Source organism: Eubalaena glacialis, chromosome 1, assembly GCF_028564815.1.
Source record: "Eubalaena glacialis isolate mEubGla1 chromosome 1, mEubGla1.1.hap2.+ XY, whole genome shotgun sequence".
Lineage (NCBI taxonomy): Eukaryota > Metazoa > Chordata > Mammalia > Artiodactyla > Balaenidae > Eubalaena > Eubalaena glacialis.
In genome coordinates, this window is record NC_083716.1 from 81,675,585 (window position 1) to 81,819,763 (window position 144,179).

The following is a 144,179-nucleotide window of genomic DNA, read 5'->3' on the forward strand; positions in this document are numbered from 1 at the left end:
CAATCCCATTGGTTGACAGTGTGGCCAGACCTAACTGAGGAAGAGTCCTGCAATGGCACCACAAGTATTTTCTACATGCATTACTCCAATCCTTCTCCAAAGGATTTATAGTCATTTACAAGAGCAAATGAGCAGTGGGGAAAGGGCAGTATCCACACTCAGGGAACCATGGATTTAGTCTTATCTGACACTACCATGACTTCCAATTAGAATAGGGTCTTATGAAGACCAGTTGACACATGGAGTCTGTTAAAGATCATTTTACAGTTAGTTCAGTGGATTTAGAGATCCATGGTGTTAGTCATTTCCCCAATTCCCATGTGCATACTTGGGATGAACATAGTTGGAAGAACTCTCGTATTGGTACTCTGTCCTAGGAGTGAGAGTCATTATGGTAAGAAGGGTCAAGTAGAAGCCTCTGGACCTGTTCCCTGTCCAAGATTGGTAGAATTCTTGAAAATGTAACAGATTCAGTGCTGGTAGTCCACATTATATCATAACTCATTTTACTTGTTTGACCTCTTCAAAAACCAGATAGATTGTGGCAGATGATGGTGGACTACCATAAACTTAACAAAAATTACCCAATTTTAGAAATTTTGCTGCATGTCATCTCTACTAGAATAAACATATCCTCTAATTTATAAATCTGGAAAATGTGTTCTTTTTAAACCCATTAGTAAAAAGAATCACAGAAGGCATTTTAATTTTATTACATGGTGTGAGTAGCAGTATACATGTATAGTCTTGCTCCAGAGCCATGGTTACATACTTTCTCCCTGTCACAGTACAGTCTTTTGGGACCTTGATCATCTTTACATTCTGTAGAATATTAAGCTAGTCCATCATCTTTATATCATCATGCTAATCAAACCTGGTGAGCAGGAGGTAAGAAATAATTTGGATGCCTCAGTTAGACACATACATGTCAAAGGATGAGAGGTAAACCTTACAAAATTTTAGAGATCTTCCAAATTGTTAAATTCTTTTTAGAAGTCTAACAGTCTTGGCAAGGCCAGACGTAACTTTAAATAAGAAATTATTATACTTCATACCCCCTACTAGTACAAGGTACAGCACTTGGTAGACCACCTTGGAATTAAGAAGCAAAATATGCTGCACTTGGGAAAACTGTTCTGACTCATTTATTACTGATAGTTTTGAATAGGGCTCACAAGACAAATAGACTCTGACAGATACAGTGTGCGGTACAAGCTCTTTTGATACCCAGGCCTTATCACCTGCCAGATTCAATAGTAATGGAGTTTTCTATGGTAGATAACCATACTTTGTGGATTTCTTTGTTAATTGGGGAATTGGAGCTTATATCCCTAGGACTTTGGAGGAAGATAACTTCTGTATCAGAAAACTTCTTGATATTTAAAAATCAGTTATTGGAATGCTGTACAGCCCTAGTAGAGACTGAGCATCTTACCATAAGATATCAAGTAATTATTTGGCAGGAGCTGCCCATTTAGAAGCTAGCTGTTGTCACATTCATTGTCATCTACTATATGAAATACTTGTATACTCAAAATCAGGCCTGAGCATGGTACTTATCAAAAACAGGTGACTCATACCTTCATGTTACCTACCACTGTATTTTTCTTCAATTTATACCTATAGCCTTATGGAGGGTTTCCTAAAACCAGGCCTAGTCATGGATGGGTTGAGCCAACTTCCTGATACATAGCCTTACTTAAGGATGGCTTTAAAGGGCAGTATTGATGAAAAATCATGCCAGTGAGCAGAGTTTCTGTATTTCTACTGGGTTGTCAACTTTGTAGGAAAGAAGTAATCTGAAGTAATTCATGGACTCCTAGGCAGTAGCAAATGGCTTGCCTTGTTTGTCAGATGCCTGAAAGAACAAGACTGGAAGATCAGAGAGAAGAGTGTTTGGGGAAAGTGGCATAATAAAGGACTTATGGGTATGGCCATAAAGTGTGTGGAAGTTTGTGCTTCTAATTGACACATATAAGAGTATCCTTCACAGCAAAGGCACTCAGTAACTAGATAGACAAGACAACTCATCTATCTAACTAGATAGATGAGTTGTCTTGTCTATCTAACTAGATAGATGGCTCTGTCCTTGGCCACTCTAGTGCTTCTGAAATGGGTCATGAGTAGAGTTGTCAATAGTAATAGGGATGGTGGCTGTACATGGGCCAAAGAGTATGGCTCCCTCTTAAAAAGGATGGTCTAGCTACTGCTGAATGTCTGACAGAGGTGTATAGTCGCTGAGTCCTCAGTGTAATACCGTCCCTCAGCCCCTCAGAAATGAAATTCTGGGTCATCACACCAAGCAAGGAAGCTGGACCAGTTGATATGTTGGACAAGGGTGAGCAGAATATAGAATGGGTTGTATAAGAGGGAGAAAATATAATAAATGAAGGCCATGGAACTATAATTGCATCTGTGGGAACTGTAACTTGTTTCACTAACTCTGATTATTCTGAGTGGTGCAGTAGGCCATCTCTAAGAAGAGCTGGTGACTTAATATGGAGCATGAGTGGATTTTGGAGGTGCAAATCTTGGATTGCAGTGGGTCCAATTGTTGCCTCATGTCATAGCCCATCAGTCCACCTCTATCTTCAGGTGCAAATATGGAGAACAGTTCCCATGCATGTTGCCTCTATCACTTTAAGTTCTTACTACATCTTTATGAATTTCTGCCTGGAGCTTTTTCCAGAGCCATGGAAGCTCATTCAATAAATGTGCAGGGACTGCCCAGAAATGTATGGTACTTAACCTCCTAATGCAGCACTCCACCATTAAAGGATAGGAGTTAGTGGCTAAATGCCCCAGACTCCTTTCCTTTAGAAGTATAATTCTGAGGTGCATTCTACATTGTTCCTCAGAGGGTCCCCTGTAGGATTGAGTCCCAGTTGTCCATGCTGGAAAATAATACGTCAGCCTTTTTGGATTCCAGTCCTTCCATTTCTCACTCTCCCTACTTCCTCTTCTTTATTTGAAATGAAAAGAGTCCAGTCCTACTTCTACCTCTTGGTTCCCAGACCCGTGTGTTCTGGCTAATAGGGATAAAGCACAATAGAATGCCCATGGGGCAAACATATATGGGGTGAAGGAGAGCACCCACACTTTACAGGATATCATTTCTAACTGGTGACTGTCTTAGTGTGGATTGCTATAACAAATTACCATGGACTAGGTGCCTTAAACAACAATTTATTTCTCACAGTTCTGGAGGCTGGGAAATCTAAGATCAGGGTGCTGGCAGATCTGGGGTGTGGCATCTGTCCCAGTTCCTGGTTTGTCTCCTCATCGTATGAGAAGTGAATAGCAAAAAGAGAGAGTAAGTTCTCTTGTGTCTCTTCTAGCTTGAGCCCTCCACCCTCAATGGATAATTACCTCCCAAAGACCCCATCTCCAGATACCATCACACTGGGGATTAATGTTTCAACATGTAAATTTGGGAGGGATACATTCAGTCCATAGCAATGAGTTAGCTGAAGCTTGAAGAGATCATTCCAATCTTATATTATGAAAATATCTTCCAAGTGATGCAATCATGTTCCCATTGACGTACCTCCTTCACCTTGATATGGGTTCATTGGTTTAAGAAAATGTAAGTGGGATCCCAGGTCAATGTATCAGATACTTTGTGAGCCAGCCCTTCGATAGGAGTACTGGTAGAGGAATTGCAGATAGAAAAAGAAGCTGATATCTCAAATACCTATCAGTCCCAAGGACAATAAACTGCTCTTCCTTCTAGGATGGAAGGAGTCCAGTGTAATCAACTTGTTACAAATTGACTAGCAAATTGGACTCCTTGAAGTATGGTACTATGATAGGAGAACTCAGCATTGGTTTCTGCTGCTAGGTCAGACATTTGGTAGCAGCAGTAACTAAATCACCTTTGGGAGAGGGAGTGCAAATTGTTGGGCCCGTGTAGAGCCTCCATTTCTGCCACCATTACTATTCCTTTAACAATCTCATTGTGCAAACCCTGGTGAGGCTGAGGACCCAGGCTTGCTGATACCTACTGGACGAGTCATCCTATTGACCTGATTGTTTAGTGTCTTCTTTCTGGTGGCAATAGACATAAACACAATAAATAAACTTGTGTCCACTCCTATAGGTCACCCAGATCCCCTTGTCTCCAGTTTTCCAATCTCACTTTTCCTAGGCTCCTAATTAGCAAGGTACTTGCCCCCGGTAAGGAATTGATGCGTATTCATACTTCAGAGTATTTTTCCTGAACCTAAAGTTGATGACTAGGTTTAGTGCTCAAAGGTATGCACACTGAAAGGATGTCTCCTCACCACAGACAGGCACATCCCTCATGGCGATTGTGGACAGCAACAGTTCATTTTTTAACCTTCACTTTCATATTGAGCTAATACATCTATAAGCTAGGTCTGGGTTTTATCCTCTGTGAGCTGCTCACAGGAAATCCCCACAAGGCCATATGTGTGAGCTAGGGGAGAGGTAACAGTGGTAGGTAACACATGGGTCTGGGCCACCTCTGTGTGAAATTCACTTGTGCTTTAAGGTAATGTACCATTTCTAGTGTACAACAAATTGCTGCTCCATCTACAGGATTTTATTGTAGGACTGGGTATATCTGGTGGCAGCTTCATTTGCATAGTTACTTGTCTTGATCAGACACTGTCTGTAAGAGGGCCAGTAACATTCCAAGAGCTGCTTTTCAAATAGAGAAGAGTTCTTTACTGCAGAATATATTGTCTAGCCACAGGAAGTCTAGGGGTTTACACTGTGACTCTCTTATTGCGGTTTCCAGAGTTTCCACACAGCATTCTTTATTTAGCAAAAAGCATGGGAATGGTCATACATAGCCTGAGTGGTAGGGCAGCATATATCATAGTCTGGTCCTTTCTGAAAGAATCATCTCTTGCTCTAGGCCTTATGGCCTCAAACAGGCAATAAGTAGGTCGGAGCAGTGCTATAGACTGAATGTGTCCCCCCCAAATTCATATGTGAGTATTAGGAGGTGGTGACTTTGGGAAGTGATTAGGTCGAGCGTGAGCTTCAAGAATATGATTAGCGCCGTTATGAGGGAGACCCCAGAGAGCTCCCTTGCTCCTTCCACCATGTGAGGACACAGCAGAAAGATGGCAGTCTATGAGGAAGTGGGCCCTCACCAGGTTTATAATCTGCTGCTGCCTTGATCTTGCATTTCCCAGCCTCTAGAACTGTGAGCAATAAATTTCTGTTGTTTATAAGCTACCCTGTCTATGGTATTCTGTTTTAGCAGCCAAAAAGGACTAAGACAGGCAGTATTGTCAAGAGTGCTATATACGCTATCTCCAGTATCCAAAGAGGCCTAACTCTCTGCTTTACCTCTTACTCAGAGTAGGGACTGCAGGTGCAGTGACTTGTTCTGTGCCTTGGAGGAGATGTCTCAGCACATCCCAGAACACTGTATCTCTGTAAGCTTCATGGATGTGGTAAGTCCCTGACTATATTTTGCATCTATTCCCCACCCTCTGTTGCTCACGTTTCTTACCATACTATCTAGAGTACTTGCCACTTGCTATATCTTACGTCAGATTAACCTAATGTTATCAGTAGACTGGATCATGATGTTCTCCAGATTTGCATGATAATCAAGGTCTCTTAGGAATATATTATGACGGGAAAAAAAAGGAAAATTAAGATAGTCATGGGGTAAGACAACAAATGTATATTGCTGACCACTCCACGTGAGGAAGGTGTTGGTCTTTTTCAATTATAGAAGTCAAGTGATATCCTCATTGGCTACTGACTGTCTCACTCTTAGGAATACTCTGGTCTATAAGCCATCCTCACAGATCGCTATGAGTTGAGGACTTCTAGTTACCACTTTGGCCATGCTGCCCTTTATAGTATTTATATTCACTTTGCTTTTGACTGTTAGTGCTGCCATCTGGCTTCTGCTATTTCAAAATTCCATCATCTCCATTGACATTCATGAGACTAGTTCCATAGCGGCATCTCCAACCATTAATCTTGTCCTACAGAGGACAGTCATCATTAAGCTTATTGGTATGAATGCTCCCCTCTCTAGTTCATTCCTTACCACTTTAGTGTCCTCTTGTCCTTAGAAAACTGTCTTTTTAAAAAAATTAATTTTCACTGGAGTATAGTTGATTTACAATGTTGTGTTAGTTTCTGCTGTAGAACAAAGTGAATCAGCTGTACGTATACATATATTCACCTTTTTTAGATTCTTTTCCCATATAGGTCATTACAGAGTATTGAGTAGAGTTCCCTGTGCTATACAGTAGGTTCTTATTAGTTATCTATTTTATATATAGTAATGTGTATATGTCAATCCCATCTCCCAATTTATCCCTCCCCCACCCTTTCCCCCTTGGTAACCATAAGTTTGAAAAACTGGCTTTTGAGAGTACCAATTCTGTGACCTACCAGTCCCATTCCTCTTTGTAACTACTGGAGCTTTGATCCTAAAACTGTGGAATAACACTTACTAATAGGTTGTGAAATTCTCTCAGTGCATTTGAACGAAATGTTTTCATGTGTAATGTTGGAATAGAATATAAAACAGAGTGTGCTATAGGTAGTGAGGGTATTCTTTCCAAAAAAATTTTTGGGCTATATATTTTTTAATTGTATTTTTATATACTATATATTTTTTCTTCCATCTTTAATGTTTTTTTTTGGGGGGGGGTGCATTGGGTCTTGGTACATAGTAAGTGCTAAAAAGTTGTTGAATGTATGACGTGCACATTTATGTTTTTATTGTCATTGAAGAAAAGTGCATTGCTTAGAGTGGATGGAGAAAAAATAGAAAAAATTTTATCTAGAAAAACTCTGTTACAATCTGTCCAAGACTTGTATGTGTTCATATCAGTAAGAAAAAGGGTAAAATAGAACAGAATTGATTAGAAAATATAAAATGCATCATGGATAGAAATAATACTGTTTCATGAAACAGTGTTTCAGGTTGATAAGCACATATTGTTCATTTATTAATAGATATGTAAATAGTTTATAAATATATATCAATTACATATATTGCATATATCATATATTCACATATCATATATTCCCACATATATCCAAAAGTTCACTTTCTCATTCCTCAACTATTTGCTGGAATGTCATTTTCTCAGTGAGACCTTCCCTGACCACCTTTTTAACGTTGAATCCCCTCTCTATAATTCCCTATTGTCTTTTTTCCTTTTTTTTAGAAATTTATTTCATTTTATTTATTTTTGGCTGCACTGGGTCTTCTTTGCTGCACGTGGGTTTTTCTCTAGTTGCGGTGAGCGGGGGCTACTCTTTGTTGTGGTGCACAGGCTTCTCATTGCGGTGGCTTCTCTTGTTGCGGAGCACGGGCTCTAGGTGCGCAGGCTTCAGTAGTTGTGGCTCGCGGGCTCTAGAGCGCAAGCTCAGTAGTTGTGGTGCACGGGCTTAGTTGCTCCGTGGCATGTGGGGTCTTCCCCGACCAGGGCTCGAACCCGTGTTCCCTGCATTGGCAGGCGGATTCTCAACCACTGCGCCACCAGGGAAGCCCCAATAATTGTCGTTATAGTATTAATGGTGGCAAAACTTCTAAGGGCCAATTACACAGCAGAACTATTACTGTGAAAGAAGAGACTAAACAACATCTGAAACAAAAACTTGATTTATTGCTTTTCTGTTTCAGTTATCTATTACTATGTAACAAAAACACCTAAAATTTAATGCCTCAAAACAAAAATTTATTATTTCTCTGTAGATAGAGTGGGTGATTTTTCTGCTCTACTTGTTATTAGCTGGGAGTCTCTCATTCAGCTAGCATTTAGCCAATGATGGGGCTAGGCTGGAAGGTCTGAAAAACTTCACTCACATGTCTGGCATTGTGGGGTTTCACTCCCAGTAGCTTGGGTTTCCTCACAGCTTGGTGATCTCAGACTAGTTGAACTTTTTGCATGATGATCAGCTTTGAGAAGAAAAGTGGAAGCTGCCACACTTCTAGGTAGGTCTGGCACTTCTGCCACATGCTGATAAGCAAAAACAAGTCACAAGGCCAATCTGGATTCAAGAGGGTGGGGAAATGAATCTGTCTCTTATGAATAGAATAGCATGAGGGAAGGAATTGATATTGTACATCTTTGACCATCAAACTAACCAAAGGAGGCCTATACTTATAAATCAGTCAAAAAAAAGTAAGAAATGATACAAGGTTTTGGGAAATGGGGGATTCAGGGATTGGTGGGCTTTCCAAAGCAGGATTGTTGAGGGATTGACTGGCTGTCTTTCAAAAAGTGTAAAAGTGTAGTCAGTGGAGTGAGGCCGTAGCTGACTTGCTGAATTTCCATAGCATGTCCGAGTGAAAGCTGTTGTTGATTGGCTTTCAGGAATGAGGAGTTGTCACAGATTGGCTGATGTTCATAAGCATGTGTACTGATGAGACAGTTCCTCCAATTAATTGCTATCAGTGTCTGGTCAGTTGTCTCTGATCCATCAGTTTTGGTGGTTACTAATTCATGGCTTGGGGCTATGGCCAAGAAACAGTGTCTCAGGTTTTCTTCAGTTTGGAGACTAGGAACATTTTACTCTTATTGGAGTATTATTTTTAAAAAGTATTTTCATTATTACAGGCTTTATTCTGAATAGCAGATTTGCCACAGCTACTGGACTGTCCCCAGAAAGTATTAATTTTTATTTAATTTTTGATTGAGAAGCCCAAGGAAGTTATACAGTGTATTTGTTTTCACAGCACATTGAAATAAGGAACAACTCTAAAGGGATTAAGTTTCCTCTTAACATCTATCAAGATGGCATGCTCATGTCAGAGCTGAATAGAATACTGGTAACAGCAGTTTACCATGAAGTATTCAGAAGTTATAATATATAAATACAAAGTATACTTAAGATGTAAGCAATCACTAAGTATCATACTAGGTGCTCATTAATGTTAAACATCAGACGAATCAGATTGAAGAATGATTAGGAAGCTGAACATCATGAAAGTCATTTTCATTAGGAAGGAGAAATAAGATGGCAGGATTTATTTATTTTAATACATCTTTATTGGAGTATAATTGTTTCACAATGCTGTGTTAGTTTCTGTTTTACAACAAAGTGAATCAGCCATATGCATACATATATCCCCATATCCCCTCCCTCTTGAGCCTCCCTCCCACCCTCCCTATCCCACCCCTCTAGGTCGTTGTAGAGCACCAAGCTGAAGAGCTTTGTGCTATGCTGCTGCTTCCCACTAGCTATCTATTTTACATTTGGTAGTGTATATATGCCAATGCTACTCTGAGTTTGCCCCAGCTTCCCCCTCCCTGCCGTGTCCTCAAGTCCATTCTCTATGTCTACGTCTTTATTCCTGCCCTGCCACTAGGTTTATCAAGTCCATTCTCTATGTCTACATCTTTATTCCTGCCCTGCCACTAGGTTCATCAGTACCTTTTTTTTTTTTTAGATTCCATAATATGTGTTAGCATATGGTATTTGTTTTTCTCTTTCTAACTTCCTTCACTCTGTATGACAGATTCTAGGTCCATCCACCTCACTACAAATAACTCAATTTCATTTCTTTTAATGGCTGCGTAATATTCCATTGTATATATTGCCACATCTTCTTTATCCATTCATCTGTTGATGGACACTTAGGTTGCTTCCCTGTCCTGGCTATTGTAAATAGTGCTGCAATGAACATTGTGGTACATGTCTCTTTTTGAATTTTGGTATTCTCATGGTATATGCCCAGTAGTGGGATTGCTGGGTCATATGGTAGTTCTACTTTTAGTTTTTTAAGGAACCTCTATACTGTTCTTCATAGTGGCTGTATCAATTTACATTCCTGCCAACAGTGCAGGAGGGTTCCCTTTTCACCACACCCTTTCCAGCATTTATTGTTTGTAGATTTTTTTGATAATGGCCATTCTGACTGGTGTGAGGTGACACCTCATTGTAGTTTTGATTTGCATTTCTCTAATAATTAGTGATGTTGAGCATCTTTTCATGTGCCTTTTGGCCATCTGTATGTCTTCTTTGGTGAAATGTCTATTTAGGTCTTCTGCCCATTTTTTAATTGGGTTGTTTGTTTTTTTGATATTGAGCTCCATGAGGTGTTTGTATATTTTGGAGATTAATCCTTTGTCCGTTGTTTCATTTGCAAATATTTTCTCCCATTCTGAGGGTTGTCTTTTCATCTTGTTTATGGTTTCCTTTGCTGTGCAAAAGCTTTTAAGTTTCATTAGGTCCCATTTGTTTATTTTTGTTTTTATTTTCATTACTCTAGGAGGTGGGTCAGAAAAGATCTTGCTATGGTTTATGTCAAAGAGTGTTTTTCCTACGTTTTCCTCTAGGAGTTTTATAGTGTCTGGTCTTACATTTAGGTCTTTAATCCATTTGGAGTTTATTTTTATGTATGGTGTTAGGTAGTGTTCTAATTTCATTCTTTTACATGTAGCTGTCCAGTTTTCCCAGTACCACTTATTGAAGAGACTGTCTTTTCTCCATTGTATGTTCTTGCCTCCTTTATTGTAAATTAGGTGACTATATATGTATGGGTTTATCTCTGTGCTTTCTATCCTGTACCATTGATCTATATTTCTGTTTTTGTGCTAGTACCATACTGTCTTGATTACTGTAGCTTTGTAGTATAGTTTGAAGTCGGGGAGCCTGATTCCTCCAGCTCCGTTTTTCTTTCTCAAGATTGCTCTGGCTATTTGGAGTCTTTTGTGTTTCCATATGAATTGTAAAATTTTTTGTTCTAATTCTGTGAAGAATGCCATTGGTAGTTTGATAAGGATTGCATTGAATCTGTAGATTGCTTTGGGTAGTATAGTCATTTTCACAATATTGATTCTTCCAATCCAAGAACATGATATATTTCTCCATCTGTTTATGTCATCTTTGATTTCTTTCATCAGTGTTTTATAGTTTTCTGAGTATAAGTCTTTCACCTCTTTAGGTAGGTTTATTCCTAGGTATTTTATTCTTTTTGTTGCATTGGTAAATGGGATTGTCTCCTTAATTTCTCTTTCTGATTTTTCATTGTTAGTGTATTGGAATGCCAGAGATTACTGTGCATTAATTTTGTATCCTGCAACCTTACCAAATTCATTGATTAGTTCTAGTAGTTTTCTGGTGGCATCTTTAGGATTTTCTATGTATAGTATCATGTCATCTGCAAACAGTGACAGTTTTACACTTCTTTTCCTATTTGTATTCCTTTTATTTCTTTTTCTTCTCTGGTTGCTGTGGCTAGGACTTCCAAAACTATGATGAATAAGAGTGGAGAGAGTGGACATCCTTGTCTTGTTCCTGATCTTAGTGGAAATGCTTTCAGTTTTTCACTATTGAGTATGATGTTTGCTGTGGGTTTGTCATATGTGGCCTTTATTATGTTGAGCTATGTTCCCTCTATGCCCATTTTCTGGAGAGTTTTTATCATAAATGGCTGTTGAATTTTGTCAAAAGCTTTTTCTGCATCTATTGAGATGATCATATGGTTTTTATTCTTCAATTTGTTAATGTGGTGTATCACATTGATTGATGTGCATATATTAAAGAATCCTTGCATCCCTGGGATAAATCCCACTTGATCATGGTGTATGATCCTTTTAATGTGTTGTTGGATTCTGTTTGCTAGTATTTTGTTCAGGATTTTTGCATCTGTGTTCCTCAGTGATATTGGTCTATAATTTTCTTTCTTTGTGATATCTTTTTCTGGTTTTGGTATCAGGGTGATGGTGGCTTCATAGAATGAATTTGGGCGTGTTTCTCCCTCTGCAATTGTTTGGAAGAGTTTGAGAAGGATCAGTGTTAGCTCTTCTCTAAATGTTTGATACAATTCCCCTGTGAAGCCATCTGGTCCTGGACTTTTGTTTGTTGGAAGATTTTTAATTACAGTTTCCATTTCATTACTTGTGATAGGTCTGTTTATGTTTTCTAATTCTTCCTGGTTCAGTCTTACAAAATTGTACCTTTCCAAGAATTTGTCCATTTCTTTGTGGTTGTCCATTTTATTGGCATATAGTTGTTTGTAGTAGTCTCTTGTAATCCTTTGTATTTCTGCAGTGTCAGTTGTGATTTCTCCTTTTTCATTTCTGATTTTGTTGATTTGTGTCCTCTCCCTTTTTTTCTTGATGAGGCTGGCTAAGGGTTTATCAATTTTGTTTATCTTCTCAAAGAACCAGCTTTTAGTTTTATTGATCTTTGCTATTGTTTTCTTCATTTCTCTTTCATTTATTTCTGCTCTGATCTTGATGATTTCTTTCCTTCTACTGACTTTGGGTTTTCTTTGTTCTTCTTTCTCTAGTTGCTTTAGATATAAGGTTAGATTGTTTATTTGAGATTTTTGTTTCTTGAGGTGAGATTGAATTGCTATATACTTCCCTCTTAGAACTGCTTTTGCTGCATCCCATAGGTTTTGGGTCATTGTGTTTTTGTTGTCATTTGTTTTTATTTATTTTTTTATTTCTTCTTTGATTTCTTCAGTGATCTCTTGGTTATTTAGTAGCACACTGTTTAGCCTCCATGTATTTGTGTTTTTTACAGTTTTTTCCTATAATTGATTTCCAATCTCATAGCGTTGTGGTCAGAAAAGATGCTTGATACGATTTCAATTTTCTTAAATTTTCCGAGGCTTGATTTGTGACCCAAGATGTGATCTATCCTGGAGAATGTTCAGTGTGCACTTGAGAAGAAAGTGTATTCTGCCACTTTTGGGTGGAATGTTCTATAAATATCAATTCAATCTATGTGGTTTATTGTGTCATTTAATGCTTGTGTTTCCTTATTTATTTTCTGTTTGGATGATCTGTCCATTGGGTAAGTGGGGTGTTAAAGTCCCCTACTATTATTGTGTTACTGTCGATTTCCCCTTTCATGGTTGTTAGCATTTACCTTATTTACTGAGGTGCTCCTGTGTTGGGTGCATAAACATTTATAATTGTTATATCTTCTTCTTGGATTGATCCCTTGATCATTATGCAGTGTCCTTCCTTATCTCTTGTAACAGTCTTTATTTTAAAGTCTATTTTATCTAATATGAGTATTGCTACTCCAGCTTTCTTTCATTTGCATGGAATATCTTTTTCCATCTCTCCACTTTCATTTTGTATGTGTCCCTAGGTCTGAAGTGGATCTCTTGTAGACAGCATATATATGGGTCTTGTTTTTGTATCCATTCAGCCAGCCTGTGTCTTTTGGTTGGGACATTTAATCCAGTTACACTCAATGTTATTATTGATATGTATGTTCCTATTACCATTTTCTTAATTGTTTTTGGTTTGTTTTTGTGGGTCTTTTTCTTCTCTTGTGTTTCCTGCCTAGAGAAGTTTCTTTAGCACTTGTTGTAAAGCTGGTTTGGTGGTGCTGAATTCTCTTAGCTTTTGCTTGTCTGAAAAGCTTTTGATTTCTCTGTCGAATCTGAATGAGATCCTTGCTGGGTAGAGTAATCTTGGTTGTACGTTTTTCTCTTTCATCACTTTAAGTTTATCCTGCCACTCCCTTCTGACCTGCAGAGTTTCTGCTGAAAAATCAGCTGATAACCTTATGGGGATTCCTTTTTATGTTATTTTTTTTTTCCTTGCTGCTTTTAATATTTTTTCTTTGAATTTAATATTTGTTAGTTTGATTAATATGTGTCTTGGTGTGTTTCTCCTAGGGTTTATCCTATATGGGACTCTCTGCACTTCCTGGACTTGGGTGATTATTTCCTTTCCCATGTTAGGGAAGTTTTCCACTATAATCTCTTCATATATTTTCTCAGACCCTTTCTTTTTCTCTTCTTCTTCTGGGACCCCTATAATTCAAATGTTGGTGTGTATAGTGTTGTCCCAGAGGTCTCTGAGATTGTCTTCAATTCTTTTCATTCTTTTTTTTTTATTCTGCTCCTCAGCAGTTATTTCCACCATTTTGTCTTCCAGCTCACTTGTTCGTTCTTCTGCCTCAGTTACTCTGTTATTGATTCCTTCTGGTGTATTTTTCATTTCATTTATTGTGTTGTTCATCTCTGTTTGTTGTTCTTTAGTTCTTCTAGATCTTTGTTAAACATTTTTTGTATTTTTCTCAATCTGTGCCTCCATTCTATTTCCAAGATTCTGGATCATCTTTACTATCATCACTCTGAATTCTTTTTCAGGTAGTTTGCCCAGTTCCTCTTCATTTATTTGGTGTTGTAGGTTTTTACCTTGCTTCTTCATCTGTGACATATTTTTTTGCCATGCCTCTTTTTCTTTTTTGGTGTGTGGGATTGTGTTCCTGTCTTACTGGTTGTTTGACCTGAGGCTTCCAATGGAGTTTGTAGGCTGCTGGGTAGAGCTGGTTCTTGGTGCTGAGATGAGGACCTCCGGGAGACCTCACTCCATTGAATATCCCCTGGAGTCTGAGGTTCTCTATTAGTCCAGTGGTTTGGACTTGGAGCTCCCACTGCAGGAGCTTGGCCCAACCACCAGCTTGTGAACCAAGATCCTGCAAGCCGCATGGGGCAGCCAAAAAAAAAAGAAAGGAGAACAGTAACAAAGAGTAAAAATAAAATTAGACTGGGAAACTAACAGATATGTTAGAAAGAATATAAAAATAGAAGTATAGATGAAACAACAACCAGAAGGTAAAACCACAATAGTAAAAAAGAGGAGAACAACAACAACAACAAAAGGTGGAAAAGACCTTGGCTGTGGAGGACCTGGCCTAATCAGGGGCAGGGTTTGGGTGGTGGGCGGGGCTTATGCTTAGGAGACACAGGGCTGGAAAAGGCCCTGGGGGGTGTGGGGGCATGGGGATTAGGCTCAGCAGAACAGAAGGGGCCCAGGCGTGCCTCTGGTCTCAGAGGGCGGGGGACCCTGCCTGAGAGTCCAGCAGGCTTCCTGGGCCCGAGTGTGCCGGGCAGACGTCCTCCACTCCTTCAGTCCTGGAGGGCCCCGCCCATCTGCATCTCCTGTTCTCGTCCTGGCTTCCTTCTTATGCCCCCAAGGCAGAGTCAAGATGGCGGTGTGGGAAGACTCAGAGTTAGTGTCTCCCCACAACACCGGTGCCTGCCAGATGCTGGTGGGGGACCTCAACGCCCAAGGAGATGTGAGGAACCCCAAGTGAACCAGTAGGACGTGCGGGGACTGAGGGGTGTGGAGAAGTGGAGGCCGGACAGGACTGGCACCCCTGAGGGGTGGCTGAGAAGGGGGAGGGGTTCCCACGCCTGGAGGGACCCTCTGGGGCTTGGATCAGGGGGGAGCACACCGAGCGTTTCCCCTGCCCAGTCGGCCAGGGAAGTCTGCCCTGCTCTCGGGCCGGGTCCTGTGCCCTCATAGGCCCGCTCCAGGCCACGTTGGTCCTGGGGGCATAGAAGGGAGGCTGGAGGAGAACAGGAAAGGCAGGCAGGAGGGGCCCTCCAGGACCGGAGGAGCAGGAGAGGAGCAGCAGAGGGCATTTGCCCTGCCCACTCAGGCCCAGGAAGCCTGCTGGGCTCCCAGGCTGGGTCCCCTGCCCTCCAAGACCCCCACCACAGGCTGCATTGGTCCAAGATGGCAGGATTTAGACTGGAGCAGCATTTGACAATTCTATGAAGCGTGGGCAATAAAATAATTTTACTAGTAATGTAGCTGGTGGAGTTGGGTATTCTATTTTGCTTTTGTTTGTTATTGGGTTGCATTAGTTAAGTATGACATAAAGATGTACTTTATTATGAGATAGTGAGAAAATTAAAAAATGATACAGGGGGACTTGCCTGGTGGTCCAGTAGGTAAGACTCTGCACTCCCAATGCAGGGGGCCCGGGTTCGATCCCTGGTTGGGGAACTAGATCCCGCATGCCAAAACTAAGAGTCCGCATGCTGCGACTAAGAAGTCTGTGTGCCACAACTAAGAAGTCCGCATGCCACAACTAAGACCTGGCTCAGCCAAAATAAATAAATATTTTTAAAAAAATGATACAGGGAAAACTGGCCACTGACATGGAAGAAAATACAGGAATACTGTGAGTAGGGATCAATTAATTTAATTTAGACAATGTTTATTTCATAATTTACTGCTACATTCCATCAGGAAATTTGCTTCGATGTTAAGACAATCCAGCAGGTAAAACACATTTGAAAAAAAATTCTAATGCTTAGTCTTGTAACATATAAATACAATGCACATAATAAATATATTGGAAAAAACCCCACCTACCCACAGACTGCTATATGCATCATTTCTGGAACACATACCATATATAAAAGTATACCTTTACATTGGCTGTGATGTTTTCAGCTCTAAGAAAACTTAAATTTGTAAAGCACCAGATAGTAACTCTCTTAGGCTCTGTGAGGCATGTGGTCTTCTTCATAACACTCACCTCTGCTACTGTAATGTGAAGGCAGCCACAGGCAAAACAGGTACGAATGTTTTTTGCTTTTTTTTGTTTTTGTATTAGTGTTGTAATAAAATTTGTATCTATAGACACTTAAGTTTGAATATCATATAATTTTCACATGTCACAAGAAATTCTTTAGTTTTTCTACCATTCAGAAATGTAAAACCATTCTTAGCTTGCAGGCAGTGAGCCAGATCTGAATCACTTGTGGAAAAATGTACAACCAAACCAAACCAAGGCACTACAGCAATAAAGTGAGGGATGAATGCTGGTAGCCAACCTTTTATTTATTTTGCAACATAATTCAAGAAATACAAATTATAATGATGACAGTATCTAACATATAGCTCTTCCTGTGTCTCAGACACTATTTTAAGTGCTTTAAAAATATTAACTCATTTACACCTCACAGCAATCCTAACATATTGTTATTATCACTTCTTTTTTATAGAAAAGGAAACTGAGGCACAGAGAGGTTAAGTGCATGCTTCATGCTGGAAACTGAGCCTGGGCAGTAGGAGTCCAGAGTCCACACTCTTAACCTCTATGTCATGTTGCTTCTACCAGGAAGAAAAAGGTAGTGAAGAACATTTAGGACTCTCATACAAAATACAAATTCAGACAGCTCTGCAATCTGCTAAAACACTAAGACAGACGTTTCTTTACGTAGCATTATTTTTTTTATTGTGGAGGGTTTTCAGCTGTTTTTTAAAATGAACTTAGGTTTTTCCTATAAAAAAAATGTATCCCTAATGTAAAATTTGGCTGACCATGAGAGAGTTGAAAAATTTACAAAAACATTTTTAGCTTCTTTCTGAAGGATTAGTTCAGTAAAATCCATATCCATTCAGAAATAGGAGGAAAAGATACATTATAATTTTAAAAGAGTATTACACTTAAATACACATTCTATTAACAGGAGTCACTGCTGAGACTTAATGAGATATCTTCATATACTTAAAAGTTACTGAACTAAATAAGGCTACATATTTCCCTATGTACAGTTATGGATGGGTTCACGTGCACATCAAACATCCACAATCTGTGTTCTGTAGCACACTGACATTCACACATAAGTCCTACATACTAAAGGACTCTTCACATGTGTTTAATGATGTCACCTGGTTATTCAATTTATTTGTGCTTTTTAAAAAGCTCCAGATATCTAGATATTTGCAGGTTTCTTTAAAAGAAAAACAACAGCCTTGTAATCAGATTTCTGCAACATGATTTCTAGTGTAAGTGTTACCCTCGGTACAGAATCTCTTAGAATTTTTGTTAAAAAGCTTTCACATATTTAAAATACTTATAGAGGTTCTATACTTTATCACTGATCTGACATTCACTGAAACATCACTTCTTGATAAATTCTTCCATATGTGTTTCAGTCTTTGTGATTATCCCCTTTTAGAGTGTTCTGAGTCCAAATGATATAAAAAGATTTCTGAATGGTCAGGATACTGATAGGAATTTCTGACTCATGTGAGCTTTTGGATGTCTAAATGATGGCTACCCTGACAGAAATTTCCTTACATTCATTTACTTACAGGATTTCTCTCGTATGGTTTCTATGCTGTACAATAAAGTATGACTTCTGAAAGAGAGGTTTCCCTCATGTTTTACAATTTGTAGTGTTTCTACCATCTATGTTGTCTGATACTTAGTAAAAGTCTGACATTTGGTAAAAATTTCTCCCTAAAAGATTTACAGACTTTCTCTCCATGATGAAAGACTGTGGCTGAAATTTTCCCATACTGATGGTATTTCATAAGATTTTTGTCTCATGTAAATTATCTGATTATTCCGAAGGATAAATTCAGACAGAATAACTTCCCAATTTATACTCTTTATAAGCTTTTCCCTTTGTGTGTGTCTTCTGATGTGCAGTGAGTTTTGATTTCTGGAAAAAAGTTTCCTTACACTCCTGACATTCATAGGGTTTCTCTCCTGTGTGTTTTCTCTGATGTATGACAAAATGTGATTTCTGAGAGAAGGATTTCCCACATTCTTTACATTCATAGGGTTTCTCTCCTGTGTGAGTCCTTTGATGTAATCTGAGGACTGAATTCACGGAGAAAGATTTACCACATTCATTACATTCATAGGGCTTCTCCCCTGTGTGTTTTCTCTGATGTTTAGTGAGGTCTGATTTATAGTAAAAGTTTTTTCCACATTTATTACATTCAAAGGGTTTCTCCCCTGTGTGAGTTCGCTGATGTACTGTTAGGGCTGACTTCTGGTAGAAGCATTTCCCACATTCCCTACATTCATAGGGTTTCTCTCCTGTGTGAGTTCTCTGATGAGTTTTGAGGTGTGAATTTCTAGAGAAGAATTTCCCACATTCCTTACATTTATAGGGTTTCTCCCCTGTATGTGTTCTCTGATGTACTGTGAGGTGTGATTTCTGGGAAAAGGATTTCCTACATTCCTTACATTCATATGGTTTCTCCCCTGTGTGTGTTTTCTGATGTACCATGAGGTATGCCTTAACATAGAAGAACTTCCCACATTCAGTACATTCATAGGGTTTCTCTCCTGTGTGTGTTTTCTGATGTTCCATGAGGTGTGGCTTCTGGTAGAAGGATTTCTCACACTGATTACATTCGTAGGGTTTCTCTCCTGCATGAGTTCTCAAATGTCTACTGAGAGATGACAGGTGGTAGAAAGTTTTCTTACATTCTTTACATTCATAGGTCTTCTCTCTGGTAGGAGTTTTCTGTTGTCTTGTGAGGTCTCCATTCCGAGAGACAGATTTCCCACATTCACTGGGTTTGTCCTTTGAATGAGTATGCTCATGTATTATGAGGACAGACTTCTGGCAGAAGGACTTTCCACATTCATTGCATTTATAGGCGTTCTCATTGGTATGAGTTTTCTGATGTTTTGTGAGTTCTCCATTCCTAGAGAGAAATTTCCAGATTCATTAACGTATAAGGCTTTTTTTTTTTTTTTGGTCTGCTGTGTATATTGTCCAAGTAACTCTGAGAACCAATTTCTAGAGATTTTTCCAATATTCATTAGATTCATAGGGCTTCTCCATTGTGAATATTCCATGTTGAAATACATTATGGTTTAACATTTGGTAGAAGGAATTTCACTTGCATTATAGGTCTCTCAACTGCCTGAACTCCACTTTGTGTAATAAAGCCTCCCTTATCGTGTAAGTAAGAAGAATCAAAAGACTGTTTCAAAGTTGTAATCTCCTGATCTTGAATTATAAAAAAGGTCTCTATTATGAAACAGGGCTTTCCCATTTGGATTATGTTCTTTGGAATTTGCTCCAATGTTAGTTTTTTCACATTTATTATTAACTAGTGCTCTCTCACTTCTAGTACCCCCATCAAGACCCTTTCTTACAAAGCTTCTAATCTCAAAATTGAATTCTTGAACTTGCCTTGAATTTTTAGCTTGGCTTTCCTGGTATCTTGCTCCTTGGTCATGAGTATTCCATAGGTCTTCTACAAAGGAATCCAAAATGTAATACCGTAAAAATCTTAACACATTATTATGGTCATAGGGTGGATTCTTAGGCTTCAGGCCAATATCCTCAAATGAAGGAACTCTCAAGTGCAAACTTCCTCTATCTCAGTGGTTTAGAAGAAACATAAATAACACTAAAAACTGCTATAGCATAGGGGAAGGGACCTGGTTATAAACCCAAGTATCTTTGACACTACAAATGTGATATTAAAAACCTGGAGAAGGTTAAGCCAAAAAAAAACAAAGAACAGGGAGCAGAGAACAAAAGATATTCAAAGTGCTGCTGAACAGGAATGTGAGACTCACAGAGAATGCTGTGAGCCCATAAAGGACAATGAATAGTAAGTAGGGTGAAAATAAAAATTAGTAGACAACTGTGTTCACTGGAAATATCAGAGGAAAGATTAAATTGGATGAAGGAGCTAAAGTATAGGTCTTGTACCCACTCAAACCTAGTTTACTGTGTTAGGATTCCTAGTAATTAGTAGACTATAAACTTCCACTTTATTCCTCTTTACCCATATACAACAATCTAGATGTCAACACTAAAGTGACTTTCTCAGAACATCCATTTCCTCATGTTTAGAGGAAAATTCCTCTCTATCTAGTTGGCTTAATTTTTGCTGGTTCAGAAGACCTAGAAACACATACATCCAAAAGGAAAGATTAAAGGAAAGCAGAATGCAAGCCATCCTTACAACAGAACGAATTCCCAGTTGTAGCACCAGAGATTTTCAATGCTGACCACCAAATACTGCATCTCCAAAACAGAGTTACCTATGACTCAACACTAGTCTTATTCTGCTTTCATATCTTAGCTCCCACATCTCTGCTTCAATTTGCTACATGATCTTTAAAGAGTAATTATTCAACATTGTTCTAGAATCTTTATGGACCTTCCTATTTATTCATCTTTAAATGCTTTAAAGAAAGTGAAAGATTATGAGCAGAGGCTTGGGGTTAGAATTTCATGGCATTTGTGGGGAAAACATAAAAAAAGTTATTTGATAAGGACATGTGCAAGGTTAACTTGGATACTCATGAAATAAGATCTTATGTATGAAAGACATTTAAGAGAGCAGATGAAATGAAAATTAGCATGTGTTTTGGGGCCACAAGGAAAAATAAGAAGCAGGGCTTCCGTGGTGGCCCAGTGGTTAAGAATCTGCCTGCCAATGCAGGGAACACGGGTTCGAGCCCTGGTCTGGGAAAATCCCACACGCCGCGGAGCAACTAAGTCTGTGCGCCACGACTACCGAGCCTGCGCTCTAGAGCCCGCGAACCACAACTACTGAAGCCTGCGCGCCTAGAAGCCCGTGCTCCGCAACAAGAGAAGCCACCGCTCGCCGCAATTAGAGAAAGCCCGCGTACAGCAATGAAGACCCAACGCAGCCAAAAATAAATACATAAATAAATAATAATAAGATGCAGTAGGCAACAAAGCGCCAGACTAGTTCTTGACAGAAAATGAGGTGTATTTTGTATCAACTCCAAAATAATATAACTGATGAAAGGCATAATGATTTGTAACCTGATTTCAGAGTTTAAAGAGAGAATAGGAAATTAAAATGGGTGCTGAAAAAACTAAGGCATTTTGTTGTTAATGAAAGGAGGAAAATGGCATTTGAAAAAATTTATAAGACAGATTTTAAGATTATAGTTTCATACTTTAATGGCAAGGAGTAACTGGGGATTCTAGAAAAGAGACAAAATGAAAGTTTAAGTCAAAGTTAGTATATAGGGAAGAGAAGTAAATCTATTTTAAAAATGTCAAGCAAAAGAGAGAATTTAGATGGAGAACAAAAACTGGAGTTGTGATTTATGTTGCTTACATATGCAGATCAAGTATCCTCAATCATTTCCAAAAGTATAGGACATTTAAAAAAGAGATTCCTGAAAAAAAAAATTTCAAAAGTCAAAGGCACCAACCTCCTCACAGGTTATAATTTCTAACTTACCAGGGTAGTTCCGACGTGGAAATTCTACTTCTAATATCCATGGCTCTTTTCCTTGCTTCAACTTGAAGACTGCATTTGGCTTATTCACACAATAACCTATTAATAGAAAGATAAAGAAAATAATACAAATTGCTTGGAATACAGCAACTCTGAAGGATAAGGAAATGCAGTTTAGGAGCAGAACAAGGAAGGTCCCACATAAGCTTGGCAAATTTAGATTGTATCAGTGGAGTGCATGGGGACACAAATAATTTTCTGGTACCCAAAATGGATTCATCAACTTTGACCCCTAAAACAAAGCTAATATTCAACCCTATACGGGACGTAACAAATTCCAGTAACTGAGAAAGGAAATGCAAACTACTGGGAGTTACAGATAGGGAAGATTTCCTCACCCACTGAGATGAGGTGACGATAGTTCTCCTGCATCACTTCCCTATACAGGGTCCTCTGAGCAGCATCCAGCAACTGCCACTCCTCCTGGGTGAATTCCACAGTAACATCCTTGAATGTTACTGGTCCCTGAAACAACATATTTCAGTTAAAACTGAAGTGATCAAAATACAGTACCATCAAAAAGACATGTGAACTGTTAATGTGCTAACTATAGTATTTATTCTGGAGAGTTAGATATACTGCCACCCTGCTTTACACATATATAAAATATTTGTTCAGTATATATTTACTCAGATATCACTCCATGCCTGGAACTCTGCCAGAGATGCAGAGATGAATGAAAGCAACTATTTTTGTCATCAGGGAGCTTACATGCTGACAGGGAGGCAAAGATTAAATTCTTAAATGCAATATGCATAGCAGGTGCTAGGACAGAAGTATGTACAAGATAAAAGATGGTCACAAAGGATGGCCAAGATGGTGGAGAAGGAAGACTCTGAGCTCACCTCCTCCCACAGGCACACTGAAATTACAACTATTCACAGAGCAACGATCTCTGAAAATTATCTGAAGAGTAGCAGAAAAGATTCCCCACAACTAAAGATACAAAGAAGGAACCACAATGACATGGGTAGGAGGGGCAGAGACACAGTATAGTCAAAACCCACACGCCTGAGTAGGTGACCCACAGATGGGAGGATAATCAAAATTGTAGAGGTTCTCCCTAAGGAGTAAGGGGTCTGAGCCCCACATTGGGCTCCCCTGCCTGGGGGGTCCTGCACCAGAAAGACGAACCCCCAGAACGTCTGGCTTTGAAGGCCAGTGCGGCCTGAGAGCCAGAGTGCTGCAGAAAACAGAGACTCCACTCTTAAAGGGCGCATGCAAAAATCCGACACGTTCCAAGTCACAGTGCAGAGGGAGTAATTTGAAAGGAGCCTACCTCAGACCCACTTGCTGATCTTGGAGAGCCTCCTGGAGAGGCAGGAGGCAACTGGAACTCCCCCTGGAGACACAGACACTGGCAGCAGCCATTTTGGGAGCTTGTTCTACCATGAGGACACTGGTGCTAATAGGAACCATTCTGGAGTCCTCCCTCTAGCCTATTAGTGCTGGAGGCTTACATGCCCACCAATGGGCCATCACGAATCACAGGACACTTAAGGCCATGCAGCCAGCCACGTTGGGTCCCAGTCCAGGCACCCCACAGGCCGTGCAGCTAGCCAGGCAGGGACCCAGCCCCTCCCAACAGTGGGCCGGGAGCCACTGCATGAGGCAGGGCCTGGCTTCCAACAGGGCTGAGGGTCAGCCCTGCCTACCAGTGTGCCCGCAATAGTCGGCCCCGCAACAAGGAAGGATTCATGTAGCCCACATATAGGGAACCCGTAGAGCTTATAGCTCTGGTGATCAGAGGGGAGTATACTGCTGGGCCTCAGAGGACATCTCCTACATAAGATTACTTCTCTAAGATTGGGAAATGTAACCAACCTACCAAATGCATGGAAATAAAAACAGAGGATTAGGCAAAATGAGGAGACAGATGAATATGTTCCAAACAAAAGAACAAGACAAAACCTCAGAAAAAGAATTAAATGAAGTGGAGATAAGCATTCTACCTGATAAAGAGTTAAAATATCTTTTATGAATATAAAGATGAAAACCTTTAACAAATTACTAGTAAATCAAATCCAACAAAATTTAAAAAATAGGTTATAATCTACACCATGACCTTGTGTGATTTATCCCAGGAATGCAAGAGTGGTTCAACATACAAAAGTCAATCAATTACAGTAATAGACCAAAGGGGAAAAAGTAGAAGATCATTTTAATTGATGCACAAAAAGTGTTTGACGAACTTCAACACTCTTTCATGATAAAAACACTCAGTAAACTAGAAATAGAAGGAAATTCCTCAAAATGATAACATTTTTAATCCACCTCTACCCCAGGTAATAGCATACTCAGTAGTGAAAGACTGAAAACTTTCTCCTTATGACCAGGAACAAGACAAGGATGCCTGCTTCTGCCACTTCTAATTAACACTGTACTGGAAGTTCTAGCCAGAGCAGTTAGACAAGAAAAAGATATAAAGGCACCCGAATTGGAAAGGTAAAAAAAACAAACTATCTCTATTTGCAGATGACATTAATCTACATATAGAATATCCCAAAGAATCCACAAAAACAAAAACTAATAGAGCTCATAAACAAAGTCGGCATGTTGCAGAATTATAAGATCAACCCACAAAAATCGGTTGTGTTTCTATATATACCAGTAATGAAAATCCAAAAGAGAAATTAAGACAATTCCATTTAATGTAGCATCAAAAAGAATAAAATACCTAGGGATAAATTTACTCAAGGAGGTGTAAGACTTATACACTGAAAACTGCACAACATTGCTGGAAGTATTAAAGAAGACCTAAATAAAAGAAATGACATTCTGTGTTCATAGACTATAAGATTTAATATAGTTCAAGTGACAGTACTACTCAAAGGAATCTACAAGTTCAGTGCAATCCCTAATAAAATCCCAATGACTTCTGCACAGAAATGGAAAAGCCAATCCGCAAATTCATATGGAACTGCAAGAAGTCCCTAACAGTCAAAACAAAATTGGGAAAGAAACAAAGTTGGAGGACTCACACTTATTTCAAATCTTACTATAAAGCTACAGTATCAAAACAGTGTGATTGGCATAAAGATAGACATATTGTCCAATGGGATAGAAATGAGAGTCTAGAAATAAAGCCATACATCTACGGCCACCTGATTTTCAACAAGGAAGACAAGACCATTCAATGGAGAAAGAATAGTTTCTTCAACAAATGGCACTGCGACAACCAAATGTCCACATGCATAAGAATGAAACCTGACGTCTACCTCACCCCATATAAAAAAAATTAACTCAAAATAGATCATTGACCTAAATATTAAGAGCTAAAACTATAAAACTCAGAAGAAAACATAGGAATAAATTTCCTTACCTTGAATTTGGCAATGGATTCTAGATATGACACCAAAAGTACAAGCAGTAAAAGAAAAATAAACTGACTATCAAAATTTAAAACTTTTATGGGGACTTCCCTGGTGGTCCAGTGGTTAAGACTCCATGCTTCCAATGCAAGGGGCGCAGGTTTGATCCCTGGTCAGGGACCTAAGATCCCACATGCCATGTGGCATGGCAGCCAAGAAAATATATATATAAATAAAACTTGTATGCATCATAGGATATTACCAAAATAGGAAAAAGACAACTCACAGAATGGAATATAATATTTGCAAATTGCATATCTGATAAAGGTGTATTATCCAGAATATATATAATATACTTACAATTCAATAACAAAAAAGATAACCCAGCCAGAAAATGGGCAAAGAAATTGAACAGACATTTCTCTAAGTTATACAAATGAGCACATGAAAAGATGCTCAACATCATTAGTCCTTAGGGGAAATTCAAATCAAAACCACAATTATACCACTTCATATTCACTATGATGGGTGTTTTTTAAAAAACAAAACAAAACCAGAAAATAACAGGTGATGGGGAGGTTGTGGAGAAACTGTAACCCTTATATATTGCTTGTGGGAATGTAAAACGGTACAGCTGCTGTGGAAAAGTTTGGCAGTTGCTCAGAAAGTTAAACATACAAATACCATACAACCCAGCATACTTGTACACAAAAGTTCATAGTGGCACTATTCACAACAGCCAAAAAGTGAAAACCACCTAAATGTCCATCAATGGATGAACAGATAAACAACTGTGGTATAAACATACAATGGAGTATTATTTTGCCATAAAAATGAAGTATTGATACATGGTATAGGGTGAATGAACTTGGAAAACATTATGCTAAGTGAAAGAAGCCAAATAGAAAATGTACATATTATATGATTCCACTTATATGAAATATCCAGAATAAGTAAATGCACAGAGACAGAAAGTAGATTGGTAATTGCCAGAGGCTAAAGGGAGAGGGACTAGGTAATGACTGCTTAATGGGAATGGGGTTTTCTTTGGGGATGGCAAAAATGTTTTGGAACTATATGTTGTAGTGGTCCTACAACATTGTGAATGTGCTAAATGTCACCTAACTGTACACTTTAAAATGGTCAATATTATGTGAATTTCACTTCATTTAAACCAACAAAACCTTCTAACAAAGAAATCTTCAGGTCTCAGTGGTGAATTCCACCAAACATTTAAGGCAGAAACAATACCAATTATATGCAATCTCTTCCATAAAACAAACAGGAGAGAACCGTTCTCAACTCATTTTTGAAGCCCACGTTACCCTGATACCCAAACCTAACAAAAGCATTATCAGAAAACTACAGTGGTGGCTTGCACCTGTTTGTACCAGATCAAGAGTGCTGATTGTCAAATTTTGGGCAATTGATTAACATCATTTTGTAGCTTGAAATTAGCCACGGCAGGGGTATTTATACCATAGAAACTGGTAAACAGTACAAACCAGATTTCTCTCCCAGTCCCCAAAATCTGATTAAACATTTACCACCATAGTGACTACCAACCAATATCTTTCATGGTTATAAGTACAAAAATCCTCAACAAAATATCAGTGAATCCACTACCTGATTTCAAGACTTATTGCAAAGCTATATTAATTGTGTTACTAGCAAAAGGATAAACACACAGATCATTGGAACAAGAACAGTGTACAGTAATAGAACCACACATATAATTTTGATAAAGCTTCAAAAGAAATTCAGTGGATTAGGATAGTCTTTTCAAAAAAATAGTGCTGGAACAAATGGATTATTAAGCAAACTCCAGACTTTCACCAGTCTTTTCTTTAATGTCCCTTTATCTATGCCAGATCTAATTCAGGATTCTATATTGCATTTAGTTGTCATGTCTCTTCTGGTTTGTGACAGTCTTACCTGTTTTATATGACCTTGACAATTTTGATGAATACTAAACAGATACTTTTTAGAATGCCCTTTAATTTGGATTTGTCTGGTGTTTTCTCTCTTGATTAGACTGAGATTTTAGGTTTTGTGGGAGAATAACAAAGAATGCTTCTTATCACAATATATCAGAGGGTACATGATATCACGGGTGATGTTAACCTGGATCACTTTTTAAGGTAGTGTTTGCCACTTTTCTCCACTGTAATTATGTTTCTTTTTCATAGTCTATTCTTTGAAAGCAAATCACTAAGTCTAGCTCATAATCGAGAAAAGAGGGAATAAGCCCCACCTCTAAGAGGGGACAGAATCTAGATATATTACTTGGAATCCTTCAAAGGGCTCTCTTTTCCCCATTTATTTATTTATTCAATCATTTACTTATATCAGTATGGTCTCAAATATTTAATGCTTTGGGTTAGAATCCAATACCATGTTATTTATTTTGTTGCTCAAATTGTTCCAGCTTTGCCATGAGAAGCTCTTTCGGGTTGGTGCCCATGTCCATTTGACGTGTCCCCATCACTCTGTTTTTGAGCACTTCCTTAGTTTCTGATAGTACAAAATGCTCTGGACTTATTTTGTATTACCCTCGCCTCAGCCCCAGAATCAATCAATTTCTCCATGGAATTCTGGTTCCTTTTATTGTAGAATGATATTTAGAAACCAAGATCTGTGTGCTGGGTTTGCTCATAGCTACTGAGGTGTCACTGCTTATAGGCCCTCTCAGCAGACAGTTAGTAAATGTATGTTTGCATATTAACTCATGTTTATACACGTATCTTTAATTATTTCTGTATCTATCATATACGTGCTAAGTTAATATGTATTAAGATAACATATATACATGTGCTTTTCAATAAATGGCACTGGAAATAATGGGCATCTATATATAAAAATGAACCTTAGCCAATAACTTATACTTTATACAAAAATCAACTCAAAACCAATTATAGACCTAAATATAAAATGTTAAACTCCAAAATTTTTTAGAAGAAAAGTCTTTGTGACTTCGAGATAAGCAAAGACTTTTTAGACATGATACCAAAAGAAACTAAAAAGAAAAATTTGGAGTTCATCACATTTTTGTGAAAGACACTGTTAGGTGAATGAAAAGAGTAGCCACAGATAGTGAGGAAAATACTTGAAAATCACAAATCTAACAAAGCATTATACTTGTATCCAGAACATATAAAGAACTCTCAACATTCATTAAGAAAACAACCCAATTTAAAAATGAACAGAAGATTTGAAGAGACACTCACAAAAGAAGATGTATGGATAACAAACAAGCACATCAAAAGATTTTCAGTATCATTAGTCATTAGAAAAATGAAAATTAAAACCATAATGGGATAGCAATACACACCTATCAAAATGACTTAAAGAAAAAAAAAACTGAAATACCAAGTGCTGACAAGAATGGGAAGCAAGGGACTTCCCTGGTGGTGCAGTGGTTAAGAATCTGCCTGCCAATGCAGGGGACAGGGGTTTGAGCCCTGGTCTGGGAAGATCCCACATGCCGTGGAGCAACTAAGCCCGTGCACCACAACTACTGAGCACGTGTGCCACAACTACTAAAGCCCGTGCGCCTAGAGCCCGTGCTCCGCAACAAGAGAAGCCACGGCAATAAGAAGCCTACGCACTGCAAAGAAGAGTAGCCCCCGCTTGCCACAACTAGGGAAAGCCTGCATGCAGCAACAAAGACCCAATGCAGCCAAAAATAAAGAAATAAAGAAGAAAAAAAAAAGAATGGGAAGCAAGTGGAACTCTGATACATTGTAGTAAGAATACAAGCTACTCAGGAAAACAGTTTGGCAGTTTCTTATAAAGTTAATTATAACAGTACCATATGACACGGTAAGCACATGCCTAGGTATTTACCCAAGAGAAATTAAAATCTGTGTACACACAGACATCTGAATGCAAATGTTTATAACAGCTCTTTTCGTAATTGCCAAAAAAACCCAGTAACAACACAAATATTTTTCAGCTGGTGTGTGGGATATACACATACAACTGAATACTATTTAGCAGTAAAAAAAGAACTACTGATATATGCAACAGTATGATCGAATCTCAAATGCATCATGCTAAATGAAAGTAGGTAGTCTCAAAAAACTACATACTATGTGATTCAATTTACATGACATTCAGGAAAAGGCAAAACTATACAGATGAAGAATAAATTGGTGATTGCTAGGAATCAGTGATGGGGAGACTACATAGAGGGAACCAAGGAAATTCTGAGGTGATTAAACTGTTCTGTATCTTGACTGTGGTGATGATTACATGTCTTTATGCATGTGTCAAATCATTGAAATGTACATCCAAAAAAAGTGAATTTTGCTGTAAGTTAGAAAGTAAATAAAAACAAAGCACAAAACAAAATCCACTTCACACCCATTACACACCCATTACTACTCTCAAAAAAAATAAGACCCAAAAAACAAAGAAAATCAGAAAATATCAAATACTGGCAAGGATGTGGAGAAACTGGAGCCCTTGTGCATTGCTGGTAGGAATGTTAAATGGTCCAGCCACTATGGAATATAGTATGGCACTTCCTCAAAAAAAATTAAACATAGAATTACCATATGATGCAGCAATTCCACTCCTAGTTATGTATCCAAAAGAATTCAAAGCAGGGACACAAACAGATATTTGTACACCAATGTTCATAATAACAACATTATTCACAATAGCTACAAGGTATAAGCAACCCAGGTGTCCATCAACAAATGTAAACAAAATTATGTACATTACATAAGCAAAATGTAATATATACAAACAATGGAATATTATTCAGCCTCTAAAAGGAAGGAAATTCTGTGACATGCTACAACATGGATGAACCTTGAAGACACTGTTCTGAGTGAAATAAGCCAGGACAAATACTATGTGATTCTACTTATATAAGGCACCTAGAATAGTCAAATTCATAGAGACAGAAAGTAGAATGGTGGAGAGTTCTGGAGATGGATGGTGGTGACGGTTGCACAACAATGTGAATGTACTTAGTGCCACAGAGCTATACATTTAAAATTGGTTATGATGGTAAATTTTGTTATGTGTATTTTACTACAATTAAAAATAAATAAGTCAACTATACTTTAATTTTAAAAAAGAAAAATAAAAGAAAAAACAAACCCCCCAAAACACACTAAAAATAGCTATACAAAAGCATCAAATATTAACTTACGCACTAGAATTTGAGAGGTAAAGATCCAAGAAAAAAGTGAAATTAATTATGATAAGTCTTATACCTCTGGTTAGCATTTTCAGGGCATTTTCAAATTTCATAGCCAGGGCAAAAATGTAGAGCAGAAAGCAGCTCAGAGCCAGCAACTCTAAAATAAGCATAAAGAAACAAATTCTGAATAGAAACAAATTCTGAGAAGCAAAGGAGAAGTTGATCTTAACCTTAACAATGAGAACAAGCCCCTAACCTAGTGTTTTCTAAAATCAGAGATCTGAGAATCCAAAGGTGAACAAAGGATAAAATTCAGAAGAGACAAATATTTCAAAAGACAACAGAAAACCACAACTTATTTCATTCCTGGGGGCAAGTAGGGAAGAGAGGAGACTGGTTCAACTTTTAACAAACTTTTAATGTTTGCTTATGGTCTTGTGTGATGTATTAGCATCCCTAAGAACCCTGGTCACAAAGCAAGTCAACACCAACTTCCCTTTTGATACTACCTGGTGACTGAGTGGGAGTTTCATATTCAAGAGATCCCCAAACATAAGCTTAGTATCTGTAGAACTTTTTTACTTCCAACCAAATGTCTCAAAGTGGTCAGTTTAAGTTGGGGAAGCGGTTTCTGGAACCAAAGGAAAGCTCCATAATTTATATGGATGCTCTGAAATACAAACACTCACCATTTCCCCCCCACAGGCCTTTACTGAGTGCATGGCCACAACCCTCCAAAGGCTGGGAGCAGAGCACCAGGGCAGGAAGAGATGTCTCAGGTGCTTAAAGCTCTACAGGGCAGCAACTCCTCAGTCACCCAAAAGAAAAGCTGGTGGCTAAGCTAAAAGCACATCAGTGGAGCTTTGGTGGTGTTCACAACCCAAGCCCTGCTGAAGGGAAAGCCTTGATACTGCCCTCAGTCATGTGAAGCTGGTGGTGAACAGTACCTCACTAAAGCCCAGGGCCATCTCAGCTACATATTTGACTTAGCGAGCAGACAGAGGAAGGGACGTGTCTTTTTCTGGAGGTATTATTTACTTCAATCCCTACTGTACTTTTTTTTTTTTTTAATTATTAGCACCTTTAATTATTATTTATTTATTTATTTATTTGGTTGTGTTGGGTCTTCGTTTCTGTGCGAGGGCTTCCTCTAGTTGCGGCAAGCGGGGGCCACTCTTCATTGCGGTGCGTGGGCCTCTCACTATCGTGGCCTCTTGTTGCAGAGCACAGGCTCCAGACGCGCAGGCTCAGTAGTTGTGGCCCACGGGCCTAGTTGCTCCGCGGCATGTGGGATCTTCCCAGACCAGGGCTTGAACCCATGTCCCCTGCATTAGCAGGCAGATTCTCAACCACTGCGCCACCAGGGAAGCCCCCTACTGTACTTTTATACATAATGTCTAGCACATAATAAAGAAATAGGAGACATGCAAAGAAGTAGAAAATTTTGATTCATACTGAAGAAAGGAGCCTATTGAAACAGACCTACAGATTAACCTAGATGTTGGGATTAGCAGATAAGGATTTTAAAGTAATTACACTAAAACTGAATAAATAAAACTAAATGACCTAGTGAAAAAAAATTGAGAATATAAATGAAATGATGGGGAATCTTAGCAGAGAAAGAAAAACAAAAGAAAAAACAGGAATTTTTAGAACTGAATGATACAATATCAGAAGTGGATTCTACAGGCTTATGAATGAAGAGAATTGACAGAGCAAAAAAAATATTTCTATTTCAGTAGAAATATCCAAACTAAAGGACACACACACACACAAAAAAACCCCAAACTAAACAGAGCATCTGAACATTTAGGACAATATGTACATATTTCAATGCTGTTGAAATTGGGATTTTAGAAAGAAAAAGAGAATGATGCAAAGAAACTATCTGAAGAGTGAGTTCCAAGAATTTTAAAAAATGATAAAAGGCAACAACCTACTGGGCATATACCCTGAGAAAACCATAATTCAAAAAGAGTCATGTACCAAAATGTTCATTGCAGCTCTATTTACAATAGCCAGGACATGGAAGCAACCTAAGTGTCCATCAACAGATGAATGGATAAAGAAGATGTGGCACATATATACAATGGAATTTTACTCAGCCATAAAAAGGAACGAAACTGAGTTATTTGTAGTGAGATGGATGGACCTAGAGACTGTCATACAGAGTGAAGTAAGTCAGAAAGAGAAAAACAAATACCGTATGCTAACACATATATATGGAATCTAAAAAAAAAGAAAAAGAAAAAGAAAAAAAATGGTCAGAAGAACCTAGGAGCAAGACGAGAATAAAGATGCAGACCAACTAGAGAATGTACTTGAGGATACGGGGAGGGGGAAGGGTAAGCTGGGACAAAGTGAGACAGTGGCATGGACATATATACACTACCAAACGTAAAATAGATAGCTAGTGGGAAGCAGCCGCATAGCACAGGGAGATCAGCTCGGTGCTTTGTGACCACCTAGAGGGGTGGGATAGGGAGGGTGGGAGGGAGAGAGAAGCAAGAGGGAAGAGATATGGAGATATATGTTTATGTATAGCTGATTCACTTTGTTGTACAACAGAAACTAACACACCATTGTAAAGCAATTATACTCCAATAAAGATGTTAAAAAAAAAAAAGGCAACAACCCACAAATCTTTGTCATCCTTCAAAAGGGATAAATGCAAAACAAATCATGCCTGTGTGCATCATGGTCTAACTATTGAAAACTAAAGATAAAATGAAAATCTTAAGCACAGAGGAAAAGAACACATTATATTCAGGTGGATAACAATAAGATGAAGACTAGCTTCTCATCAGAAACAACAGAAGCCAGAAGACAAAGACATCCTAAAAATGCACATACAAAGAAAACTCTCAACAAAGTTCTATATCCGGCAAAATATCCTTCAAAAACCAAGGTGAAATGAAGACATTTTCAGAAAGACCAGCCAAGTAAATTTGTCACCATCAGTGCTGAAATAATAAATGAAATAATAAAATGAGTTGCTTAGGCTGAAGGGAAAAGATATCAGAGAGAACCCCAGACCTGTAGGAAGGAATAAAGAGCTCCCAAAGCACATATGTACATAAACACAAAAGAGTTTTATTTACACACACACACACACGTTTCTTTAAAAGATGAATACTGTTTAAAGCAAAAATAACAAGTATTTGGGGTTAAAAATGTATGTATAAGTGAGATATAAGACAAGGACCACAGGGTGAGGAGGGTGTAAAGAGAATTATACTGATAAAAGTTTATTACACTGTTCATGAATACAGTATTTGAAGACACCATTATTTTAATGGTGCATGTTGTAATCTCCAGATTCAGCAATAAGCAAAATAACACACAAAAATAAAGCTTCAAAGTCAACAAAGGAGATACAATGTAATACACAAAATACTCAAATACTCAACCCAAGGGAAGTACAGTAAATCTAATTAGGATAAAAAGAAATATAAACATACTAGGATAAAAGATATCTTAAAAAGCAGCTAGCCCCAAACAGACAAACTTATTTCAAAGGTGTGACAAGTTAACAGGTGAATTTTCAATAGTACCAGTAGTAGAAGACAATGAATGCTTTTCAGTGTTTTAAAAGATAAGAACTGTCAACCAATATTTCTATACACAGTGAAAAAGCTCTTCGTGGATATTTCATATAAAGAAAACTGAGAAATTTCCACCAGCAGACCCTCACTAAAACAACAAGCAAGCAGAATAAAAACAATAACTATAAAGGATGTTTTCAAACAGCAGAAATTGATGGCAGCAGAACTTGAGAGATGCAAGAAGGAATAAAAAAGGCTTTCTAATCTGGCCAAAATGCCTAAAAAAATCCAATTATCTGCACAAAATAAATTTTTCCAAGAGTAGGTCGTGATGACTGTACTTAAAACTACTTCAAAAAACAAAAAGGCTCACTAAAAAGTTATTTCTTTTGTTCCAGACTGACCATTCAGCAGTTAATTACAGAGCATAAGGTAAGAAAAACATCATGTGCCACACCTGAACGAATGCTGGATAAGGAAATTTTCATATATAAGGTATAAATGTGTTCAAGACTGACCAAAGCAGAACCGCAGAATAGGTTAAATTTTTCTACAGTCTCTTTCTTTCCACCATCAGGCCTAAAGGCTATGATCTCTAATTAATAATAGATAATGTCCACACTGAAAATTTATGGTATAGTAATAATAACAACACTTCAAAAGTTGGCTGTGAGGACTATGTAAGATAAACTACGTCAAGTGCTTACCAAAGGGCTGGGCATTTAATTAATTGCTAAATATGCTGTTTTGTTTTTAAAAATTAAGTTTAAAAAGCAAAGAAATGGTTACCACAGAATTCAGGATTCCTTTTCTCTGGGTAATGGTGGGATGAGATTAAGGAAGGGCATACAGGGGCTTCAAAAGTACTAGTAATTTTCATTGCTTAAGCCAGATATGGGATACAGTGGTGTTACTTAATCAGTATTCCCTAAATTATACATATACATTATGTACATTACTTGCATAAAGTATGATTTTTAAAATATTTAATGAACCAATAAAATCAAAATTCATGTCTTCTACAGCCTACAAAGTCGTATATATTCTACTCCCTTCCACCTCTTAGATCTTACCTCTTACTGTTCTCCCCCAAGTTCACTTCTCTCTAGTTTCAGTATCCTAAATACTGTTTCTGGAACATGCCTCAGGGTGTATGCATTTGCTATTCCTTCTATGTAGTATGCTCTTCCTCCAGATTTCTACCTGGCTCTCTCTCATTTAATTCAAGATATTCCTCAAATATTACCTTTTAGAGTGGCATTCCCTAACCAACTTATTCCCTGTTCCTCACTTCTAACACTCTGTCCTCTTAAACTGCTTGAGTTTGCCTCTGAGCAGATACATCAGAAATATTACTCAAATGTTGACACATTTTATTATTTAATATTAAAAAATCACATTTGTTAATATCCTTACCAATCTCATCAGAAAAGTCTTTAAGTATCAGCATTTGTCAACTTCACAAGTTTTCCAACATTCTAATTTTCACTTGAAAGCTCAACTTTTAATATTAGCAACAAATACTAACAGTTATTTTCCTTGAAATGACAGGCTCACATCACTCATTGTTGAGAAAATGTTTGAATACCGTGTGAATACCGTTGTTTGTCTGCCAGTTGCTCTTTCACATAAAAATGATATTCCATGAAAAAAAGTGGCTAGGTGAGCTCACAAATCAATCACACAAGTGCTTTTCCTCAAGACAACCAACCATCATACTTCAGTATGCCGCAAAAGTAATTTAGGTGAACTTCCCATTTCATCCCACTGAATATTAAAAAGATGTGTACTCAAGGGTCAAGATTTAATAACATTAGTAACTTTTACTGTTTCATCAAGGATATCCTTAAGTAAAGGTGGCAGTTTTTTTTTACTACTGCAGAGGAATACAATGTCATTGGTGTCATCATCCTGATGTATGCCAGATAGGCAGCAATCTATTGCTTTTACACCATCAGTGCTAATGTCGTCAGTGTAAAAGGCAATTTGCATCTTGGTATTATGTTTTGACGTCACAAACCCTCTGAAAGGGTCTTGGGGCTCCCAGACCACACCTTGGAACTGCTGTTGTATTCAAACAGTATTTTCCCTGAAGGTGATTTTTAACGATTTCCACTTTTCTAATTTTTTTTTTTTAATTTTATTTATTTATTTATTTATGGCTGTGTTGGGTCTTCGTTTCTGGGCGAGGGCTTTCTCTAGCTGAGGCAAGTGGGGGGCCACTCTTCATCGCGGTGCGCGGGCCTCTCACTATCGCAGCCTCTCTTGTTGTGGAGCACAGGCTCCGGACGCGCAGGCTCAGCAATTGTGGCTCACGGGCCTAGTCGCTCCGCGGCACGTGGGATCTTCCCAGACCAGGGCTCGAACCCGTGTCCCCTGCATTGGCAGGCAGATTCTCAAACCACTGCGCCACCAGGGAAGCCCCACTTTTCTAATTTAATATATAGGCTCTCTTTCATAAAATTCACTGAAAACACACACACACAGGGTGAAATAAAGTAAGAGGTAAATAAATGACTCACCCGGAACTTGTTCATTTTCTGCTGCTATTGGAAGGTATAGAAACTATGAAGTCAGAACAGGGAAAGTTGAAAGACAGAAGTCATAAGAGACCTTATCTTGCAGTCAGGAATCACCTGTGAGAAATTTACATACAACATTTTAGTAAAAGATAAACCTCTGGGAAAATCTCTTTGAGCCATGAGAAGGAATAGGAAGGACCATGATAAAGGAGTACCCACCTGTCCACTGATGACTCTCATATAATCTTGATGAATCTGGGACATTTTTGAATCTAAACATTTCTTTCCTATTGGCTGTTTTGAAAATTATATGTCCATTACTAAATAACGCAAAAGAATATAAAACTTAAACGTCCAATAATAGCAGATTAGTTAAGCAAGGTATATAATATATATCCAAAGTATGGAACCCTATGCTGACATTACAAATGATGTTGAAGAGAAACATCTATTGATATGGAAAATCTTTTAAGTTACATGTCATAACAATTTTTCCTATTGATATTATAAACCCCACAAGGTTAGAAAGTCTTCAGAGCTCTCGAAAATAAGATGTTTCATCTCTAAATTTCAGTTTCTCCAAAATCACTTCTCCAAAAACCCTATTTTGACTAAAATATGGTACAGTGACAGGGAGGCTTCAGTTCTATGCTAAGCTCTGCTATTAACAAACCTAGTGACTATCTTAGTTTCTACGCTATTATCTTTATTTTTTTTTAACATCTTTACTGGAGTATAATTGCTTTACAATGCTGTGTTAGTTTCTGTTGTACAACAAAGTGAATCAGCTATACATATACATATATCTCCATATCTCTTCCCTCTTGCATCTCCCTCCCACCGTCCCTATCCCACCCCTCTAGGTGGTCACAAAACACCGAGCTGATCTCCCTGTGCTATGTGGCTGCTTCCCACTTATGCTATTATCTTTAACATGAGAAGGAATTAGGTAATTTTAAACAATCATGTACTATTCTGATTCTATAAGTCTTCATTCAGTACCACAAATCCAACAGAACCCCAGAATTCACTGTCCCCTCCAACCCTGGGCTGGGGCCTAGGGTAAAATGTAATTAGGCCTTGATGAATTCTGACATGGCCATCTAAACTGTTGACACTAACACAAATATAACTTCTAAAATAACAATTTGGCACCATAATCCCAAAATAGGCACTTCACATGGGGAGCAAAAGGTAACTAGATGCCAAAATGCCGAGGTCCTTCTCACATGCAGAAGAAACCACTTCCAGCTGCCCTGGTGCTTACACGATGCCTACTTACTAAAGCCTGGATACACCATCCAATCAGAGGCATTATGATATCACCTTCGTAATATGGAGCATGGATGAAATCGCAGTTTTCATCTTTAAAAAAGTCTGTCCCCAATAAAGATGTTTAAAAAAAAAAAAAAAAAAAAGTCTGTCCCATTTCCCCTCTGGCCTGGATAGGATTCTCAGCTTCTCCAGTAAAACTTAAAATTCAGGGTTTCAACTATGGTTTAAATTCACACGTGTAACAGTCATCTGGGTATAGAGACAGGTTAGAGAATGCAGGAAGGGCCTTAATTAACCTTTTACACAGGAGTTCTAAGGAAGCCTCAAGAATTATTATTATTATTTTTTTTTTTTAGTGAAATCATATATTTATTAACTCCTTGGTTCTGTGTAGTCTCCACATATTTGTACCTTTTAATTTTTCTCTCATGTAAGAGAATTCATTAAGAGAAGCAGGCAGGTGATGGCAAATCAACTTTTTAATGAAGTTCTAATCCTGCTAATTCCACTTTCATTTTGTTTGGATCATGGCGAGTAAGTACTTTAGGTCCCAGAATGGCAATAATTAGAGCTCCATTTGGAGCTGTGATCAAGATGGCTAGAAAAGCTATTGTCATCACATCCTTCGAATATGGTTCCAAATGGGGTGCACTGATTCTTGCTCTTTCTAGAGCCAGAGGACCTAATACAGCCTACATTTAGAGGAGAAAAAGATGAAGCCTCAAGAATTTTTGAAAACAGAATACTACATTGTACGATTAGGTCCACTACACTCTACTCTGGTGGTGCTCAGGGACAATCACTGGATTAAATACAACCCAAGGCTGTGGATTTTAGGGTGGGAAACAGCATGAAATACAGAGTAAAACAAATCCCTGCTAATGATGGCTAAGCCAGTTTCTCTCTCTGAACCTTCAGTACTTGTATTTATTAAAATGGAGGTGGTAAATACGGATTCAAAGGATGGTTATGATGATGAATATTATTAAATGAGCCAATAATGAAAAGAACAGCATACCTTTTAATGAGAAAAGCAGCTCACCTTTATTGAATCCTTATCGTACTTTATATGCACTACCCTATTCAATACAAGAAACGACCCTAAAGGCTATTATAGTTTTACAGATGAGTATCCGAGTCGTACCCAGATTAACCTGCCCATTTACCGGCGGGCGCTGGCCTTGAGCCCGGGCCCCTCAGGCTTTACAACCCACGTCTCCAGCAGCCAGCGCCGCCCACGCGCCAGCGCCGACGTGACGGGTTTGGCATCCACGTCACAAACGGCTGTTCTCGCGCGCGTCCGTCCCGTTAAGCCCGGCGCCCCAGGCCTCCTCCAGCCGCCCCTTTCACGCAGGTCGAGAAACACGGCTTCTGGGGAGGAACCGCACTGCGGACAGCCAGCCTCCCCGCCAGGCCCCCTGCCTGGCCTCCTCCCCAGTCCTCCTCGGAGGCCGGTCCGGCGCTCAGAGTGGGGGCGGCGTAGGCGGCTGCCAGGGTCTCCGACTCGGCGCGGCCGCGGAGACCGGCTTCCCCCCGCCCCCGGCCTAGCGCCCGCACCGAGGCCTCCGACACACCTGCAGGAGCTCGGCCTCAGCTCCCAGCCCGCGCAGGTTCCAGGCCCCGCCCTCCGCGGCGCCGAGCGGACTGGAGGCGCCTGAGTCCTCTCGCCGCCGGGGAGCGAGACGGAGAATGGCGGCTGCTGCGGGGAGGTGGAATTGCTCATGCGCGGAGCACTCCCGCGCCCCACGCAGGCACTGCGCGTCCCGGGAGCCTCCCGGCGCCTCCACTTCGGATGACGTCACGAGGGTCGGCTTCTTCCCGTGGTCCGAGTGTTTTCTGCTGGCCTGGTCCTTTCCTTACTCGCAGCGGTACCGGATTAGAACTGGCCACCGGCTTGAAAGCAGGAAGCTACCTTGAGGTAGTGCGATGAATATCGATAGTAACCGAAAGATAGTACTCGGAACTAAGTACAGTAGTACATTCAAAGAATAACACCCTGTAACAGCTGACTTTATTTTAGGAGTATTAGCTTTCAGAATTATGGAAATGATACATGAAACGTGATGAAAACGTGAATAAGCTAAAACAGAAGACAAGTCACACACATCCCACTTTACAAAAGGAAAAAACTTCGCTTAATGTTAGGTGCACACTCTTCTGAGATTTTTACTCAAATTTTACGCTAACGGTATAATATATTTTGACTATCACTTCACTAAGGACTATATACTGAATGTATGCTGACTTTCTGATCTAACTTTATGACATCAGTTTACTCTGGGCCAATAATAGAAATGTCTCCTCTCAAAGTAATTACAAAAATACTAAATTTTTATAATAAAATTAACTTAAAAAACATGTGGAATCCATATAGGGAAAATATATATACATATCTGAATAATGTGTGCACATGTGTGCATATCTGTATACACACACACACACACCCACCAATATCCTGGGTGGGAGGTGTTGGGGAAATGATTAAAAATAGTCTCTTGCCAACCCAGAAAATCCTCTCCACAAATGGAGAAAGAAAAAAGTATTAATTATTATTAATTATTATTAATTATTTTATTAATGAACTAAGCATTAAACTAGACTGCAATGCGCATTCCAGGCAATCTGCTAATGAGTTTGCAGACAGAAATATCACACTTTTATGTAGCCAGGCAGCTACAACCCTTTCTATGTACTAAGATAAGAGAACTTGACAACACCATTTACTACACATTGTTCATCCTAAATTCACACGGTAATTGGGGTGGCCATTTCTATTAGTTAATTGCCTTTATCCAAATGAAAAGTAAAGCTTCTTGCATCTCTATGACAAGCAACTAGCTACAACTTGTAGCCAAAAGCCTAGGAGTTTACCACAGACATAGGGAGATGGGGTGCTATCTTTCTTGATGTTTATTTACATTTCAAAGACATAGCTCCAAGGCCTTTAACAAAGATATTCCTGGGTTGTAAAACTAACAAGAGGTTTATTTACATTTTAAAAAGATTTGCATGCATCTCAAAGGGACAGAAAAAAGGATTTCAGTTACAAGTTTTCTCAAGGAAATGCTCTAAGAAAAGAAGGGAGGAAAATCTTTTCCCCTTTTTGAACCAGGGAAAATTCAATTTTTTAATATTTGTATTTACTCTTACAGGAAACTATAAAACTTAACAATCTAAATCAAAATGACAATTTTTTTCTGGGAGTTTGGTTTGTTTTCCTTGACAAATAATTTAAAACTTCATCAGGAAGTATATAACCTCAGAGAATGGGGAGGAAATTTTATTGGAAATGCATATTATTATAAACATAATTTAAAAGTTTGGTGCTGGCTTCAAAGAAGAAAGGAAACAGATCCAAATACATAAGAACTGAGTATATGTTGAAATAGTCATTTCAGGGCTTCCCTGGTGGAGCAGTGGTTGAGAATCCGCCTGCCAATGCAGGGGACACAGTTTCGAGCCCTGGACCGGGAAGATCCCACATGCCGCGGAGCAACTAAGCCTGTGCGCCACAGCTACTGAGCCTGCGCTCTAGAGCCTGCGAGCCACAACTACTGAAGCCTGTGTGCCTAGAGCCTGTGCTCTGCAACAAGAGAAGCCACCGCAATGAGAAGCCCGTGCACCACAATGAAGAGTAGCCCCCGCTGGCCGCAACTAGAGAAAAGCCCGCGTGCAGCAACGAAGACCCAACGCAGCCAAAAATAAATGAATACATAAATTTATTGTTTTTTAAAAATTGTTATTTCAAACAATGGAGATAGTTTGGAATGTTCAGTTAATGATTTGAGAAAATAAGGTTAATGGTACATGAATTCAGCATGTAAATTTAAAAGGTAAACCATCAATTACCTAGAATATAAATAAAAGATTTTAAAGAACATAATTTGACATAGCATGAAACAAAAGGCAGAAACCAGAAAGGATATAACAGAAAGTTAAAACACAAACTGAGAAAATATATTTAATAATTATGACACACAGATTTCACACTCTTGATAAACTGCTCTTACAAATCAGTTGAAAGATGAACATCTAACATGCAATAAAAATAGAAAAAGAATATCCTGCTGCAGATTTTCATTCAATCTACAATGCAGTGGACTGCCAGATGCCTCAATATTCTATTTACTATTGCAAAAGAAAATATATGGACAATTAAACTATGACATACCATTTACTTTAAGATGCATTACAAGATCCAATTTCAGAGCTGTTAAAATACGAGAAAAAAATGCATGTCTTAGAAATATTGAAATGTAATTATAAAAGAGAAAGTACAGGGACTTCCCTGGGAGTCCAGTGGTTATGAATCTGCCTTCCAATGCAGGGGACACGGGTTCAATTGCTGGTCGAGGAACTATGATCTCACATGTCGCAGGGCAACTAAGCCCAGGTGCCATAACTACTGAGCCCGTGCATCACAACTAGAGAGCCCACGTGCCGCAACTACAGAACCCATGCACTCTGGAACCCGTGCGCCACAACTAGAGAGAAGTCCACACACCACAATGAAAGATCCCACCTACCACAGCTAAGACCCGATGCAGCCCCAAAAAATTTTTAAGTAAATACTAAAAAAGAAAGTACAATTAGTCACTAAGTATATGAAAAATATGTAACATCACTAGAAATCAAAGAAATATTAAAACAAACATGAAACACTATTTTGTCTACAGTATTTCAAATTTCATTTCCTTTCAAATGTACTGCCTTAACTAAAACCCCACATAGAATTTTCCCCAATTTTATTTTCTTCATACCACTTATCCAAGTGATTTCTATTTGACTGGTCCCAGGAAATGACAGTAGAATAAATTTGTAGAATGATGCTATTCATGTGGCCATTTTATTATCAGAGATTTTGGGTGTCTCTTCAGAGCATTTGAGCTTGACTGCATTTCTCCACCTTCTAGATCTTCTTGAACTATGTTTTCTGCCTATCCAGTGGGATTGGCCCAAATTTACTGAAAGTCTAGCTTCAGTTTCTAGAAATCAGTAAATTCCAAGAGAAGTGGCAGTTCGGGGCCATTGGTGAAGACGTCAGATAAAGTGAATTTTTACTTTGGGCTCAGGTACCAGCTGTACACTACAGGTCTGAAACTACTCTTTTGAAATAAGGAGGAGGACCACCTAGGAGACATCACCCTGATCTGACACCTTTCACCAAAGATTCAGGAAAGAAGACAGAGAAATCCTAGAGTTTTATATCTGAATGGATTCTTTTTTTTTTTTAGCCTTAAAAAATTTTAATTGAAGAATAAAAAACTATAGGAAAGTGTACATGGTATAATTGTACAGATAAATGGATTACCAAGAAAAAAAAATAAGGTGAACATAACCATATAAACACCAAGAATTCAAACAAAATATTATGAACACCTGAAATCCCCCTTAAAGGCCCATTCTCTATTATTACTCCCCTCCTCAAAAGTAGCCCCATCCTGACTTCTTTTTATTTTTTTGTTTTAAAATTTTTATCATAGTTGATTTACAATGTTGTGTTAATTTTCTTCTGCACAGCAAAGTGACTCAGTTACCTATCTATCTATCTATTCTTTTTTATATTCTTTTCCCTTATGATTTGTCACAGGATATTGAATACACTTCCCTGTGCTCTACAGTAGAACCTTGTTGTTTATCCATCCTATATATAATACTTTGTCTCTGCTAATCCCAAACTCCCAATCCTTCCTTCCCCTACCCGCCCCGGCTTGGCAACCACAAGTCTGTTCTCTATATCTGTGAGTTTGTTTCATAGATATGTTAATTTGTATCATATTTTATTTATTTGTTTGTTTTTAATTAATTTATTTATTTTTGGCTGCGTTGGGTCTTTCTCGCTGCACGCGGGCTTTCTCTACTTGCGGCAAGTGGGGGCTACTGTTCGTTGTGGTGCACGGGCTTCTCATTGTGGTGGCTTCTCTTGTTGCGGAGCACAGGTTCTAGGCACGCGGGCTTCACTGGTTGTGACTCACGGGCTCTAGAGCACAGGCTCAGTAGTTGTGGCGCATGGGGTTAGTTGCTCCGTGGCATGTGGGATCTTCCTGGACCAGGGCTTGAACCTGTGTCCCCTGCATTGGCAGGTGGATTCTTAACCACTGTGCCACCAGGGAAGTCCCTGTATCATATTTTAGATTCCACATATAAGCGATATTTTATATTTGTCTTTCTCTTTCTGACTTACTTACCTAGTATGATAATCTCTAGGTCCATCCAGGTTGCTGCAAATGGCACTATTTCATCCTTTTTGATGGCTGAGTAATATTCCATTATATATGTGTATGTCTAATATAAAAATATATATATACTTATCACATTTTCTTTATCTATTAATCTGTTGATGGACATTTAGATTGTTTCTATGTCTTGGCTATTGTAAATAGTGCTGCTATGAACATAGAGGTGCATGTATCTTTTCAAGTTATAGTTTTGTCTGGATATATGCCCAGAATTGGGATTGCTGGATCATATGGCAATTCTATTTTTAGTTTTTCTGAGGAACCTCCATACTGTTTTCCACAGTGGCTGTACCAATTTACATTCCCACCAACAGTGTAAGAGGGTTCCCTTTTTTCCACACCCTCTTCAGCATTTTTTATTTGTAGACTTTTTAATGATGGCTGTTCTGACCAGTGTGAGATGGTACCTCATTGTAGTTTTGATTTGCATTTCTCTGATAATTAGTGATGTTGAGCATCTTTTCATGTGCTTATTGGCCATCTGTATGTCTTCTTTGGAGAAATGTCTATTAAGGTCTTCTGCCCATTTTTCGATTGGGTTGTTTGGTTTTTTGTTGTCGAGTTGTGTGAGCTGTTTGTATATTTGGAAATTAAGCCCTTGACTGTTGCATCATTTGCAAATATTTTCTCCCATTCCGTATGTTGTCTTTTCGTTTTGTTTATGGTTTCCTTTGCTGTGCAAAAGCTTATAAATTTGATTAGGTCCCATTTGTTTATTTTTGTTTTTATTTCTATTGTCTTGGGAGACTAACCAAAGAAAACATTGGTACAATTTATGTCAGAGTATATTTTGCCTAAGAGTTTTATTGTGTCATATCTTATGTTTAAATCTTTACGTCATTTTGAGTTTACTTTCGTGCGTGGTGTGAGGGTGTGTTCCAACTTCATTGATTTACATGCAGCTGTCCAACTTTCCCAGCACCACTTGCTGAAGAGACTGTCTTTTTCCCATTTTATATTCTTGCCTCCTTTGTTGAAGATTAATTGACTGTAGGTGTGTGGGTTTTTTCGGGCTTTCTGTTCTGTTCCATTGATCTGTATGTGTGTTTTGGTGCCAATACCACACTGTTCTGATTACTGTAGCTTTGTAGTGTTGTCTGAAGTCTGGGAGGGTTATTCTTCCTGCTTTGCTCTTTTTCCTCAGGATTGCTTTGGCAATTTTGGGTCTTTTATGGTTCCATATACATTTTAGGATTATTTGTTCTAGTTCTGTGAAAAATGTCATGGGCAATTTGATAGGGATCTCACTAAATCTGTAGATTGCTTTGGGCCCTGTCCTGACTTCTAACACCAAAGACAAGTTTTGCCACTATTACTGTAATTCATTTTATCCATTTACTTAGAAATAATTTTAACATTAAAAAAACTTTCAAAAATAAGACAAAGAACTCTCTCCTTCACTCAGATTCTTCAGTCATGAACATTTTGCCACATTTGCTTCATCATCATTTTCCCTATATATGTGTATGTTATGCATAGGAATTTCTTAATCACTTGAGAGTAAGTTATAAGAATCATTCCCCTTTACTCCTAAATTCTTAAGTATATGTTTCCTATGAGCAAGGATACATTTCTTACATAACCACAATAAAATACTCAAAATCAGAAAATTTAACATAGGTATAATAATAATATGTAAAGTATACTCCGTGTTCAAAATTCCACCAATTGTCTCAATTAAGTCTTTTATATCTAATGTTTTGTTTCTGATTCAGCATCCAATCCAGGGCCTTCTGTTTCTGGCCAAGGTAAAGTAGCAGGACTGGATTTACCTGAAAGAAAGAATCAAAAAAATGAATAACACCAGAAATGCTAAATACATGAGTAAATATAAAAGTGTCTTTCATAACTTAAATCTCCTTGAAAGATAACTGACTGCTTAAACGTAAAGAGTAACAGTGTATTATAGGGTTTATAACATATGTATAAAGTAAAATGTATAATACTAGCATAAAAGCCAGGAGGGGAGAAATGAAAGCAGACCACTGGCAGGCTCTTATACTATATGTAAATGGTATAATATTACTTGAAGGTAGCCTATGATAAATTAAAGTTGTGTATTACGAATGCTAAAGCAACCAAAGTTAGAAATGTATATTTTAAATGCTAAAGAAACCAAAAATAAGGAAACATTTCTAACCAATAAACCAACAAAGGAGATTTTTTTAATTATAAAAAAGTACTCAATACAAATGAAGGAAGAAAAATATAATTTTAAAAAGGAGGAACCAAGAACAAATGAGACAGAAAACAGAAATAGCAAGATGAAGATGATAGACATAATCTTAGTCATATCAATTTTCACATTAAGTGTAAGTAGACTAAACACTCTGCTTTAAAGGTATAGATTGTAAGATTGAATTTAAAAAAAAACCCAACTATATGTCGCTGATAAGAAATGCATTTTAAATATAAGGACAAAAATAGGTTAAAAATGCAAGGATGAAAAAATATACCATGCTTAAATAAATCAAAAGAAAGCTGGAATGGATATGTTAATATGGGATAAAATGGATTTCAGAAGAAAGAATATTATAAGGTAAAAAAGATTTCATAACAGATAAAGGAGTCATTTCACCAAGAGGACATAAAATCCTAAGTATTTATGCATCAAGTAAGAGAGCTGCAAAATACATAGGAGAAATAAGCAAATCCACAATTATAGTTTGAGATCTCACACCCTCTCTCAATAGTGATAGAACAAATAGAAAATGAGCAAGGATATGAAACACTTAAACAACAGTTATCAACCAACTTGACCTAATGTTTATAAAATACTCTACCCATCCAATAGCAAAATACACATTCTTTCAAGTGCATATGGAATATTTATCAAAATAGGCCATGTTTGGGGCAATAAAAGAAGTCTTATGAATTTAAAAATATTCAAGTCATTAAAAATATGCTCTCCCACCATACTGGAGTTAAATTATAGATTAATAACTGAATATATCTGGAAAATATAAAAATATTTGGAAACTAACACATTTCTGAATAATCCATGGGTCAAATATTTAGAAATCAAACGGGGAAATTAGAAGGTAATTTGAACTGAAAGAAAATGGAAACACAACACATCAACACTTGTGGTATGCCACTACAACTGCACTTAAATGTAAATTTATACATTATTTTTTTTTTTAGAAAAGAAGAAAGTTCCCTAATGATGACCTCAGCTTCCACTTTAAGAAACTGGAAACATAAGAGCAAATGTAACCAAAAGTAAGTACAAGAAAGGAAATAATACAGATCAGGATGTAAATCAATGAAGTAGAAAATGGGAAAATAGAGAAAAATCAGTGGACTCAAAAGCTGGTTCTTTGATAAGATAAATAAAATTGATAAACCTGTAGCCAGAGTGGTTAGGAAAAAAGAACAAATGACCAATATCAGAAATGAAAGAGCTTACATCACTATAGAGTCTCTAGATATTAAAAGAAAAATAAAGGAATATTATGAACATGTTTTGGGCAGTAAAAGTGGACCAAAAGCGAGACATTTTATTGACGCACAAGATTGTGGGAGCTGGCAAGTCTGAAATTTGCAGGGCAGGCCAACAGGCTGGAAATTACAGTCTTGAGTCTGAAAGCAGTCTGGAGACAGAATTCCTTCCTCTTTGAAGGACCTCAGTCTTTTCTCGTAAGGCCTTCAACTAATTGGAAGAGGCCCACACACATTATGAAGAATAATCTGTTTTACTCAAAGTCTACTGCCTTTGTTAATCACATTATATATATACTAATACTAATCATATATGCATTATATACATATGATTTATTATAAAGAATTGACTCACATGATTATAGAGGCTGAGAAGTCCCAAGTCAGCAAGCTGAAGACCCAGGAGATCTGATATGTAGTTCCCATCCTAGTCTGAAAGCCTGAAAACCAGGAGAGCCAATGGTGTGAGTTCCAGTCTGAGAGCAGAAGAAGACTGAATGCCATAGCTCAACCAGTCAAGCAGAAGTTCTCTCTTACTCAGCCTTTTTGTTCTATTCAAGTCCTCAGTTGATTTGATGAGGCCCATTCACACTAGAGAGGGCAATCTGCTTTATTCAATCTACTGATTCAAATGTTAATCTCATCCAAAAATATCTCACAGACACACTCAGAATAATGTTTGACAGGAACTTCCCTGGTGGTCCAGTGGTTAAGACTTCTCGCTCCCAATGCAGGGGGCCTGTGTTCGATCCCTGATCAGGGAACTAGAGCCCGCGTGCTGCAATGAAGATCCCGCAGGTGGCAACGAAGATCCAACGGGCTGCAACTAAGACCCAGTGCAGCCAAATAAATAAATTTAAAAAAAAAAACTGTTTGACAAAATGTCTGGGCAACCTGTGGCCCAGTCAAGTTGACACAGAAAATTAACCATCACGCACATCCAGAAAAATATCTTCACAGCAACTTCTAGACTGGTATTTGACTAAGCAATTGTACTCCATAGCCTAGCCAAGTTGACACATAATACTAAGCATCATAGTCCACTCCTTGTCAATGTGGCACCTACATGTATCTCCTTAAGCCACACTTAATCTCCAAATAAAGTCACTAATAAGGTCATATTTCCTGCTAACATGATACAACTATCCTATGTACAATAAAAAACACACTAACTTTTTCCTCAGAAGAGAATGCAAAGTCCTTGGATGATGTTGACTCTTCTTCATATCTTGTAATTTAAACGCTGTGATGTTGAGTTAATAGTTTTTGCATTATATGATAATGGGATAAAGAGGGAAGAAAACAATATACTGTACATGTGATATATATGATATGTGTTTTATATATATATACACACACACACACACACAAAAGTACAGTTGACCCTTGAACAATGCGGGGTCTAGGGGCACTGATCCCCCGCATGCAGTTGTAAGTCCGAGTATAACTTTTTTTTTAATTGTATTTTTTAATTTAATTTTTATTTTTGGCTGCGTTGGGTCTTCATTGCTGCACATGGGCTTTCACTAGTTGTGGAGAGCGGGGGCTACTCTTCGTTGTGGTGCACGGGTTTCTCATGGCAGTGGCTTCTCTTGTTGCAAAGCACGGGCTCTAGGCATGCGGGCTTCAGTAGTTGTGGCTCATGGGCTCAGTAGTTGTGGCTCACGGGCTCTAGAGTGCAGACTCAGTAGTTGTGGTGCACAGGCTTAGTTGCTCCGCGGCATGTGGGATCTTCCCGGACCAGGGCTCGAACCCGTGTCCCCTGCATTGGCAGGCGGATTCTTAACCACTGCGCCACCAGGGAAGTCCCTATCCCTAACTTTAGAAGGGATATCTCAACACACCCATACCACTGGACCCCTAGAAATTTCACTGAGGTATAAGTCCCCTGAATTTGTGTCAGATTTATTTATCTCCCTCTGACAGGCAAATGACACACCAATGAGTCTAGAATGGTTCTACCATTTTGCTCTCAGCAGAAACCGAATTAGCTTGCACCTTTATCTTGGACTTGAAAGCCTCCAGAACTGTGAGAAATGCATTTCTGTTGTTTAAACCATTCGGTTTATGGTATTTTGCTATGGCAGTTTAAGCTAAGACAAGTGGTAAACTGAGTCAAACTAAAGTTGGAATAAAGCCCAGACCAATTCAAATGCAGATCAAATTTACTCACCCTCAGGACTTCCCTGGTGGTCCAGTGGCTAAGACTCTGAGCTCCCAGTGCAGGGGGCCTGGGTTTGATCCCTGGTCAGGGAACTAGATACCACATGCTGCAACTAAGAGTTCACATGCCGCAACGAAGATCCTGCATGCTGCAACTAAGACCCGGTGCCGCCAAATAAATTAATTAATTAATTTTTTAAAAAAGCAAACAAATTTACTCAGCCTCCCACTCTAGCAGCCTGACACAAGGGGCATAAACTTTTCTGGGGGGGAAATATTATTTGTTCCATCTCCACTCTTCTTTTTATTCAAATGTCTATGATATAATTTTGAAATGACAACATGTAAACAAGCAATAAAATGTTACCCATTGCTGAGGGGAAGCAGTCAATACAAGCCCACCCAGAGATGCCCCAGATATTGGTATTATCAGGAACCTTAAAATACCTATGAAAAAAATCTAAAGAAACTTGGCAAGTTTTTCAAGATGATTATACCCTCCTAACAGCTCTGCGTAAGAGTTCTAGTTGCTCCACATCTTCATCAACATTTAATGTTGTCAATCCTTTCAATATTAGCCATTCTTTTGAATATTACGTGTTATCTCATTGTGGCTTTTTTTTTTAATATTTATTTATTTATTTATTTATTTATGGCTGCGTTGGGTTTTTGTTGCTGTGCCTGGGCTTTCTCTAGTAGCAGCGAGTGGGGGCTACTCTTCCTTGTGGTGCATGGGCTTCTCATTGCCGTGGCTTCTCTTTGTTGCAGAGCATGGGCTCTAGGCATGCGGGCTTCAGTAGTTGTGGATCGCAGGCTCTAGAGCGCAAGCTCAGTAGTTGTGGCGCGCGGACTTAGTTGCTCCGAGACCTGTGGGATCTTCCCGGACCAGGGCTCGAATCCATGTCCCCTGCATTGGCAGGCGGATTCTTAACCACTGCACCACCAGGGAAGTCCCCTCATTGTGGTTTTAATTTGAACTCATTCTCATGTACTTATTATGTATTCATTCTAAGTTTGCGTATCTTCAGTGAAATATCTGAGTATTTCACCCATTGTTTACCAGGTTGTCTTTTTATTATTGATTTGAAGGCGTTCTTTACATATTTTGCATATATTATTTTTCAGATGCATGTAGTGTGAATATTTTCTCTCACTCTGTGGCGTGCTACTTTTTTAAATTATTTATTTTGCAGGAAAGTTTCAAGCACACGGTAAAACTCCTGTATTCCTTTGATTCAGATTCCCCAAGTGGCAACAGTCCAAGGAATCCCTTTTATCACATCCATCTATATGCAAATGCATTAACATTAGTCTTTTTCTGAACTATTTGAAAGCAAGCTGTTGACTTGATACCCTAAACGTTTCAGTGTTTATCTCCCCCAAACAAAGGCATATACCTATATAAGCATTACAGAGACTTCCAACTCAGGAAGTCAGTATTGATTCAATCCACAGACGCAATTCAAATCTCATTCACCATCACAAAAATGTTGCTTTTTTCTTGCTGGGTTAAGTTCCTTTCCAGGAACACTTTTTCAATCATTTTTAATGAGTCTTTAGTATTCCTCAATCCAGAATAATAACAGTCCTTCCCTGTCCCTCATGTCCTTGATAAGCACTGACCAATAAAAAGATAACGCAAGCTGCATGTATAATTTAAAGTATTCTAGTAGCCACATTAAAGAAAGAAGAAACAGAGAAAAAAAGATAATTTCAATGATACCTTATCCTGGTACAAGTACGTACCCCCTGCTTTTCAAGAGTTTACTTTATGCCACTTTGCTTTTGTGAAAGACCTACATTAGTACCCATTTTTGCTAGCCAAAAGAAATCCAAAGAGGATTTTTGCTTTACAAAGAAAGGCAAAAAGCAAAAATAGCATTCAGTATTTGTTTTGCATGGAGCCATTATAGATCCAGCTCATACCCCAAGCAGTGAGAGTGGCACCACCAAGCTCCTTCTCTGGGAACTACACTCAGCATCAAGCTGCCATAGCTTTGAACTGTGTCTGTGGGCATCTGTGTTTTATCTTGATTTATTTTGTGCATCCATTAGCAAAATGTATCCTCAGGTAAATTACTTCTTCGCTTTATGCCATTTCAGCTTACCAAAGGTTTCAGAGGAACACTTCTTCGGAGAGCGGGGTGTACCCGTATATCAAAATATTATCATTTCAACATGTAACCAATATAAAAAATTGTTGAAATATTTCACAATCTTTTTCTTCATACAAAGGCTTTGAAATATGATGTACATTTAAACTTAAAGCACATCTCAGTTCATACTGTCCACATTTCAATTGATCAGTAATTACACTTCTACTGCCCACATTGAGCAGTGCAGTCTTAGACAGTTTTTTCTTTGTTTCATTTTGTTTCTGTTTTGTTTTAGAGTACAGGCTTCTCACTCTGTAGCCTGACTCTCTATCTGTATCTGGCTGATATTTCCTCATGACCAGTATCAGGTTATGGATTCCTGGCAGGAACACCACAAAAATGATGCATTGCCCTGCTGAGTTAGATGTTGACCTGTCCCACCACTCATGACATTAACTCTGATAACCTGTTTTCTGAAAGAGATTGTGGAGAATTGGTATAATTTCTTCCATAAATGTTTGGTAGAATTCACTAGTGAACCCACAAGGCCTGGTGTTTTCTGTTTTGGAAGGTTATTAATTATTGATTCAATTTCTTTAATATACATAGTCCTATTCAGATGATCTCTTTCTCCTCTTTCTGGTAGATTGTGTCTGCCAACGAATTGGTCAGTTTATTTAGGTTATCAAGTTTGTGGGCAAAGAGTTGTTCTCATTATTCCTTTATACCCTTTTAATGTCCATGGGGTTATTAATGATTACCCCTCTTTCATTTCTGATATAAGTAATTTGTGTTTTCTCTTTTTTTCTTATTTAGCCTAGATAGAGACTTATCAATTTTATTGATCTTTCAAAGAGCCAGCTTTTGGTTTCATTGATTTTTCTCTCCTGATTTCCTGATTTCTGCTCTGTTATTATTTCTTTTCTTCTACTTACTGAGGATTTAATTTGCTGTTCTTTTTCTAGTTTTCTATCATGGAGGCTTAGATAATTGATTTAATATTATTCTTCTTTTCTAATATATACATTCAATGCTATAAATTTCCCCCTAAGTATCATTTTTGTGGCATCCCACAGATTTTAATAAGTTGTATTTTCATTTTAATTTAGTTCAAAATATTTGAAAATTTCTCTTGATATTTCTTCTTTGACCCATGTATTGGTTAGAAGTATGTTGTTTAATCTCCAAGTGTTTGGCAATTCTCCAGCTTTCTTTCTGTTATTGATTTCTAGTTTAATTCCATGGTGTTCTGTGAGCGTACACTGTATGATTTCTGTCCTTTTAAATGTGTTAAGGTGTGTTTTATGGCCCAGAATGTGGTTTATTTTGGTGAATGTTCCACGTGAACTTGAGAAGAATGTGTACTCTTTTGATTTTGGATGAAGTAATCTCTAGATGATGCACTTAAGATCAGCTCTATTTTTTTTGATTTTCTGCTTGCTGATCTGGTCATTTCTGATAGGGGAATGTTGAAGTCTCCAACTATAATAGTCAATTTGTCCATTTCTCCTTGACGTTTATCAGTTTTAGCCTCATGTAGTATGACGTTCCATTGTTAGGTGCATATAATGTTATGTCTTCTTAGAGAACTAACTCCTTTATTATTATATAATGCCTTTCTTTTTTTAATATTTATTTATTTATTTGGCTGTGCCAGGTCTTAGTTGCAGCACATGGGCTCTTGGTTGTGGCATGTGAGATCTTTAGTTGTGGCACACAAGCTCTTAGTTGCGGCACACGGGCTCTTAGTTGCAGCATGCGGGATCTAGTTCCCTGACTAGGGATCGAACCCGGGCCCCCTGAATTGGGAGCGTGGAGTCTTAGCCACTGGACCACCAGGGAAGTCCCGGTATAATGCCCCTCTTTATCCCTGAAAATCTTCCTTGCTCTTCCTTGAAGTCTGCTCTGTCTGAAATTAATATAGCTACTCCTGCTTTTTTAAAATTAGTGTTGGCATGGTGTATATTTCTCCTTCCATTTACTTTTAATCTGTATGTGTCTTTATACTTAAAATGAGTTTCTTGTAAACAATATATAGTTGGGTCTTGTTTTTTGATCCACTTTGAAAGTCTTCGTCTTTTAATTGGTGTAATTAGACCATTGACAAAGTGATTACTGACATAGATAGATTAATATATAACAGTTGTTACTGTTTTATGTTTGTTCTCCTTATTCTATGTTCCTTTTTTTGTCTTCCACTCTTCTCCTACACTTTTGTGGTTTCAATTGAGCATTTTATATGATTCCCTTTTCTCACCTTTCTTAGCATATCAATTCTTCTTTTTTTTTCTTTTCTTAGTGGTTGCCATAGAGTTTACAATTTACATTTACAACTGATCCAAATCTACTTTCAAGTAACACTGTACTGCTTCATGGGTAGAGCAAGTACATTATAATAATAAAGTATTTCTAATTCCTCCCTCCCTTCCACTGTATCACTGCTGTCATTAATTTCACTTACACATAAGGTATAATCATCTAGTACATTGTTGCTGTTATTATTTTGAATAAACTATCATCTATTAGATCAATTAAGATTAAGAAAAATAAAAGTTTTTATTTTACTTTCACTTATTTCTTCTCTAACATTCTTCCATTCTTTATGTTGATCTGTATACTTTTCTTCTCTCTGAAGAACTTTTAATATTTTGTGCAAAGGCAGGTCTACTGGCAACAAATTCTCTCAATTTTTGTTTGTCTGAAAATGTCTTTACTTCACCTTTACTTTGAAGTAAAGTATATTTCAAAGAATATAGACTTATTGGTGGATTTTTCCTCTCAACACTTTAAATATTTTATTCTACTTTCTTTTTTTCTTGCATAGTTTTCAAGAAGTTAGATACAATATAATTTTTTGGGGGGGAGTAGTCTTTTTTCTCTTTGCTTTTCAGCTTTGGAAGTTTCTCTTGACATATCCTCAAGCTCAGATTCTTTCCTCAGCTCTACCCAGTCTACTAATGAGCCTGTCAAAGGGATTCTTCATTTCTATTACACTATTTTTGATTGCTACAATTTATTTTGATTTTTTCTAAGAATTTTCAACTTTCTGCTTATGTTACCTATCTGTTCTTGCATGTTGTCTTCCTTTTCCGATAGAACCCTTAGCATGTTAATCACAGCTATTTTAAATCTGTAGTCAGATAATTCCAACATTTATGTCATATCTGAGTCTGGTTCCGATGCCTTCAATCTCTACACACTGTGCTTTTTGACTTTTAGCATGCCTCATGATGTTTTTTTGAAAGCCAGACATGAGGTACTGGGTGAAAGGAACTCCAGCAAACAGGCCCTTAGTGATGTGATGATAAGGTATGTGGGGAGAGGAAGTGTTCTGTAGTCCTATGATGAGGTCTCAGTCTTTTGATGAACATATACCCCTGGACTGTGAACTTCACCAGTGCTTCTCAGCTATTTTCTACTCTCTTAGGTGGGACAGGATAGCTAGAGTGGGCTGGAGTTGGGTATTCCCCTTCCCCCTGCATCAGTTAGGCTCTGATAAAACCCCAATAGTTTAGGCTCTGGTGAAATGGTTTCTTTTGAGGGAAGGTCTTGTTCAGAAGACTGGCATGCTCTGGCGTATTTCAAAATGTTTACTTTTCTCCTTCCTTTGCTAGAAGCATGAGGGAATTTTTCTCCAATATTCACTGTGAGAATCTGGTAGAGTTTCTGGAGATCTCCCAAAACCGGGCGCCCTCTGGAATTTCTAACTCCCAGACTTGTCCACATTGAGCCTCCAGCAATTTCTCAATTACAGCTTAAGTTTTCCTCCTCTGGTACTGGTTCCCTTGGAGGTTTGTGCCCCAATAAGTTGTGATTCTCTAAATCTACTTGTCTATCTCTCCAATTTTTGGACAGTGGTTTGTACTGTGACCTCACTTCTGTCTTGGATCTAAGAAGAATTTTTGATTTTTCAGTTTGTTCAGCTTTTTACTTATTGCTAGAACTTAGTGACAACTTCCAAGCTCCTTTCAAGGTGATTTTTCTTTCCTTTTTTTTTTTACATCCTCAAATGCTTTTTAAAGTATATTTAATTCTGTTTGGAGTAGACTTAGAGTTGTTTTTATGATTTGTGTTTTGTTTGTGGGAGGAGCTTTCCTCATTTAGTTGTGTGAAAATTCATGTGCTCATTTTCTGCAATATTTTATTTTCTACTTGTTCATTTTTGTGAAATAAAGGAGTTTTACATAATTCGTAGTTTAATGATATGCTTTTCTGTCAGGCCAGCCATGTCTAGGCAGTTTAGTGGGTTTATTATTTGCTCGTTTTGCTGGGTAAGGAAGGGTCATTCTCTGATTTTATGGCTCTCTTTTGTTTTATAAGACCCTAAAATTTCCTCTTTCCTTTTTCTTGTTTTTTTTTTTTGTCTGCGCCACACGGCTTGTGGGATCTTAGTTCCCCAACCAGGGACTGAACCCAGGCCCTTCATAGTGAAAGCACAGAGTCCTAACTCCTGGACTGCCAGGGAATTCCCCCTCTTTTCTTCTATTCTTCTTCACCACCCAGTTACCAAACAACCCTTCTTCCTTACTTTTTGCTTTTTTTTTTTCTCCCCCAGAAGCTGGCATTTGGAAGACTGTCCTTTTAAGCCACCCTTTTTCCTTTAAACAGAGTCTGTCCCTTTAAACCAAATGCCAGGACCTTAGTCTGCCTATTCCTTAAATGACAAATACTTTGAAATCCCTTACCTGCAGTCATGCTCTGATAAACCTGTTTTTTTTTAAATTGAAATATATTTGGCATATAATATTATAAGTTTAAGGTATACAGTATGTTGATTTGTTACATTTATATATTACAATATGATTAGCATTCATGTTGGAATATAAACTGGTATAATCATTTTGGATAACTGTTGGGCAGTTCTTTAAAAAGTTAAACATATACCTACATGTGACCCAGTTCTTCCCTTCCTAGGTATTTACCTAAGAGTAGTGAAAGCATATGTTCATACAAAGACATATACATGAAGTTTGTAGCAGCTTTATTTTTAATAACCCAAAGCTGGAAACAATCCAAATGTCCTTCAGCAGGTGAATGGATATACAAATTATGGTAACCATAAAATGGAATACTACATAAGAGTAGAAAAGAAACAAGCTATTGATACACATAACAACATGAATGAATCTCAGACTAATTATGCTGAGTGAATGAAGCCAGTCAAAAAAGAATGCACACTGTATGACTCTACTTACATTAAGATTATAGAAATGCAAACCATAGACTGGGTGGCTTAAGCAACAGAAAATTATTTTCTCAGATTCCTGAGGACTGGATGTCCAAGATCAAGGTGCCAGCTAGCTTGGTATCTGGTGAGAATTTCCTCCTTGGGTTGCAGATGGCTACTTTTTCCTCATATGTCCTTTTGTCTGAGTGCATGGGGAGAGAGGGGGATTGATTTATCTTTCTTCGTCTTCTTATAAGGCTACCAGTTCTATCAGATTAGGGCCCCACTCTTATGACCTCATTTAACCTTTATCACCTCCTAAAGACTCTGTCTCCAAATACAGTTGCATTGGGGGTTAAGTCTTCAACAAATGAATTTTGAGGGGACACAATTCAGTCCATAGCAGGGACCTAGAAGGAAGGAGGCTTAAATCGTAATGTGTGTTTTCTATGCTGCCTAACACATTGCCACAAAATCAGTGCCTTAAAACAACACACAATTATTATAGTTTCCCTGTGCCAACAGTCCGGGTATGGGCTAGCTAAGTCCTCTGCTCAGAGTCACACAAGGCTGCAATCAAGGTGTCATCCGGGGTTAGGATCTCACCTGAGGTTTGGAGTCCTCTTCCAAATTAACATGGTTGTTAGCAAGTTCATTTTCTTGCAGCTGTAGAACTCAAGGTGGCTTGCAGCTTCGATGCCAGGATGAACGTCTCTTCATTCTTGTCTCTGATCTTTAGACTCTCTTTTAAAGGGATCACCTAATTAGGAAAGGACCAGAACGAATAAATCTCCCTTTTGATTAATTTAAATTCAAATATTAAAGACCTTAATTACACCTGCAAAATCCCTTCATTTCTACCATAATATCCTATCACCTTTGCCATACTTTAGAAGCAAATTACAGGTCTTTAAGGATCATCTTATAATTCTCCCCAAACAAATCATGTCAGATTTTGGCCTGGGGAACCATGGATGTAGTTTCTATTGGGTTGGCCAAAATGTTCGTTCAGTTTTTTCTGTAAGATGGCTCTAGTAGCGCTTAATTGTCTTTAACTTCATTCGAAACAATTTTGTTAGATTGTACTGTGACAGCTGTCTTATCAGCGTGCATTAAAAAAAACCCATCAAAATTGGTGACTTTTTGTGTAGCCATTTTAATATTGAAAATGGAAGGAAAAAGCAACATTTTCGGCATATTATGCTTTATTATTTATTTCAAGAAAGGTAAAAACGCAACTGAAACGCAAAAAAAGATCTGTGCGGTGTCTGGAGAAGGTGCTGTGACTGATCGAATGTGTCAAAAGTGGTTTATGAAGTTTCGTGCTGTAGATTTCTCTCTGGGTGATGCCCCACGGTCGGGTAGACCAGTTGAAGTTGATAGCGATCAAATTGAGACATTAATTGAGAACAATCAACGTTATACCACGTGGGAGATAGTCGACATACTCAAAATATCCAAATCAAGCGTTGAAAATCATTTGTACCAGCTTGGTTATGTGACTCGCTTTGATGTTTGTGTTCCACATAAGTTAAGCGAAGAAAACCTTCTTGACCATATTTCTGCATGCGATTCTCTACTTAAACGTAACGAAAACGTTCCGTTTTTAAAACAAATTGTGATGGGCAATGAAAAGTGGATACTGTACAACAATGTGGAATGGAAGAGATCGTGGGGCAAGTGAAATGAACCACCACCAACCACACCAAAGGCCGGTCTTCATCCAAAGAAGGTGATGTTGTGTATATGGTGGGATTGGAAGGGAGTCCTCTATTAGGAGCTCCTTCCAGAAAACCAAATGATTAATTCCAACAAGTACAGCTCCTAAATAGAACAACTGAAAGCAGCACCCGATGAAAAGCGTCCGGAATTCGTCAACAGAAAACGCATTATCTTCCATCAGAATAACGCAAGACCACATGTTTCTTTGATGATGAGGCAAAAACTGTTACAGCTTGGTTGGGAAGTTCTGATTCATCCATCATATTCACCAGACATTGCACCTTCAGATTTCCATTTATTTCGGTCTTTACAAAATTCTCTTAATGTAAAAAAATTTCAATTCCCTGGAAGACTGTAAAAGGCACCTGGAACAGTTCTTTGCTCAAAAAGATAAAAAGTTTTGGGAAGATGGAATTATGAAGTTGCCTGAAAAGTGGCAGAAGGTAGTGGAACAAAACGGTGAATACGTTGTTCAATACAGTTCTTGGTGAAAATGAAAAATGTGTCTTTTATTTTTACTTAAAAACCAAACTCCAATAAAGATGTTAAAAAAAAAAAAAAAAACCGAAGGAACTTTTTGGCCAACCCAGTATTTACTGATGAACGATAATTCACACATATAGACATGCAAGTATTTTTACAGAATAAATGTGTCACTTTTATTTATTGTTATATTTGTTTAGTACCTGCCTTATTCTCAAGATAGCTTTTGGTAGTAATTCCTACAATTGATGAATGGACAAACACAAAATATACAAGTCATATACAGAAATAACTTTTTCACAAAAATATGCATACACACCAAGTTCACTGACACAATAAGTTCTTAAAACATTCACATAACCTAACTAGAAAGGACAGGCACCACTATTTGAGCGTTTTCCTTATGACAGACACTGTCATATCTCCATGAATACATGCCTTACATAGACTGCTCTGTTTTGTTACTGGAGTGTGTCTTTTAAAAAAAAAATTCAGAATATATTTTGAATATCCCTTGTATGCTTTAGTATACTTCTTCTACTTTATCGTATTTAAAGGCTGCTGCTTATTACTGTACTTTGTACAGTAATGATGATCATAATTTACTTTACCAATAAAATCTTTTGAATGTTTGTATTGACTCAACTAAACTGTGAAGGACATTCTTTATATGTCTTGAACAATTATTAGATCAGTATACACCCCAAGAAGTGGAATTACTTGAGTAAAACACTTAACTCATTTAAAACTTTGATACAGACTAGCCTCTGGAGTCTTTGATGAATTATACTGACAGTAGAAATGAATGAGAATGAACAATTTCTCAAACTCACGTAAATCCTGGATATCTTAAAATTCTGTTCCAATTTTTTGTGCCAAATATTCTTCTACTTTAACATAGAATTTAATTTTCTCTTGATGACTTTTCTCTTTGTTCTTATTATTCATTTGCATTTTCTTTTTTGTTAAAAGCCTGTTTGTGTTTAGCCTATCTTTATTTCAGTGTTGATCCCTTTATTGATTTGTAAAACCTGCTTATTAATTAAAACAAATTACTTGTCTCTCATATCTGTAACAAATATGTTTTCCTAGTTTATTAGGTTTTAAATCTTGTTCATCCGCTCCCCCCAAGATTGAAGTGTTTAATATTTCTCTAATAAAACTTTTTGGTTATCAAACTTTGTGGTTTGTCTTTGGTGTCATGCTTTCCTAATCCAAGGATTTAGTATTTTTTAAAAAAAGCACATATGGTCTCTAAATATTCTTGAATCCATGAGAAATTTGTTTGTTGTAATATATGAGGTATGTATAAATTTTTATTCCAGATGACTGACTAGTAGCCCTAACATGATTTATTAAATCTTCCATTCTTTCCTCACTGCTTTAAATATTATTTTTATTATATAGTAATTCTTAAAAACCTGTTCCTAAATTCACTTATTCCTGGAATTAATCCTCTATGGTGTCTAACTTTTGAAAATGATGAGACTCAAATGCAATGGAACGGGTACTTTGTTCAAGCAGTTAAAATAGAGAGAACAATCAAAGAGAGTGTCCCCCCACGCATGGGGATCAAGAAAGGTTTTATAGCAGAAAGAACTGTGGACAATTTTGGTAGACTTTTGTCAAGTAGGTGTTGTGATCCTGCAGAAAGGAGTTGTTTTCTTTGTAATTTAGCCTGTCGCAGTCCATTTTGTCCTGTTCTTGGAAGTGGTGACTCCACGAAGGAATTAAGAGAAAGAGGGTCAGTCTTGGTACCTAGAGAAAAGAGGTCAGTGTAAGTGCAGGGAAGAAAATTTCACAGTTCTCCAACATGGAATCAAGACTGAATGATTTTATTTATCACAGTAGTATCATATTGGTTATAATTTGATAAGTATTATTATATTTTTTCCAACTGTTTTCTGGCCATTATCAAATTTTTCTTTCTTCTGGATAAAATTTTATTGTTCTGCAAGGTAAATATAAATAAAAAGGTAAATAAAGTATACAAATAACAAAAAAAATATTTTAAAATTTGCTCAGATTCTGAGTTCTGGCAAAAGTATTTACATTTTCCATCCACAGAATGCATGCCTATTTATTCAAGTCTTTTTCAACGTCAAAATGCAAGGTTTATAAGCTTCTCCATATAAGTTATCTCTTAAAATTTTAGTTACTTGCTATTGTGAATGAAAGTGTTTTCTGTTTATCATCAATAATTGATGTTATATTTTCCAAGAAAAATTTCAGGGTATATTATGTAGTGAAAGGATCATCATTAATTTTTACATCCACAAGATTTGATTCTGTGCACGCAGTAGTTAAGCACAGTTACCTCTGGGAGATTTTGTGATATTCACTTTTTCTTTTCTTTCTGTGCATATATTTTCTGGTTTATTTACAAATTTTTGTATTGCTTCCTTAATTTGGAAAAGTTAGTTTCTTTTTCTTCAATTTCGAGGCAAACTCTGCTTGATAGAGATGCTGTTTTCTTACTGTATTACTACATTCCATTTTTTAAAAGATTTTAAACTAAATTTCCTATTTACAAGAACTGATAACTGACATACGCCTTCCCTTCCATTAGTTTTGTGTCTAAAAGACAGTGTTTTAAATACACCCCAGTCCTTTTACTTTTTCCTTCTTTTATTGAAGTTTCTATCTTCAATCATACAGAACAGAATAAAAGTGATCACTCATACACCATTGTCTATATTGAACACATTTAATTTTGCTGTATTTGTTTTGTCTCATATTTTGCTGAAACATTTTAAAATAAATTAAATATAGTCCATTCCTTAATATATCGGTATGTATCTCTAAAACTAAGTACATTCATTATTAGCACAACCATAGTTAAGCTTTCACAGTTGTCCGCAAATGTCTTTTAAACAGATTTTTTTCTCCCCAAATTAAATTTAGTTGTTATTGATATTATAGGTAGAGCCTAACCTCCCGGGATGAGGGGAGGGCAATGAAAACTCCAGAACTACAGGCCTTCCAGAGCAATCTTCCAGCCCTTCAAACAAGATAGATCTACTTCAACAGTTATACCGTACTAAGAAGTGGCCGCGAAGGATTACGGTAAACGTAGTTTTTGATTTGCGAGCCCAGCAGAACTCCAGCCCGGCCGCCAAGTACCCTGCGCATGCGCCGCTTCGCCATTTTGTTGGTCACCCTCCTGGACCTGGAAATTTCGTGAAGTCCGAAATCCCGAAGTTTCCAGATTTCTCAACAACTCTTAAGATCCCCGTTTCCCACCTTCCAGGAAGCAGAGGTTAGAGCGTGGGCTGGGTAGGAGGTGGCGGTGCCTCGCGGTGGGAAGGAGGGCCGCGGACGCTGCAGCAGGACCCCGAGATGGCAGGCGGCGGCGTCTCGAGCAGGACAAGGGGCGGTTGGGCAACAGTAGGGCCTCAGCTCTGATGCGGTGATGCCAGGCCCTATGCCCCCGTGAGCGGGGCATATGCGCATGCATGCAGGTGCGCTCAGCCCCTGGGAGTGGGCGGGGCCGCGTGAATTTGCAGCCCGGCAGGGCCCGTTTTGGTTTCCAGCTCTGCAACGGGGTGACACAGGCATTCTGTAGTTTGTCTTTGTCCTCAATGGTTCTGATTTCTAGGGGGCCAGTATTCCAGGGGACAGTACGTTCCGGGGGATGCAGACTTAGAGTTCTGGATGAAGGTTCCAAATATGAATATTTCCTTTAGTTTTAAATCCTCGATTCTAGGGAACAGATCAGCTCCTGTGAGTTTAAAGAGCTGGAACACTAGGAATAGAAATCTCACACAGAAGAGAACCCTTGCGGCATTTGGTCTCTCTCCACAGTTTCGGGATGGAGACACAGTCCCAGAAAGGAGTAGATCCCAGAACTGCAGGGTACAGCAATTTTTTTTTTGCCTTGAAAAATTTTTTTTGTTTTAAATTTAAGTATAGTTGATTTAGAATGTTGTGTTAATTTCTGCTCTACAGCAAAGTGATTCAATTATACATATGTGTACATTCTTTTTTATATTCTGTCCCATTATGGTTTAACACAGGATGTTATATAGTTCCCTGTGCTATACAGTAGGACCTTGTTGTTTATCCATTATATATATAATAATTTGCATCTGCTAACCCCAAACTCCCAATCCATCCTTCCCCCAACCGTTTCCCCCTTAGCAACCTCAAGTCTGTTCTCTGTGTCTGTGAATCTGTTTCTGTTTCATAGATAAAGTTCATTTGTGTCATATTTTAGATTCCACATATAAGAGATATCATATGGTATTTGTCTCTTTATGACTTACTTCACTTAGTATGATAATCTCTAGGTCCATCCATGTTGCTGCAAATGGCATTATTTCATTCTGTTTTATGGCTGAGTAGTATTCCATTGTATATATGTACCACATCTTTTTTATCCATTCGTCTGTTGAAGGACATTTAGGTTGTTTCCAGTGTCTTGGCTGTTGTGAATAGTGCTACTAGGAATATAGGGGCACATGTATCTTTTCAGCAATTCTTCATCTTGCTGAGTAAGGTGTTGTCACCACATCCACTACATCAAAGACTGGGACAGTGAATATTTGGGGGCAAATTTTAGAAACCAGAAATGAGCTAGTCCCTGGATGGCAAAGGGCAGGTTGCAAAGGACATGTCATTTCCCTGGGGAATTAAAACAGCATGGTCTCGAGAAAGAGGTCATTAGTCACAGTTAAGGAAGTTCTACTTACAGCCTTTCCTAAAAAGTCTCACCTTCCTTGGTTTACTCTCATTATTTCCAGATTCTGAACTGAATTTACACCATGTCCATCAGCACATATGGCATTTAAGAATATGCTTAAAACATTCTTATGGGAAACTGTGGACAGATTTGGAAAATAGTTTAAAAATAGACCTTACCTCAAAGCACTTCACTTTTTTTTTTTGAGAGCTTTTTGTGGATTATTTCCCTCAGTGTATAAACAATATTAGTGAGATCCTGCTGAAACAATACAGCATGAGTATTTTTCTGGTCTCAATGGTGGGTAGGGGGTAAGACCAGGAAGAGTTGCTGAGTAAGCATCCTGGGCCTTTTGTGGCAAGGGAGGCTATCTATCAGCTTGTCTAGATATGGGACTGAATGGGAAGGGAAATGTGAGGTTAGAAAGCTGTCAGTGTCAAACAACAAAAATGGAGCGACGCTCTTTATTACGATTTACCCCTGACGTTTGAGAAATGTGCTATGTTTTATTTCATTGATTTTGAAGTTAAGTAAGCTGTTATCACATTCTATGAGGCCTGCAGCTTGAAGCTGGTAAGAGAGATGCAGGTTCTATTGAATGCCTTGTTTAAGAGCTCAGTGCTGTGCATTTTAAGAAGTGAAATGAGTGCTTTGGTTACTATCAATAATGTCTAGAACTTCAAAGGGGATAAGAAGTGTCTTGGTGAGGCCTTGTATTGTGGTTTTAATATGTGCAGAGACATGTGTGACCTTTATATTTTGGGTATCTGTGAGGCAAGAGGTTCTCAGAGTTATTTACTTCAAAGAGGGCCAACTTTGGATAAGGAATTGTTATTGCTGTCATTGAAAAGAGCACTTGGCCTAAGAGTCTGTAAGAATGTGCAGATGGGGCTGATTGTTGGTCAAAGCATCCAATGTTAAGATGACAGGCTGAATTTGCGATAAGTTGTAGTCAACTACAAAGTTAGAGAGCACAGTCTCCACATAAGACTACCCTCACTTCTGAACCATCTGCAAGTTCTGAGGATTCCCCCAGTCACCCCCAGGTTTGATAATTCACTCACTGAAAGCTGTTCAGTTTGTGATTATGTTTTATTACAGGGAAAGGATATAGATTAAGATCAGCCAAAGAGACACGTAGGGCACAGTCCAGGAGGATTCCAACTGTGAAGCTTCCTTTTCTTCTTCATGTGTAAGCAGGACACATTATTCTCCGGGTATTGATGTGTGACAATACGTGTAGAGTATTGTCATCCAGGAAAGCTCATCCAAGCCGCATTGTTCAGTGTTTTTATTGGGGTTCCATTATGTAGGCATGATTGATTGATTACCCACGTGGTTGAACATGGTCTCTGGGTTGACTGACACTGTATGATCTAAAATCCCCACCCTAAGTCACATTGTTGGTCTTTCTGTCAGGGCCAGCCCTACCCTAAGACTGTACATGTATGGCCAGACCCCACCCTAAATCACATTGTTGAGATTATCCCATAAAACCTAAGGCTCCTAGGCAAACAAAGACACTACAATCAGGCATAACATTCCAAGAGCCCAGAGATTACCTCCCAGAAACCAGGACAAAGGCAAGACCTTCTCTTTGGGGAAGGCCACATTATTACTGCACAAAAGTTGAGCCAGTTTTGCTGACCCATCCTTGAGTCCCATCCTTGATCAAGGACATCCTGGTTAAGGGATAAAGCAGTAGCTCTCCAGCACATTCCATCATGTTTGATGGTGGCACTGCCATCTATAAAATATATAAACTCCATTGCTGTTCAGTTAGTTGATCTCAAGCAGCTCCCCAAGTAGCCATGGAGTCTGCAGAGGGTTCACCTTCCCTTGGATTCTGACAAGGGACTCACCTCCAGGAGACGTCACCTCCTCCATGAGATCATGCTTGCAATTTGTGCATGATGGCAGGGCTGTTAAGGTACAGCATGCATAGCCGGGTAAAGATGTGTCCCTTCAAAGGTAAAGGCAAATGGTGGCTGAGAGGCTGTTAAAATAGGCACTGAACAGAATATGTTGACCAAATCTGTGACTGCAAAAGTGTTTACCTATTGCTCACTGGGTGAAGTCAGTAATTTCAGTAATACTGGGTGTGAGGGTCTTAATGGGTGGGACCGTGGCATTAAAAAACAGAAATCCACCATGAGGCACCATTTATTCTTTCTAGGTTTAAGAACAAGCCGAATTGGACTGGTAGATGAAGAAGCAGTGGGGATGATCACTCCTCTTTTAGGTAGGTTTTATATAATGGATTTCAATTCTTAAAAGCCCTGTTTTAATTTATAATCATCTGTATTAACTACTTTAACTAGAGAGGAAGCTCTGCGAGATCCTGTTCTGTCGAGCTCAATGTAAGTGCCAAAGATTTAATTTAATTTTAACTTATTACTTGTTGGGTCAGGTTGAGTCAGAGTGTCATGCCCACTATGGGATATTTTAGAGCAGTGGGCACCTATAACAATGGGGAATTTAAGCAAGACAATAGTTCTGAGGGTTAAGATAAGGTGTCCTCTATTTTATGATTGGTAATTCTCCTAAAGAGAATAGGGGCTACTTTGGTACAGGGTACCCTGTTTAAAATTTAGCAAGTATAACTGTTAACTATAGCCTCAGGATTGATTAAGGCCATGAAAGTTTGCCAATTGGTGCATCTCAGCAGATGTAAAAGTTAATTTAACTTATGTTGTAGAGGTGCAAAAGCCAGTCAACACCCTTTTTATTATTCTGCTGAATAAATTTTTTCTTTAGTAAATTTTAGGTTTTGAATTGGATCAAATTGTGAGACCTGTTTCATCTTGTTCTTTCTTCCCTCATGTCCAGCTTTGTTGCTTTTGTTGTCATTGCTGGGTATACTTTGCGGGTCCTTTCTATCCTTCTCGTAAGTATAAATTTCTTTCTCCAAAAAGTCTCGAAGCAGAATTTTCAGGGTTAAGGGCTTCCTCCATGGCATTTGTAGGGATCTAGTGAGCCATCTGCTTTTAGGAGCGACTTTTAGGAGTGACATGGTAATTGCTGTTACTCCACATGACTGCCCACAAAAGGCCCATATATTGTACAGGATAGTAGTCTTTCTCCTGAGCGCTCTATACAATGCAGACCAATGCCTGGTTGACATACAGCCACTGGCCACAAGGTTAAGTCCGGGTTCCTAGTGTCTGTTACGGTTCATGCTGGAGTGGAGACACACAATTCAATTTTAGGCACACATGTAGGTCTGGGCTGAAACACATGACCCAAACACATGACCCAAAGAAGGACCCTAGTTCCACACTCTTGTCCCTAAACACCAGTTATACACAATTCAAACTGAGTGCAGTTTCCAGCTTTGGTCAGTAAAATCTATGGCAGAGGCAGAGGCTCAGGATGGACCCAGCAAGTGCAGCATAAAACAACAGAGCTCAAAACACATTCTTCCCATCAGGTAGCAAAACCTGTTAGCTAGCCAAAAACCAGAGAAGAAAGACCCCTAGATCGTGTTGCTCATTGTCTAGATTATTCTGCTGCCAGGATATAAGTGGCCCCATGGAGTGCAGATTAAAACCACTCAAGCCCAAATTTGGTTTGGATGTCAAGACACACGTGCACCAAGAGGGTGTAAAAAGATTTTTTACTCACATCATGTGACTTTCTGGGCAGAGCAGCGTAGCCCCCAAGCTGATCCAGAACCTGCTTGAATGCCTTGACAGAGAGTGGGAAGGAGTGGCCTGGTTTTTATTGCAGTTAGGGGCTAGGGTTGGGAAAGAGAGCACACATGTGGGCCAGAAGATACATGGGTTTCCTTGTCAGTTGGCCTGGATGTGGGGCAGAAGGGAAAGGCAGAAGTGGGCTTGAAGCCTACAGCAGTCAGAATTTAAAATGGAGTCAAACTCTACCGCAGTGCTGATATACCACCTTTTGTTTATTCATTCCCCAGGTGATGGGCATTTGGGTTGTTTCTACTTTTTGGCTATAATGAATAATGCTGCTCTGAAAGACTGTATACAGCTTGTTAAAAGGAAACGGACACCAGACTTGAAAATCCCCCAGCAGACAAAACCAGTTAGGCCACATAAGCAAAACTTAACATAGGTTATTTCTTGAAATGCCTCTGATAATCATAAACAAAACTTAAGTCATCTTCCTAAAATGGTGTTAGATAATCACTTTTCACTAATCTCCTGCTGTCTGGAAAACATCATTGTAATAACTAATCATTGTAAAGGTTAGATACCTTCTCATTCTCACTTTGTAAACCATTCTGTAAGGACATGCCTCTGAGCTTCCTGACACGTTCCGTTTGAAGTCTCCCTGGTTCACAGTCTGTTCTTCTGTATGCACAATAAACTCTTAAAATTTTAACTTGATCTGGTTTTATATTTGGCAGACCCTTAGTGTGGATATATGTTTCCTTTCACTTGGGTTGATTCTATGATCTTTTCTAGGATTCTGCATTGCATTTAGTAGTCATGTCTGCTTAGGCTGCTCTTGGCTGTGATTATATTCAAAACTCATCACTTTCTAATTAAGTTCCTTCATTTTACTCATATCTGTGCTCTTGAGGCTATTTATTTATCTACTTTATCAATATGGTGGAAATACTATTGAACATCTCTTCCCAACTCTCTTCAATGACATCATGTTAGTAATTTGAAATTGATCATAACAGGAGTATTTATTTATTTATTTTTATGACAGGGATATTTATGCCTCAGAAATTGGCAACCACAACTCAAGGCTTTTTTTTTGAGAGGCTGTTATTAAATATTTTATTCTGTTGATTCTACATTCTTTCTCTTTTAAGGAACCAAGAGGACATTGTCTCATAGGAAGGCATTTTACCCAGTAGTGTGCAGATTTTGCAGGAAGGTAAATCAAGGAGCTATGGGAGCGGCCAGATCTCTTATGACTCATTTCTCTTTCCTTGTGTCTCAGTTATATCTTCACAGGTCTCTATATTTTTTAAAGAACGCAGAAAATGAACAAATCCCAGGTGAGTTTTTATAAATGTAGAAACAGATAAATGTCAGCTTAGCAGGAAATAAGCAGATTAGTAGCAGGGCAAAGGTGGTATGTCACTGACCTTCAAGTCCTTAATGTTTAAGTTATAGATGCTAAGCTGCACATTTGTCTGTGATAGCAATAGCAGACATTATTTCAGGAAGTGCATTGAAAATAAGGAGGAACCAAACTGATTCTTCATGGGACATGAAGACTTTCCTGACATTGGAGTCTGAGAACAGCCTTTTTGTTATTGGTCATCAAAATGTTGATCTTGGAAAAAAAAAAAAAAAAAATGTTGATCTTGGGACTTCCCTGGTGGCACAGTGGTTGAGAATCCACCTGCCAAAGCAGGGGACATGGGTTTGATCCCTGGTCCGGGAAGATCCCACATGCTGCGGAGCAACTAGGCCCGTGCACCACAACTACTGAAGCCCAAGCACCCTAGAGCCTGTGCGCCACAACTACTGAGCCTACGCACCGCAACTACTGAAGCCCTCACACTCTAGGGCCTGCGTGCTGCAACTACTGAGCCTGCGTGCTGCAACTACTGAAGCCTATGCGCCTAGAGCCCGTGCTCTGCGACAAGAGAAGGTCCCACTCGCCGCAACTAGAGAAAGCCCACGCACAGCAACAAAGAGCCAACACAGCCAAAAATAATACATTTTTTTAAAAAAGTTGAACTTGTGAGCATTATTCTAATAACAACCTTGAAATAAATGAGGGCTGTTGCCACTTATGGAAGAGGGCATGGTAGAAACAGAGGGCATATTGCCAAAGCATAACTGGTATAAATTATCAAGAGACCATAATACCAGAGTCTAAATAGATAGCTGTTCTGTGGTCCAGCTTAAATCTGTGATAAAACCTAGTATTTTGAGGAGTAATGAAATGGGCAGTCCAAATAATTTACTGTAACTTCTTCATAAGAAGTTTTTTGGGTTTTGTTTGGGTTTTCATATGCTGGTTTTCAGCAGAAATTTCAAATTATGTTTTCTGGAAAATATTTCTGCATATCAGGTTTCCATTGCATGCAAGTTTGGTTCTTTCCCAACACCTGCCTGAATTTGTTCTGGTGAAGGTCACCAATGAGTTTGATCTTATTGACTGCCAACATTTCATCTTTTCCAATAAAGCATTTAATATCTTGTGTCCATCTAGGCACTACTTTAGATGCATCCCATAAATTTGTAGTTCTGTTTTCATTTTTGCTCTATGTAAAGTATTTTCCATTTTTTCTTGAAACTTCTGTTCAACCCATGGGTTATCTAGAAGTATGTTGTTTAATTTCTAAGTAGCTGGAGATTTCCACAGAGCTTCCTGTTATTGATTTCTTGTTTGGCTAGAGCACATAATGTATATGATTTCTTTTCTTGTAAATTTGTTGAGATTTGTTTTATGGCCCAGAATACATTCTATTTTGGTGAATATCCCGTGTACATTTAAAAAGAAAGTGTATTCTAAAGTTGTGGGGTGGAATGTTCTATAAATGTCATTTACGTTTAGTTCAGTGATAATGTTGTCTGGGTATTCTGTATTTCTCCAATTTTATTTTTACTTCTATCAATTACTTAGATAAATATTGAAGTCTCCAACTGTATTTTTTTTTGTCTGTCTATTTTTCCTTTCAGTCCTATCAGTTTTTACCTCATATATTTTGAAACTCTTTTGTTAGGTGCATACACATTTACTTTTGCCTTGGAGAATTGACCCTTTATCATTATGTAGTGTGCCTCTTTATTTTTTATAATATCCCATCTTATGCAGTCTATTTTGTCTGATATTAATGTAGCTGCTCCAGCTTTCTTTGGATTATTATTTGTATGGTATTTCTTTCTTTATCCTTTTACCTTTAATTTTTCATGTTTTTATAGTTAAGGTACACTTCCTATAGCCAGTCCTGTTTTTTTTACCCAATCCAACAATCTGGTTTGATTAGAGCATTCACATTTAATTTGATTATCGGTATGGTGAATTGAGATCTTCCCCTTCCTAGCTATTTTCTATTTGTTCTATTCTTTGTTTCTCTTTGTCTTTTTCTTCTCTTGGATTAGTTGCATATTTTTTATTACTCCATTTCATCTTTCCCATTGACTTATTATTTATACCTCTTAAGTTTTTAAATAGTTGCCCTAGGGTTTATAATATACATTTTTAGTTAATCAGAGTCTCCTTTCAAATATTAAACTACTTGATGTTTAATATAATGACCTTACAACAGTATATTCCCAATTCTTCCCTCCTGTCCTTTGTGCTATTATTACATCATACATTTTACTTTAACATATGCTATATACATACAATACAACGCTACTCTATTTGCTTTAGACAGTCAGTTGTCCTTAAGAGCAAGGATCACAGTCTACAGCCCATAGGTAAAATTCAGCTGGCTACCTGCTTTTGTAAAAAAGTTTCTTGGGAACAGACACACACATTCTTTTATGTCTTATCTGTGGCTACTTTCACACTACAGTGATAGAGTTGAACAATTGCAATATTTAATGTATGACCCACAAAACCTAAAATATTTACTGTCTAGCTCTTTAAAGAAAAAATTTTCCAACCTCTGCTTTAGAGCAATTATAAAATCAGGGCAGGAAGGATTAATTTAACTACACTTTATTTATTCCATTTCTATCACTCCTTTTTGTGTGTGTGTAGATCCAAGTTTCACTCTGATTTCATATTCCTTTCACATTTCTTAGAGAGTAGTTCTGCTGGTGAAGAATTCTTTAAATTTTTGTTTTTCTGGGAAAGTTTTTTCAATCATTTTTGATAAATATAGAATACTTGGTTGACAGTTATTTTCTTTCAGCACTTTAGGAATTTCACGCCATTGTATTCTAGTTTGCATGGCTTCTGGTGAAAAGCCTGCTTTAATTGTTATCTTTATTCCTCTTTTGTAGTATTTCTTTGTTTACTGGCTACCTTCAAGATTTTCTCTCTCTCTTTTTAAGCGGTTTTAATATGTTGTGCTTAACTGTGCTTTTAGGAGGACTTTATGCTGCTTGGTATTCTTGAGATTCTTGGATCTTTGGTTTGTTTTCTGTCATTAATTGGGATAAATTTTTTTAAAAATAAATTTATTTATTTATTTTTGGCTGTGTTGGGTCTTAGTTGTGGTGCGCAGGCTTCTCATAGCGGTGGCTTCTCTTGTTGCGGAGCACGGGCTCTAGGTGCATGGGCTTCAGTAGCTGTGGCACGTGGGCTCAGTAGTTGTGGCTCACGGGCTCTAGAGCACAGCCTCAGTAGTTGTGGTGCATGGGCTTAGTTGCTTCACGGCATGTGGGATCTTCCCAGACCAGGGCTCGAACCCATGTCCCCTGCATTGGCAGGCAGCTTCTTAACCACTGAGCCACCAGGGAAGCCCTAATTGGGATAAATTTTAAGCCACCGTTTCTTAAAATGTTTCTTCTATCTCATTCTTTCTTTTTTTTCTGGGTCCCAGTTATGCATATGTCAGAAAATTTGATTGTATTTCACGGCTTTTCCGTGTTTTTGTATTCTTTCACCCTCTTCACTTTTTCTTCTCTTTGAGTTTCAGTTTGGGTAATTTCTATTGACCTGTCCTCAAGTTCATTTATTCTTTCCTTGATTGTTAACTGCTGCTGAGCCTGTTGAAGACATTCTTCATGTCTGTTTTTCTGTTACTGTGTTTTCGTATCTAGCATTTCTATTTCCAGCATTTCTCTCTGCTGAAATTACCCATCTGATTTTGCATGTCTTCCACCATTTTTGTTAGAGTCTTTAATGTATTAGTTATAATTACTTAAAATTCTGTCAGATGGTTTCAAAATCCATGTCACATCTGAATCTAGTTCTGATGATTACTTTGTGTCTTGGTAGTATCTTGTTGGTTTCTTTCCTTTTCATATATTTCATAATTTTTGGTTGAAACCCACATATCTTGTGTTGAACTCTAGACCAAGGTAAATAGATTTTATTCCTGGAAATGGGCATGACTTTCCTGGTAGGCTTTTAGTCCAGGGCTTTGAGTTAATCTAGTTCGGTGCTGGCAGGATTTGAGATTTGTTGTTTGTGTTACTACCCTCAGTGCACCACAGGCTTCAAATTTCTGTAGAGATACTTTGTGTTTTAGGATAGGGTTAGTTTACCAAAAGTTACGTCTGTTCCTTTCTGAGTTTTTAGATTTTCTCTTTGTGCCTCAGAGAGAGTCTTTTTGCATGCTTTTTATTTATCTCTAGTCCATCTGTCAGCAATACTCTATAGGTACTTGTAATTCCAAGCTTGTTAGCTTCGTGGTGGGAAGCAGTGGGCAGAGTGTACCTTATTCCAATACAGCCTCAGTCTCGGGGATGCTCTGAGTCCCTGGGTCTTCGGGACGTGGCCTGCTTGGTTTTCTTGCCCCTTCCCCAGCTGTAGTTGTAGGCTCAGTGCATAATCCTTCCCTTCTCCCAGGAATACAGTAAGTGCCCAGTGGGGTTTGTGGAGAAAAGTCCTTTAAGAAGGTGCTAGCCCCCTCAGTGTCTGTGGCCCACAGGGGTTTCACACTTTTGTGCCAGCCCATACCCAGTCTTCATCAATTAATATGTCACCTATTCTGGTGGGATTCTTTCCTGTGGTCCAACTCAGGTAGGCAAGAACATACATTTCCCCTCTCCCTGCAGGTACTGTCTGTTCTGAGTTTTGGGGCACTTCAAGTGCTTTGAGAACGTTGGCCCTCTGATAAATTAGAAAGCAGTTGTGAATTCGAAGTTACTAGGCCCATTTCATTGTAGGAATGAGAGTGGTTCTTTTTCTTGCTTTCTATATCCTGAGGCAGAAGCTAAAGTCAACCCATGAGTTTTTAATGCCTCCAATATTTTGTGCTATGTTGCCTCATAAAGAACATCCATCCAGCATGTTGAAGGCCTTAAAGCTTTTCCTCTCCAATTAAACACAAGCTATTGACAAAAAAATAGAGTTAACTTTTCTTTCCTGACCCCAGTATACTTTTTACATATTCTAATGTATACTAGTAACACCTTATTTTTGGAGTTTTTGAGTGTATTGTGTTTGTGTAGTGTTTAACTTTTTGGAGAACAAGAAGAATGTTTTATTCTTCTTACTATTCACAACAGCCAGGACATTTCAAGGCATAGTGCATTAATAGATTAAAACAGAAGCAAGATTTTAAAAAATTATTTCCCTTTTATAAAATCTAGTATGAAATAATGTACATATCATAACATATAAACTCTCAGCAGTGAACTAGTAAGAATTAGTTTCCATACTTTTTTTCTGTGCCACCCCAATTCTGACCACTTCAGACTGAGCAGAAATGTACCGTTCCAGGGGTCAGTGTCATTCAGGGATGTGACTGTGGGCTTCACTCAGGAGGAGTGGCAGCACCTGGACCCTGCTCAGAGGATGCTGTACAGGGACGTGATGCTGGAGAATTATCACAACCTTGTCTCAGTGGGTAAGCAAAGTTTCCATATCAAAGTGTGAATAGCATGCATTTTATTTCTTAGACACCAAAACTTGTGATCTTTTGTGGTTAATGTTGTTGAGGCTCTTGATTCAGGAATCTGAGATTTTTCATTTCTTCTGAGTACCAGGAAGAAAGTATTTTCACATCCCATGAAAGGTTTAAATGAGCCCATCAAGGTGCTGCTCTAGAAACCCTACCTTCTCCCTCCTTCAGAGTTGCTATAGCCCATTCAGTGTGGCCCAAATTCTGTCATTTTTCCTTCTACAGGGTATTTCATTACCAAGCCAAAAGTGATTTTCAAATTGGAGCAAGGAGAGGAGCCATGGATATTAGAGGAAGGATTTCTATACCAGAGCTTCCCAGGTGAGTTAGTGAGTACCAGGCAAGATGAAGCCTTGGGAAATTATATTCTAGGTGGTTGGTTTAGGAGTTGATCATTTAAAATGTTTTTTAAGACTCTCTTTCTAATGACACCTCCTTTGGAAGTGTAGAAAGGATAACTGTATGATAAAATTGAAAGAGGGAAGGGTAATGGCTGAGAAAGAATGTAAGCTTATTTTCTGATTGTTAAAAGCTAGGGGTCCAAAGATATCATTTACGCAGACAAGTCAAGTAATACAGGCATTTGTATGTTTAATAGTACAAAGATAAAGACTAAGATAGGTAATAAAATCTACTAAAATTTGGTTTGTGAGGAGAAGAGAGGAAACACTGCCTTCACTGTTACATGTCGTAGAGTATTACTCGATACTATCTAAACAAATAGGTAATTAATGGAATTATAAGTTCATACTTATAAGATTGACAACTATAACAATATTACAGCCTTCCTAATTGCAGGATTGTATTTTTGTTTGTACCTAAAAACAATGAAAAAACACCTTTAATGTGCCTAGAGAATATTCGCAAACAAGTGAAAGGATATCATGCTAAAAGAAAACCCTCATAAATCCTACAAAGCAGAAATATGACATTGCCTAGTCACAGTCTGATAAAACCAGAAATTGGTAACAAAATTGTCAAGCTCACAAGACAAGTTATTTCTTTTATTTTTCCTTTTGTATTCTTGAGTATTTTTTCTTAGTAAACTTCTAATATTTCTCATATTCTAACTTTCTACTGACATCAAGAACCATATTTCCTCATACTTTTACTTTTTTCCATTTCCTGTTTTAGTTGGTGAAGTTTTGCTGTTGGTGGTGGTGGTGTTTTTGTGTTTGTTTCACCTTGAACATCTTTTTCAGTAGCCTGACTGGATAAAACTGTGCTCCCCCTATTATTTATTTCATGTTATTTAATTACTTGCCTGACATTGATTATCACATTATGGTCTGATTTGGCTTCCTTAATTTTATTTTACTATTGCCCATACTCATGCTAAACATCATTTGATCCCCTCTCCTCAAATGCCATTTAGGCATATGAGATATTTTTCTGTGTCACACCTTTCTTCATTGTTTGCTTTCCTTAACTAGATACTAAATAAATTAATAAATGAAAAGTGCTCAGAGCATTACTTAGTATATTATAAAAGGTTATTTTTACTGTTACTACATTGCATATCCTTAAAGTGTGGGTTAAGTTTGTCATCTTCCAAGAAACAGCTCCTGGTGTTCGGGCCCATATCTTCTCTTTCTTCTCTCAACACTCAGCATGTAGTGGGTCTTGTACACAAAACTAAAACTAAGCCAAAGTCATATAATCTGTTACCTAATAATATCTAGCTTTTTTCACACCTGGTTTATGATCTAACAAAGAAAATGGCCACTGGGTTACTCTTTCTTGCTTTGGTTATATATATATAATCTGACATAGACTTCCGATAAACACATGTTTATTGGAACCAGATAGAGGAAGAACTTCATATTCTGAAAACACCATGAAGGAATTCTTTCTGAGTACATGCTCAGGTCATATTGGGACCTAATTGCACATGCCTTGTGATGCCTTACCATGAATCTTGGAATTTTTTTACTAATTGGAGTGATGAATCATAGATTTCTGATTTTATGTAGAATTCTGCTCAGCTCATTAAAGCCATCACCTTTCAAAAAAAAATTGCGATGCTTTGCGATAATTCTGGTTCGTCAAATATAAAATGGCATAGCGTCTAAACGTTTGTGTTTGAAAAAGCTTTCCAGGTAATGATGATACACGTAGCATGTTGGGGTCTATTGATTTAAAATCACTCAAGTTCAAAGGAAATAAGAGAGCTAACAACAGCTGCTGTGCGCATTGGTGGTTGCTAGATCAGAGCAAACTATGGCCTGTAGACCTACCACATGTTTTTGTGAATAAATTTTTTTTTTGCAGGACAACTGTGCTCATTTGTTTGTCTGTTTTTGCAGCACAACCATGCTCATATGTTCTTTGGCTGATTTCATGCTCTAATAGCAGAGTTCAATATTGTGACAGATGGTGGCCTGTAAACCCTGAAATATGTACTATTTTGCCCTTTAAGGAAAAGTTTACCATCCCCTGGTTATAAGAATGAGAATAAAATTGCATGAAGCACTTCAAATTCAGCATTTAATTAAGAAAAACTTGTCATATTTTTTCAATTCTAAGAGACCATAGTTTGCAAGTAGACCATTATCTGATGAACGATTAAGGAAAAAATATTCTGCGCATTATACTGTGACCTGCTGATCACAGGTCTATGATCAATTGTAAGACACACCCTGATTTTAGAATGTTCAATATATGTGTCTTACGGTAGATGAAGTACAGTACGTTACAAAGCAGTGCTATCTAAGGTTGTGTTAAAACAACAGGTCTAGACAGGAACTACTTTTAGATTTAGAGTAAATGTAACTTTTGAAAGTTTAGAAAGTAGGAAGATTTGAGAAGGCATTCGTGGAGATTTGGAATAATAGTATCATTGTGACAGTTTTTTTCTAGATACTAAGTAGAGCCAAGGCTGAGTGAGAGAACACATTTTCAGCTTGTTGTGAAGAGTGGGCAGTTCAATGAGACAAAGAACTGACTAGACTGGGGCAGAGGTTATTGATTATGGAGCTGTAGAATGGTAGCTTGAAAATCTGATGGGCATTTAGTTGGTGTAAATTTTGTTTGCTAGAATGATGACTTGTAATAGTTTTCTATGTGGTACTTGGTCAGTGGTTTTTCAGCTTGGGATAGACTTTGTTGCACTGGATAACAAATGTGAACAAGACTTTCTAAATGGTAAATAAACATGTTTGTTACTCATTTTCTAGGACTGGATTGAAAAATATGTCCCTTAAATTCTAATAGTATGTAGAAGCCTGAAATGTAGAAATGTGAGATGTGAAATATAAAGCAAAATTAAGTGTTAGTATTGTGGCATGGGCAAGGTTTTAAGGAAAAGTAAGCGAAAGTAAATGTGATTATCATGGTAGTTTACCTGTCGAACAACTATGATAGATCAATATTAAGGTATCACAGCCAAAATAGAGCAATGCGTCAGATCTAGATTGCCACAGGATGACTTAGTCTGCCATTGTTTTGTACTTTCTTTTGTACATTCCTGAGAATCATGGCTAAAAGGGAAATTAGAGTGCAAGCTAATAACTCTTCCCTCAAACATGAGGCAGTTGGTGCATTCAGAAATTTACTTTGCCGTTATGTGTAGAATGGAAATAAGGGAAGTTCAACTGGAGCATGAAAACTTGTCACAATGTTATTAAAAACAGTGTAGATTTGAGGATATTAGACCTACTCTGTAGTCCATCTCTTTATTTTCCCCATTAACACCTTTATCTACTGGTTTTCCTTGTCACTGAAATTACTCTTCATTAGCTCAGTTGTACACATCCCAGTCTCTGTGATTTTCCTCCTACCCGAAGCTACCACTTCTGTAAAATCTTCCGTCCTCTATTTGCTGTTTCTTGAGTTTACATTTTCATTTCTACCCACTTTGAGAGTTCTGTTTGTAAAATGCTGAATAATTACATCTGCCTATTATTAGCTTTTCTCCCTTTTCTCCACATTTGTTTTCCCAAACAAACTAGATGGGGAAGAGTCACTTTGATCTTGAGAGACTCCTGAAACCAAAAGTCAAATATATAGTACGACATTTGTATCTTAGTCCAATTCTATTAGAAATCTGTTCAAATTCTTATGGTATGTTCAGTATTTTCATTTCTAGAAGGCTGCAAAACTCATGACCTAACAGAGAGAATCCAGGACAACCAAGACAAATATTTGCCACAAGTTGCATTCAACAACAAAACATTGACTACAGAGAAAGTTAATGCTTTAGGAAAATCATCTAATATGAGCACAAACTTTGTTTCTTCAAGAATAATGCCTTATAAATATGACTTGTATGGAACGAGTTTGAAAAATACTTCAATATCAATTAGTAGTAATAGAAACTTTTCAAGAAAGAAGCCTGATGTGTTAAATATACATGAGAAATTACTTGTTATTAAGGAGGAAAAATCTCATACTCAAGGGGATTCTTATGAAAATAATCAAAATGAGAAAGCCCTTGATCGTAATAATGGTATTATTCAGCACCTAAATATCCAAACTTCAGAGAAGACGTTTAAATATAATAATGGTGGGAAAGCCTTAGAGAAAAAGACCGTGATAATCCCACATAGGCAAATTCATACAGGAGAGAAACTCTGTGAATATAACGGACATGAGGAAACTTTCTGTGAGAAGTCCTCTCTCTTGAAATGTCATGGAATCTACGTGGAAAAGAAACAACATGAAAGCAGTCAAATTGAAAATAATTGCAGCAGAATGTCACACTTCACTCAACTTCAGAAAAATCAGAGAGGAGAGAGGCTATTCAAATGTAATGAATGTGGGAAAACATTCAATCACAAGTCAAACCTCACAGTGCATCAGAGAACACATACAGGGGAGAAACCCTATGAATGTACTAAATGTGGGAAGTCCTTCCAACAGAAGTCAACGCACGTGGTCCATCAGAGAGTTCACACAGGAGAGAAACCCTATGAATGTAATTTATGTGAGAAGACCTTCAGTCACAAATCAGCCCTCACAGACCATCAGAGAACACACACAGGAGAGAAACCCTACAAATGCAGTGAATGTGGGAAGTCCTTTTACCGAAAGTCATCCCTCACTCAACATGGGAGGACTCACACAGGGGAAAAACCCTATGAATGTAATGAATGTGGGAAAACTTTCTGCCAGAAGTCAGCTCTCATTCAACATCAGAGAACTCACACAGGAGAGAAACCCTTTCAGTGTAATGAATGTGGTAAAACTTTCCGTCAGAAGTCAGCCATTGATATACATCAGAGAACTCACTCAGGAGAGAAACCCTTCCAGTGCAGTGAATGTGGGAAATCTTTTCATATGAAGTCAAATCTTACTAAACATCAGAGAACTCACACAGGGGAAAAACCCTATGAATGTAATGCATGTGGAAAGAATTTCCGTCAGAAATCTACCCTCACTAATCATTTGAGAACTCACTCGGGGGAGAAACCTTATAAATGTGGAGAATGTGGGAAAACTTTCTGCCAGAAATCAACCCTTACTAATCATCAGGGAATTCACATAGGGCAGAAGCCCCATGTGGCACAAACTGGCTATGTTTTTCCCAATACTCATTTCCTTTTTTGTGTGGGTACACAACTAGTTAAGATTTTCTAGCTTTCCCTTGATGCACATGAGGTTATGTGATCAAGCTCTGGATCAGAATGTGGGCATAAGTGATGTACATTATTTCCAAGCCCGTGAAAGACCTCATTTGGAATCCTTCCTACTTCCCACTCTTTCCCTGTCAAAGGTCATCCTCAGGACAGCTTGGGAGCGAGGCATTAGAGATTACAGATTCACAAGTTGGAAGAAACCAGGGTCTCTGAATGACTCCCTGAGCAGAGCCCTCCCTTCTCTACCATGACCCTTAAGTCTTTTCAGGAACAAGAAATAAACTTGCATTGTGTTGAGCCATCACATGTTCAGGTCTATTTGTTGTCATCCTGTATTTCATATACCCTGTGAATCTAATGATGGAGTGAGAAACACTGTATGTCAGAGAATTCAGTAAGAGAGAACCCCCTGTCAGTATCCTGCATTTTAATAACCCTTCATCAGCAAGTCAAACATTTTGTAAATCAGATATTTACCATGGAAAAACCCCAAGATGAAATGGCTGTAGGAAGATTTTCACAAAGACACAGATTTTACTGAACATCAGATAATTGAGAGTAGAATAAAACCTTATAATCTCAAAACACATTTCAAAATTTGTATATCAGAGAATATGTGACAGAAGAAAATTGTCAGTTTTAGAAATGTTGGGAGCGGCTTCCCTGGTGGCGCAGTGGTTAAGAATCCGCCTGCCAATGCAGGGGACACGGGTTCGAGCCCTGGCCCGGGAAGATGCCACATGCTGCGGAGCAACTAAGCCCGAGCGCCACAACTACTGAGCCTGAGCTGTAGAGCCCGCAAGCCACAACTACTGAGCCCACGTGCCACAACTACTGAAGCCTGCGCGCCTAGAGCCTGTGCTCCGCAACGAGAAGCCACGACAATGAGAAGCCCACGCACTGCAACGAAGAGTAGCTCCCGCTCACCGCAACTAGAGAAAGCCCGCACACAGCAATGAAGAGCCAACATAGCCAAAAATAAATAAATAAATTCATAGAAAAAAAATGTTGGGGGAATCTTCATCTGGAAATAATCTAATTCTAGAAGCAAGGTTTTGGATGCAGTACCAAATATCTTATTAGAAATATAACAGTATGTTTACTTAGTCATGCTCACCATGGAATATGTAGCTTTAAAAAAGGCACAAATGAGTTGAAGCATCAGAGTAGCAGCTTTCAATGTGTATGTGAATAGCCTCTGAGCTATGTCAGGCTGATACACATGAGTATGCTCTTTAACACCTATTTCATGTATGTTTGATTTTTGTTTTGGACCCCAAAATAATCATAGTGGAATGATGATGCTTACCTAAATAACTTTATTTATATCGGGGCTTTCTATACTAAATACTATTGTTGTTTCATCATATATTTACACCACAACATATATTTTAAAAGACACATTGAATGCATAAAATGTCACATGTCCTGTGTTCTCTTTGGTGACATATATAAATGGGTATAAACATTGTTACCAAACTGTCCTTTCAGTAAATGACCCAAACAATGTTTAATAGAATCAAGGTTTACTTAAAGTATGCAACGAACCAGCACACAATTGTTTATAACACACATCTGAGTTAATGTTCAAAAGTAGCCTTGAACATTAGTACTTATACTTTACAGATTAAAAACAGCACTTGTTGAAGAAGTTACCCCCATTTTACATTTTTGATATGTCTAAGTGATATGCTTATATAAATTTAGGTGTGAAGCCCAGATTTTATGTGAGCCAAGAACTATCTGTGTTTGTATTTAGTGTGGTAGAATGCCACATTTTTCTTGCTTGAATTATGTGACATGGCATTGTTTTCTCAGACAAGCTGTTCTATTTCTGCCACTTACCATTTGTGTGACCTGTGTAGTGATTTAATCTCTCTGTGCCTCAGTTTCCTCATTTGCAAAATGGAGATACTATTACGTACTTCACAGATACTGAATAGTTTGACTTGGAGCGTTCTGTTATAGCCAAAGGCATTTATGTTCAGAACTTGAACTTCAGAAATAAAATTGTCTATCATTCCATTGTTTGAAAGGAATTTCTATTTGTTAAGTTGACACAAGAAGATTCTTTTTAGAACTTTCCATTTTGTCAGGTGTCTTCTCTTTAAAACATATGAAACAAATGTGTTTTAAGTTAAATTGAATGATCAATTGACCCCCTTCTGTTACTGCTTGATTAAATATGGTGCAAAGTAAAGACCCAACTTTGTTTTTTTCCAGATGAATAGCCAGTTGATCTCTCACCATTTGATTAATTCACCCTATTTCACTGATTTGAAACCCCTTTTTAAATTGTATGCAGAATTACCCTTTGAAGTGGCTATTGTATTTTTAGGCTCTGCATTCCTGTCCACATTATTCTGCTGGCGCATAACCCAGATGGGCCAATTATAGGACACTGCCTGCCTTGAAAGGAGTCCTTCAAGCTGAAATGAAAAGATGCTAATCAGCAACGTGAAAACATATGAAAATACACAGGACACTGGTAAAGGTGAACATAGACTTAGAAAACTGTAACTCTGTATTAGGATTGTGTGTTACCCCCTCAAATATATAGAAGTTAAAGGAAAGGAGTAGTACAAATAGCTACTGTAACTATATTCTGAGTGGATTTGGGGGGGTGTGTGTGTGTGTATGTATTCCATATTTGAAAAAAACATGCAGTGTGGAAATGTGCAGCATTTTATGTGAGTACGTAGGCATATATTATCTGACAGAACACGTGAAGTCCTTAATCAGGTAAGACATTATCAATAAGGAGATGATTTTATGAGAGAATATTTGTAAATTTGAGCATGTGATTTTTCCCCATCTCAGTGACTGCCTCTGGGTACCTGACTCCTAATGAAGTCACTGGGAAAACTGCTTATCCGGGGATTTCCAGCGAGGCTGAGGATCTTTTTACTCCAGCTGACTAAAAATCCTCTTGATCCTGGTGAAGTTGACTCAGTTTATACTGGGGTTGGGCCTGGGTAAAAGGTGTCAGCCAGCCTCAGTATTGAGGAGAGGTATTTAAGGACAGGAACATGAAGGCAGAAGCAAATAAGATTGTCAAGTCTGTCTGGTGACAGCAGCCCATCATTTTCCAGTCTGACCCTGGGCCACTATGTGTCCAGCCAGAGAAGCCGAGCCTGCCAGGATGGGTGCCTGCTGAAGGCGGCTGTCTTGCTGCACCCAGCACTGTGGTTATGGGTGTGGACAGTGGAGCCAGTGTCTGAGTCTGTAATCCCAGCTCCAGCTCCTGCTGCCTGTATGGCCTTGTGTCACTGTGTCCTGATCTCCTAGGCCAAGGATTGGAAACCTCTCATCGGGATTGCTTTGGAAATTAGGAACCATAAGATCTTAGGAAGCTCTTGCACATCCCTCCCTATGTGGGGGCAGTTTTCTTCTGGCCACCCAGAGAGTGCTCATTGGCGTGTACACACACACACGCCTGCAGAGTGACGTTAAATAAGGACTATGGGGTGGGATCAGAAGAGGACATGCCTGAGGACATCCCTAGAAATACATGCTAGAATCATCCGCACTGGGCAGGTGGGGGGAGAGAGACAGGCCTTGAGAGACCCAAGTGCTGCCGAAAGGCAAGTCCGTGTGCCCAACGCACAGTGAGGCCAAACGATACCAAATCGCCGGAGTTGGGAACAGAGAAATGTTTATTGCAGGGCCATGCAAGGAGACGGGTGGCTCATGCCTTAAAAAAAACCCCAAACTCCCTGAAAGCTTTCAGCAAAGCCCTTTTATAGGAAAGGTGAGGGAGGGGCGTGGTTAGTTGTTGCAGACTTCTTGGTGTCAGATCCTTTGTTCCTGAGGTCAGGTCATAGGTCACGATGTGCCTTTAAACCTCCACCAAAACAAATGTTACTCTCTGTTCTGCAAGAAAGGGGAAGGTCCCAAGGCACAGCTTTCACCCTTCGAGGTCCAGGCCTGGCTGAGAGAAGGGGGTCCCTGCGTGGGGGGCGGGGGCGGGTTACCCTGCCCCGGAGCGTTCGTCCAGCACCCAGTCTGGGTCCTCCCGCCAGTGCCCAGGCCCGGCTGAAGAGGCAGATCTCAGATGGCGGCTCCCTCAGGACCAAGTCCCCAGACCCTGCCCAGCCGTCATCGCTGAGGGAGCCAGGCACCCAGCACCCAGCTGGCCCTCAGGCTCCTCAGGTCCCCCAGACTGTGTCCCATGCAGCCTGCCGCTGCCATTAGGTCGCAGAGGCAGGGATGGGGGAGAGGTTGGTTCACCGACTCCTCAGGGCCTGGGCCCGGCCAGTGGGCGGTCGTGGAGAGGGCTCTGGAGCCCTGCAGGACACACCCCCAGCCTGTTCCCTGGGCCCCCAAGCTCACCCGCCAGCCCGAGGGCGGGGAGCTGGAGGGCCCCAGGGAGAAGGCCGGAATCTGCCTCTTACCTCACTCTCCACCTGACGACCACCACTCCCCCGACCATTGGTTCAATGCCCCCGCTAAGGGTCGCTCATTGACAGTTGCTCACTTGGGGGCGGGGCCCACTGTAGCGCCGACCAATGGCTGAGCACGACCTCTAACGCGGCTCTAACAGTCCCGCATTAACGGTCTCCTGGTAACTGTTGCCTGGTAACAGCGTGGGGGAGGTGGGTAACGCTCGCAGCAATGGCCGAGTGCTAAGGGATGCACACTGCAGCACGCTATTACACAAGGACTTATCCAGGATGGAGAACAGGTAAGAATGAGGAGTTGAATCTGGAACCCAGGTCTGTCTCCTCAAAGCTGCGCACAGACCCTCCCCGGGAGTGGTGGAGAGGGCTGTGTGGTGTGACTGTATGAGATATGGGGTTGCGTGGAGGAGGGGTGAGCCGTCAGCAGCCCAGAGGGCTTTGTGTGGAGGTGTTGTCTGAGGAGGGGATTCAAGTAAGCGGCCCCCAGGAAGTGAAGTCACCTCCTTGGCAACAGAGCCCAACAGAACTCGGAGCCCCGGGAGCCAGGCACACACGCTCTAGCGACAGCCCCACAGTCCGCTCACTTGGCTGGAGACGCTTCATAGAGACGGATGTTCTCCTGCTGTGTCCTGACTTCCCAGGGCTTCTGCTTCAGGAAACCCCTGAGTGGGAGGTTTCTCAGATGCATTAGACGGTTCAATACTTAACCTGGACGACTCTGGTCCTTTACCAGGACGTCACCTAAGGGACACGAGGTGGCCTAGAGCAGGTCAGTCCAGGCCCGGCCACCTCTGGGAGCCCTCCCTGGGCAGCCTCACGTCCCCGCATCTCCATGTGGGGGGAAGGGGGACTTGAGGGGAGGTTTCCCCTCTGGGCAGGAACGGGTGGATGGGAACTTGGTCAGCTGGTGGTCCTGTCATAATCACACTCAAGCACAAGGGTGAGAGAGGATTCCTGAGGTGCCTCTTATCTGTGCCAATGCGGATCCAAGGCCCTCAGGTTGTCATCTTTTTTCCCTCTTTGTTGGAGGTCTGTGCAGCGAGTGGTGTGCGTGTGTCTGGAGTGGAGATGGCCGGTGGGTCTGAGGAGCAGCGCAGGCGGCAGACAGGGCTCTGAGCTTTCCGCCTGGCTGCCGGGCACTGTGTTCACAGGGCTCCACACAGGAGATCGGACAGGAGCCGGTCCATGGCGCCCCCTGCTCCGTCTCCCTGCAGGAGGGGCAGGAGCCCCACACCAGCACCAGAGCCCAGGGCAGGCTCAGGGTGAGTGCCAGCGAGGAGGAGACTCCACACCCAGGAGGCCCCAGAGCCGCCCTGCCCCTCCCCTGGGTCCCTCCTGGCGTCCTGCTCCCAAAGGAATCTGGGCCCCCATCTCCTCTCCCACCCGCCCTCACGGCCCAGGCTCTGCCTTGTCCAGATGCAAAGTCACTATCCACATATATGTGCGAATCTCAGAAAGACTTTCATAGGATTCCACTACATTTTTTTTTTAATTTATTTATTTTTGGCTGCGGTGGGTCTTCGTTGCTGCGTGCGGGCTTTCTCTAGTTGAAGCAAGCAGGGGCTACTCTTCGTTGCAGTCCTCGCAGGCTCTAGAGCGCAGGCTCGGTAGTTGGTGGCGCATGGGCTTAGTTGTTCCTCAGCATGTGGGATCTTCCCGGACCAGGGCTCGAACCCGTGTTCCCTGCATTGGCAGGCAGATTCTTAACCACTGCACCACCAGGGAAGCCCCCACTTAATGTTAAGTCAAGTTTGTTTCTGCATTTTTCTACAGATTTTCCTCTTTTAGCTCCATCCTCAGGTGTCCATGTTGGCCTGACTAACCTGATCCCTCCCACCCTAGGGAGACTCTGTGTTCTCATCCCCAGAATGGGATGTTTCGATAACAATCACAGGGATGATGCAGTTAATACAGGGGGAACTGTCAATACTGTGCTACAAACTGCCCTGAGATAGTAACACATGTAACCATCGCCCACCGCCAATTCTACTCGTGAAGCCAGAACCTTTATTCTGCTGAGGGCACTCCTGTCCCACCTCTTGCCACAAGTCCCTGAGGCTTGGGGATTCGGTCTCAGCTGCAGCCCCAGCCCTCCTGGTGTCCTTGGTGCTGCCTCTGACTCATGTCCCTGCTCTGTTCCACCCCAGGGGGAAAACGTGTCCACAGGGGACAGGAATGAGACCTGTGTGGTGTGGAGCGTCCAGGCGGGCAGGCTGGAGAAGCTGGTGGGAAAACTGGTGCCTGCTTTCCTGGGCGGGGACCCCTCCGACCTCCCCACATTCCTGGGCTCCTACAGGGCTTTCCCTACCTCCCAGCAGATGCTGGACCTTCCCTTCACAAGGTGAGCACTCTGCCCCTTATGGGACATTGGTGACTCGGCCACCTACTAGCTGTGACATGGGGGAATGTCACTCCACCTCTCTGAGCCTCAGTTGGCCCCTCTGCACAATAGGGTAAAGAGAGGACCAGCCCCCTACGGTGACTGTCGGGACCAGCGGGTCTTTCATGGAAAGTGCTTTCTGGGGACCTGGCCTGTGGAAAGGTCTGCTGGAGGGGCCGTGGTTGTGCTAATTCCTCATGTCCCTCCTCCCCATGAGGAAGCCTCTGCCTCAGTTGTCACTGTGCCTCTGACCTTGGGATGAACTCTCTTCCCAGTTGAATGGTGATGGGTGATTCCATTAGGGGTGCCCTGTCCTGGGTGGGTGAGAGCAAGGGTTCCTGGGAGTGAGCAGTGGGGCCCCAGGCCACTCAGATGGGGCTGGTGGGGCTCATTCATTCTTCACATATAGAGGAAGGCCACTAGGTGCAGGCACTTTTCTAGGAACAACCATTATTTAATGCATCGAGGAGACATCAGTCCTGCCCTCCAGGGCTTCCGTTCTACCACGGTCACACTGTCACACCAGCTATCATATCCAGGTGTGTCCTCAGGACAGTCCATGTGACGCCTCCTGGCCTTCTCTAGATATGGATGCATCCTCCCTTACTCTGATGAGGACAGTGGACCCCTGCACCAGCTGAAAGTGTGAGTGGGCTTTGGTTCAAGAGGGAGGGACTCCCTTCTCCAAAGAATTGCATGGAGATGTGGGGTCTGTGGATGGGCAGGGCTGGCAGAACCCTGGATCCCACACATCTGATGGTTCGTGCTGAGGGCAGAGGTCTGAGGGCTCCTCCTGGAAAAGAGGAAAGGAGTCCAAGAGCGCTGCGGACGGGGCTGCGGTGTGAGGAGCATCCGGGAGGTCAGAGGTCAGAGTCAGCCCCTAAGAGAGTCCACACCCGTCCCCTCTCCATCCCAGCCCTGCCTCTACACCCCATTCTGGGACCCAGAACACAAGGTGTGGAGAGAATCCGGCTCACTGTCTGGTGGACCGTTAGCAGGGGTGCTCAGCAGTGGTACAAGTCCATTTTTAATATTTTTTTATTACATATACGAAATTGTTTTCTATGATATAAAGTTCACTTAAAATAAAATTTAATAGTTTGATTATTTTAAATTGTACATGTAAATGGCAGTAAGTACATTCACAATGTTACATAACCCCCTCTAACATCTATTCGAGAACATTTGTACCCTTTTGGTCGCTGAATAATTTTCAATTCCAGGAACACACCACATTTGGTTTTCCTCACATCTGTTGATGGCCATTAGGATTGTTTTACCTTTGGGCTCTTGTGAATAGTGGTGCTCTGAATACTTGTGTACCAGCATTTGAATGTCTGTATTCACTTCTTTTGGGTATTGATTGATCTAGGAGTGGAATTTTGGGGTTGACTAAAAACTGTATGCCTGTCCTTTTGAGGATCTGCTCAAGTCTTGTATACAGTGGTTTTTACCATTTGACAATCCCCCAGAATTTAGGTGTACTATTCACTTCTTCATCTATGTTGCAATTTCCTCTCTCTCTCTCTCTCTCTCTATCTATCTTTCTCTCTCTCCCAGGTCCCTCACTCTGGGGAAGAAGCCTGTACATTGTGAGTTGCTAACTGAAGAGGCCCCCGTGGCCTGGCACCAAGGGAGACCAGCAGACAGGGGAGCACCTGGGTCCTGACTCAATTGAGTCCACAGCCCCAAACCCCTGGGAGACGCTGGCAGAACCCTTCAGCTGAGTCCTGTTCAATTCCTGGCCTCCAGATAGTGTGAGATAATGTTTCTTGCTTAAGCCACTAAGAGTGGCTAATGTTGTCACACACAGTGGATCACTCACACAGCCATCAAGCACCAGGCCCTGGCCCTGCCCTCCCTACTGTCCCCTACTATCCTCCCAAGCTCCCACCAGCCATACTGGCCCCCTTCTGACTTCCTCTATGGCCAAACACATTCAGCTTCTATGTTTCCACACACTCGTGCCTTCTTCTAGGCTAATTCTCCCCAGATGTGTGCAGGGCTGGCTCTTTCTCGTCTCACTGCTGGGAACAGACATGTCACCTCAATGCAGCCTTTCTAGACCCCCTCGCCTAGTGGACCCCAGGACGCTGTTGTGGCACCCTGCTGTTTTTTTATATAGAACTTGCTGTTTTCTTTCTTTTGTTTCTGTATTCGTGGTTTTGTCTATTTTCCCTTCTAGACTGTGAGCTGCTAGAGGGCAGGGACCCTGGTGGTTCTTTTCATCATGGCCCCCATTTGAGGGCTCAGGGCACAGCTGGTGAATGAATAGATAAGAGGCTCCATCCCGCCACTAACAAGCTCAGATGTTAGAGATGGATGCTAATAAGAGGAGGTACAGGCTAGGTCAGGGGCAGGGGAATGTTCAGGAGTCCAGGGGACACTCTCCTGGCCCCAGTTGCTCCAGTAGAGCACACTGGACACATCATTCCCCCTGATGGGAACCACTCATTACTACACAACAAGCAGGGAAACCACAGCACAAAACATACCTTTGTTTCAGAGAATTCAGGGCATCAACATTCCTTGGGCCCTGTTGGGGGGGCAATGTGACAGGATCAGTAGGAACCAGGGGCTTTGAGAGTGACCTTGGAAGCTTCCCTCAACCTTCTCTTGTCCACATTGGCCGTGGGGTGTCCAGTTCCCTTACAAGGACTCCTCAGCACAGCCAGTGCAATGGTTCTTGCCTCAATTTCAAATGAGGCCCCTGATGGTCTAACAAGGGGGACTTTCATTTCATCCAAGGAAGAATGATCCAGGTTTCAGTTATTGTCTTTCTTCTTTTCCATTTTTCACCATCCAAAGGTCCACTCCTTCCCTGACCCCATGCCCCATGGTCCCTTCCTCTGATGTGTGAGTGTCGGCGTATACTTGTGTGGACATGCAGAGGAATCTACTCCACATGTTCTGGGGTCCTAGGAGTTCTAATTCCAAAGCAAGCCCTGTGGGAGGGGAGAGCCCTAGCCTAGGAGGTCCAAACTCTCCCTTCATCTCAAGACTCTGCCCCTGCCCAGTGCCCTGGGTTTCCCCTGCCCCTTTCTGGCCCTCAGTTTTCCAATTGTACAATGATGGGTTTAAAAAAAAGACGTTCTAAAGCCTGCACACAGTCTGACTAGCCTTCCACATCCCTGGGCTGGGTATGTCTTGGTGATACGAGCACCCTCAGGCCTCCCTTACAGGTTGGAGTCACCCCAATGGCTCTTGGGTCCCTCTGCCCTGCAGCCAGGAAGGGGTTTCAGCCTCAATTAACCTTGTGCACTGAGGGACAAGGGACAGTTCCCCAAGATGTGCTGAGGCACTGTAAGTAATAGAAGATGACATGGATGTGGACCAGGCAAAAGAATGGGATCTTCAGAATAGATGAGCCATCTTCAACCTTGCGACTGCCGTGGTACCTACGAGGAGGTTTCTGAGATGGGGATTGTCACGTCAAAGTTCACACCGTGTTTCAGTGCAAAACCAATAGTTCCCTTAATATTAGATTTCCGTAATATAACAGAAAACCCAGAACAATACAGGCTTAGACAAGAGGCAGAGCTTTTCCTTTCTCATGTAAAAAGATATATGAACTTGAACAGTCCTTGCTGACCCTTAAATGCACAGGATTGTAGTCAGCCATCATCTGTCTTTCTGTTCCAGCAGCTTTTAGGTAGTGTCAATCCTCAAGTCAGTCTCCTACCCCAAAATGGCTGCTGGAGCACCAGCCTAGACCAGCCACCATGTCTTCATTTCTGAGGCAGGACGGAGCAAAGATGAAGGGCCATAGCGCCCACACAGCTGTGTCTGCACTGTCTAAGCAGTCCCCAAAGTTCCAGGCAATCTTTCTATTCACAACTGATTTGCCTGAAGTTTGGCCACTCTGAGCTGCTAGAGAGGTTAGAAATTAGCGCCTTGAATTTGGTGAACTGCTGTCCTCAGTAAAACTGTTTCTCTTCTTAAAGAAAAATTAAAAGAATGAAAACCAAGTGTTGATGACTAGTGCTCTTTTCCTACACTAAACACCAGGATGAAGAGTTAAAGATGGAATACTCTTCAGATGAGTTGTTCATTCATTTCCCCACAACAGTCTCTCCTTGTTGTTTCTTCATTCCCAGAGAAATTAGAGATGTGGTTTCTAACCAGGATATTCGAGTATTAAAGATTCTTTCAATTCCTGCTGGTGACTGGAAACTTTTGGTAGATTTCATTTGTCTGTACGTTGAAAGCAGCTCAGAGAAATTCCTCTTCTGTTCTCTAATGAGGTGGAGAGACATGGAGGGTGGAGTCTTTGGGGGAAGCAGCATGTTCAAAAAGCTGGATCAAAATTCAGTATCTGGGGGATTCCCTGGTGGCGCAGTGGTTGAGAATCTGCCTGCTAATGCAGGAGACATGGGTTCGAGCCCTGGTCTGGGAAGATTCCACATGCCGCGGAGCAACTGGGCCCGTGAGCCACAACTACTGAGCCTGCGCGTCTGGAGCCTGTGCTCCGCAACAAGAGAGGCCGCGATAGTGAGAGGCCCGCGCACCGCGATGAAGAGTGGCCCCCGCTCGCCGCAACTAGAGAAAGCCCTCACACAGAAATGAAGACCCAACACAGCCATAAATAAATAAATAAATAAATAAACAATTAAAAAAAAAATTCAGTATCTGTCAAAAAAAAAAATCTCTTTGATCAAGGAAGTAGACCTATCAGACATCAGCATCTTGACACTAGGAACCCATGGACCATCGTTTTGATTATTAGCAAAAATAATCCCCCACCCAATAAAACCCCACATGGTAAAACTTATTAGTGACTGAAAAGTGATGGAAGGAAAATATGATTTAAAAATTTTTTGATAACCGTTATTTGACTCAGGTCATTTGACCGAGAACCAGTTAACCCTAAAGAAATCTTACAAAGGCAGACTCTGTAGTCAGTAAATTATGATTTGGACAAGAAAACGTGTCATTTATTTTTTTCTAATTGATTTCAAGTAAAACACTTTCAGGAAATTAAAAATAAACACGGGTATGCAGACCAGGGGTCCTGAGGCCGGGAGGCGCCTCGCCCCGCTCCCTCCCTCGCTCCCGAGGAGCGAGTGCGCAGGCGTGAGCGGAGGCAGGTGAGAGGGCTGCGCCGCTGGGATGCTGGGGCTCCTGCAGACCCGCGTCCTGAGGAAAGGGAAGTTGGAGACCGAGTCGGTCCCCACACTGTGACGCTCCCGGAGGGGGAGCATCGCAGAGACGAGTAAGTGCAGCTCTACCCGCAGCCCCTCACCTCGCGCCCCCGGCCGCCGCCCCCCGCCTGCCCAACAGCCAGGGGCCCGACCCCTCCAGCCCCGAGGAGCGCGAGCCTCCCTCGCTCCCCGGCTCCGAGGCCGCCGCCACCGGCCGCAGGGTGAGGACGCCGGGCCGGGGCCACGAAGGCGGCCGTTGAGCGGTGGGCGCCCCGGGCGCTCGCAGCCCTCCCTCCTCGGCGCCCCTCGGGCCTCCTCGCGGCGGGGCTGTCCCCACGCGCCCGGGGGGCTGGCTTCTGGGTCTGCGGACGCCGGACTCGGCCCCGTCGCCGCGGGCTCGCGGGGCCTGGACGGGGAGGCGCCGCAGAGGAGCCCGAAGACGGGGCCGCGGGGCGGGCGTCTCGGGCACGGTGGGTCCGGAGGGGTGCAGGGACCTCTGCTCTCGGGATGCGCGCGGGTGATGGGCGCGCGCAAAGCTCGGGGATCCTGGACCCCCGGCCGCCAGGAGCGGTGTTCAGACGGGGGCCTCTGTGCCCTTTCCTGAAGCCCTCAGGAGGGTCAGCTCCAAAAGGCTGAAGCTTCGCTTTCAGCGTTTTCACCCTTGATTAACTGAAATGACTCGTAACTGACTCGCAGAGCGCTCTCTGGAGGGTAACGTGTGACACAGTAACATCTAACCAAAGTTAGAAATAAGGAAATTCTGTGCTTTTTATATTTTTGCGTATGGAGGGCTTTTTGAACAGTGTATGTTATTCTTGTTTGTGTTACTCTTTTCCAGCAACAGGCCCTTGCGAAACAGCGTTACTCTAAGTTAAATGAGCATTTAAAATTTCATTTTTGAGTAGTTATCATAGATGCTCAAATATTTGAAAATTCTAGCTACTGAAGGGCTTGGTTGTTTCGGGTGGCTTTTTGGTAAACGTTGCACGAGGAAGGGAAGATTTCTGAATCATGAGAAATGTTTATTTCATGATATTCTGCCATGCAGCACTATTGCAATTTTGAGTATCTAACAGTGGGTGAATCTCGGTTGTCCCCAGCAAATGCATATTTTGTTTGAGAACAGTTTGTTTTTTGTTCTGTGGGTTTGTATGTAGTATTTTGTTGGTACCAATCTACCTAATTAGCTAGCTTCAAATCATAATAGAATGTAGTCAGAAGTAGTGGTTGATGTAAGGTACAGTGCTTTGTAAGAGAGATAGGTTGCCTTTCTCTATTGAAATTTTTTCTTGACTTAGCACATTTTCCACACAAAACACTCAGGAATGACTTTTAAAAACACTTCAGTTCCGTCTCTGGTAATGAGGAAGCAAGCACATAGTTTCACTGTTGAAAATAATGACACACATTTCAAAGATGGGGATCTGGTAACGAGAGGAATTCGAGCATTGAGTTTGGTGAATTGGCGGCCTCAATAAAACTGAGTTTCTCTTCTAAGGGAAAAAGAACGAGAACCACCTGGTGATGACCAGGGCTCTTTCCCTACACTAAACAACAAGAAGAAGGGGAGGAGATGGAGTGATTTTCAGATGAAATGGACATTCATTTACCAACCACATACTTTCTTTTTGGTGTTTCTGGATTCCCAGGGAAATTAGAAACGTGGTTTCCTCACCAGGATATTTGAGTGGGAAGATTCTTTCAATTCCTAGATAGGTGACAGAATCTGTTGTGTAGCTTTCATCTGCCTGTCCTTCTAAGTAGCTCTGAGAAAATGCTCTTCTCTAATGAGGTGGGCAGAATGGGAGGGTGGTGGACCCTTTTGGGGCAAGTGTTTTAAAAGCTGGACCAAAAGTGAATTGCTGTCTTCAAAGAAATAGACTGACTAGACCCCAGCATTTCGATCTTAAGGTCACTTGCAACGTCATGGAGAAATAATCCACACCATATAAAAATCCACCTCATCAAATGAATTATTGACTGAATATTGATGAAAGAAAAAGAACATTTTGAAGAATTTTGATATCTGATATTTGACCTAGGCCAGTCGACCGAGTACAAATAATGATTAGTAGACAAAACTTCCAAAGAGAGAATTTATAGTCATTCAGCTGTGATGTGGACAAGAAACCTGTCGTTTATTTGTTAAAAATAGATCCCAACCAAAATACTTCCAGTTTATTAAAAATAAACATGGATAAACTATAAATAATTTACTGTGCTTTGTTTTCAAAGCAGGATCAAGGAATTAAAATGTCTTTCTCAACACTTTTTCAAATATTATTATAATTCTGATTGCAGTGTTTATTAAACTCAGAGTAAAAATTGTTGAGGAGTTTAAGTTCTCTGAGGTCAGATCACTGGGTCAGAAGAGCAGGGTTAAATTGGAGGGCAAAACTATTAAAAATACAAAATTGACTTTTGTCATTTTAAATGTACTAGATCGATGGCTATTTAAGTTGATTCTGTGATTAAAATTTTTGTGGGTATAGTAGTTTATGCTGAATTACCAAATAACTCAAAATTTCAGCAGCATATCACTCTATATTTCCCACATCACAGTGCTGGGTGGGTGTTCATTTTGAGGAGGCTGCACTCCTTCACGTGGTCGTTCAGGATCCCAGAGTCTCCCATCTTGTGCCTCTACCATCCCTAGGACCTCATCCCCATCTGCATCCATGAGCAGAAGGGGCAAGAACGAGGAGAAATGCATGTGGGAGGTTAAAACGAGCCAGGTCTGGAAGGACACACATCAGTTCCTCTCCTGCTCCATTGACAACAAAGCGGTCCTGTGGCCACAAAGAAGGTTGGGAGATCTTCCAGCTGTGTGCCCCAAGAAGGAGAGCATGGATTTCCATGGACAATTAAAGTTGTCAGCAACAGGAGTAATTCATTAGATTTACTGTGTTTTCAAATCTGTATTGAGTATTTATCATACACCAAGCACTGTGTGGAGAGTAGAATGAGATTTGATTTTTCTTTAAGTATAATACTTTTATTGCACCTAGGTTTATTTTTTTTAATTTAATTTCATTAAAAATTTTTTTAAATTCTTTTTTCGAATTCGTTTCCCATTTAGGTTATTACAGAATATTGAGCAGAGTTCCCTGTTCTATACAGTAGGTCCTTGTTGGTTATCTGTTTTAAATATTGCAGATGTACATGTCAATCCCAAACTCCCAGTCTGTCCCTCCCCCCCACCCTTCCCCTCTGGTAACCATAAGTTCATTCTCTAAGTCTATGAGTCTGTTTCTGTTTTGTAGATAAGTTCATTTGTATCTTTTTTTTGTTTGTTTAGATTCCCCATATAAGTGATATCATAAGATATATTTGTCTTTCTCTGCCTGACTTCCCTCAGTATGATAATCTCCAGGTCCATCTATGTTGCAAATGGCATTATTTCGGGGGCTTCCCTGGTGGCACAGTGGTTAAGGATCCGCCTGCCAATGCAGGGGACACGGGTTCCAGCCCTGGTCCGGGAAGATCCCACATGCCGTGGAGCAACTAAGCCCGTGTGCCACAACTACTGAGCCTGCGCTCTAGAGCCCGCAAGCCACAACTACTGAAACCCGTCCACCTAGAGCCCGTGCTCTGCAACAAGAGAAGCCACCGCGATGAGGAGCCCATGCGCCGAAACGAAGAGTAGCCCCCGCTCACCACAACTAGAGAAAGCCTGCGCACAGCAACGAAGACCCAACTCAGCCAAAAATAAATAAATTAAATAAATTTTTAGAAAAATGGCATTATTTCATTCTCTTTTTATGGCCGAGTAATATTCCATTGTATACATGTACCACATATTCTTTATCCATTCATCTGTCGATGGACATTGAGCTTGCTTCCATGTCTTGGCTATTGTAAACAGGGCTGCAGTGGGCATTGGGGTGCATGTATACTTTTGAACCAAGTTTTTCTCTGGATACATGCCCAAGAGTGGGATTGCTGGATCATATGGTAGCTCTATTTTTAGTTTTTTAAGGAACCTTCATACTGTTCTCCATAGTGGCTGTATCAATTTACATTCCCACCAGCAGTGTAGGAGAGTCCCCTTTTCTCCACATCCTCGCCGACATTTGTTATTTGTAGATTTTTTAAAATATATTTTTTAGCCGTGCCATGTGGCATGTGGGATCTTAGTTCCCCAACCAGGGATGGAACCCGTGCCTCCTGCAACGAAAGCATGGAGTCTTAACCACTGGACCGCCAGGGAAGTCCCCATGTTTGTAGATTTTTTTTGATGATGGCCATTCTGACTGGTGTGAGGTGATATCTCATTGTAGTTTTGATTTGAATGTCTCTAATAATTAGCGATGTTGAACATCTTTTCACGTGCCTCTTGGCTATCTATGTCTTCTTTGGAGAAATGTCTATTTAGGTCTTCTGCCCATTTTTTGATTGGGTTATTTGTTTTTATGGTATTGAGCTGCATGAGCTGTTTGTAAATTTTGGAGACTAATTCTTTGTCAATTGCATCATTTGCAAATATTTTCTCCCATTCTTTGGGTTTAAACTGAGAATTGATTGAGCAGCGTCTTGGTCTGAGAGAAGCTCTGAATCCATAGAAGCAGAGAGGACATGGTATAAAGTGCCTGCCATCCTGGGAGAAAAGGATAAAGACAACCTGATCTGGAAGTTCAGGGGATGATTTTAGATTTGGAAGCTGCCTGGAGATGATAGGATTTGGACTCCACTTTCAGAGATGAGCAAGATACGGTTGTGGAGGAAGATGCAGCAGGAGCTGTAGAAGCAGGTCCTTTAAGTACAAGGTATCTTAAGGGATATAATGCAGCCATTAAATTCATATTTACTAAAATTTTAAATGGATGGAATAATTACTAATGTTAAATGAAAAAGTGACCAGTAAATAAGCTAATCTCATTTTTTAACTCTATAAGTTTGGATGAAATTATATAGATATGTTGAGTGATAGTCTTCTAAAATGTTGTATGGTTAATTTAAACAGAAAAGTGCCATAAATTACATTGGTTGGATAGACCAATTCCTTCAAACCAGACACACAGAGCTGGGATGTAGACAAGTGAACCCCAGCACTTTCTCACCCTTTCCCTGCAGGTCCTCTCCCTGTGAGGCATCGACCTCATCTCTATTCTCTGCTGTGGACCCAGGGCCTGACTCAGGGGCTCATTGGCCTATTGTGTCATAGTCCAGACAATGACTTCCACTTGAAGGCACCCCTCAGAAACACTGAATCTACAGAATTTGGTTTGCTCTAACAGCAGGACTGTGAAGTTGGGCAAGTGTGAATGTTGACTTCTGCTGACAGAACTATAGAGCCCTGCAGCACTCTTCCCATTTCTCACAAGGCCACCAGAGGGCGGTGTGTAGCTGCTTCTGACAAACACACTGCCCCCTTCAAAAATGGTCATTTCCAAGTTAGCCTTCATCAGAATGTGTTTTATAAACTTAGAGGAATTCTTTAAGGTATATTTGCTTGCTTTCCTTCTCCAATCTCATTTGGAAACTAGTGAAAATCCACTAAAAGTAGCAAATATAAGGTGAGCCACTGACTGGATGTTGTCCCTTGTGATCTTTACAAGCATTTAAAAGTATGTGTCCATATATATCGAATCTAAAAAAAAAAGAAAAAAAGGTTCTGAAGAACCTAGGAGCAGGACAGGAATAAAGACGCAGACGTAGAGAATGGACTTGAGGACACCGGGAGGGGGAAGGGTAAGCTGGGACGAAATGAGAGAGTGGCATGGACTGAAAAAACAGTATGTGTCCAACCCCTCCCCATGTCTGTCCACCTCTGGCCCTTCCTCTCTCCCTCCAACCATCTATAAACATCTGTTTATGTAAAACATCTTCTCATCATCTATGTAACATATTAGAGATATTTTTCAATCACGTTGCCCCTGCTTTGTGCTGTGAATCTTCGGGTGGCACGTTGTCTGCTTATAAGACAGTGAGAATGTCCCTGACGCCCTAGGAGACAGTTGAAGGTGGGCAGTAGGTCTCAGTGGAGTCGGTCAAAGGTGGAGATCTCCTGCTCAGCACAGCCAAGATCGGGTCCACATGTTTCCTATCCCCAAAGCACTGTCTGCTTTCCCCCTGGGGAACTTTGCTAAAATCCTGTCTATCCTAAAGGAGCATCAGGGTCATTATTATAATGGTTATAATAATTATGGGAGAGAGGGACTTCCCTGGTGGCACAGTGGTTAAGAATCCGCCTGCCAGTGCAGGGGACACGGGTTCGAGCCCTGGTCTGGGAAGATCCCACATGCCGCGGAGCAGCTAAGCCCGTGCGCCGCTGAACCTGCACTCTAGAGCCCGCAAGGCACAACTACTGAGCCCGCACGCCTAGAGCACGTGCTCTGCAACAAGAGAAGCCACCGCAATGAGAAGCCCGCGCACCACAACAAAGAGTAGCCTGTGCTCTCTGCAACTAGAGAAAGACTGCGCACAGCAACGCAGACCCAATGCAGCCCAAAAAATTAATTAATTAATTAATTAATAAAAATAATTAATGGGAGAGAGATGGGTTATGATTTTAATTACCTGGTACTCTGCCTACAACAGCCTTCACTGTATTACATTACAACTGATGCTCAACTTTCTGGCAGCAGAGTCTACACCTTGGTTTCAGTATATTACAGACCGCTAGCCCAGCACTTGGCAAAGAAGACAGGCCAATACTGCTGAATGAATACATTTGGGAAGCAAGATCTGACAGGTTTGAGAATGTATCTGAAATCAGGACTCTCCCAGAGCTGTCCCGACAGCAGGTCATTGTAAATCATCTGCCACCTCACCTTCCAGGCCCTTTACACCTCCTGGCCTTCTCATAGCACCCCTCAGCCAGGACCCAGCTGATCCCAGGTATCTCCTAGATCAAATCTCACCATCTGCTCTGACTTCTCTTGCTCACTTTGGCCTCCTTGATTGTCCTACTGTGTGGCTCTCCACTCCAGGGCTCAGGGGACACCTCTGATTCCCTTGGGGATCATGTTAGTGTACAGAAATGCACATGATTTTTAACGTTGACTTTGTATCCTGTTACTTTGCTGAATTCATATATTAGTTCTAACATGATTTTTGTGGCATCCTTAAAATTACTCCATATGAAATCATGTCATGTGTGAACAGAGATAATTCTGCTTCCTCCTTTCAAATGTGGATGTCAGTGATTTATTCATATATTAATTAATTAATGTATTTATCTATCTTTCTTAACTGCTGTGGCTAAAAATACTAGTGCAATGTTGCATAGAGGTGGTAAAACCCAGCATTCTTACATGCTTCCTGATCTCAAAGGAAAAGTTTTCAGTCTTTCACCATTGAGTGTGATGTTGGCTGTGCGTTTTACATATATGGCTTGAATTATGTTGTGGTAATTTCCTTCAAACGTAGTTTTTTTGTTTTTTGTTTTTTTTTATGGCTGTGTTGGGTCTCCGTTTCTGTGCGAGGGCTTTCTCTAGTTGTGGCAAGTGGGGGCCACTCTTCATCGCGGTGCGCGGGCCTCTCACTATCGCGGCCTCTCTTGTTGCGGAGCACAGGCTCCAGACGCGCAGGCTCAGTAATTGTGGCTCACGGGCCTAGTTGCTCCGCGGCATGTGGGATCTTCCCAGACCAGGGCTCGAACCCGTGTCCCGTGCATTGGCAGGCAGATTCTCAACCACTGCGCCACCAGGGAAGCCCTCCTTCAAACGTAGTTTTAGAGCATTTTTTATCATGAAAGTGTGTTGAATATTTTTCAGTTGCTTTTTCTGCAGTAATTGAGATGATCATGTTTTTTCACTTCATTCTGTTAATGTAGTGCATTACACTGGTGCATTTTCTTAGGTTGAAGCATTCTTGTATTCCAGGAATAAATCCCACTTGTTCATGGTATATATTCTTATTACAAGACAGATATAAATGATTATTATATAAATAGATGTGTACGTGCTCCCAACCTCAGCTCAGGCTTCCTGAGTTCTGGTAGAGTGGCAGGTGATGGCCAGGACACAGCACTGAACCACGGAGGTTTATGCCTCTAATTAGTCATGATTATTGTTGTTACTAATCCATGACTGTGGTTTCACACAGTCGATGACTGTCTGACTGAGACCTGCTTTCCCCCATCTCCTGCCTCCGTCTCTCACACTCCACTCCTTCCTTCTGGGATTCACTCACTTCTTCCTTAAATACATCTTTCCTCACGCTCAGTGAGAGCCTGAGAGAGGCAAACTCTCTTAGTCTTTTTTATCTGAAGATGTTCTTATTTTGCTTTTATTCTTGAGTGATAGTTTAGAATGAAAAGTACATGGACCTCACTTATCACCCCAGTAAAACAAAATGTCCCGCACTCCCCACCTACACCCTGTTCCTCCGTTTACTTATGTCAGACACTGGCCTTATAATCAGACACTGGCTGCCTGAATCATGGGCTGTCTTATTCTGTTTGGGCTGCTATAACAAATACAAAGAGACTGGGTGGCATATAAACAACAGAAATTTATTTCTTGCAGTTTTAGATGCTGGAATGTCCAAGATCAAGGTGTCTGCCGATTTAGTGTCTGGTGAGTGACCATCCTCTGGTTTATAGGTGGCCCTCTTTTTGCTGTGTTGTCACATGTGAGAAGGAGCCAGGGGGCTCTCTCAGGCCTCTTTTACAAGGCACTCATCCCATTCATCGGGGCTCTGCCTTCTGATCTCATCACCTCCCAAAGGCCCTGCCTCCTAATATCATCAGCTTAGAGGTTAAGTTTTCAGCATATGTACTTGGGGGGACATAAATATTCAGTCCATAGCAAAGGCCTAGTAGCTTTCCCCTCAGGGGGGTCTCTTTCTTGCTCACCCAGAGCCCAGACAGTAAAGCTTCCTCAGTGAGTAGAATGTTTCTAGTCACCCTTCTGTTAGGGGCACAGTCCACCAGCAGACCTGGCTTTCTGTGTGTGTCCATCCCTGATCCCTGCCTCCTCTCCCATCAAAAGGCAGTGAAACTCAGTCCCTCACCTGGTTCTGTGGACCAGTAGCAGGAACCTCACCTGGCAGTTGAAACATTAGATCGCAAACTTGCACCCAGCTTTCCTTTCTCTCTTCACTCCTAGGGCCTTTCCCTTTCTCTCTTCTGAGCTTGGCCAGGCCATCACACGTCTGGGTGTTTGTAGCACAAGGGTGTTTGGACTGTCTGGCCTGCATCTTGCCTGGACCAGGAGCTGTCACATCCTTGGCAGTTGCAGTCTCCCTTATTAACAATGAGAACATGCGTAGGCCTTTAGCTAACAATACTCTTTTTTTTTTTTTTAATTATTTGCTTCATTTATTTATTTTTAATTTTATTTATTTATTTATTTATTTATGGCTGTGTTGGGTCTTCGTTTCTGTGCGAGGGCTTTCTCTAGTTGCGGCAAGCGGGGGCCACTCTTCATCGCGGTGCTCGGGCCTCTTACTATCGCGGCCTCTCTTGTTGCGGAGCACAGGCTCCAGACGCACAGGCTCAGCAATTGTGGCTCACGGGCCTAGTCGCTCCGCGGCATGTGGAATCTTCCCAGACCAGGGCTCGAACCCGTGTCCCCTGCATTGGCAGGCAGATTCTCAACCACTGCGCCACCAGGAAAGCCCACAATACTCTTTTGTGGATTTTTTTATGTAGTTTTTTTTTTTTTTAAGCTTTCTGTGTGTAGAAAATAATTTTGGTTCTCCGTTGCTTTCTTTTAAAGTATCCTTTTAAAAATAAAATAAATTTAAGAATTCTGGGAAGATGGCAGTTGTCGTGGAAGCATAGTCTTTGTCTTCAAGAATCCCCACATAAACACAGAGTGGTATTAAAAACAAAACCCATGGGCAATATTTACAAGACTAGATGACAAGGTATCTCCCTGTTCCACAAAATACAAGTGGACAACAGCCATAAGACCTGCCCAATATCACCATGAGTGTTGGGAAAGGAGAAGGAAGCAACAGTTCAGTTGGACGCCTGAGGGCCCTGTGCATGCTCAGTACAGGAGCAGATGCGCCCGCATCCGCCCCCTTCCCAGGAGAGGCCCACGCATGCGCGGAGCAGGAGCCAAATGAGGACCCACAGCAGAGCCTTGAGCTTGCGAAGAGCAGGAGCCAGGCGGGGAGCTGCAGCTGAGACTGGGAGGACTAGGTTCACTCCACCAGTGAGTGAGGCAGAGGTCTAAGGTAAGGCCTGAAAGTCCTTGACTTCTCCCACTGAGCCCCCAGGGCTCCACTGGGACTGGAGCCCACAATTGACATCCATTATAAGGTGTGTAATCAAAATAAGTACGATGGAAACAGTAAAGAGGAAGGACAGAGAAGCTCAACTCAATGCTTGAGCCAGGGTGAGGTGAGAAAGGCACTGGCATTGGGCACAAAGTTTCAGGGGCACCAAACAACTCAGTAATCAAGATAACTGAAATTTTAATGCAATAATTTTTCGAAGACCAAATTCAATGCCAAAAAGTCCTTGATGAACAAAATATCAAACTTTGAAATAAAGATAGAATCATTAAAAGTCCCGTATTGAGCCATATTGGAGCCGAGGGCAAAAGGAAACACCAGTAATACTGACCCTGTCTTTATTACAGTTTCAGGAGAGTGTTCCAGGAGCCCTCCTTGAGGAATCTACTGAAGAACCAGCTTCAGAAACCCAAATAACTAAAAAGACATTGCAATAAAGATTAGTGTGAGCAGTAAATATATAGTTACTTCTAAAATTTAGATTAAATGCAGGTTAAAACGAGGTTATACTATGTAATTGATACAGATTCGGGTCCTTGGACTCTTTAATCAACAGAAATTGATAAGAGTCCAGACGAGGAATTCAGGCAAGCCTTTATTGGGACTCATGCTGCAGCACAAGGGATAAAAACAAGTAACAGGTGCCCTTGCTAGCTCTCCAATGGGGGCTAATTCCTTAAATGGGATGAGGGTGGGGGAGGATTGGTAAGTCAGACTGAGGTGTGGATTAGGTATCCTGTCCACCCCCTTTGTGGTGCTGTGTGCAGGGATCATGTGCAGTACCTTACCTTTGCTCCTGGCACCTCAGAAGTGGCGGTTGGTTTGTAGCCTTTTAGTATCTATCTTATTGTTCCTAATTGCCTCTACCTGGCTGGCATGAAGCTACTTTTAGTCCCTTATAGTTGCCTTCTATTCTGTTGCTGGAGGAGACGTTTGTCCAGGTGCAGGTACAAGTGCTCAGGTAGAGGGTCCCACGTCCCAACCCATCTCATAATGGCTTTATGTTCTGAGAATATAGATATGGTACAAACAAAGAAATGGGGAAGTGAAGGAGAGAATTTCATGCAAAAAAAGTTTTAACTGTTTTCAGAAGTCATAACTAGTTCTGATATTTTATTGTTCCAAGGGTATCATAGTTTTTTTTTTTTTTCAGGTATAGGTGACATATAACATTATGGTACTTTCAGCTGTACAACATAAGGATTCGTTATTTGTATATATTGTGAAATAAGCACCACAATAAGTCTAGATGAGATCTGTCACCATATATAAGTACATTTTTTTTTCTTTCATGAGAATTTTTAAGGTCGACTCTCTTAGCAACTTTCACGTATTCGATATAATATTGTTATCTATGGTCAGCATGCTGTTTCTTACATCTCATGACTTATTTATAGCTGGAAGTTTGTACCTTTTCACCCTCAGTCATTTCACCCCACACACCTCCTGCCTCTGGCATCCGCCAGTCTGTTCTATCTATGAGCTAGGATTTTTCTTTTTTTTTTTTAAAGATTCCACGTGTAAGGGAGATCATGCAGTATTTGTCTTTCTCTGTCTGAGTTATTTCACTTAGCATAATGCCCTCAAGGTCCTTTCATGTTATCACATGGCAAGATTTCATTTTTTTATTTGGCTGAATAATATTCCATTGTATATCTGTACCACAGTTTCTTTATCCAGTCATCCGTCATTGGACAATGGGTTGTTTCCCTATCTTGGCTGTTGTAAATAGTGCTGCCGTGAGCATAGGTGTGCATATATCTTTTCAAATTAGTGTTTTCCTTTTCTTTGGATAAATACCAGAAGTGGGATTGCTGGGCCATATAGTAGTTCCACTGTTAATTTTCTGAGAAAATGCTATACTCTTTTCCATAGTGGCTGCACCAATTTCCATTCCCACCAACGCTTCACAAGGGTTCCCTTTTCTCAACATCCTCTCCAACATTTGTTATTTCTTGTCTTTTTTGATAATAGCCTTTCTAATTGGTGACAGGTGACATCTCGTGGTGTTTTTTTTTTTTTTTTAAAGATTTACTTTATTGATTGATTGATTGATTGCTATGTTGGGTCTTCGTTTCTGTGCTAGGGCTCTCTGTAGTTGCGGCAAGCGGGGGCCACTCTTCATCGCGGTGCGCAGGCCTCTCACTATTGCGGCCTCTCTCTTTGCAGAGCACAGGCTCCAGACGCGCAGGCTCAGTAGTTGTGGCTCACGGGCTTAGTTGCTCCGCGGCATGTGGGATCTTCCCAGACCAGGACGCGAACCCGTGTCCCCTGCATTAGCAGGCAGATTCTCAACCACTGCGCCACCAGGGAAGCCCCATCTCGTGGTTTTGATTAGCATTTCCCTGATGATTAATGATGTTGAGCATCTTTTCACGTAAATACCTATTGGCCACCTGTATATCTTCTTTAGAAAAAGGTTTTTTCAGCTCTTCTGCCCATTTTTTAAAATCAGAGTGCCTCTTTGTTTGGTCTTGAGTGGTATGAGTTCTTTATGTATTTTGGATATTAACCACTTATCAGATACATGATTTGAAAATATTTTCTCCCATTCCAATGGACCTTTTCATTTTGTTGATGGTTTTCTTTGCTGTGCAGAAGCTTTTTAGTTTAGTTTTTTTTTTTTTTTTAATATTTATTTAGGCTGCACCCAGTCTTAGTTGCAGCACGCAGGATCTTCGTTGCAGCACTTGGGATCTTTAGTTGGGGCATGCAGGCTTCTTAGTTGTGGCATGCATGCGGGATCTAGTTCCTGGACCAGGGATCGAACCCAGGCCCCCTGCATTGGGAGCAGGGAGTTTTACCCACTGGACCACCAGGGAAGTCCCGAAGTTTTTTAGTTAGATGTAGTCCCACTTATTTATTTTTGCTTTTTTTCCCTTTGTTTTGGAGTCAGATCCAGAAAATCATCACCAAAACTGAAGTCAAGGAGCTTACTGCCTGTTTTTTTGTACTATGTTCGTGATTTCAGGTTTTCCACTCAAGGCTTTCATCCATTAACTTTTGTGTTTGTTGTGAGATAGTGGTCCAGTTTCATTCCTTTGCATGGGGCTGTCCAGTTTTCGCATCACCATTTACTGAAGAGATTGTCCTTTTCCCATTGTATATTCTTAGCTATTTGTGATAAATTAACTGACCATATAAGCATGGGTTGATTTCTGTGCTCTCCCCTCTGTTCCATTCATCTATATGTTTGTTTCTATGCCAACACCATACAGTTTTGTTTACTATAGCTTTGTAGTATAGTTTGAAATTAGGGAGTGTAACTCCTTCAGCTTTGTTATTCTTTCTCAAGATTGCTTTGGCTATTGGGTGTCTTTTGTGGTTCCATAGAATTTTAGGATTGTTTCTTCTATTTCTGTAAAAATTCCATTGGAATTTTGATAAGGATCGCATTAAATCTTTAGATTGCTTTGGGTAGCATGGTCATTTTAACAATATTGATTCTTCCAATCCATGAGGTGGAGTATCTTCCCATTTAGTGCTGTCTTCTTCAACTTCTTTCATCTGTGTCTTGTATGCTATTATGGATACTGTTAATCTGACTTGTGTGTGCATCAGTTGAGATGAAACAAATGACTAATTGGATATTCTAATTCAGTTATTCCACTGTGTCCTTGAGAACCAGATTTCCCAGTGTGGAGGAAAGGAGATACAGATGTCACAGAAGAGGTTAAGTAAAAACCTTACAGTTCTCAATTTGAATTGGGTATATCTGTATAACCTACCAGAGTATTGTATCATATGTGTAAAATCTTATCTCCTCCCACTGAAAAGACTAGAAACAGTGATCAAACCAGAAGCAAAGAGGATTCCTAACTTCACAATGTTCAGTATTTAATATTCAATATTATTTCCCACTAAAGGAAACAAAGGCTTCTTGGAGAAATGACTGATTCTAGTCCTGGGAAGGAAATATACAAGATGAGCTTGAAACATCTTGCCAAATCAAGGAAGTATTCAGACTATTAGGGGCATGTCAAAAGGACTTAAGAGTTAACCTGAAGAGGGTCCACCATGTAAAAGATGGGACAGTGTGAACATCAACAAATATAATAACGGCCATGTATTGAAATCTGTCAAATATGTTTTAATTCTTCACTTCATCCCGGTGTGTTTAAATTAATTCATCATCTTTGGAGTATGACAGGGTAGAAATTTATTATCTTGATAACGGAAAAATAAATGAAAAGAAAGAAGCATCTAATCTGCCTTTCCTTTATGAATGGTTCTACTGGGTGATGAATAGTAGATGAAGGGAAGTATTTCTTTATTAGATTAATCCAGCTGATAAATAAAAAGAAATGATGTAATTAGAATATCATAATTTTTCACCCCCAAATGGATTAGTGAATGTAAGCATTGAACATCATCCCTGCTGACATCTCAGTAAAGACAGACAACCTGAGATTATGTGCCCCTTGATGAAAGAGCACATCAATACCTAGAGTCTCATCAAAAATATTTATCCGAGTCTGGTAAAGCCTCTGAATACAGTTGAAAATTTGCAGGAAATAGAGAATAGAGGGATGAGTTGAACTGGATCCTGAGAACACAGTCTGCAAAATTCTTACTGGAAAATCCCATGGGGGAAGGGCTCGGGTTCTTCCATGGATACAGTGTAAGAAAGAGAAAGGGATGGAGAAGGAACTTAGTGGCTAAGAGAGGATTAAAAGACATCAACAACATGAGCAAGACTAAACTGTAGGTTCTAGAGAGCACACTTGGATGATAAAAACTATAAAGAAACTCAAGGAGAGTAATGACTATAAAAATCAGGACAACGAGTCCTTTTGGAAGTAGGGAGGTGGTTGAGATTGGGATGGGGCACAGGGAGGGTATTCTGCCGTGGATGGAAAAGTAAAATTTTCACCTGGATGGTGGTCACAATGGTGTTCTTTTTTTTTATTAAGGTATAGTTGATTTACAATATTATCCTAGTTTCAGGTGTACAACATAGTGACTCAAAATTTTATAGATTATGCTGCATTAAAATTTATTTAGGACTTTTCTGCTGGTCCAGTGGTTTAAGACTCCTCACTTCCACTGCAGGGGACGTGGGTCCAATCCCTGGTCGGGGAACTAAGATCCCTCATGCCATGTGGTTCAGCCAAAAAAAAAAAGAAAGAAAAAGAAAAAGTTATTTAGAATACTGGCTGTATTTCCTGTGTTGTACAGTGTATCCTTGTAGCTATTTATTTATGTCCTTATAAATCTCAAAATATTTATGCTGCATGAAAGCAGCCAGATACAGAAAGATGTCATTCATATAAAATGCAATGTTATCTCTAGTGGAAGAAAGCAGATTAGTGGTTGCCTGGGGATGGGAAGGAGGGAGGTGTGTATTACAAAGGGACATGAGGAAACTTTTGGGGGCAATGGGTATGTTTTTTATCTTAATTAGGCTGATGCTTTACTGTGTATATACATATGACAAAACTCATTGAAGTGTATACTTTAAATATGTGCAGTTTTTTGTACCTCATTCATACACCCATGAAGCTGTGAATAAAGCAGCACAGAGTGAATGATTTGAAGAGTGTTTCCCCAGTCTTTGTTGATGTTAAGAAGCCCCTCGTGCTGTGAAAAGTCCATACTCCTGGTCCTGCTGCTGAGTCTTCCGTGAAGCACCAGGTGAACTGTGCTTCCAACATGGCTCCCAGGAATTCTCACGCTCAGGGAAATTGGGAAACACTAGTATGAAGTGGGTGGTAGCTGAGAAGGGGCCTTCCCTCCTAACGAAAACTCCGCCATCAACAGCCAGGGGAACACAAGTCTTCAATTTCCTAGTGTTTCACACCAGTACATGATGGTTAACTAACATATAACGAAGGTTTGTCACCAGTCTCTCCTTGAAGGAGTCTTCTCAGCCCACCAGCATCTTAGATCATTTGATTAATTGGGAAAAAGGTAAGCTGATGGGTGAAATGGCTCCTCCATAGAATCCATGCTATTGCAGTTATCCAATCAAGACCCTATATCCTATGAAAGAAGCACAAAGAGGTGTGCTTAGCCTTTCATCTTGAAGGGTATTTGCTTGTTTCTGTTGTGAAAGAGGTGCATTTTGTGCCAGGTAAAGCATGCTACAATTTTTAAAAATTTGTATAAAAGTAGTGATTGGAAGTCATTTAAAATGCTCTTTTCTTATGGCTTAGCTAAGGTCAGGGATAAATTTGAAATTCACTGACAATTGCAATTCCTTAGATGTGAGTTTTTGTTATGCCCTTTGTCAGGTTTTCTGTTCTTTTTTCTTAATTTGTGGTAACTTTGTATGTAATTGATTTTAACTCTTTGTCTTATCTATGGGGAAAATACATTCTTCCATCTATCACTTACTATAACTTCATTTCTTGTGTCTTTTTTCACTTATGGCAGCTGTGCTTTATTTTTTTCAGTAAAAACTTGAAGTTTTAAATTACAAGTATTAATTACAAAAAACATGCATTGAACCTAGGAATGGAAGACAAAATTTTAAACAATGGAAATGGAGGACGAATTTAAAATGGAAAACCTAAAATAACCAATTGGAGAGCAAACACTATGCTTGATAGATACAATTAAAGGCTGGTTTTTGGAAAAGGACAGTCTTGTTTTTCGATTTGGAAATAGACCCTGTCAAGCAAACAAACAAAAAAAAAATCAGAAAAAATTAAAATTAAAAAAATAAAAAATAATGAAGAATTTCATACCTAAATACTTCACATTAGGCTACTTTAACTTTATTTTTATAATGGAGTATACCAGATTTACAATGTTGTGATTGCCATATCCTCTGTAGCTCTATTTTTTAGATTTTTAAGGAAACTGCATACTGTTCTCCAGAGTGGCTGGTAGCATTTTACATTCCCACCATTAGCGTAGCAGGGTTCCCTTTTCTCCACGCCCTCTCCGCATTTCTGTTTTTAGACTTTGTGATGATGGTCATTCTGAGTGGTGTGAGGTGATACCTGTTTGTAGTGTTGATTTGCATTTTGCGAATATTTGGTTGGCCATAAAGGGTGTTGGGGTTTTTCCATAAGGTATTATGGAAAAACCCCAACGCCCATTTTGGCCAACCCAGTCATTGGCGATGTCCAATGACTCGACTTTAATGTCGAGTCCAATCTACCTCTTGAAATCCGGTTCCTGCAGTTCTGCCTTGTTTTCAAGTCCTTTTCGATTACTTACCCCAAGACATTTTTCGAGGGCAGGTGTCCTTTACAACCCTGCAGGCATTGTGAGCTGCAGTGTCCCTGAGCACCGGTTTTCAAGTTGTTGTTTCAGGAAATGGCCATAAGGGGACAGGATTTCTTCAAGCCCCACTCGGGTTACTGGGGCAACCTGAGCCTTCGGGAAAGTCCTCTTCCTGACTGGACATTAGAGTGGCCTGTGCCTGTCCAAAAACCCCAGGGCTTGTGTCTCATTCCTTACCTCCCTTACCCTTCATCCCCGGACAAATACCAAGCTGTGCAAAACTGGCTGTTGGAGGGTGCTGTCTTCCCCAGGTGGGGAGACTCCAAGGAAAGAGGCTGGAGGTGGGAACCCCACCACCAGGAGATGTGGAGACTAGGTGAATTTTCATCTGTCTTCCTGCCCAGAGGGTGCACCATCCTTAGGGTGTCCCAGGCATGTTTAGGTGTAGGTTGGCTCCCCTGCACCTGGAGATTTTGGACACATGGAGTGGGGATCAGGCAGTACAACTCCCGTGGGGCTGCATTGGCTGGCACATCCTCACCAGCTCCCTCAGCCGTTTGGCAACGCAGCCTTGAGAGCCAAGCCAGCGCTTGCTCCAGGGATGTGAGGCTGTGTTGGGTCACTGGGCCTGAACCAATTTAGTAACCATTTCTCTTTTTTTGTTGTTGTTGTTGTTTGTTTGTTTTGCTAATTTAATGTTAATCATATAATGGAGTACAGCTGATTTACAATGTTGTGCTTCTTTTTGTTGTACAGCAGCTGGAGTCACTTACACGGAGACCTCTATATATTCTTTTTCCGATTCCTTTTCCATTGACGAAATTATAATGTGTTGAGTCAAGTTCCCTGTGCTATACAGTAGGTCCTTATTGATTATCTGTTTTCTCTATATAAGGGTATGTATGCCAATTAAAACCTCCTAATTTATGCCTCCCTCCCCCCACCTTTCTCCTTGGCAGCCAGAAGTTTGTTTTCTAAGTCTGTTCCTCTGTTTCTGTTTTGTAAGTTAGTTCATTTGTATCAATTTTTAGATTCCACCTGTAAGTGATATCATATGAAATTTACCTTTCTCTGTTTGATTTATGTCACTTAGTATGTGTATCAAGGTCCATCCGAGTTGCTGCAAATGACCTTATTTCATTCATTTCATAGTTGAGTAATATTCCATTGTATATATGTACAACATGTTTTTTATCCATTCGTCCTTTGATGGACACTTTCATTGCTTCCAAGTCTAGGTTCTTGTAAGCAGGGCTACAGTGAGCATTGTGGTGCATGTGTCTTGTCGATTTCTGGTTTTCCCCAGATTTACACCCAGGAGTGGTTTTGCTGGATCCTAAGGTAGCTCTATTTTTCTATTTTTAAGGACCCTTCATACTGTTCTCCAGAGTGCCTGTTAGCATATGTTAGCATATTTCATTCCCAGCAACAGTGTAACATGGTTCCCTTTTCTTCACTCTCTCCAGAGACTTTGTGGTGATGGTCATTCTGACTGGTGAGAGGTGATACCTCGTTGTAGTCTTTTTTGCATTAGCATACAATTTCTGATGTTGAGCAGCTTCTGGTGTGCTTTTTAAAAATATATATAAAATCTCTGTGAGGGAAATTTACATCTTGATATCTGGTTCCTGAAATTCTGCCTCGTTTTGAATTTGTTTTCCAAAACTAACCCCAAGACACAGGTGTCATTTACAGCCTTGAAGGCCTTGTGAATATGCAGGACCCCCAAGCACCAGTTTTCATGTTGTTGTTTCAGGAATCAGCCACAAACCTGCCGGATTTCTTCATGCCCCACTCTGGTAATTGGGGCAAACTGAGCCTTAGGGAAAGTCCTTCTCCTGGTTGGAAATTAGAGTGGAATGTGCCTGGACAAACACCCAAGGGCATGTGTATCATTCCTTCTCCCCTCCTTTTTGTAGTTAGGATTTCTGTGTCTCTAATAATTCGTGATATTGAGCATTTTGCCATGTCCTTTTTTTTATTTTAAGTGTGAGTAAAATTTACATCTTGAAATTTTCTTCTTGAAAATTTGACCTGTTTTGAATTTTTTTTCCATTACCGACTTCAGGACATTTTTTGAGGGCAGGTATCGTTTACAGCCCAGCAGTCCTTGGAAATATGAAGTGACTATTAGCACTAGGTTTAAAGCTGCTGTTGCGGGAAATGGCCACAAGGCGGCAGGATTACTACATTCCCAACTCTAGTTATTAGGGAAAAAGAACTTTCCTGGAAGTTGTGTTCCGAGGTTGTAAATTGGAGTGTAAAGTGCCAGGACAAACCCCAAAAGCTTATGCCTCATTACTTCTTGCTTCCTTTTTTTTTTTAATTTAATTTTTATTTAACAGAGTAAGTAACTGTGGAAATTTGTTCATTGGTATCAATTTTTAGATAACACCTATAAATGATGTCATAGCATATTTGTCTTTCTCTTTATGACTGATTTCATGTAGTATGATTATCTCTAGGCTCGTCTATGGTGCTGAAAAGGACATCATTTCATCCTTTTTAGCGGCTAATATTCCACTGTGTACATGTACCACTTCTTTGTACATTCATGTGTCGATGGACATTTTGGTTGCTTCCATGTCTTGGCTATTGTAAATATGGCTGCTGTGCTCTTTTGGGTGCCTCTGCCTTATCCATTCTGGTCTTCTCGGGTTATAGGCCCAGTAATAGGTCTGCTGGATCATATGCTAGCTCAATTTTTACCTCTTAAAGGCAGCTCCGTTCTTTTCTCATTAGTTGCTATTACCAGTTTACATATCCCCAGCAGCATAGGAGGGCACGCATTTCTACACAACCCCTTCAGCATTTATTGTTTGTAGGCTTTTTGCTGATTGCCATTCTGCCTGCTGTGAGGTGATACCTCTTTGTTGTTTGGATTTGCATGACTGTAATTATTCGTTATATTGACCCTTTTTCCATGTCCTTTTTTTTTCTTTAAAAATTACAGCGAGAAAAATTTACCTCTTGAAATTATGTGCTTGAAAGTTTGCCCTGTTTTGAAATTTTTTGTCAGTCCAGACCCCAGGATATTTTTTGAGGGCAGGTGTCATTTACAGCCCTACAGTCCTTGTGAATATTAAGTGACCATTAGCACTGGATTGAAAGCTGCTATCGTGGGAAACGGCCACAAGTCTGCATGATTTCTCCATTCCCAGCTCTGGTTACTATGGCAACAGACCCTTCCTGGAAGTCCTGTTCCTAGGTTGTAAATTAGAGTGGAATGTGCCAGGACAAACCCCCAAAAGCTTATATCTCATTAGTTCTCATTTGAATTCTTTAAATTAAATTTGTATTTTTATCGGAGTAAATTTGATCACAAAGACATGGAGACAAACAAAATGTCCATGGCCAGATGAACAAATTTTTTAAAAGTGATACATGTACACAATGGTATATGACTCTGCCATGTAAAAGAATGAAATAATGCGATTTGCAGGAACATAGAGAAAACTAGAGATAATCATAGTAAGTAAAGTAAGTCAGAATCAGAAAGACAAATATTATATGATATCACTAATAGGTGGGATCTTAAAATACACACCATTGAAATAATTGAGAAAACATAAACAGACTCAAGGACTTAAAAAAAAAACATGGATACCAAAGGGGACAGAAGGGGACAAGGGATGAATTAGGAGGATGGGATTAACAAATACAAACTATTTCATATAAAACAGATATTCAACAAAGATGTATGTATACCAAGGTAGGGCTATCAACTCTCTAATAATATATATGAGAAAAAGAAGCCAAACATGCATATATATCTCTATATGTATAACAAAAAATGATTCCCTATACCTACAACATACACAACATTGTATATCACTGTTACTCCAATAAAAACTAAAAATTAATCTAATTTAAAAATTGATAATGAGACACAAGATTTGGGTGTTTGTTCTGGCACACTCCTCTTCAGTTTACAAGCCACAAACAGGATTTCCCCTAAGGCTCTGTTTGCTGGGGCAAGATGTGGGGCCGGAGGAAATCCTGCCACCCTGTGGCCATTTCCCGATAATCAAACTCAAAATGATTGATTATGGGCACTTAATATTCACAAGAACTGCCGGGCTCTAAATGATACTTGGCCTCAAAGAATGTCCAGGCCTAAGTGTTCAAAAATAATTGAACACAGGGCACACTTTCAAGAAGGCAGTTTCAACAGGTAAATTGTACTCACACTGATTATGAATAAAAGCAGCCCATAAGAACATGCTCAACATAGAAATTAGCAGAGACATGCAAGTCAGAACTACAACGAGACATCACTTTGCACCGGTTGGGAAGGCCATCATCAAAAATCGACAATGAATAAATAAATGGTGGAGAGAGCAAGGAGGAAAGGAAATACTTTATGGTCCTGGTGGGATGTAAATGGTAACAGCCTCAATAGAGAACATTACGGAAGTGCCTTTAAAAGTTAAAAATATAGCCACCACATGATCCGGCAGTGCTACTTAGGTAGTGCCTAAGACTATATGTAGAAAATACCAGAATTCAAAAAGACACATGGACCCATGCGTGCACTGATACAAAAGATGTGCAGACATACAAAATGTCCATGGACAGATGAACGGATTAAAAAAAAGTGATACATGTACACAATGGTGTATGGCTCTGCCATGTAAAAGAATGAAATAATGCCATTTGCAGGAACATACAGAAAACTAGAGATAATCATACCAGGTAAAGTAAGTCAGAATCAGAAAGACACATATTATATGATATCATTTACAGGTGGAATCTAAAAATACCCACCATTGAAATAATTGAGAACACATAAACAGACTCAGGGACTTAGAAAGTAATCCTGTGTTTACCAAAGGGTACTTAAGGGGTCAAGAGATAAATTAGGAGGATGTGCTTAACCATTACAAACTATTTTCATATAAAATAGATCATCAACAAGGACCTATTTATACCTGGGAAGTCTATCGACACTCTCTAATTAGACTTCCCACTCTCTAATAACCTATATGGGAAAAAAAGCCGAACATGCATAGATATCTGTATATGTATAACTGAAAATGATTCTCTATACCTACAACATACACAACATTGTATATCAATGCTACTGCCATAAAAAACTAAAAATTAATCTAATTAAAGAATTGGTAATGAGACACAAGATTTGCCTGTTTGTTCTGGCACATTCCACTCTAATTTACAACCCCCAAAATGATTTCCCCTAAGGCTCTGGTTGCTGGGTTAACCAGAGTTGGGCCCGAGGAAATACTGCGCCTTATGAGCATTTCCCTCAGAAGCAACCTCCAGATGATTGCTTCTGGGCACTTAGTATTCACAAGGACTGCTGGACTCTAAATTATACTTGCCGTCTAAAAATGTCCAGACCTAAGTGTTCAAAAATATTTGAAAACAGGGCACACTTTCAAGAAGGCAATTTCAACAGGTAAATTCTGCTCACACTGATTATGAATAAAAACGGCCCATAAGAACATGCTCAACATAGCAATTAGCAGACACGTGCTAATCAGAACTACAACGAGGGTTCCACTTGCAAGAGTGCAACGCCATCATCAAAAATCTGCAATGAATATATGGTAGAGAGGGCAGGGAGTAAAGGGAACCCTTTTATGGATGTAAATGGTAGCAGCCACTCTAGAGAACATTACAGAAGTGCCTTTAAGAGGTAAAATAGAGCTACAGTATGATCCGGCAGTACTACCCCTAAGACTATATGCGGAGAATGCCGGAATTCGAAAAGACACATGGACCCAAGCGTGCACTGTAGCACCATTTACAAGAGCCAAGACGTGGAGGCACACAAAATGTCCATGGACAGATGGATGGATAGAGAAGAAGTGGTGCCTGTACACATGGAGTATGGCTCAGCCATGAAAAAGAATGAAATAATGCCGTTTGCAGGAACATAGAGAAACCTAGAGATAATTAAACTAGTGAAGTAAGTCAGAACAAGGAAGACAAATATTAGAAGGTGTCACTTATAGGCAGAATCTTAAAATGCACATGAATAAAATAATTGAGAAATCATAAACAGTCTCAGAGACTTAAAAAAAAATAAATGTTACCTAAGTTTAAAGAAGGGGGCAATTGATACATTCTGAAGATTGGATTAAGAAACACAAACTCTTTCATATAAAATAGATAATCAACAAGGACCTATATATACCAAGGGATGTCTGTCAACACTTTGTAATAATCTATATGAAAAGAATCCAGAGATGATTAGATATGTGTGTGTGTATAAATGAGAAAGTTTGTGTACACCTACAACACAGACAACATTGCATATCAGTGTTACTCCAATGAAAAATAGAAATTAATAAAAAGAAGACCTGATGAGACACGAGCTATTGGGTGTTTGTTCTGGAAACTTCCACTCAAATTACAATCCCAAAGGAGGACTTCTACTAAGGCTCCAGGAGACGGACTAACCAGAGTTCGGCGCAAAGAAATCCTGCCGTCTTGTTGACATTTCTGGCCACAGCAATCTGAAAACTATTGCTTTATTGGCGCTTAATATTCACAAGGACTGCTGGGCTCTAAATTATACCTGCCCTCAAAAAATTTCTGGTCGCAAGTAATCGAAAATAATTAAAAACAGGGCAAACTATCAAGAAGAAAATATCAACAACTATGTACAACTCACTCCATTTTTTAAAAAGCACATGAAATGACGCTCATCATGGCAAATTACTAGAGACTCGCCAATCAAAACTACCAAGAGATACCCCCATGCACCAGTGAAAATGGCCATTATCTAAAAGACTACAGACAATAAATGCTAAAGTAGGGGTTAAGTAAAGGGGACCCTCCTATGGTGCTGGTGGGATGTAATTGGTAACAGCCACTATAGAGAACACTATGGACGTGCCTTTAAAAGGTGAAAAGAGAGCTACTGTATGATCCGGCAGTCCCAGGTTTAAGAGTATATGCATTGAAAAGCAGAATTCGAAAAGGCACGTGCACCCAAGCGTGCACTTCAGCACTATTTACAATAGCCAAGGCATGGAAGCAGACAACATGTCCATCGACAGATGAATGGATAAAGAAGTGAGACATGTACACATGGAATATGACTCAGCCATGAAAAAAATGACGTAATGCCTTTTGCAGTCACCTATGGACCTAGAGATAATCATAGTAGGTTTAGTAAGTCAGAAAGAGAAAGACAAATATCCTAAGATGTCACTTACAGGTGGAATCTATAAATTCCTACAAATGAACTACTTTACAGAACAGATACAGACTCACAGACTTAGAAAACCAACTTCTGATGATCAAAAAGAAAAGGTAGGGAGAGGGATAAAATAGGAGGTTGGGATTAACAGATACACACTAACATATATCAAACAGATAATCAAAAAGAACCTATAGAATAGCACAAGGAACTCTACTGAAAACACGGTAATATCCTATATGGGAAAAGAACCTGAAAAAAATACATATATGTCTATGTATAACTGAATCAAGGTTCTGGACACCTAAGATGAACACAACATCAGAAATCAACTCTACTCCAATATAAAATAAAAATGAAATTACAAAAGAAAAAAAAATGTTGGGCCTGAAGTAATGCTTCTGCCTTGCGGCCGTTATCCCGTAACACCAACTTTAAAACCTGTGCTGATGGGCGCTTAATATTCACAAGGCCTGCAGGGCTGTAAGTTAAAAAAACACCTGCCCTCAAGAAACGTCCTGGGGTAGGTCATCAAAAAAGAATTCAAAACAGGGCAGATGTTCAAGAAGCCAGTTGAAAGAGGTAACTTTTACTCACACTCTTTAAAAAAAAAAATCCCATGAAAAGATTTCAACATCGCTAAAGATTAGAGAAGTGGAAATCAAAACTGCAAGGAGGTTATCACCTCACACCGGTCAGAATGGCCATTGTCAAAAAGTCTACAAACAAGAAATGCTGGAGAGGGTGTGGAGAAAAGGGAACCCTTCTACACTGATGCTGGGAATATAAATTGGTAAAAGCCACTGTGGCAGACAGTGTGGAGGTTCCTTAAACAATTAAAAAGAGAATGAAATTACAATACTCCCTAACCCCACACAAAAAAATAAACTCCAAATAAATTAAAGATCTAAAAGTAAGGATGGATACTATAAAACTCTTGAGGAAAATATAGGCAGAACACTCTTTGACAGAAATCGCAGCAAATTCTTTTATGATACACCTCCAAGAATAATGAAAAATAAAACAAAAATAAACAAATGGGACCTAATTAAACTTCAAAGTGGTTGCACAGCAAAGGAAATCATAAACAAACAAAAAAGACAACCCTCAGAATGGGAAAAATTATTTGCAAAGGAAGATACCCACAAGGAATTCATCTCTGAAACGTACAAACAGCTCAAGCAGCTCAATATCAAAAAAACAAACAACTGAATAAAAAAATGGGCCAAGGATCTAAATGGACATTTCTCCAAAGAAGGCATACAGATGGCCAGAAAGCACATGGAAAAATGCTCAGCATCACTAATTATTAGAGAAATGCAAATCAGAAGTCCAATGAGGTATCACCTCACACCGGTCAAAATGGCCATCATCAAAAAATCTACAGTAGATGCTGGAGAGGGTGTGGAGAGAAGGGAAACCTCCTTCACTGTTGGTGGAAATGTAAATTGGTACAGCCACTATGGAGAACAGTATGGAGGTTCTTTAAGAAGCTAAACATAGAAGTACCATGTGACCCATCAAAACAACGCCTGAGCATAGATTTGGAGAAAACCAAAATTTTAAGACACCTGCACCACCACGATCATGGCAGCACTAGGTACAATAGCCAAGACAAGAAAGCAACCTAAGGGTAGAAGGACAAATGAATGGATAAAGAAGATGTGGTACATAAACAGAATGGAATATTACTCAGCCATAAAAAAGCATGAAATAATGCCATTTCCAGCCACAGGGAAGGAAGTAGAGATGATCATACTAAATGAAGTAAGTGAGACAGGGAAAAACAAGTATCATATGATATCACTTCTAGGTGGAACGTAAAAATGAATACAAGTGAACTTCTTCACAAAACAGAGACAACCTCACAAACTTAGAAAGAAAACTTATGGTTACCAAAAGGGAAAGGTGCGGGGCGGGGAGAAATTAGCAGGTTGAGATTAACATATGCACACTACTATTTATAAAATAATCAATGAGGACCCACTGTATAGCACAAGGAACCCTACTCAACACTCTGTAATAAGCAATATGGGAAGAGAACCCCAAAAGAAACACATATGTGTCTATGTATAAGTGAATCAAGTGGCTGTATACCTTAAAAAAATCCCACAGCATTGTAAATCACCTATATACTCCAATTCAAAATAAACATTAAAAAAAAAGAAAGAAAAGAAAGAAATGCTGACTCTATTCCCCTCAGTCCTTGGTGATCTGGGCTGGTGTCACATCCCTGGAGCCTCAGCAGGCTTGTGTCCCAAAGCTGGGCTGTCGTGGGGCTGAGGGAGCTGGGGAGGATGTGCCAGTGAGCCGGGGAAGATGTGCCAGTGAGCCAGTGAGGATGCCAGTGAGCCAGTGAGGATGCCAGTGAGCCAGCCAGTGAGCCCCTGGAGTGCCTGTTCCCCTCTGCGTGAGCCCACAATCTCTAGATCCAGGTGGGCCCTCCTACAGCGAAAGCAAGCCTAGTGCACCCAAAGGATGATGGAGCCTCAGGGCTGGAAGAGCTTTGAAAGGTTTCCTGGGCTCCACGTCTCCTGGTGGTGGGGTTCCCACCTCCAGCCTCCTTCCTTAGGGTCGCCCCACCTATGGATGACAGCACCCTCAGCAGAGTGTTGTTTCAGGAGTTGGGATTTGTCCCGGGGATAAAAGGTAAGGGGGAAGAAACAATGAGACACAAGCCTCGGGTGTTTCTTCAGGCACGTTCCACCCTAATTGACAATCCTGGAAGAGGACTTTCCCTCAGTCTCTGGTGCCCGAGTAACCAGAGTTGGGCATGATAAATGCTGCCGCCTTGTGGCCATTTCCCATAACAACAACTTTAAAACCGGTGCTGATGGGCACTTAATCTTCACAAGGCCTGCAGGGCTCTAAATGTCACCTGCCCTCAAGAAATGCCTTGGGGTAAATCATCGGAAAAGAATTCAAAACAGGGCCGACTTCCAAAAAGCCAATTGCAAGAGGAAAATTTTATTCACACTGTATAAAAAATAAGCACATGGAAAGACATCCAACATCACTAATTATTAAAAAAATGAAAATCAAAACTACAATGAGGTATCACCTTACACTGGTCAGAAGGGCCATCGCCAACAAAAATCTATGAAGAATAAATGCTGGACCGGGCATACGGAAAAGGGAACCCTCCTACACTGTTGGTGGGGATCCAAGTTGGTGCAGCCACTGTAGAGAACAGTATGGAGGTTCCTTAAAAACCAAAACATAGAGTTCCCATTGGATCCGGCAGTCCCACTCCTGGGCTTAGATCCAGAGAAAATCATAATTGGAAAGGACACGTGTACCCCTGTTTTCAGGGCAGCACTATTTACAAGCCAAGACAGAGAAACCACCAAATTGTCCACTGACAGAAAAATGAAGATGTTGTACAGATATGCAGTGGAATACTACTCAGTCCTGGGGGTGGGGTGGAGCCAGGATGTGGGTTCCTGAGCCTCTGACCAGGTGAGAGCAAGGAGGAAGACCAGTCCTGAGGGCAGAGGTTCACTGAAGTCTGTGAGCCCTGATGCCCTGAAGGGATTCATTCCCAATGTGGACATGAGCAGGGCCTGCAGTGGTTCTGTTTTCCACCCGGGCCCCTTTGATGAAGCCATGGCAGCACTGGGCCCAGAAGTCTCCTGGTGGTGTTTCAAACTGTCATAGCAGTTTTACAAAGGAACAAGAGAATGAAGCTGAACCCCTGATGGCCACTCCTTTCTGGCTCTGAGTTGCTTCTATCAGGACCACAGTCAACTGCACATAGTCTGCTGTGACACACCTGCTTCCGCCTGGCCTTTCCTCTTTCTCCCTGCGATGATTCCAGTGACATTTCCAGCCTGGACCCCTCTTCCAGGACAGATGGCGCTGTCCAGCCATTGCATCCCCATCTCACCTTGGGGGCTAAGAGGCCCCTCAGAGGGCTGGGATCCTGCAGCTCCCCACACCCAGGAGGTACCCACCTTCCCTGGTTGCTGAGCCCAGACACCTGCTGTAACCAAGCAGGACCCTATGGGGTCTTCCTGGGACAGACCCCTCCTTCATATCCTTTGTTGTAACTCCTCTATGAAGTACCTAGCTAATAGTATCTGATGCACACTTCCCGAGTTTCACAGATACTAAAACCACCACCAAATGGAAGAAATTAACTACTTGATGATCATGAACACCTAGCCCCAGAGCTACTGGTGCCTAAGACTTTATAATGTTAGCCGCCCTGTTACCTCACCATCAGTCAGAGAACTGTGCACCAGATGATCACTTACCCTGCGACCCGCTTCCCTCACCTGGCCTTTAAAATTGCTTTGCTGAAACCCTTCAGGGAGTTCGGTTTTTGGAGCAAGCTACCCGTCCTCCGTGTATTGGCGCTTTTACAGTTAACGCTGCACTTCCCTTCACCACAACCTGGTGTCAGTAGACTGGCTTTACCACGCATGGGTGCGTGGAACCAAGTTTGGTTTGGTAACACTGGCCCCTCCCTGGCTCCCACTCTCTTTGTGCCCCAGTGACTGTCAGCTCGTCCTCCAGAGTCTGTGGCCAGTCCCCAGGCTAGTTCCCCTCTACACCCACAGCCCTGGCCCAAGCCCGATCTTGTGCCTGCTTCCTCCATCAGGCCCTGACAAAGCTCCCCACCCCTGTAACAGGGAAGAGCTAAATCAGACTCCAAGTCTGATCTGTTTCTTTGACTTTAACCTTCGCTTTTCATTGCTTTTGTTATTATAATCATACAGAATGGTCTGCCTCAGGGAACCCTGCCCCTCTGCCTGAATGTTAAACCAAAGTGCCTTTGTACATCCTGACCCTGTCCCCTTGTGGCTGGCTGCAAGAAAGAAGAAATGAACACATCCCCTCCAGAGGCTGGCCATTCCAGGGGACATTTGCAAATCTTACGGCCTTTTTACTTTACTTCCTCATCTCCTCCCCCTCTCTGTTCTATAAAAGAAACTGGCATCCAAACCCCGAGAAGTTGGTTTTTCAGAGACAGTAGTCTGCCATCTTCTCGGTCTGCCAGCTTTCCAAACAAAGTCTTATTCCCTGCCTCAGCACCTTGTCTCCGATTCGTTGGCCTGTTGTGTGGCGAACAGAGCGAGCTTGGACTCAGTAACGCACTTGGCTTAGCCCGCAGGAGGCTTGCTGCTCTTGGCTAGCCGGCCCCCATCAGGGAATATTGGGACAAGGCCCTAGCAGCTGCCAGGACAGTTTGTCCTGAGGATCTTCCCTTCAGAGTTCCCTGAAACGGCACCAGCTACCCCAGCGCTTGGCGGTTGAGGCCAGGAACCGACCAACTTCCATTTGGGGCTACGCGTTGACGGGCTCGATTTGATTCTGGAGGGTAAGTCACTCCGGCATGCACGCCGGGAACATATTCCCCCCTCAATCTGGGATTTTCCTTTATGGGATGAGCCAGTCTGGTTGGGTACCCTGCTGCAGGGGAGAATCGTTAGACTCTACCTGATTCTGGGAACCGGTTCGCTGGGAACTAGTTCGTTGGTTTTGTAGGGTAAGTCTACCTGATCTGGGAACTAGTTCTTTGGTTTTGTCTTGGTTTTGTGTGCATCAGTGCTAGAGTTTGTTTGTGCCTTTTGTGTTGGAATTTGCGCCTTTTGTGTCTTGGTGTTATCAAACTTTTGAAAGTGGAAAATACTCCATCTATCCTGAAGGAGAGCCTTTTGGGGAATATATTAGATAAATGGGCAAAACATAGCCGTGAGCCTATGACTAAGAAAGACATGATATACTATTGTAATAGGGTGTGGACCCAATATATGTTAGGATCACAAGAACGATGGCCCCTGAATGGCTCACTCAATTATTATACAATCTTGCAGTTAGAAATGTTCTGCAGAAGAGCAGGGAAAAGAGATAAGGTTCCATATGTAGGAGTATTTATGCTGTTGCATCAGGGGGAAAAGGAGTCAGAGGGCTGCCCCCTTATGGTGCAGCGGTCTGAAAGGAAACATGGAGGAAAACCTGTTCTACAAGGGAAGAGGGAGAAAATGAGAGTGGGGACATGTCATTTCAAAACTTAACCCCCCCCCACTCCAGCCTATCCAGCTCCCCCAGTGGCCGAGCAGGCTGCACCGGCAGTTGTTCCACACGCTGCCAACATATTCCCCGCTTTCTGTTTCCCCTACCCATGGGGATCAAATAGAAGTTTCTATGGTAACCCCTGGGGCACAGGGACCTGGTTTAGTATCACCACGTAAGACCTGACAGGGCACCCAGTTTGGACCGGGAGCCACTTCTGCAGCAGGGCAATTTCCCTTGCCCCGATATCCTGTAAGAGGCCAGGGGACTTCCGTGGACTTGAGGCGTCCAATTCTGATTTCCCCACAGGAGCCCGGGTAACGTTGACAGTGGGGAACAAGTTTATTGATTTTCTAATAGATACAGGTGATCTTAAGAGGCTTGTAAATATTAAACAAAGGGGAAACAAAGTCATCCGAGGAAAAACTTGCCTGTATCTTTCAGATACAAATGTCCTATCTGATCTTCTCAGAAACCATTACCTCTGCCATCTTTTTTTCTTTTTTTTTTTTAATAGTTTAATTATTTTTATTTATTTATTTATTTATGGCTGTGTTGGGTCTTCGTTTCTGTGCGAGGGCTTTCTCTAGTTGTGGCAAGCGGGGGCCGCTCTTCATCGCGGTGCGCGGGCCTCTCACTATCACGGCCTCTCTTGTTGCGGAGCACAGGCTCCAGACGCGCAGGCTCAGTAGTTGTGGCTCACGGGCCCATCCGCGGCATGTGGGATCTTCCCAGACCAGGGCTCGAACCCGCGTCCCCTGCATTGGCAGGCAGACTGTCAACCACTGCGCCACCAGGGAAGCCCCACTGAGAAAGTTTTATACATGGTCAGGATTAACTAAATTTAGATTGAAGTTAACTAAGTAAATGGATTTTGTTAAGGTAATACAAGACTGGAATTTGATCTCTCTCTGTTAGAAGTGCTCCTTTTGATAACAGATTATGTAAGTTTCTGTGCCCTTAGGTGATCCGTATTTGTTTTCTTTTGATCCCCCCAAAAGGAGACCCCCCCCTTCCCCCTCCCCTAGCCTGTGGTACCACTAACCCACTTCCTGTCTCTGTGGATTTGCCTGTTCTGGACATTTCATGTAAATGGAATCATACAGTTTGTAGTTGTTCTTGGCTGAATGCTTGTGTCCCTCCAAAATTCACATGTTGAAATCCTCATCCCCAAGGTGATGCTATTAGGAGGTGGTGCCTTTGGGAAGTAATTAGGTCATGAGGGTGGAATCCCTATCATGGGATTAGTGTCCTTATAAAAGAGACCTCAGAGAGCTTCCTCACATCTTCTCCACATGAGGACACAGGGAGAAGATGCCACATACAACCAAGAAGAGAGCCTCACCAGATAACATTCACCTCGATTCAAACTTTATATTTGATGTCTTAAAACAAGGACAAATAGGCATCACTGTATATAATTCGAATTACTGTGGTGACAGCAATCCTCGTGCATTTACTGGCAATTCAGAAACTCTGAGCCACTTTACCAGGAGATTTGATTTTCCAAAATGTCAGAGAATTCTTGGTAAAGTTCTGAGTAACTGTGAGAACAAGCTTTCCTAGAATCACATTGTTGTTCTATTCCTGCAAAATTCAGCATATCTTAAAGCTGTACAGAAATAACTTGTGTGTGAAGTAGAACGGAGTCACATTCTCGGCTCACAAAATCACGGGCAGGTCCTTCCCAGGAAGGGCGGGGGGTACAGGGCAGCCCTTCCTGCAGGAGGCCTGGCGGCTCAGGCCTCCCCCACAGTGTGCCCGAGAACCCCAACCTTTGTGTCGACCACAAAGGCACAACTCCACATGTGCCTGAGAGAACCCAGCTGAGACCAGAGGTCCCCAAAGAGGGACATGTGCCCTGCTGTCCAGGGCATGCAAGAGTGCATGGTTTGGAAGGAATCACTTTGCAGCTGCCCCTGAAACTGGCCTGTCTGGAGCCCCTGCATGCAGAGCAGCTCACCTGCAGAGGGACCCTGGTGCAGTCCCCTCTTCCTGGGACATTAACTCCTTAAGGCCCCATAAACGCAAGACGTCATAACTTGGCTACCATAACAAACACAACACACAGGGCTGCTTAAACAACAGACATTTATTTCTTACATTCCTGGAGGCTGGAAGTTCCAGAGCAAGGTGTCAGCAGGGCTGGTTCCTGCTGAGGCCTCTCTCCTTGGTATGTATATGGCCGTCTTCTCCCTGTGTCCTCATATGGTCATCCCTCTGTGTGTCTGTGTCCTAACCTCTTCCTATAAGGGCACCAGTCACGTTGGAGTGTAGCCCATCCTAGTGACTTCATTTTACTTTAATCACTTCTTTAAAGACCTCGTCTCCAAACACAGTCCCATTCTGAGGTCCTGGGGATCAGGACTCAACATGTGAATTTTGAGGACACGATTCAGCCCACAGCAGGCATGCCTGTAACACAAGACTGCCTGCCTTTCCTGGCCCGGGGATGTTTGTGTTAAGGGCGAGGACAGGAGATGGGGCAGGTGGCCTCACCGGGCGGCAGGAAATCAGCTGTGGGTGGAGTCAGGACAGTTCTGTACTCGTGCCCCGTCCATCCTCCAACCACATGAGAACCACTGCCCCCGAGTGGGAGCCCATGAGGACAAGGTGTCTGCAGCGCTGGTGAGAGGGGTGAAAACAAAAATGAGTCACTTTTTTTTTTAAATTTTTTAATTTTATTTATTTTTTTATACAGCAGGTTCTTATTAGTCATCAGTTTTATACACATCAGTGTATACATGTCAATCCCAATCACCCAATTCATCACACCACCATCCCCACCCCACCGCGGTTTTCCCCCCCTTTTGTCCATACGTTTGTTCTCTACATCTGTGTCTCAACTTCTGCCCTACAAACCAGTTCATCTGTACCTTTTTTCTAGGTTCCACATACATGTGTTAATATACGATATTTGTTTTTCTCTTTCTGACTTACTTCACTCTGTATGACAGTCTCTAGATCCATCCACGTCTCAACAAATGACCCAATTTCGTTCCTTTTTATGGCTGAGTAATATTCCATTGTATATATGTACCACAACTTCATTATCCATTCGTCTGTCGATGGGCATTTAGGTTGCTTCCATGACCTGGCTATTGTAAGTAGTGCTGCAATGAACATTGGGGTGCATGTGTCTTTTTGAATGATGGTTTTCTCTGGGTATATGCCCAGTAGTGGGATGCTGGATCATATGGTAATTCTATTTTTAGTTTTTTAAGGAACCTCCATACTGTTCTCCATAGTGGCTGTATCAATTTACATTCCCACCAACAGTGCAAGAGGGTTCCCTTTTCTCCACACCTTCTCCAGCATTTGTTGTTTGTAGATTTTCTGATGATGCCCATTTTAACTGGTGTGAGGTGATACCTCATTGTAGTTTTGATTTGCATTTCTCTAGTAATTAGTGATGTTGAGCAGCTTTTCGTGCGCTTTTGGCCATCTGTATGTCTTCTTTGGAGAAATGTCTATTTAGGACTTCTGCCCGTTTTTGGATTGGGTTGTTTGTTTCTTTAATATTGAGCTGCATGAGCTGTTTCTATATTTTGGAGATTAATCCTTTGTCCGTTGATTCGTTTGCAAATATTTTCTCCCATTCTGAGGGTTGTCTTTTCGTCTTGTTTATGGTTTCCTTTGCTGTGCAAAAGCTTTGAAGTTTCATTAGGTCCCATTTGTTTATTTTTGCTTTTATTTCCATTACTCTAGGAGGTGGATCAAAAAAGATCTTGCTGTGATTTATGTCAAAGAGTGTTCTTCCTATGTTTTCCTCTAAGAGTTTTATAGTGTCCGGTCTTAAATTTAGGTCTCGAATCCATTTTGAGTTTATTTTTGTGTATGGTGTTAGGGAGTGTTCTAATTTCATTCTTTTACATGTAGCTGTCCAGTTTTCCCAGCACCACTTATTGAAGAGACTGTCTTTTCTCCATTGTATATCCTTGCCTCCTTTGTCATAGATTAGTTGACCATAGGTGTGTGGGTTTATCTCTGGGCTTTCTATCTTGTTCCATTGATCTATGTTTCTGTTTTTGTGCCAGTACCATATTGTCTTGATTACTGTAGCTTTGTAGTATAGTCTGAAGTCAGGGAGTCTGATTCCTCCCGCTCCGTTTTTTTCCCTCAAGACTGCTTTGGCTATTCGGGGTCTTTTGTGTCTCCATACAAATTTTAAGATGATTTGTTCTAGTTCTGTAAAAAATGCCATTGGTAATTTGATAGGGATTGCATTGAATCTGTAGATTGCTTTGGGTAGTATAGTCATTTTCACAATATTGACTTTCCAATCTAAGAACATGGTATATCTCTCCATCTGTTTGTATCGTCTTTAATTTCTTTCATCAGTGTCTTATAGTCTTCTGCATACAGGTCTTTTGTCTCCCTAGGTAGGTTTATTCCTAGGTATTTTATTCTTTTTGTTGCAGTGGTAAATGGGAGTGTTTCCTTAATTTCTCTTTCAGATTTTTCATCATTAGTGTATAGGAATGCAAGAGATTTCTGTGCATTAATTTTGTATCCTGCAACTTTACCAAATTCACTGATTAGCTCTAGTAGTTTTCTGGTGGCATTTTTAGGATTCTCTATGTATAGAATCATGTCATCTGCAAACAGTGACAGTTTTACTTCTTCTTTTCCAATTTGTATTCCTTTTATTTCTTTTTCTTCTCTGATTGCCATGGCTAGGACTTCCAAAACTATGTTGACTAATAGTGGTGAGAGTGTGCATCCTTGTCTCGTTCCTGATCTTAGAGGAAATGCTTTCAGTTTTTCACCACTGAGAATGATGTTTGCTGTGGGTTTGTCATATATGGCCTTTATTATGTTGAGGTAGGTTCCCTCTATGCCCACTTTCTGGAGAGTTTTTATCATAAATGGCTGTTGAATTTTGTCAAAAGCTTTTTCTGCATCTATTGAGATGATCATATGGTTTTTATTCTGTTAAATATGGTGTATCACATTGATTGATTTGCGTATATTGACGAATCCTTGCATCCCTGGGATAAATCCCACTTGATCATGGTGTATGATCCTTTTAATGTGTTGTTGGATTCTGTTTGCTAGTATTTTGTTGAGGATTTTTGCAGCTATATTCATCAGTGATATTGGTCTGTAATTTTCTTTTTTTGTAGTATCTTTGTCTGGTTTTGGTATCAGGGTGATGGTGGCCTCATAGAATGAGTTTGGGTGTGTTCCTTCCTCTGCAATTTTTTGGAAGAGTTTGAGAAGGATGGGTGTTAGTTCTTCTCTAAATGTTTGATAGAATTCACCTGTGAAGCCATCTGGTCCTGGACTTTTGTTTGTTGGAAGATTTTTAATCACAGTTTCAATTTCATTATTTGTGATGGGTCTGTTCATATTTTCTATTTCTTCCTGGTTCAGTCTTGGAAGGTTATACCTTTCTAAGAACTCGTCCATTTCTTCCAGGTTGTCCATTTTATTGGCATAGAGTTGCTTGTAGCAGTCTCTTAGGATGCTTTGTATTTCTGCGGTGTCTGTTGTAACTTCTCCTTTTTCATTTCTAATTTTATTGATTTGAGTCCTCTCCCTCTTGATGAGTCTGGCTAATGGTTTATCAATTTTGTTTATCTTCTCAAAGAACCAGCTTTTAGTTTTATTGATCTTTGCTATTGTTTTCTTTGTTTCTATTTCATTTATTTCTGCTCTGATCTTTATGATTTCTTTCCTTCTGCTAACTTTGGGTTCTGTTTGTTCTTCTTTCTCTAGTTCCTTTAGGTGTAAAGTTAGATTGTTTATTTGAGATTTTTCTTGTTTCTTGAGGTAAGCTTGTACAGCTATAAACTTCCCTCTTAGAACTGCTTTTGCTGCATCCCATAGGTTTTGGATCATCGTGTTTTCATTGTCATTTGTCTCTAGGTATTTTTTGATTTCCTCTTTGATTTCTTCAGTGATCTCTTGGTTATTTAGTAACGTATTGTTTAGCCTCCATGTGTTTGTGTTTTTTACGTTTTTTTCCCTGTAATTCATTTCTTATCTCATAGCGTTGTGGTCAGAAAAGATGCTTGATATGATTTCAATTTTCTTAAATTTACTGAGGCCTGATTTGTCACCCATGATGTGATCTATCCTGGAGAATGTTCCATGCGCACTTGAGAAGAAAGTGTAATCTGCTGTTTTTGGATGGAATGTCCTATAAATATCAACTAAATCTATCTGGTTTATTGTATCCTTTAAAGCTTCTGTTTCCTTATTTATTTTCATTTTGGATGATCTGTCCATTGGTGTAAGTGAGGTGTTAACGTCCCCCACTATTACTGTGTTCCTGTCGATTTCCTCTTTTATAGCTGTTTGCAGTTGCCTTATGTATTGAGGTGCTCCTATGTTGGGTGCATATATAGTTATAGTTGCTATATCTTCTTTTTGGATTGATCCCTTGATCATTATGTAGTGTCCTTCCTTGTCTCTTGTAACATTCTTTATTTTAAAGTCTATTTTATCTGATATGAGTATAGCTACTCCAGCTTTCTTTTGATTTCCATTTGCATGGAGTATCTTTTTCCATCCCCTCACTTTCAGTCTGTATGTGTCCCTAGGTCTGAAGTGGGTCTCTTGTAGACAGCATATATATAGGTCTTGTTTTTGTATCCATTCAGCAGCCTGTGTCTTTTGGTTGGAGCATTTAATCCATTCACGTTTACGGTAATTATCGATATGTATGTTCCTGTGACCATTTTCTTAATTGTTTTGGGTTTGTTTTTGTAGGTCCTTTTCTTCTCTTGTGTTTCCCACTTAGAGAAGTTCCTTTAGCATTTGTTGTAGAGCTGGTTTGGTGATGCTGAATTCTCTTAGCTTTTGCTTGTCTGTAAATCTTTTGATTTCTCCATTGAATCTGAATGAGATCCTTGCCGGGTAGAGTAATCTTGGTTGTAGGTTCTTCCCTTTCATCACTTTAAGTATATCATGCCACTTGCTTCTGGCTTGTAGAGTTTCTGCTGAGAAATCAGCTGTTAACCTTATGGGAGTTCCCTTGTATGTTATTTGTCGTTTTTCCCTTGGTGCTTTCAATAATTTTTCTTTGTCTTTAATTTTTGCCAATTTGATTGATATGTGTCTCGGCATGTTTTTCCTTGGGTTTATCCTGTATGGGACTCGCTGCTCTTCCTGGACTTGGGTGGCTATTTCCTTTCCCATATTAGGGAAAGTTTCGACTATAATCTTTTCAAATATTTTCTCTGGTCCTTTCTCTCTCTCTTCTCCTTCTGGGACCTCTGTAATGTGAATGTTTTTGCGTTTAATGTTGTCCCAGAGGTCTCTTAGGCTGTCTTCATTTCTTTTCATTCTTTTTTCTTTTTTCTGTTCTGCAGCAGTGAATTCCACCATTCTGTCTTCCAGGTCACTTATCCGGTATTCTGCCTCAGTTATTCTGCTATTGATTCCTTCTAGTGTAGTTTTCATTTCAGTTATTGTATTGTTCATCTCTGTTTGTTTGTTCTTTAATTCTTCTAGGTCTTTGTTAAACATTTCTTGCATCTTCTTGATCTTTGCTTCCATTCTTTTTCCGAGGTCCTGGATCATCTTCACTATCATTATTGTGAATTCTTTTTCTGGAAGGTTGCCTATCTCCACTTCATTTAGTTGTTTTTCTGGGATTTTATCTTGTTCCTTCATCTGGTACATAGCCCTCTGCCTTTTCATCTTGTCTGTCTTTCTGTGAATGTGGTTTTTGTTCCACAGGCTGCAGGATTGTAGTTCTTCTTGCTTCTGCTGTCTGCCCTCTAGTGGATGAGGCTATCTAAGAGGCTTGTGTAAGTTTCCTGATGGGAGGGACTGGTGGTGGGTAGAGCTGACTGTTGCTCTGGTGGGCAGAGCTCAGTAAAACTTTAATCCACTTGACTGCTGATGGGTGGGGCTGGGTTCCCTCCCTGTTGGTTGTTTGGCCTGAGGCAACCCAACACTGGAGCCTACCTGGGCTCTTTGGTGGGGCTAATGACAGACTCTGGGAGGGCTTAAGCCTAGGAGTACTTCCCAGAACTTCAGCTGCCAGTGTCCTTGTCCCCATGGTGAGCCACAGCTGCCCCCTGCCTCTTCAGGAGACCCTCCAACACTAGCAGGTAGGTCTGGTTTAGTCTCCCCTGAGGTCACTGCTCCTTCCCCTGGGTCCCAATGCACACACTATTTGGTGTGTGCCCTCCAAGAGTGGAGTCTCTGTTTCCCCCAGTCCTGTCAAAGTCCTGCAATCAAATCCCACTAGCCTTCAAAGTCTGATTCTCTAGGAATTCCTCCTCCCGTTGCCAGACCCCCAGGTTGGGAAGCCTGACGTGGGGCTCAGAACCTTCACTCCAGTGGGTGGACTTCTGTGGTATAAGTGTTCTCCAGTCTGTGAGTCACCCACCCAGCAGTTATGGGATTTGATTTTATTGTGATTGCACCCCTCCTACCATCTCATTGTGGCTTCTCCTTTGTCTTTGGATGTGGGGTATCTTTTCTGGTGAGTTCCAGTGTCTTCCTGTCGATGATTGTCCAGCAGCTAGTTGTGATTCTGGTGTTCTCACAAGAGGGAGTGAGAGCACGTCCTTCTACTCTGCCATCTTCTCTGCTTCATCAAAAATGTGTCACTTTTTAAATACAAGTAGTTCTTTTCAGCTTTTCTCTACGTGAAAGGAAAGATACCAGGAAGGTCAGGACAGAATGACATTTTAAGGCAAGGCAAGACAAATTTAAAACATAAACTTTTTCTCTGCCCTTTGGCCTCCTCCCTCCCCGCTAGTGTGCATGTGCATCTGCATTATGTGTTCACCTGACCTCCCCCATGGCAGAAATATCTGCTCAGCCGCAGAAATCTATTTTTCTCCTTCTGGCGACAGCCATGTAACTCCTTAGCAGATAACATTCCTTTCCTTATCCTGTAAGGGGTCACGATGACCCACCACTCACCTTGTACATGCAGATGTCTTTGGTGGGGTTTATGGACAAGACCACTATATCATTTCCCTTAAATAGAATGGTTGGTGTAGAACAGACTGATCAGATGACCTGGGGAGATACTGGGCTGCACTTAAAGAAGTTCTTAGCTTAAATACTTATTTATGACCTTATTAATGTCACTAGCTATATTACTTGTATTCTGCCCACTTTACAAGATTTTTGTTTCTTGCATTACCAAATGTGTGACTGAGCCTCCGCTAAAAATAGTGATGAGTAGGTGATCTAAAACAATTGTCAAATACGTAGTTCTATAAGATCAGTGATTATAATAGTGTAACTCTAGATATGGGAAGAAGCCACAAGAGGGAACCATTTCCTGGACCATAACAGACTAGTAGGACATGCAGCCCAGAGGCTTTGGGCTACTGTTAACAGGGCCTGGTCCAGTAACAGCACATTGAGTGGCCTATCAAGGAAATCCTCGCCTGACCTGGGAATGAGCATTCCTAGCACTGTGGGATAAATTGGTCATGAAATGCCTCCTAAACCTTGGTCAAAATTAAGACCAAAAGGGAGGGGATTGTAACATAAAGAAGGTTGCCCACCATCCAGTTCTACAAGAATTAAGTCATCAACCACCACAGTCGCTGACTTACAGGACACCCTGAAAGGAATTCAGGGTGAAGATCAGGATGAGGCACTTTGTGCTCTGGAGAAAGTGGCAGAACTGGCCTTCAGAGAGTTCAGTATTTTCAGGAGAAAATTTTTATGAACCTGGATTCTTGCCTCTTCCCACATTTAGAAAAGCACGAAAACCATTAAAGTGTCCGTTCCTCCTGAATAGCGTGTGCTGTGTGCTTAGCTGTGTGCTTGGTTGCAGGTGCCCCTTCATCAAATTCACATGTATACTGGCCTCCCCCCTCGCCTCTTCAGAACAGTCCTCAGAGCTTTCTGAAAAACTGTGTCCCAGGTTATAATCCTCAGGTTGGCACAAATGAAATTTTCCATTTCTTTCTTAGATTGACCATTGATTAATTTTTCATTGACAGTATAATCATTATCTTGATGGGGGTACATGTGTTTCAAACCTACCACATTGTACATTTTAAATGTGTGCATTGGTCGTATGTCGATTACACCTCAATAAAGCTGTTAAAATATCCCAGAGTTTTAGGTAATAATGCATCATTGCATGTTCAGCGGCTTAATGAGAAGCAGCGTTTTGATCTCTCTTGTTTTTGTGACTTAAATAGGAACCGTGTTCACCCCAGCTCCATTTTATTCTGATCTCAGCGGGGCTGCTTTCAGGGATGCGTTCTGCAGTTTGCCTGTCACCGGTTTGGTGAGCCTCCTCTCAACAAAAACACATACATTTTTCTTGCAGTGAACGTTGAAATGAGTCTTGACTATCAGAGAATCCAACCAGGCTGGTGGGCCAAGCAGGGAGGATGGACACGCCAATCATCTTCCACAAGCAGAATAAGCTAAATATGCAGATTTGAGGAAAATGCACTTAAAGCACATCCTGCAGTAAGAGCCCTTTATTAAAATAAAATACCACATGCCCAAAGACAGAATAAGATGGACAGTGTTGCAGCTTTCCTGGGCCATCAGGTTAAGCAGGACTTTCTCAGTGAAAGAGTAGATGATCAAATCGACAGTTGCTCAGTTGCTGAGCCTGGTGAAGCCTTTGTCCTGCTTCCCAGACACTGAAAAAGGATTCTCATAAATCCTCTTGAAAGTTTCCCATGGTTTGCTTTCAACAAGATTGAAAGAAAAGCTAATCACATTGTCAGCTGGTAGGTTGCCAAACCTTTTGTGTAATATTTGGGTATGTAATTGGGAAGGAATTGAAAGAATAAGTTTTTTTTTTTTCTTAAGGTTTTTTTTTTGATGAAAGTTCATAATAATGCAGTTGACAAGGAAATTTAGTTATTTCTGAGATATACATTTTAAAGTAATAACTAGAATTATGACTTATAACATTATACCAGAACATATAAGATTTTTAGAAATTTCATGTAATGTCTGAAACATTTATATTAACATATTTCCATACAAATAACCCAAAGAAAGTTTAGTATTGGTTGTTATTTTTTGTTTGTTTTTTTATACTGCAGGTTCTTATTAGTCATCAATTTTATACACATCAGTGTATACATGTCAATGCCAATCGCCCAATTCAGCACACCACCATCCCCACCCCACCACGGTTTTCCCCCCTTGGTGTCCATACGTTTGTTTTCTACATCTGTGTCTCAACTTCTGCCCTGCAATCTGGTTCATCTGTATCATTTTTCTAGGTTCCACATACATACGTTAATATACGATATTTCTTTTCTCTTTCTGACTTACTTCACTCTGTATGACAGTCTCTAGATCCATCCACGTCTCTACAAATGACCCAATTTCATTCCTTTTTATGGCTGGAAGCCTGGGAGGCTGGAATCAGGCCACTTCTTGTCTGTCCTTGCAGGAGACGGGGCTGCACTACAAGAAGTTCCTGGCTCACCCCTGGTTCCTGACCATCACGTGGCCAGAGAAATTGGTAACATTTTTGTTTTGCCTGTTGAAATGTTTAATGACAAAAATTTTGTTCAGTTTCCTGATGTGGGTGAAGGGTGGAGCCTGATGTGATTTATTCTCCAAGAAATGTACATCCTAGTTCCCACACGGGGGTGAGCATCCTGTCCAAAGATGAGAGACCCCATGTCTGTGACCGGTACCTCCTAGGAGATCAGCCCTAAGCTAGTTTAAACCTGATCAAGTTCTGTCTACACGGTAGATTTAGACCTCTCCACGTCCTGTCTACTGATTATGTTTAGAGCTGACCACATGCTATCTGTAATAAGAACATTTAGACCTGACCGTGTTCTGTGTACGCTAGGACTATGGGGACCTGGGTAGAGACCTGGCCTGGCCTCAGTAGTGAGAGCTTCAGGGGGCATGTGGAGACCTGGGTAGAGCTCCGGCCTGGTCTCAGTACTGGAAAGCTCCATGCCTGCATCTGAATGTCAGTGCTTAGGTGTCTGGGGTCTGGAGCTGAGGTGGGCTTGTCTAGGTAACAGCCTCTGTTCTGAGTGTGGTTACCTAGCCCTCCCAGGGGTCAGTGCTGTGGTCGGGGCCTTAGTCTTTGTCCCTGCAAGGTTCACCTTCCCTGGGGCTTGTGGAGAATCCTCAGGTGGGCTACCTGGAAATTATTCCAATTTACCAGCACATGCATGGTGAACAGGCAGGCAGGTTTACCTGGTGAATTGATTGCAGGTTACATGGATCAGGCAAAAGGCCGATGGGCAACAGGTGAGGCAGCTGCTGAGCTCTCCTTCCGGTCTACCGTCCCTACTCAGCAGAGACCAGAGCTGCCCCTCGTCTTTCAGCCTTGCTGTCCTGTGAGTTTTCTCCACACATCAGTGAGACAAGAAAGGACTGAGCCTGCCAGAACCAAGGTAGTGTGTTCAACTCTAGCATGAAAGCTTTAAAAGCAGTTAAAATCACACAGAACCAAAGTGAAAAGAGGAGGACTTGTCTGGGACAAGTATGGGGAGAGGAGACCAACCCTACATTTCTTTCTACCATCCCAGGAGGTCCCAGGAACCCAGCTTGTTTCCACATTAGGGGAGCAACCAGCAGAACTGTGGTGTCCTGACCAAGGGGACGTGTGACCCCAGGTGCAGGGTCTGGGGAGGTGGGGTCACCCTGGAGACTGTGGATGTGTGACCCCAGGTGCAGGGTCTAGGGAGGGTGTTCACCTGGTGAGTGTGGACGTGTGACCCCAGATGCAGGATCTGGGGAGGTGGGGTCACCTGGTGAGTGTGGACCTGTGACCCCAGGTGTTGGGGGTCTGGGGAGGTGGGGTCACCACAGTGAGTGTGGATGTGTGACCCCAGGTGTATGGTGTGGGGATTGTGCCGGTCGCACCCCATCTGCATGGGTCGGGATCACGTGTACGGGGAGACCCCATATCTGCTCTTTTCCTGCAGTGTTTCTTGTCCCCTCTGAGATTTCCAACATCTGAATTGAGGGTGTTGCCCTGATTAACCTGTGGTTCCTTTTCTTCTCTTAATCTTGTCACAATCATATGAGGTCAGGCATGTTTGAGTGGGTTGCTGCTCTGTGTTCTGGTGAGTGACAACACTTGGTGGTATCATATTAATATCATAGCATATCATATGTCTAATCTATGGGGGTCACCACTGCCTGGGTCCCCCTGGACAGAGCTCAGGTGGGCACAGACTAGCCCCCCTAAGAATGGTCTCCCACGTGCCATGGGAGGGTACCATGATGGCCCCTGAGGTGGGGGACTGTGCTTGGGTCTCCCACATTTGTGATGAAGGGGAGTCGAAATGGAATCTCAATTAACGAGACATTATTTTAAGAATTTATTTTAAGTGAAATAAAACACACGTCACATACCCTTTACCATCATCACCATTTTAAGTGCACATTTCTGAGGCATCAGATATATTCACCTTCTCATGGAGCCATCACCACCATCCCTAGAACTTTCCATCTTGTAAAACCAAAATTCCACAACCATGAAAGTCTCACTCCCCATCCCCTCCCACTTCCCCTAGCACCGATGTCCACTTTGGTCCCTGAGTTGTTGACTCCAGGGCCCCCATTGGAGTGGAATCCTGCAGTGTTTGCTGATGGGTCATTTTGGAAGAGCTGACTTTCAGTCTGAAGCTCTGCCTGTTTGCATCTGAAGAATCTGCATTTAGGGAGAGGATGTATGAGGAAGGGGGTGTACGAGGGACAAGGGTGTCTGGGGTGCAGATGAGCCAGGACCTGACCAGCTGCCTGTTGGGCCCTCTGGTCCCATCTCTTGGGCTGTGCCTCATCTGCATCATCACTGTCTCCTCTGGCACCCCTGGGGTGTTGGTATCTGAGTGAGATTCCCCTGGTACCCCTGCTCTCCTCCCCTCTTCCTGCTGGTTGGGGAGGGGGCTGCTTGCTGGGTGGTCTCTACTCCTGCGGCAGGAAGGACCCTGCAGCACTGACCTGCGGAGTGTGGGATGTGGTCCCAAGAGCATGGGCCCCACGTAGGACACAGCACTGGGGCATCACAAGTGGTAGGGCTGCCTCATCACTGACAGGGAATGTTGCCAAGATCCCCCTCGGGAGGGCGTGGTGGGTGGCCTGGAACCCCGAGACCCCATTCCTATCCTGGAGCTTGGAGAGTGCATCCCCCATGGGCTCCAGGTTCAGCCCATGTCTCAGCCGTATCCCTCTGTCCTGTCTCCGAACTCAGGAAAACCACCTCTACTGGTCATTGCCCACAGCATAGGCCTGGTCCTGTTGGTATTAGGATTCTTTAATTTAGGCGTCCTGGGATAGCAGCTCTTCTTAGGCCTAAAGAAGGAAAAGCTCAGGAGTGTAAAACATTTTCAGATGAAACTAATATTCAATGACGTATCTCTATACTACTCGGTTGTTGACTTCTATTAGTCATAATTCTCCTGGTTTTAGATCTGATGTGGGGATTATAGAGGAGCCAACATTTAAATATTCATAATCTGTGTATTCGTAGCTTCAGTATCAATACTGACCCATAGTTTTTATGGTTCGGGAGGAGTTATTGATTTCATGTATCATGTAAAGGATTCACAATGATGATAGGGCAATTAAGATTATAATAATGGCTAGTAAATTGTTTACATTTTCTCTACCTGTGCATCTATTTTATGTATATGAGTCAGTTTAGTTGTCAATAGTAGTGAAGTAATATAGAGGACTAGAGAACTTACTATAAAAATGGTTATGAATGTATGATTACGAAAAAGTAAAAGTTCTTCCATAATCGGTGATGTTGCATCTTGAGAGCCTAGATGAAATGGATATGCCTTAGTGATATACAGGATTTTAGCCTGTGATTTAACTTTGACAAAGTTACATCACTTTTTACTTTTATCTCGTTTATTGAGAAAGCCATAATGGTTATGGTGTTGGCTTGAAACTGGTTGAAAAGGACTTGAGTCCTTCCTTCCTTATTTTACATTTCCATAGGTAGGATCTTCAAACATAGGATATGGTGGAGGGCATCCGTGTAACCGTTCTGGGTTAGGAGTAGCAGTTTCCACTGCTGAGACTTCTTGTTTGGAAGCAAATGCTTTTCAAAATATGAAGATTATTAGCATTACTGCTCTTACTGAGATGAATGAGCCTAAAGACAAAATATTTCATGTTGTGTGTGCCTCAGGGTACTCAGACTAACGTAGTGACATCCCTGAGAGGCCAAGAAAGTGCTGCAGGAAGTCATGTTTACTACTACAAATATACTTGTGAAGTGAATTTTTGCTCATGTTGAGCTAAATGTATAACCTGAGAATAGTGGAAATCAGTGTAGGAAGCCTCCTATAACAGTGAAGACTACTCCCATGGACATTACGTAATTGAAGTGTGCTACTACATAGTATGTATTGTGGAGGAAACCACCTACTGTAAAAAAGAAAAAGCCTACAGCTCATAATATAGTGGAAGATCATATAATATTACCTCCGTGAAGAGTTGCTAATCATCTAAATACTTTTATTCCTGTAGGGATAGAAATAATTATGGAAGCTGATGCAAAGTATGCTCATGAGTCGACAGCTATTCTTCTGGTAAACATATGATGGGTCCACAAGATAAATCCTAAAAAGCCAGTGGACATAACTCATACTATTCCCAAATAGCTGAAAGGCACTTTTTGTCCTAAATAGTATGTAATGTTATGTGAGATTATAACAAACCCTGGTAGGCTATGAATACAGACTTCAGGGTGACTAAAGAATCAAAATAGGTGTTGATATAGGACTGTGTCTCCTCCTGCAGAGTCAAAGAAAGTAGTGTTTAGATTTCTATCTCTTAACAGTATGGCAATTCTGGCTGCTTGGACTGAGAGTGATAATTATAGTAATATGGCTATAGTTGGGACAGATTAAACAAATAATGGTGTTTTGGTATTGGGATATGACTGCTGGTTTTATATTAAAGGCTATAGTAATAAAAATAATAGCACCAAGAATTGAAGAGACACCTGCTAAATGTAAGGAGAAAATCGTTAGGTCGACAGAGGCTCCTGCGTGGGCCAGATTGCCGGCTAGAGCTGAATATACGGTTCCACTGGTACCAGAACCAGCTTCAACTACTGGTGATACGAGCAGGAGTAAGAATGATGGGGGAAGTAGTCAAAAGTTTATGATTTATTCAGGGAAATGCTCTATCAGGTGCCCCAGTTATTTGTGGGACAAGTCAGTTTTCAAACCCTGCAATCATAATGGGTACAACTATAAAGAAAATTATTACAAGTGCAGGGACTGTTATGACTACCCTACAGATTTGGGCATCTCCAAGTAGCGCTCCAGGTCAGCATAGCTCAGCCTGGATTAATATACTTAAGGTGCTGCCTGCTACTCCAGCTCAAGCACCAAACAGTAAATATAAAATGCTGATATCTTTGTGATTTGTTGAAGATAATCAGCAGTTTATGAACAGAGGTAAAATGACTGAGTTAGCATTAGACTGTAAATCTAAAGACAGAGATTGAGCCCTCTCTTTAGCAAACCCTGTGGTGAATCAACAAATTGAATTGTAACTTCAGAGAGAAGCAACTTCAATTCTGCCGGCGATTTTCCTGCTTTTTTTTTTTTCTTCTTTCTTGAAGGTGGGAGAAGTAGATTGAAGCCAGTTGACTAGAGGATTTACCTGTTATATAAAAATAAAATAAGTCGGGTAGGGATGTCCCTGTAAATCTCCATGAAACAAATGTTACTCTCTGTTCTACAAGAAAGGGGAAGGTCCCAAGGCACAGCTTTCACCCTTCGAGGTTCAGGCCTGGCTGAGAGAAGGGGGTCCCTGCGCGGGGCGGGGGGGGGGGGGGGTGTTACCCTGCCCCAGAGCGTTCGTCCAGCACCCAGTCTGGGTCCTCCCGCCGGTGCCCAGGCCTGGCTGAAGAGGCAGATCTCAGTTGGTGGCTCCCTCAGGGCCGGGTCCCCAGACCCTGCCCAGCCGTCATCGCTGAGGGAGCCAGGCACCCAGCACCCAGCTGGCCCTCAGGCTCCTCAGGCCGCCCAAACGGTGCGGGCCAGGTCCCCCAGACTGTGTCCCATGCAGCCTGCCGCTGCCATTAGGTCGCAGAGGCAGGGATGGGGGAGAGGTTGGTTCACCGCCGCCTCAGGCCCGGCCAGTGGGCATCGTGGCGAGGGCTCTGGAGCCCTGCAGGACACACCCCCAGCCTGTTCCTTGGGCCCCCAGCTCACCCGCCAGTCTGAGGCCGGGGAGCTGGAGGGCCCCAGGGAGAAGGCCGGGATCTGCCTCCTACCTCGCTCTCCACCTGACGACCACCACTCCCCCGACCATTGGCTCAATGCCCCCCTAAGGGTCGCTCATTGACAGTTGCTCACTTGGGGGCGGGGCCCACTGTAGCGCCCACCAATGGCTGAATGGGGCCTTCTGTGGTGCTGACCAATGGCTGAGCAGGACCTCTAATGCAGCTCTAACCCTCTGCATTAATGGTCTCCTGGTAACCGTTGCCTGTTAAGGGGGTGTGGTGTAAGGGCGCACAGTAATGGCCCAGTGCTAAGGGCTGCGCCCTGCAGCGCTCTATTATACCTGCATCAGCTGAAAATGTGAGTGGGCTTTGATTCAAGAGGGAGGGACTCCCTTCTCCAAAGAATTGCATGGAGATGTGGGGTCTGTGGATGGGCAGGGCTGGCAGAACCCTGGATCCCACTCATTTCATGGTTCGTGCTGAGGGCGGAGGTCTGAGGGCTTCTCCTGGAAAAGAGGAAAGGAGTCCAAGAGAGCTGCGGACGGGGCTGTGGTGTGAGGAGCGTCTGGGAGGTCAGAGGTCAGAGTCAGCCCCTAAGAGAGTCCACACCCATCCCCTCTCCATCCCAGCTCTGCCTCCACCCCCCATTCTGGGACCCAGAACACAAGGTGTGGAGAGCATCGTGGTCACTGGTGGATCCTCACCAGTGGGTGCTCAGCTGGTGCTCAGGGGACCCAATGACACTCAGGGGACAGCTGACCCCGCCCTGTGCTGTGGGAGATGAGTGTCAGTGGGGAGCGCAGTGGGGAAGGAAGGCCAGGCCTCTGACTCTGCTGTCCACCTGACTCCCCCCTAGGATGTCCTCCATCCTAGGCACCTGGCTGCATCATTACACTGAGCATTTCTACCAGCCCCCAGAATTTCCCTGCCTGAAGATGCTCCTGGGTTACATAGAGCTCAGCATGCTGGCTCAGACCTGGAGCAGCGAACCCACCTTCTCCTGGCACAGCTGGAGCACCTAGAGCCCCCTGAGGCAGAGGGTGATGGTGAGGGGGACTCAGGGTGGGTGATGGGGGTGAGTGGGGAGGGGAAGGGGCGGAGCCACACAGAGAACAGAGCCTCCAGAGGCTGGGACTGGGCCAGGAGCAATGAGGAGACTCAGATCACTGTTCCCCTGGACTGCAGTCTGGGAAGACTTCCTGGGGATGGCATCTTGGACTGAGACTTCATTGCTTGGCAGTGAGAAGTTTCCTGTCTTTGGGAGACCTGTGGAAAAGCAGTCCTATTGATGATGTTTTCTCTTCTTGGAGCTACAGCATGAGCTCCAGAACAAGCTCTTGAAATACCTCAAGACCTAGAGCCAGCTACACCTCTACTGCCCACTACAGCTCCAGAGCCAGAGCAAGCTCAAGCCACAGCTCCTATTCAAGTTCAAGGGCTAGATCATGCAAATATGCTAGCTCCAATTCCAGAGACAGAGCATGCTCATGCCGTAGCTTTCATTTAAGCTCAAAGTGACGAAAAGCACCTACAGAGGCTCCAAATGGAGATCCAGAGAAGGTACAAGAAACAGTTCTCCTTCCATAGTCAAAGGCTGAATCATCATGGAAACCTGTCGTAGCACTTCCTCTACAACCTCAGCCAGTGTCCTCAACAGCCTCAGTTCCAGAACTTAAGCCAACCTCAACCAGGGGGCTATCCCCGGTTTTGGAGCGCCATCGTGCTTTGGAACCAGCTGTGGCCCCGGAGTGCTATCCAGCTCCAGTTCTAGATCTAGAGACCACAGCAGACCTACTTCTTCTAGCAGCTCAGGTGCTGCTCCCAGATTAGCAACAAGCACCAGCACAAGCAGTGCCTTCAGGGCCAGATGAGGAGTTGCCCCACTGCCAGCAGCAAAACTGGAGCCTTTCTTCTCCTCCCTCATAATTCCATTTTTAATGTATGTTTTTAAATTACATATACTAACTTGTTTATTCTATGATATAAATTTCACTTAAAATAAAATTTCTTTCATTATTTTAAATTGTATATGTGAGTGGCATTAATAACGTTCACAATGTTACATAACCCCCTCTAACATCTATTTCAGAACATTTGCATCCTTCTTGTCACTGAATAATATTCCATTCCATGAACACACCACATTTGGCTTTCCTTTCATCTGTTGATGGACATTAGGATTTTTTTCACCTTTGGGCTCTTGTGAATAGTGGTGCTCTGAATACTTCTGTACAGGCATTTGAATGTCTGTGTTCACTTCTTTTTGATATTGATCTAGGAGTGGAATTTGTGCTTTGACTGAAAACTACACGTTTGTCTTTTTGAGGACCTGCTGAAGTGTTATATACAGTGGTTGGACCATTTGATAATCTCCTAGAATTTAGGTGTACAATTTCCACTTCTTCATCTATGTTGCAGTTTTCTCTCTCCCTCTCTTTCCTCTCTCTCCCCCTGGTCCCTCACTCTAGGGAAGAAGCCTCTGAAGAGACTCTTGTGGCCTACCACTGAATGAAGCAGATCCTGACTCAGGTGAGTCCACAGCCTCAAACCCCTGGGAGACACTGGCAGAGGCCTCCAGCTCAATTATATTCAATTCCTGGCCCACAGATAGTGTGAGATAATAAATGTTGTCATTATCTTTCTTCTTTTCCATTTGTCACCACCCCAAGGTCCACCCCTTCCCTGACCCCAGGCCCTATGGTCCCGTCCTCTGATGTTAGTGTGAGTGTCAGTGTACACTTGTGTGGACACGCAGAGGAATCTACTCCACATGGGTGGGGATGTTCTGGAGTCCTAGGAGCTCTAATTTCCAAAGTAAACCCTGTGGGAGGGGGGCAGCCGTAGTCTAGGAGGTCCAAACTCCCCCTTCATCTCAAGACTCTGCCCCTGTTCAGTGCCCTGTGTTTTCCCTTAGCCTCTCTGGGCCTCAGTTTTCCAATTGTACAATGATGGGTTAAACAAAGAGCTTCCAAAGTCTGCACACAGGCCATCCAGGCTTTCACATCCCTGGGTAGGGTATGTCTGGGTGACATGAGCAACCTCAGGCCTCCCTCACAGTTTGGAGGCACCCCAGTGGCTCTGTGGTCCTCTCTGTCTTGCAGCCAGGAAAGGGTTTCAGCCTTACTTAACCTTGTGCACTGAGGGACAAGGGACAGTTTCCCAAGAGCAGCTGAGGCACTGTAAGTAATAGAAGATGACATGGATGTGGACCAGGCAAAAGAATGGGATCTTCAGAATATACGGGCCATCTTCACCCCTGCTCCCACCATGGTACATATGAGGAAGTTTCCCAGAGATGGGGATTGTCATGTCAAAGTTCACAGTGTTTCAATGCAAAACTAATACTTTCCTTAATAGTAGATAACCATAATATAGCAGAAAACCAAGAACAAAACATGCACAGACAAGAGGGAGATTTTTTTCCTTTCTCATGAAAAAGGACTATGGACTTGGATAGTCCTTGCTGACCTTCAACTGCACAGCACTGTAGTCAGCCTCATCTGTCTTTCTCCCCATCATCATTAGCTGGTATCCAACCTCAAGGCTGTCTATTGGCCCAAAATGGCTGCTGGAGCACCAGCCTTGACCGGCAACCATGTCTTCATTTCTGAGGCCAGAGGGGACAAAGATGAAGGGCAAAGGAGCCCATACAGCTGTCTCTGCTCTAAGCAATCCCGTAAGTTCCACATAATCCTTCCGTTCACATCTGATTTGAAGTTTGTCTGGCCACTCTGAGGTACAAGAGAGGTTAGGCTTTAGAGCATGTAATCTGGTGAATTGCTGTCCTCAATAAAACTGAGTTTCTCTTAAGGAAAACTTAATGAAAACCAATTGGTGTTGACCAGTGGTGTTTTCCTACACTAAACAACAGGATGAAGGAGAGGAAATGCAGTAGTTTTCAGATGAATTGTTCATTTCCCCACCACAGACTCTCCTTGGTGTTTATTCACGTCCAGAGAAATTAGAGATGTGGTTTCTAACCAGGATATTTGAATGGAAAAGATCCTTTTAATTCCTAGGCAGGTGATTGGGAACCATTTTGTAGCTTTTGTCTGCCTGTACGTTGGAAGAAGCTCAGAGGAAATCCTGTTCTATTATTTAATGAGGTGGACATACGTGGAGGGTGGAGTCTTTGGGGGAAGCAGCATGTTCAAAAAGGTGGATCAAAATTCAGTATCTCTCAAACAGAAAAAGGATCTCTGATTATTGAAGTAGACCTGTTGGAAACCCACATTTTGACTCTAGGGACCCAATGATGGTGATTATTAGTAAATATAATCCACACCCAATAAAACCCCACATGGTAAAACTTATTAGTGACTGAAAACTGATGGAAGGAAAATACGATTTAAAATTTTTTTGATATCCGTTATTTGACTCAGGTCATTTGACCGAGAACCAGTTAAGATCCCCTAAAGAAATCTTACAAAGGCAGACTCTGTAGTCAGTAAATTATGATTTGGACAAGAAAACGTGTCATTTATTTTTTTTTAATTGATTTCAAGTAAAACACTTTCAGGAAATTAAAAATAAACACGGGTATGCAGACCGGGGGTCCTGAGGCCGGGAGGCGCCCCGCCCCGCCCCGCCCCGCCCCGCCCCGTCCCCTCCCACCCCGCCCCGTCCCCTCCCACCCCTCCCTCCCCCTCCCTCCCGAGGAGCGAGTGCGCAGGCGTGAGCGGAGGCAGGTGAGAGGGCTGCGCCGCTGGGATGCTGGGGCTCCTGCAGACCTGCGTCCTGAGGAAAGGGAAGTTGGAGATCGAGTCGGTCCCCACGCTGTGACGCTCCCGGCGGGGGAGCAGCGCAGAGACCCGTAAGCGCAGCTCTACCCGCAGCCCCTCACCGCGCGCCCCCCGGCCGCCGCCCCCCGGCCGCCGCCCCCCGCCTGCCCAACAGCCAGGGGCCCGACCCCTCCAGCCCCGGGGAGCGCGAGACTCCCTCGCTCCCCGGCTCCGGGGCC

At 41.0% G+C, this 144,179-nt stretch overlaps 2 protein-coding genes and 1 long non-coding RNA gene across 3 annotated transcripts; 2 read left to right on the plus strand and 1 right to left on the minus strand.

Moving 5' to 3' along the window:
• Window positions 1–18,022: 18,022 nt before the first annotated feature.
• Window positions 18,023–39,294, minus strand: ZNF25 (zinc finger protein 25). The gene is made up of 6 exons (XM_061182016.1): window positions 39,159–39,294; window positions 36,310–36,423; window positions 22,115–22,241; window positions 21,720–21,815; window positions 19,676–19,739; window positions 18,023–19,181 (listed from the first exon to the last, which is right to left on the minus strand). The coding sequence occupies exons 2-6, from the start codon at window positions 36,322–36,324 to the stop codon at window positions 18,098–18,100; spliced, it is 1,386 nt and encodes a 461-aa protein (XP_061037999.1). The 5' UTR covers window positions 36,325–36,423; window positions 39,159–39,294; the 3' UTR covers window positions 18,023–18,097.
• Window positions 39,295–47,000: 7,706 nt separating this feature from the next.
• On the plus strand, window positions 47,001–80,913 carry LOC133091282 (zinc finger protein 782-like). The gene is made up of 7 exons (XM_061190384.1): window positions 47,001–47,045; window positions 61,818–62,154; window positions 65,753–65,818; window positions 68,497–68,554; window positions 73,858–73,984; window positions 74,264–74,359; window positions 78,111–80,913. Exons 4-7 carry the CDS (start codon window positions 68,540–68,542, stop codon window positions 79,613–79,615), a joined length of 1,743 nt encoding a protein of 580 aa, XP_061046367.1. The 5' UTR covers window positions 47,001–47,045; window positions 61,818–62,154; window positions 65,753–65,818; window positions 68,497–68,539; the 3' UTR covers window positions 79,616–80,913.
• Window positions 80,914–84,987: 4,074 nt separating this feature from the next.
• On the plus strand, window positions 84,988–87,508 carry LOC133085139 (uncharacterized). Its single transcript, XR_009699532.1, has 2 exons — window positions 84,988–85,276; window positions 86,162–87,508. It is a non-coding gene; the product is annotated as an uncharacterized LOC133085139 (long non-coding RNA).
• The last annotated feature ends 56,671 nt before the right edge of the window (window positions 87,509–144,179 follow it).

Bases quoted from the DNA above. Each gene is read 5' to 3' on its own strand.
- LOC133091282 (XM_061190384.1), top strand. The intron at 73,985-74,263 runs GTAAGCAAAGTT...TTCCTTCTACAG, and splicing joins TCACAACCTTGTCTCAGTGG to GGTATTTCATTACCAAGCCA. The intron at 74,360-78,110 runs GTGAGTTAGTGA...TGGTATGTTCAG, and splicing joins TCTATACCAGAGCTTCCCAG to TATTTTCATTTCTAGAAGGC.
- ZNF25 (XM_061182016.1), bottom strand. The intron at 21,816-22,114 runs GTGAGGAAATCT...TTCTATTAATAG, and splicing joins TCGTCACCTCATCTCAGTGG to GTTATTGTGTGAATAAGCCA. The intron at 19,182-19,675 runs GCAAGTTCAAGA...ATTTCTCTCTAG, and splicing joins AGCCAAGCTAAAAATTCAAG to GAATGGAGAACTCACAAAAC.